General features: G+C 39.5%; 3 protein-coding genes and 1 long non-coding RNA gene across 14 annotated transcripts in view; 3 read left to right on the top strand and 1 right to left on the bottom strand.

Moving 5' to 3' along the window:
• The window catches only part of bcas1 (brain enriched myelin associated protein 1), a 10,963-nt gene extending 4,298 nt beyond the window's left edge, over positions 1–6,665 (top strand). The window contains exons 6-13 of one of the 5 annotated variants that reach the window (XM_056733973.1): positions 1,007–1,066; positions 1,484–1,519; positions 1,649–1,822; positions 2,472–2,510; positions 3,115–3,237; positions 3,331–3,414; positions 4,546–4,755; positions 5,319–6,665. In XM_056733973.1, coding sequence (XP_056589951.1) covers positions 1,007–1,066; positions 1,484–1,519; positions 1,649–1,822; positions 2,472–2,510; positions 3,115–3,237; positions 3,331–3,414; positions 4,546–4,755; positions 5,319–5,384 — 792 coding nt within the window. In that variant the 3' untranslated portion in view covers positions 5,385–6,665. Of the gene's footprint in view, positions 1–1,006; positions 1,067–1,483; positions 1,520–1,642; positions 1,823–2,471; positions 2,511–3,114; positions 3,238–3,330; positions 3,415–4,545; positions 4,756–5,318 lie in introns of all 5 variants that reach the window. The other 4 variants (XM_056733972.1, XM_056733975.1, XM_056733974.1 and 1 more) reach the window with 4 other exon arrangements.
• Positions 6,666–12,674: 6,009 nt separating this feature from the next.
• znf217 (zinc finger protein 217) lies at positions 12,675–24,350 on the top strand. Of its 6 annotated transcripts, none has more exons than XM_056733553.1 (6): positions 13,334–13,411; positions 13,490–13,595; positions 16,496–18,170; positions 19,240–19,362; positions 19,530–20,855; positions 23,347–24,350. In XM_056733553.1, the coding sequence occupies exons 3-6, from the start codon at positions 16,856–16,858 to the stop codon at positions 23,454–23,456; spliced, it is 2,874 nt and encodes a 957-aa protein (XP_056589531.1). In that variant the 5' UTR covers positions 13,334–13,411; positions 13,490–13,595; positions 16,496–16,855; the 3' UTR covers positions 23,457–24,350. The 6 variants fall into 6 exon arrangements, with proteins under 6 accessions (XP_056589533.1, XP_056589534.1, XP_056589531.1 ...); XM_056733552.1 differs by lacking the exon at positions 13,334–13,411 and having other exon boundaries at positions 13,421–13,595; positions 23,347–23,467; positions 23,555–24,350; XM_056733555.1 differs by lacking the exons at positions 13,334–13,411; positions 13,490–13,595 and adding an exon at positions 12,675–13,205.
• Positions 24,351–48,023: 23,673 nt separating this feature from the next.
• LOC130409547 (uncharacterized) lies at positions 48,024–53,590 on the top strand. Of its 2 annotated transcripts, XR_008904863.1 has the most exons (5): positions 48,024–48,397; positions 48,470–48,543; positions 50,081–50,274; positions 51,406–52,381; positions 53,496–53,570. It is a non-coding gene; the product is annotated as an uncharacterized LOC130409547 (long non-coding RNA). The 2 variants fall into 2 exon arrangements; XR_008904862.1 differs by having other exon boundaries at positions 51,406–53,590.
• An 18,070-nt stretch (positions 53,591–71,660) lies between these two features.
• LOC130409674 (teashirt homolog 2) lies at positions 71,661–117,431 on the bottom strand. Its single transcript, XM_056733797.1, has 2 exons — positions 117,009–117,431; positions 71,661–75,448 (listed from the first exon to the last, which is right to left on the bottom strand). Exons 1-2 carry the CDS (start codon positions 117,046–117,048, stop codon positions 72,420–72,422), a joined length of 3,069 nt encoding a protein of 1,022 aa, XP_056589775.1. The 5' UTR covers positions 117,049–117,431; the 3' UTR covers positions 71,661–72,419.
• Between the last annotated feature and the right edge of the window lie 26,748 nt (positions 117,432–144,179).

Here is a 144,179-nt window from a genome sequence, read left to right as displayed (position 1 = left end):
ATTTGAAGGGACTTGGATGCGACCGATATATTTGATTGATTTTATTTAATTCTACATGCACATTTTTGTCCGACACTTTATTCCGATTAATTCCGATTTAGTCTTTCTCTTGAAATTTAACCCACACACTTATTTTTATTAGGTGATTTTCAACCCAGCGTTGAGTCAAAAGGGACAAACCCAACCGTTGGGTTAAATTAACCCAGAAAATGTTTACATATGGCCCAACAATGGGTTAAAAAACCCAGCATAGGTTAAATTACAACCTATTTGTTCCTTTTTGACCCAATGCTGGGTTGAAAGTAACCCAACAAGCTTGAGTGCATGACCTTGGCATTGTTAGTGCAATCTTTGGTTGAGTCATTAAAAGTAGAATACCAAGTTTTATTAAAATTACACAACATAATTATTTGTGAATAATTTAGTATTAAAGCATAAAGAAATTTGAGTTTAGTATCACATGCATTTGTGTGTATGTGACCACTTCGAAATTCATAACCAGTCTCCTTCAATGAGGTTATTATCTTAAACAAGAAAAACTACTCTGCCTTTATAGGATTGGTTAAACTGGACCTTTAAGTGTGTAAAACTATCCTTGTCAGTCTGCTAAATCAATCCTCTGGACATGTGGCAGTCTTTTGTTTGCTGCATAATGTGAGCTCACAAGGGAGGCCTGTGCGTCTGGAGTAGTGATGTGCTGTGATAAAGCACGGGCTGGCCTACGCCATCTCCAGAGGACAATAGCTGACTCAATACCAGAAACATGTTCACAACGATCCCTGCCAGGGAGCTCTTTGTGCCCGTAAAACCGTGTCTCGGTTTGACAGACAGACATCCTGACAAAAGATACATTTTGATATCTCTATCTGCAGATAAAGACGAATAGGGCCGGATCTCCGGCATGGAATATCTGAAAGAGCGATATACGCTTAAACATGACACTTTAATGTTTTTTCACAGTCATTCTAATGTTTCCCTGTCTCCATTCTCTTTTCTGCTTGTGAAGGTCAGTCCGACCAAAACAAGCAAAGATGCCAAAGCCACTCCTGATGCTTCAAAAGACCAGGTAATAAAGCTTATTGTCACATTGGTGTCTACAATATTTATACAGTATGTATTCGATTTATTTATTTGTTTTATTTTGTCTATCTGGCTTCCCTGCACAAGACTGTCTACGTATATGCATTGATTGTATGCTTTTAGCGGCTTGAAAGACTTGAAATTCTTCATGCATGCAAATGCTTATGTAGCTAAGGATGAAGTCCACATTGATATAGATGCAAACAACTTTTCAATATTCTTTCATGGCAAGAATCTACAATATGCAGACATCTGTCAATTTCTTTGTCTTTTGTCCCCAGGATGTGTTCCCAGAGCCTCTCATTAAACTCTTTAAAAAAAGTTCTTTGGGCACAAAATGTAAACAGACGATGCTCTATAGATTTTTTTTAATGTTTGATGTTTTCTCTTTTTCATCATGCAGTCACAGAAGGAGACGCCTCCAGCACCTTCAGGCAATGTGAGTCCTTATATTTCAATATTTAATTACCAGACAGACTAACAGATATACAGACAAGATAACAGTCTTGTACCTAAAAACCACCCCAACATACCCAAACCTCCGCTTCACCTCGTCTTTAAGGTACAGGAAGCACCCAAAGCACCTCCTCCACCCCCTCCAGCACCTCCTAAGATGGAAGGCAAAGCAGATGCCGCAGTGAAGAAAGAGGAAACGTCTGCAACAGCTGCAACCAAAGCAGCAGAAGCTTCTGCCAAGACCAAAACTAAAGACAGTACCTTCAGCAAACTCTTCCGTCCGAAGGTAAGTGCACACCTGCCACTCTCCCGTCAGGAGTGGGTTACTGTACCCTCTGTAAATATTGTTAGAAGGTTTCAGTGGCTTGATTATTCGTTTGTCATGTAGTGTGTGTGGCAGACCATAATTGAGTTTGAATTTGAGATGTTGCTAGGCAAGGTGGTGTCAAAGGTTCAGGTGACGACTGGCATAGCTAAGAGAAGAGAGGTGAAAAATGAGCACAAGAAGAGAATAGTACCAGAACTGGTTATTGTATCTCATACAAATGAATTCCTTATAAATAGCTGCTGCGATTTTGCTTTGTGCACTTTTTGTAATATATATATTTCATGAAGCTCAACATTAAAATTGTGTTTATAAGCTTTTCACATCATTTTTGACGCCAATCCAACCAGCGGGACATTCATTTAAAGTAATGAATGAAGTGCTGGGCGCTCAACGTGTGTGACATCATGTTGACAGTAGCCATTACCTCATGTCACAACAGTCGGCCAACTAAACCATGTGCTTCGGGCTCCATTCCACCACTTCTTAACTTACATCAGGTTTATTTAGCAGATTGAGACGCTTTGTGTAAAGAGTGTTTATCTGTAAAGGGAGAATTGTAGAGAATTGCTCTTTTTCAAAATTAATGTTAATATTTGCTTGCCTACAGCCTGATGTGGTGGAAGAGAAAAAGCCGGTTGAGGTTCAGGTAAATACCTTCAGCAGATTGACTGTCTCCTTGTGGGCTGCAGGGACTTTATTCCTAAATAAAACGATGATCTCTTTCCATCTTAATGGTACCTTCCATCAATAGAGTACAAATTGGTGTCCAAAAACAAAAAAAAAACTTTGTCATATGGTATGAAAAAACTAAAGCAAAAAGTTTTAAAATTAAGTCATTGTTGGGTTTACACAAATAACTTTAATTATTTAAAAAAAATTAATGTAAAAATAATGTACTTCATCTTTCATTTTTTTATTCGATACAGGTTATTCCAAAACCTTCCATCATTGACCCAATGTTAAATACAACCAAAAATTTGGTCAGATCCCATTTTGTATTCTATTTCATGGACTGTCCCTCTTTGAACTGCAAAGGCTTTCTTTGGGCAATTGTACACGATAAAATGCAAAATATGCATAAATGCTCTAGCGACTTATAAGGGCACATGTGCTTGAATGTGGTCACTTTTATTCTCACCTCAAATGATGCTGTCCCAAGCTTCTCGTCCGCCGTTTCACAACCTTCTTTACGTCTCACTTTTTTTATTTTCCATTATAACAACATCCCGATTCTTTTTCGGACACTCCAGGTAGACGCGTCTAAGACCAGCACCCTCGAGGCTGCTGCCAAACCCGTAGAGCCTCTGGCACCCAAACCCGAAGAAAAGAAACCAGAGAAGAAATCGACTTTTGGAAGCATGTTCAAACCCAAGGTAAACAGACCACGATAAACCACCATCCAGGTGTGAAAATGTATTTCGTGCATTAGAGAACCGCATGCAATAATAGGTTTGTGTAAATTTGAGGTACTGCTACGTCAAGTGTCCACTAGGATCCAGGCGGCGGCCTCCAGCGCTGCCGCGACCATCCCCCTCATGTCTCCTAGATCGGTAAATGGCGCTGTAGTGGCCATTGTGCATTAACAATACTGATATCTGCTCAGAATGATATCTGACATGATTCTTTGTGTTGTGAGTTATCTGTTTGCTGGCACAGCAAGCTGAATGGGTGTTTTTAATCAAGTTAATGTTTTACCTGTGTGATGACTGAATTATCAGATCTGGTGAAAGCTTTTTTCAGTGTGACTGTGCATTTAATGCATTCAGAATACATTTTACAGTATCTGTATTCTTTGGATTAAATATATTTGGGTATATGTATGTGGCACATTTATGTTTGTTTGTCTAGCTTTTATCTTTTAATGTTTATTCTTTATTATTTGAATATACTGTATGTACATGCTTTATATTTTAGTATTTAATATTTTAATGGATACATGAATAATTTACTTTGTTCTTTATATAATTATTATTATTTGTATGAAGTTTGTTCTTTATATTAAATTTTGTTATATTTTTATATAAATTTTTATTCTTTTTTAATTCGTTATTTTCATGAATATATATTTTTTTCTTCTTATATATATGTATATTTCAATATTTTTATTTAATAACATTGAAGCTAAAGTCCCTAACTTTTTTTGTTAAAATTTGACAAAAATCTAGCAATACCTAAAAAAGCAAAAAAAGTGATAAGCTAATAAAAGCTTTTTATAACAATTGGAGTTATCATGTATGTTTTCTTGAGAAATGTCAGTTTAACGTCATTTTAACCTAATGTAAAAACAAGTGCATAAAGTAACCTACAATTGTATGTTTCAAACGAAGATGCGCTGTAATAAACTAGTGAAAAACTTTAGTTCAAAAGCTGTGTTATACGAAATACAAAAGCTATTAGTCATATTTCGTTTAACTTTAAAGTTATACAAAAACAACCATTTTGTAAAGTCAGTTTACTATCATTTAAATATAATTAACTTATTCTTTTGATTTAACTTTAGAATTTGATGCAGCTTTTGAACTGAAGTTTTTAATTTAATATCATTTTTTACAGTGTGCTGATACAAAAGACAAAAATTATGGATTGCAGCTTCAAAATAATCATAATTTATTTAGTTTCTAATATAATAATACCCATTAAGAAGAATGTGGCTTATAGTTCTTTCTTTTTATCAACTTAAGGCCACTGAGACCAAGAAGGAGACGCCGGCTAAACCTGCAGCGGCAGAATCTGCCCCTGTCGCGAAGGCCAAAGAGGAGCCAAAACCTGCCCCACCTGCAGCACCAGCGACCCCAGACAACAAATCAGCAGAAAGCACAGAAAACGCTTCTCCCAGCATCCCTCGCAAGCTGGAGAAGAGGAACTCCATGCAACTCTTCTTCAAAAACCTGGTTAAGTAAAAATACAGAGTTAAGCTTGAGCCAGTTGACCAAGGAAAATTACATTTTGCAATCTTCATTATTTAACTGTCCAGCTGTATGTTGTTTCGCCGTTTCAAACATTTTGTGATGTCGCCTAACAACTAAATATCCTGAGTGTTCTGGTTTTGTTGGTTGGCTATTAATCTTATAATATGTCTTGTCTGAATGATCTTAAATGAGCTTCGATGTGTTTTCTAAATAATATGTGATGGTATAACAAAATTCTGATTACTAAATATATCACAGATAGATTGTTTGAACCCTTGTGTTTATGTAAAGTGCAGCAACACCATTTAAACATCATTAAATAAAATTGGACTCATATGTGATGGCATGTTACCGTCACTGTTGCATTTGCAAACCAAGCTTACGTACGGACGTGTTGTAGCAAGATCCATTGTTAATATTTAAGTAAATAAGATAGCACTAGTCAGACAGGTTACATTAACGCTTCAGGCGCTAGCAAAAAACTAACCATTTCCTTTTTAAGTTGGGATCACTAATATTGCGTTGTGCATTGGTGTGTCTCACAGGGCCAAAAACGTCATTCTGATGCCGGAGTGCAAACGGACCCCGTGGCACCCGAGAAGGCAAAATAAACCCCCAGCCTTTCGTGTTGGTGATCTTTATCTAGCATAGGAATACACATCTTATAAATCACGACCAAGAAACTTTTGTTGATACTGCAGACCCGAATAATTCATATCAACTCCCAGCTTCATTTCCATTGGTTATAAGGTTGACCCCCTTGAAATTATGGTGGGATCGCCATGTATTTAGCAAGCGTAGACGTAAGTGTACAAGTATTCCTTGTTAAGCAAGCTACATGTGTTTTTGACAGGAGGCCGAGACTCTTGTTTTTTTTAAACAATAGAAACTCGTTGGAGTTGCGTCACAAGATGGAAAAATGAAAGTGAAAATGTGATTCTGCATTCAGAGAAAAACTCAAATTCCTTTATTTTCTATGCAAGAAAAATATGAAAGTATGTGAAATATCAACTAATGCTATTCATCACGAAACACTACACCAGGTGCATTATGGGATGTATGCCCATTATCACCTAAGTAATGGTTTTTCCACTGGTACAAAGCAAACAATGTCATTAACACATGAAAAGAAGTTGTTTCTGTAATCATAGACTATCTGATTGTAAAAACAATCTGATTCCATGGACAGAAACCTACTCAATGACCCATTCTCTGCTTAATTCAATCATCTCTCTCTCTCTCTCTCTCTATCTCTCTTGCTCTCTCTCAAACCTACAATGCCATTTAAATTCCATTAAAAGCAGCCGGAATTTCTAAATCACAGTTTTGAAAATCAAAATGATTTATTTAACCCCATATCCATCTTGTAATTTTCCAATATATATTATGACCCACTTACTGGTTATTTATGTTTGACCCAACGGTCGCAAAACCTATTTTTTCTATTATTTCTGCTTTATATAACTAAATCTCCATGTATTATCACTTTCTAAACCACACGGCAATTATTTTACTTATATTTACTTGCTCGGCCGTCCATTTGTCTCTACAGGAGTCAAAAAATGTACGATGTTTATTGATGTGTTCTCTATGTATTTTTTATGTATTCTGATCATCACGTGATATTAGAACATAATGTAATACAACGTGCAATTATTCAATTTACAATAATGCAATATACATCTCTTTGACAGTGAAATCTTTATGGTTTCCCTCTGATTCTTGTCTACATTTGTAAGGAGCAGACGGGCCTACCTGAAATTCAATGAATCTTAGATTTTTCTATTCCTCCTTTGTTGCATTTTTGTCTATTTAACCAATTTATACAAATAAATAACCCATATCTCTCCTCTTTAAAAAGACTCCTTCTTCATTTAAATAAATAGACATTTAAAAAGGAACTAGATGTTTGTTTGTTTTTTTAACTAAAAGTGAATATTCATTTTTTTAGCTTTGTAGTGTCATGATGAGGTGTTGTTTGGATTTTACTGTTTGTTCTTTGTGTGTTTAGGGGATTTTCATACCCGTTTTTTCTGCCAACCAAAATCCACATGGTTTGAAGTATCTTTCATGTCTATGGCACATGCCCCATACTTGGTCTTGGAAATAATAGTTTAAATAATAATCGTTCACTTTCTTAATACTCACTTATTTCTCAATAGTTTACTTTGTGAAATGTAATGTTAGTAAAGAAGAGAAAGAGTTTAGGCAGCCTGCATTGTGAGAGTGCACCCGCCCACAGGGAACAAAAATTTGGAAAACAATTAGCGTTTGACTAACGTTGCACGGGATTCTGAGTGCTTATTGTTGGTCCAGTGTACTGCTGCATGCTTCTGTTTTCCCACACAAGCGCACTGTCCCAGCTGTGTGTGGGATTGTGGCCTAGGGGAGGGGGTTCAGGGCTGGAGAGTGGTATGCTGGGAGGGCCCTTGTCATATCTAATGTGTGTCACAGCCGATAGTCAAGAGAGAGAGAGAGAAAGAGACTGCCTAGATCAGTTTCCTAGATCCTCGGTATGTTCCAATTACTTTGCTGCAATTCTATTCTTCAAAGAAAACAAACTATGGAGTAGGGATTGTGTGGATTATTGTACATTCTCAAAAACACAGAAGATGTTATTTTGAAGAATGTTGCTAACTGAATAACATTGGAACCTATTGATTTCCATTGTATGAACACAAAACCTCTGAGACATTTCTCAAAGTACCTTCTTTTGTGTTTCACAGAAGAAAAAATCATTGGCAGCTTTAAAACCCCTTGAGGATGAATAAATTATGACAGAATAAAATTTTTGGCTGAACTATACTTTTAAAGTGTTTGCACTGCTGGAGGTGGAGTTGTTAAGGTGCGGTACCTTCAAGTATTTGTATATTAAAAAGAAAGGCAGTGTGTTGCGCTGACTGAGCGTTTGCTCTGGGATGGTGAACAGTGCTGGCATTGTCCTTCCCATGACCGTTCTCATAACTGCCATGAACTCTTCTCTTATGTTTATCAGCTTGTGTTTCCTGGGACACAAAGTTTTTTTTTGGTGCAAACGAGTACATATTAGGACCTTTTTAAAGGGTAGTGTCCCAGTGACAGCTATTATATTATATTCTAATATATTATATAATTATTTGATTTTCTGTTGCTTTATATGATTATAGTATATTATATGTTTAATTGTATGAATAGACTCCCACATGTGAAACATTCTTTGGTAAATACTTTGTTCTACCACTAGGTGTCTCTAAATATCACGTCGCTTGAATTGCTTCCTTGTTTAGTAAAGCAGAGGCCTTGTGCACTAGAAACTTGTTGACATATTTGTCATTTCTCAAAGTTCATTGCTAAGGAATTGTAACGTACCATTGAAACAGACATGAAGTTAAATATCCCGAGGTGTTTTCCCAGTGCTTGTGCTATCTTGTGTAAGTAGTAGGAAATTTGGTTTCAGTATTATCTTTATTAAAAGTCATTATATTCAGCAGGTTTTGGGTAAAAAGTCAGGAAGCAGCCACATTGTGGATCAGAGTATTAACCCTCACTTGTCATGTCACATCAGGCTACAAAGTTACCATTTCAAAAGGCCCAAGTTTCCCTCAATAGTGGATTTACAGGACAAAAGCCCCCAGACCTGCCCCTGACAGCCTGAAGTTTCTGCTCATTCGGTCGTGTATATCAGCACGTTTGAAAGCTAATTTAATTGAGGTAAAGTACAATTTTGTTAAATTGATCAAATGAATTAAAAGAAGGTCATTTATGAGTCAGTAAATAAAGTGAATTGAAAAGTGAATTGAAATAAACAATGATTAAAATGTTAAGGCAGTTTTCATCCGATGTACGGGTGGGCCTTGTTGTTTTCTTTAGTTCATATTTTTTTTAATGTAACTTCTCATTTCCTTTGTCGCACAATTAGCACGCAATGAACAATACAGCGATGTTTATAAATCAATATTATTTAGCTCTTTTTTGACAGCGAGCGGTCCTCCCGGAACATGAGGTCAGCTGTTCCTGACACATCTACACAAAAACAGTCTCCAGCAAACTTCACGAGCCACTCAGACTCCAGCCATCACACATGTGTGCCGTTTGCTCAATACACACTCCTTCAGACACATAATACTCGTCTGTAATGAACTGATGTATTCTGTTAGTTTAACAGCTCTTGCCTTTTCTTTGCTTGCCTTTTCATTACTTATAAGGAAAACTATTATTTAATTGTGTGCCATTTCATGCGTTTACTTTAAAGCAAACCGGTTTCTACATTTCGCATAGTCAGATTTGTGAGAACCGTTTCCTCTTCCAAACGTTGTGATGATGGCTTCTGCCCTACTTTTCTCCCTCATTATTGGCTGACCAGCCATTTGGCTTGATATTATCCCCAGGGGAACACAACCCCCCTCCACAGCAAATGCCGGGGACACAACACTGTGCCGGGCATCTTTTAACTCCCAGCTGCCGAACAAACACTTTAAAACTATCAGAGAATGATAATCTGGTTGGACTGGATGGCCAAGATTATTTTGCTTAAAAAACCAAGAAGATAGGCAAGGCACGGATGTAGAATATGCCAGTGAGAATTGAGATTTCTTTGGTAAACAAATTTGCATAAAGGCACCTCCCTGTTGACTATCGTATACTTCAATAGTTTCAAAACTGCATCATAGTGAATAACAGCAGAAAACGATTGAAACCATTCTTGAAATTCACATCCATTTTAATGGTTTAAATGGGAATCATATTGGTTTTGATGGAAACCGTTTGTGGGTCTTTTTCTCAAATCTAACCAAAAGCACCAAACTTTTGACTATCACATAATATAACGGATTCAAAGTGCATGACAATTGAAAACAATAGAAAACAACTTCAAATCAATTTTAATGGGAATTATATTTGTTAGGGCTCAACGGGTCTTTTTTCCCGAATCTAAATAAAAGCACCAAACTATTTCAAATCCACATCACACTGAAAACCATAATCTAAATGGATCATATTACAACATCAATTATTCAGAGTAAACAGGAAGCACTTCAAAACAGAGCTGAAGAAGAAACCCCAATTTTATTCACAAAGCCTATCTACATACCTTGATGAAAATGCTACTTAAGCAAATCTGTCTGTATCTACATAGGGTCTTTTCCAAGGTTTCATCAAGCCAGACACAATAATGCCATTCTCGATTACTGGCTGCCCCCAAAGCCTTTGTGATGTCAGAACAATAGGAAATGAGCGGGAGGCCTCTGTGTCACATGTGGTGCCTTTGATTAACATTCTGCAATGGTTTGTGTCACACACTCAGGACCGAGCGAGGCAAAAAAACAGGTGAAAGTCAATACAGCGAAGTTTGTTTAAGATGTTCTCTCTACAAATGTAAACAAATAAAGAAATTAACATGAAAGGTGCTTCCGACATTCGTGTCCTAATTTGTCTCTTGAGGTAACACACTGTCTTATACCGTCTTATAAAGTTTAGAGAGTTAATTTCTCAATATGAACTGTATCTCCTTCATTGGTCAATATCACACCTCTATTAACACATCCCCTCCATTACAGGTCTGAGTTCACATTGTGAAATCCATGTACACAACTGTGATAATGTGAATACGTAATGGATAATGTGCGGTCAGCACAGTCTTAAAGGTACAATGTGTAATTTTTCTTGGGGAATCTATTGACAGAAATGCAATATTATATACATGTCTTCAGAGGTGTATAAAGATCTTACACAAGCGTTATGTTTTTTGTTACTTTTTATTGAGCTATTTCTATTTATAAACTCTTCCGTTTCAAAGTTTTGAGACATTCACGTTTAAAGTTCCACTTTACTCATGTGTTTATATTTTTCCAGCATTTTAGAATAATAATTAACTCACCAAAATTATTGAATAAAACAAAGGGTGCTATGAGAATAATTAAAAATAAATTAAAATATGTTATATTTTACATCTTCAGTGCAGTCGCCCTTTGACTAGAATTTGGCGAAATGTTTCCTCGTCATTTTATCAAGTAGCTTCTTGAGGTCTCACCCTGAGATGGTTTTTAAACTAAATTAAAGTAGTTCACATCTATTTCTGTGCTTATATTGTCCGTTCTTTCTTCGATATTCAGTCAAAGTAATCCATTACAAAACAAAACCCCGGGTCCCGTTACATAGAATTCACCATGTTATTTCTATAGTACCTCTAAATGGAAAAACTGCTCTATAGAATGCATTTTGCAAAAATTTCTTTCCGCAAAGAAACGAAAATGTGACATCATCTTAGTTCTGTGTCAGCCACTGCAGAGCTTGAAAAGCGACGAGAGGGCGGTGGAGTGAGCCATTGATTGATTTTCACATCCTCACCAGTAGACGATGCTAAATTTCATACTCAAAATTCTTTAGTCATAATTATTACCTAACGCATGTGTCATTCCAAACTTGTATGACTTTCTTCTGCAGAATGTAAATGAAGATATTTTAAAGGCCACTGGTAACCAAATAACACGGACCCCATTGACTTCCACTCTATGTTCCACAGAAGAAAGATTCACATAAACGTTTTAAATGACACGAGGTAGAATAACCAATGACATAATTGAAATTTTTGGGTGTACTACGCCATAAAGGGTTAGCTGTAAGATTTAGAATGACATCACTTATTGCTAGCTAAACATTTAATCCAAAGAAGCGTCTTCGTTTGGACAATTACTGGCCCAAACAAGTACTGATGTGGATTTGTTAACTGTGTCGGCCTGCAAGCAGCTGTGGGCTGCGACTGAGAGCCCCTCTCTCAGAGAAATGATTGCAATAGAGCATTAGTCTGTGAGCCAGCATTCACATTGCAGATGAATAGAAACCATACAACACAGCACGGCCTGGACGCTCTTCAATGGATTTACTGTAGCTATAAAAGAATGAGAGGTTTGACTTTGGAAACAGAAATGATTAGTTCCTGCCAACAAACTTCTATGACAAAATAAAGGGTTCAATCAATACTAAATGAATTGTTATAAAGAAGCAAATGCATACATTTATTTACTGTATATCCACAATACAATATAGATTGATGTATACTTGATTCAAGACACTTTTTACTGTACCTAATAAATAACAAATCATCCTTGAAACACAACATTCTAGTCATATTTGTCTAAACCATCGATTAGCAGAAAGTCAAATGAAATAACATAAATTGAAGTCCTTCCACAGGAACAATGCAAAAGCAAAAGGCCTTAGGGAGATTCCCAGAGCTGCATCTTCCTTTCCATGAGGGCTGTGTGTGGAAATGGGGGATGGGAAAGTTGCAGCTTCATTCACATGCAGAATATCGAACTTAAAGAGAGTTTGGCTGCATCAGGCCTTTCATTTGAAAAGCTATTACCACCTATTATTAAATGTCCAAATTATATCAAACTTGTATTTATAAAAGGGCTTTTCGATTCAAACTTCTGATACATACTGTCCATGTACAAGCGAGTGAAGAATGTATCAAATATAGTTAACCTGCCTAATAAAAGTCATTTGAGTCATGCAATCTTGTTTATTTCTTTTTTTTAACTCAAAGATTACGCAACTTAACAGTTTTCTGCCAGAGGGGTTTACAGAAGTTACTTGTGATGAAGTACAATAATGCTTCTGTTCCATCTAAAAGCAACATTGTTGCTTTAAGAAATGCCTAACGTTGAACATTTAGGCTATAAATAATTATCATTCTGTATAGCCTATATGTTAAACTTTAAACATTAGGTAACCCATTATATAACACAGACATTAAATCCAAAAAATATAATTGCCATGAGGTCTTATTGATTGATTATTCAGCAAAACTGTAAACAAAAACAAAGTTTATGTTCGTCTCGGATTTATTTGAATGAACCGGTTGTCTGCCAAAAAGTAACGTCAGCATTCTTAGCATTTCCACATTCTTAACATAATAGATCTTCACTTCCGAATGTAAAATGTTGATTTCTAAGCGATAGGTTAACTAACTAGCCCGATCTATAGCTTTTAAATGAGTGTGTTTTCTTGTTGTGTCCCACACCCCTCCCCCTACCCCACATGGTGTGTGTGTTCAGGAAAGCACGCGGACGCGATAGGTATCTTCTCTCTCAAATAACAGCCCCATTTTACGCACTTCCACGCAGTTGCAGAATGAGTGAAAATAGCTTATAAATCAGTAATGCAGGTAAACGTTGGCAAAGGCAAGTTTAGCCTGATTTTTGTCGGGACACTGATAGTGAAACGGTGTAAAGAAAAGTCATTCGTCATTAAATGCTCGGTGCCATGATGGGGCAATATGGTCTGACTATGGCACAATACTTAAAAATGTTCCGCTTATGGATGCCTATAAGGATGAGAGTTGCACCTCGTGGCATGCGGCAGGAAATGCTGTTTACAAGATTCATTATTTTAAATGCACTTTCGACGGCGATAACGGAAGACATCCACGTGATTCGGAAAAAGTGAACAACGTAAAGAATTCATTTTAACCAATAAACGTTAACCACTGTTGATTTTGAAACCATCAGAACTGGATGAAGAATAGTTGAGTGGGTCACGTGATCGAAGGTGCGCGCATCGCCAAGTTCCATAGAACGGATTGCGTTAACGCGAATTGCTTGCGTCGCGGGAGCGCGCCTCTCTCTCTCTCCTTCTCTCTAAACGCAACAGCTGCACAGTGAGTAATTTGCAAACATTGAAAGCAAGGCATTTCGTCCGGCTAACAATTGGCTAACTCAGCTAATCTGATTTCCAGAAAGAAAGAAAACCAGCTACCATCCAACATCCCATATAAACGTTATTAGTTACCATAGCGATTGTTAGCGCAGAATAAAAGTACCTGACGGAGTCTAAACATAATGGTAGGTACGGAGGGTGAGTTCCTTATTTTCTATATCACTCATCGCTAGCGTGTCGTTAGCCAAATATCTATTATCACCACGAGCACAGGTTGATCTAAACTCACCAAAGTGAACAAACCTAGTCAAGCGGCGTACATCGGTTACACATCGATACCCTATTACATGAAACAAAATAGAAGAGGATGATAAAGTTGGTGGCTGTTTTTGTAATGCAGGAACTGCATTAAGATCTTTTGATGTTCCTCCTTAACTCGAGAAGGGAAAGAATAGTAATCAGCCCGACAAAAGTTGTCGCCATCCCCCAGAAAACAAACTTAGAAAGATCCACTCTATTGCGTTGAAGTAATAATAGTTGTTTATGGTCGTTAGTGTTTTTGTGCAGCCATGTCCATACATATAGTTAAAAATAATTAACTTTTCTCGTGAACAGGGCGAAGAAGCTTGTAATGTTTTTATATGGCTTTAAGATGATAACTTACTATTCTTCGTTTGATTGCATATTTTATTGCATATTTTATCATAGTAGCTCAATCAAAAACTTTAATGGTTTTAAGTTGTTGTACTTGTCCATATAGTGCATGAGGTATTCTTCTTGTGTCGTAAAACCTGCCCATGTAAATGAACATTAGCAGTTAGAAAGGGAGGGGTGTTGTATCGCATTCCAGAAAAAGAAAGAAACACAGGCAGGTATATTGTTGAGGTTTGTTACGTTAGTGAAATAACGAGCAGTCGGTAGAGTTGCTCATCGAGTTAGATCTGATCACGTGTCAGGAAATTACTGCTGCATTAAAGACACGCTTTCCCACAGATCGCGTTATTAACTATAGAGCCATTATCTCATTTACAACGGTTAACGGTTATATTGTGCTTTTCCAAAAACCCATATTTTGTCAGACTTTTGAAAAAGTTACGTTGTGACGTCAATAACCGTCATATTAATCGCAAACCGACATACTGGTTAATCATGTAATCATCAGAGAAATATATATATTTAGCTAATATTTATATACTTCATATTTAACTTTATAACATCCTTGTATTATTATATTTCTGTAACGGTTAATCTGCAAAGGCTGTTTTCAGGATGGTTTCAGCTAATTATTATTCGCAGCTCGTTTTTTAATCACATTTAAAGAGGCATGTCGCAAACTTGTGATCGGTGCAACTGACACCCCTTGTTTATAATAACTTTTTTTGATGGATTCAGATGGTTTTTAGGGCCATTCTTGTGAACAGGTTGCATGGCAGAGACCTAACAAAAGCCCAAGTCAAACACCAGCTGGCCTCTAGCAGTTTCTTTAGCATGTCAACTAACCCTATTTGTGCTCCATTATAATGACATAAGTTGAGGTGGAGTTATTGTTTTTTATTATTTTGGGTAAATACAGATACTTTTTTGCTACTTTGTCCCAGGGCTGTCTAGGTTTGTACACAAGTACTTAATTTATTACTGTTGGCTAAAAGTGAATAACTGTTAGAAATGACATGTATGTTTGTGAAAGAAACAGTGTTGTTTCTTTGTTTCTTTATTGGCTTGTTATAAGAGTATGTTAGCAGAGTAAGATAGTCTCTTTTTACCCACAATTCATCACTGATTGTTTCCTTTTCACTGTCTTTTTTGAACCGTGGTTATTCTATTGATAGCTGAAGTGCTGATGTGTGTTTTTCGAGCTCTGTCCTGTTTCTTTTAAACGCTTGGTGTTAGAAAAGCGTCTTTCTGTTTTTTAAAGGGTTTCCTTAAAAGTACTTTATGTTCTCAGAATTCTGAGATATTTTTACTGTAAAGGCTGACGTTTGTTATTACTCCATTGTGAAAGTGATTGATACAGAGAATATTGTTTTTGGGGGACAGTTTGCTGGTGTTCTGAACGTTTTAGTTGAGAACATTATTGTTGAATATTGTATGTGTGTGGATATCTTAAGGAAGATATAAACACTGTTTCTCTTATCTGTTGGCACTTTTTCAGCATTGAAAGTAGTTTAAGTGGTGCCAGAACAATGCTGGGAGTTCACATTGTTTGAGCTTTCACAGATATTGTGAAGGACGGCACCGTAGATGTTAAAAACTTCAACTTCCTGTTGCCTTAGTGTAATGCATCGGAAGAAAAGTAACTTATCTATAGCATTTCTTTCTTTTGTTTCTATCAGCATCAGTTTTGCTAACACGGTCTCCTTAACAAGCCTGTCGCTGCTGGTTCACTCCCAATTCAGAATTCACATGCTTTGGGTGAAACCCATAACCTTTGGCTGGTAGCCCAGATATTTAATCGCTAGGTTATTACTACCTTAAGTTGTCTTAAGTTGTGTTTGGACAAACGCAGTTCAATCTTATTTACTTCTATTCATTAATGTTTCTTTTGTCAGTTGTTTGTCTTTTTCAAGGGTTAGCATTTACATTGCATTTTTATTATAGAATAGATCCAACTATCTGATAGATCGTACTATATTGTTCGTGATACCAAAAATGATAGATCCAATTATGCATATGAATCGTAAATAGAATAGAACCAACTATCAAATCTTTTAGATCATTCATCTTGTTCCTGTTACCAAAAGCGATAGATCCAAATATGGATATGACTTCTGAATATGTGAATAGAATATCTCTATTGTCAGTTCACAGCTGTATCTTTGCTATTTGAAAACTCGTTGTGTAGTGTACTTCATTTGATTTTGGTTTGGGGTGCGTGGGAAGAGTCAGATAAACATCACACTTAAGGTCCAGGTCGTCGCTAATCATTTTGTTTGTTTGTTTAAACAATCCATGTGTCACACAGCTCATGTAACAGCATACAAGAGAAGAGCGCTTGTTGTTAATTTAATCATTTGTATTTCATAGTCTCGATCTGATTGCATTCCTCTTTGACCACACCTGACTTCGTCTCTTCCTTCCATTTCAGGTTTTGCCTGTCAGGACAATTCCTCCGTGTGAATCACAAGACAACAACTGATCGAGTTTATTCCCCAGCACCTGGTAGCCTAGCACCAAACTGCTTCTTTGTGCAGAATGGATCATAGGGGTTTACTGAAGCTCAATGCAGACATACTTCTTTAAAGAGCCATTTGGTTTCCATGGAAGACCTGCGAGTATTGAGTATTTTCCTTTGACGTGTCCTCCATCAGTATTTCAGATGAGTGACTTTGTCATACGTCGTATATTGTTTCTGTAAAGCTTTCTGCAACTGAAGCGAAATTAAAAGAATATATATATATATATATATATATATATATATATCAATTAAATTCCAAGCACTGCTGACATGCCTACCCACACATTGATCCCATATGTGGAAAGTCCAGATGGACTAGCCCATGATATCTTCAGCCACAGCAGCGCCAGTATGCCTGGCACTGGATCAAGCATGACGCCCCATGCCAGCTTAGCTGACAAACCGGACACGCAAGCTGCAGGTAGTCTACCTCTAGACTGCATGTTTTGTGAGGAAACTTTTACGCACCAGGAAGACCTCGGCCCACACCTTCTCTCCCAGCATCCCACCACTTTTCATGCTCCCGCTGTTCTGCGCGTGGAAGCGGAGTTCTTAACTCCCAGCGACAGGGCTCGTTCCAAGACCTGCCCAGTCGTGGAGAAGAAGGATGAGATTGGTTGCGTTGTGTGCTGTCAGGTTATCACAGATGCGTCCGAGCTGGAAACGCACATGAGAAAACACAAGGACTCCTTCACGTATTGCTGTGGGCTCTGCGGACGGCGTTTCAAAGAACCCTGGTTCCTAAAGAACCACATGAGAACCCACGGAGGAAAGGCGGGGTCTAAAAACAAAAACCAGGATTTGGAAAGTCCAGTTACCGTTAATGAAGTCATCCAAGATCAGCCACCGTCACCTGTGGTCACACCATACAAAATGTGCATGGTCTGCGGCTTTTTTTTTCTCAACAAAGAGGTTCTGGCAGAGCACAGCAAAGTTCACAATCGTGAACAGGAGGCGGAGGAGAACATCTCTGCTGAGAGCCAGCCTCCTGAGGAGGCGTCTGTATCTCAAGAGGCTTTTTTGCAGACCTTACAGTTGCATCCGTCTAGAGAGAAATCCGAACGGAACCACCCGCCCGGACGCTGGATCTCACATCTCGATCCGTTCAACACCTACCAGGCTTGGCAGTTGGCCACTAGAGGAAAGCTAGCGGCCGGTCCGAATTTAGCAAAGGAGCTCAACGCAGACTCCAACTCTGACAATGAGGACTCTGGTTCTGACAAAGAAGAACTGGGGGCGATCTGGGCATCAGGCGGTGGAGATAAACCCATGAGACGAGGCCAGAGAAGTGAACTCAAGCCTACAGCCGAGACCCCGTCCCCAACACCAGAACAAAAGGGACTGATGGGTAAAGGCAAGCCTACTAACTGCGAGGAGTGCGGTAAGATCTTCAGGACGTACCATCAGTTGGTTCTTCACTCTAGAATCCATAAGAAAGAGAGGGGGGGAGCCGAAAGTCCCACCACACCTGTAGACGGAAGGGCTCAGAGCGTGGGCTCCTGTAGCAGTTCGTCTCTTGATAGAGCTGAGGAATATTCAGAGGACGGTTCAGAAGAAGGATTGCAGGTTGACGCCTTTAATCCAGGTATTATTAGCAGAATTCTTTTTTTTATGGTTAATTGCACTGTGAAAACAACATGTCGTCTTTCAACTGTTTGATGTTTAGAAAAGAATCTAAATCCGCTAATGATGGAAGAACAGTTCCAAATTGTTTGGTTTACACAGGATCTTCATGGGTTTAAAAAGGTTTTGTTATAAGAGATAACTTTGATAAAATATTATTTGATTTTCAAGTAAAAAATTATGCATGATTGATTTACGTGATTTGTTACATACCCCTTAAATTAGAATTGGTTGTTTTTATTGTGGCTGTCAAAACAAAGGAAAAGGCTATTTTTGACTCATGAGTGATGTTCAGTTGCACTTTCATTAAGACATTTAAAAGCTTGTGTTGATAGTAGAGCATTGTTTCTCAACCAGGGGTCTCAAAAACATCCTCAAGATCAGGGGTTTTCAAACAGGGGCCAGGGACCCCCAGGGGGCCTCCAGAAGGTTGCAAGGGTTCACCCAGAAAAGAAAAAAGTGTTTATCTGCTTTTTTTGATATGGATAGTTTCCAGAATCTTTCAATGTTTTTCTCACTATCGTTTCTCTTTTCGGACTCAAAGTGAGATTGTTGTCAACTGTTTAGGTTTAGAAAGAAATTGTTGTCATTATAATATCCTGTTAACTTTTTACATAACCAATTTTAAAAGTTTCTTCACACAGACAAAAATATAGACTGATGTATATATTTTAGAAGAGGGGGTCCCTCACAACAGGTTAATCATATTTGTTGTTAAGGATTTAAAATGAGATTTAAAAAAGCACATGCATAAAAACCATAAAAAATTTGTAGTCTGGTTATTTGTTATAACAAATATACATCTTTCTAGTTATGCCAAGCTCTACAATATTTTATTGGCTTTCGAGGGAGGTGGGGGGGTCAAAGTCAAAAAGTTAGATCTACTTTAGCAGGTGTGTTAGAGCCCCCTCTGCTGGTTAGTGAAAATATGACACTTGCACACCAGACTTTTATTGGGTTTTAGGAAACAAAGAACATTTCAAAGCTCATGCTTTGTTTAAATGCTGACCGTGTGTCGTATTTACCTGTAGATAAAAATGAAGATGTGTCGGGGAAGATGAAGCTGAAAATTCTTGCTCCGAGGAAATGCAACTACTGTGGCAAGACTTTCCGCTCAAACTATTACCTCAATATTCATCTCAGGACACACACTGGTATGTAAAACACATTTTTTTTTTGTACAATTTATTATTAACACATTTCTATTTTGCATGTTTACATACTTGTTTACTTTGCATCTTTCCAGGGTCATAGTACTTTTTAACTATCAATTTTTGTATCAATTATTATGATGTTGATATCTCTCTCTCTCTGTTAACAGGTGAAAAACCATATAAATGTGAATACTGTGATTATGCTGCAGCACAGAAGACCTCTTTGAGGTATCATCTGGACAGACGTCACAAGGACAAGCCCTTCACCGAGATCCCAAACATTCCTGCATCATCTGCAAAAAATATCAAGGCCGATGAATCGTCCACAAACGTAGATGACAAACCAGCCTTAAAACCAGTCAAACAGTGGCTGGCCCCTAAACCTCTCATTCCTAGTGTTAAACTGAAACCGGCCTTAAGCCAGTCGGCTGTTACCAGCCCAGGTCCAGCTTTTCAAGTCAAACAAGAGTTTACAACATCTCCTGCCACAGCTCTGTATACCCCCTCCAACGAGGCCATCCAAAAATGCCCCTTACCTGGAAACCTAAAGACAGAGACTTCAGAGACCTCAGAGACCCCACTGAATCTGTCCCTCAAAGCATCGCTCTCTGTATCTGCTACCTCAATACCCAGAAATCTGTTACTAACAAACAAATGTACCTCCTGCTCGTATGAGACACTCTACCCTGAGGTTCTCCTCATGCATAAAAAACTCATCCACAAGTTGGAAATAAGGAAGAATGGATACAGAGCTCAAAAACTAAAACGGTACACTGGCTGTCCTCCGGTTCTCGAGGGCAAAGACGTCACTCCTTTGCCCCACATCAACAAGAAGAATCCACGTCGGACCAAGTCTCCACCTCGCCCACCTGAAAAATTCACAGAGAAGGCTTCCGGACATCCTCAAATGCCGAAGATCTCTCCCGCAAAAGAGCGATGGAGAGATCAGCAAAGAATCAGGGAATCATGCCCACCTACAGTCTCGTCATCCAGGATCTCCGAACACGCGGTGGAACCCAACAGGAAATTAAACACAGCTAGGGTCATAGACGGAGACGTCTCCAAGCAGAGACCTTGTGTAGATTACGAGATGGCGGGTCAGAGGGCGAGCGTGGGCAAGAACGGAAGGGTGTGGCCAACAGATCCGGCTAAACTTTGCCTATCGGACCGTTTCCGAAACTTGACGCCAATGGATGCTGGCGAGCCCTCCAGCAAGAGACACAAAGCGTTTGAGCCATCTCGCGCCCCGTCGGGGCGGCTCGTTGAGGAATTTAACAGACTTGTGCCTTCTGGCAGAAATGTGAAAACGTCGCTTCAGTCTAACTCGCCCATAGCTCCTGCTAAAGTCATTTCCACGCAAGCTAGCAACAGCGTGCAGCCCGACTGGAACGTCATCAACCTGCTCCGCACCTACACACCCAACAGTCTGGCCTCACTGTACCACCCGGCCGCTGGAGGATCATGTCATACTGTCATGCCTTCACCTGTCACCGGTAAGAGTAAATCAGAGCAGAATAATTCACCAAAAACATCTAGTCATTATTTCTTATCTGAAAACTAGTAGTTTTTTGGAAAAATTTGCCGTTTTGAATAAAAAATAGGTCATGTATGTGAATCGAGTAATAACATTTCTGTCGGGGGTCTTAGGCATCTACTCTCGAGTGTCCGAAATGTCTTTGGTCCACCACCTAGATTAGTGTGGCAAACCCGAATCAAGATAACAGCTATCCCGTCGTCTTTTTTGGTCCTTGGTGCGACCAGAATCGCATTCTAAACGTCATGTTTGCATCTGTGCTGAAAGGGAAGACTGCAAAGTGTCTGTCAAGGAGAAAACGGATTTAATATTCATTATTCAGATCACCCATGTGATGGAAACGACTATGTTATGAGAGATAGTTGCTTGTCTCCCTTTATTATTTTGGTATTAACTGTGTCTAAGCTCGATTTAAAGGGACAGTTCACCCAAAAATAAAAATTATGTCTAGAAGGAGGTTTGTAACCGAACATTTCTGGGGCACCATTGAATATAAGATATTCTAAACATCTTATTTTGTGTTCAACAGAACAAAGAAGTTTAGACAGATTTGAAATAACATGAGGATCAGTAAGTGACCGAATTTTCATTGTTGGGGAACTGTTCCTTTAAGGAGTCTGTGCAACCTTTAGGGTGATTTCATATATGCCATGTTTGGTTTGATTAAAACAAACTCTGGTGCGATTGCTCGGTTAGTGCGCTTTATTTGTGTAAGTGTGATTGCTGCCACCCAAACCCTGGTGCGCACTAAACAAGCGGACAGAGACCGCTGAAAAGATGGGTTCATTTTCAAACGAACTCTGGTGCGGTTCGATTGAAATATGAACGCAACTTGGACCAAAGGCATCAAACCGAACCAAAAACAGAAAGTGATAACAATAAATGACACGAAAATGCCTGCGCATGCAACGGAGGAATTTGCTTGTTTAAACACTTCACGAGGTCTTTGACAGTTAACGGCTTGCTAAAAATACCCTTATATGCGCAGTCATACACTGAGCATGTGTAACACATGCAGCACTGTGTACACGGCATTGTTTTGGATGCCCGGTAAGTTCCGTTTTAAAATTCAAATCATAAAAGATGTCCGACATTGCGACTTTACACGTATGCTGTTAGGTTTGATATGTTTAGGTTCACTATTGAAATGCCAGTCTGAACGCTGAGCGAACCAGAACTAAGTTGTTTAAAAAAAAATTGATCCGGACCAAAAGACCTGAACTAGAAATCTGAATGCACCCTTAAATCAGTCATCCTTAATTGGCGGACCAACATATCCATCAGATTTGTGATATTTTATAAACCGTTATGTTTTTATCTACATTTAACATTAGGGATATTGATCAGCATGTCAATATTTGTGACCCTGAGAAAACCCAAGCGAAAGTCTCATAACCAAATTTATTATCAAGCATCTGGCATTGTTCAGTCAATATTGAAGATTTGTTAGAATCCTATGTTAGACTATTCTGTAGGTTCATTTTATGTATGGGTCACATTTTGTAATGAACAAAGTTCTAATTGGGAAATTATTTAAATATAAAAGTAGTTCTGGTATGAATTGCATGGAAAGGCTTATTTAGTAAGTCAATTTTCTGTTTGTGATGAGCATTTTAATTGTTACATTACATTTGCGGTTTGTATGTTGTCAGTAGTTTGAATCATTGTTAATGAATTATTAGACTTCTATTAAGGCGTTTTTTCCCCGTAAGCCACAGAGCCAACAATACATACAATGGATTTTACAATATAAAATAAATGGCCTGATGAATGGTCATATCTATAAAAAACTGCGATAGATTAAATAAATATTTATTTATTTAAAAGACATACTGTCCGGACCTCCGTTTGGAAGAAAATATAAAGACGGGATCTCTTTAATTGAATAACCCTGCTTTAAATGAATGATTTATTTGAAGGCGTGACTTCTTATATGCCACTTTTTATAATTTATTTAAGTTTTCCACTATTTGGGGTACGGCATTGATGCATGAACTTAATAATTACTGCAATTAATAATTATATCTGGTTAACAATAAAAAAAATCTGTTTATGGAAATCAGTTGACTTAACTTATAACTCATTATTACGTTTAAGTTTGAGTTGTCAGGTCTGATTTCAATGAAAATGACAGTTGACCTCAACACACGTTATGAAAAGTACCTAAAGTAATCAGCAATGTTATATTTCAATCCAAGATTGTGATTGAGGGTTGAAGTCAAATAAGGTGACACTAACAGCAAAATCATACCTGTCAAACTGATTGATTTGAGATATGGTAGTAATTTTTATGTACTTTCTCTTTTTTTTGTATCCCAAAAATCATGTATAATGTATAATGTTCAAAGACCGCTTATTGCTTTGAAGAAGTGTATGCTTTTAGACTTCACCATTAGGCTGGACACACGCGGCTGTATGCTTTCATAACTCAACACTCTTCCTCTCTTTAGGGAGCAGATCAGTGATCTTCCCTCATTACTCCCCAAGCATGAATCAGAGGAGAATCCAGACCAGTCCAATGAGTAATGACCGCTGTGGACCTTCAGAGAAGAGCTCGTAGGACCATCCACGGTAAACATCTACAGACGCTGCTCTCATTCCCAAGGCCACGTGTTGCCATCATCACCTCAAATAATGTGACTGGTCTCTTCTCCGCAGCTTTGAAAACACTGGAGAGGGATTTAATGTTGATGATTCATACACCAACGGGTGGATGTATTGCGGGCGGTAGGCAGGCTCTTCTTCGGCCTTGATGGAAAAGCCAGAACTTGGACTGCAGCCTTGAACAGTGTTGTTTCCATTTCATTTGCATTCCATTACGGCAGTGGTGCACTTAAAACGCACTCGCTCCTGTTTACTGTGCGCGCCGGCCGACCTGAGAATCTCTTCGGGGTCAGCGGTTCATAATTGCCTAAATACTAACAACACCTAACTAAACCGTGCAAGTGCCTCCATGTTCTTTGATTCAAAGTCGACACGCCTGTATTAAGCGGACGCCACTGACCAAATAAACAAGAGGGCAGTGTTGTGTTTTGCTCCTCTAATTATGTGCTATTGTTTATACTGTTAATGTTTAACATCTTTTTTACACCCTACAGGTCAACTTTATGCTATGCAGATAACGGGAACCTTTGTATTTCCGATGTTGGAAATCTTTTCATTTGTGCAAATTTAGCTGCTGTGTTGCAGCGGTGACGTGTTGTGAAGTGTTGTGCAGGTACATTAATTATAAAGAAATGCAGGGACTGCGTGGTACCATTTTCACTGTGACAAAGACATTCAATGGAATCCTCAGGATGGATGTACGACTGTGATATCGCTCTGCCACAGCCGAGCAGTTCGGCCCAAAAGTGTTTTGAGCATTTTCCGCTGTTTGTGTTGCTTTTTCATATTTTTTGGTTCTTGTACCCATTGTGTTTTTACCCAATTATCAAGGATTTGTATTTATTTTCAATGTGTCGCTTTATTAAATGCTCATTGCGTGCGTGTTTGTGAGGTTCTGTCCCAGAGCCTGTGAGATGGTGGCTGGGCACGTCATGGTTTTTCTGTTACTTGATACTAACCTCCTCGAGAGACGTGCGGCCACAGTCTAGTTAACTTATTTTGTAATATTTAAAACAATAATATGTTTCGTTTTGCGAGTGTTAACGCAGTTGGTCGGAGCAACTTGATGTCAAAACTAAAAGCTGATGTACGCTGCTGTATCAAATTCCTTCTCTCGTTCTGGTTATCTCTGTTATTTGACCTCGTAAAACTTTTTAAACACTGAACTGGGTTCGCGCAAGTAGTTTAGTTGAAAATTGAGTTACAGCCCGTGTGTACATATTTCTTTGTAGTAAGCTCATCTTTTCCCTAGGGTGTCTTTTTGTATTTTAATTATTTTTTTCTTTTGCACTTTCACTAACAGTTTTTCTCCGTCGTTCGTTTCACGTGATTAGGTTCTGTCTTTCACAAGCATGCAAAATGAAGCTTGAGATGCCCTTCCCTCTTCTCTTGTTCATGTTTCATATACAGTGCTGTTATTTTGGTCTCTTAACAGAATGTTTCGTTTGGAAATCCAAATTTGTGACAATGTATTTCAGGGCCGTGGGCCTTTCTAGTGGCAAAATAAAGCAGTTGTGTAAATTGGAATAAATGCGAAATTGTGTCTGATTTTATTTTCAATAGATGTCATTTGATGGTGTGTATTAAACGGGTCAGGGGCAAGTGAATATTTCATTTTCATGCTGGTGGAGGTTGTTGAGCATTTTAGTTAAGTTTTAAAGTCATGGTTTGATGTAAGCAAACTTTGTAGTCTGTTGCAGTAAATCTCAACTTCTTTGACTTGAAGGTTGTCCGTCACAATATTTGAAGGCCCCAGCACACCCAATAAAACATTACAAAGCTTTGCATAACTACCAAGAAATAAAAAAGTTATTAGAAAAAGCAAACCGTAAGCAAAAAGATATTGTTTGTCATTTTGTCTTGTTTTAATAATCAAAAGGAGCAATGTGGCAATTTTATTGACATCTAGTGGTGAGGTTGCGAATTGCAACCAATGGCTTTCTCCCCCTTACGTTTCAGAGAACTATATTGTGGCTTAAACAAAAATAAGATCTCGTCACGTTTTTGCCTGTTTGCCGAAGGAGATAACATAACGAAATAGGACATAACCTTAACGAAACGCACTTTGTAGAGCAGTTTGTCTGTTTAGGCCTACTGTAGGGCCTAAACAACATGTCGAATTCAATGCAAGGGTACTTGTAGTGTATGTAGAAAAAAGCTTATTCTATGATTCAGTTGCCTCACAGCTCTGTTTAGAAACGTATATTTTCCCCCAATAATTTTGAAATAATGCATTAGATAATTAACAATAAACAATACAGTTTTTTAGCGTTTATTAATCTTTATGTAATGCCAATTCAATATAATTCATGTTAATTCATGCATTAAATAATGTTAACGGATACAACTTTTAATTTGTGAAATGCTTTAGTATATGATGACATTAATGCCATAGAAGTCTTACCAATTTATTAATATTGACATTTTGAATATATCTCATTACAGTTACATTACCGGTCAAACTTTTTTTCAGCACTTGAATAAAAGGTTTTTTATCTGAAAGTGTATGCTTAAATGTCTGAAATTAGTTTCATAGACAAAAATAGAAATACAAACTTTGTCTTTTATATAAATGTTTTTTAAATGGATGACTTTGATTAAATAATGAAATAAGAGCAGCCAAAAAGAGCTCGGAATAGATAAGTGTTTGAAAACTTTTGACCAGTAGTGTGATTTATAGATGATTTGCATTGACATCTATAGATCCCTAAACTGATTGTCAAATGTTTTTTAGAGTTTAAGGTCTTTGATGGATCAAGAAGTGAATGCAATTTCAGTGTCTGCACACTAGAGGGCAGAATCTACACACATGAACCACTTCTGTACGATAGCCTTAACCCATGCGCTTCACTCAATGATCACACGTCACACAGTGAGTCATTGCGTTTTGTAGAGATACAATAATCACTTCATATTTTGCTGTAAGGAACGATGCGCCACAAAGGGTTTTAAGAGAAATTTTCACGGCTGTGCCCTGGTAATCTTCAACTTGCTCTGTTTGCAAAGTGAATCGGTGTGGACGGTGTATTAAACCTTCCATCACAAGTCTATCAGCAAATTATAAAGGACAATATCGAGCACATTAAGCGGTCCTTCACTCTCTCTCTCTCTCCCCTCCTTTCTTTTTTTGCTATAGCGCATCTGCTTACTGTCTGCTCCCCAGGGCCGGCGCTGTGTAATCTATTGCATTAGCTCACATTAGCGCATATCGCCCATGGGCCTCAATAATCACAAACGCAAAATGAGCATTTCACTTAGTATCACACTCAAATGTCCCTCAAAGAGAAGCAGCTGGATGGGACAGGGAAGGAAACGCAAGCTCAGCCCACGACACACTTCCTGTTTAGTCTAATCCCTCAAATCCAACGTGATTCTCTGGTGCACTGTTATGCCTCTTGAGTCCCGCTGAAGGGTTTAATGTCAGGATTGTAGCTCTAGTGAATAGAGAACTGCTTGATGCTGTTTATTTGATGCACACTTTGTAGACGTTAAAATGATGCATGAAAGGAGCAGTGTGGAGATTTTGGCGGCATCTAGTGGTGAGGTTCCGAATTGCAACCGCTGGCTCACCCCTTCCTTTTAAAGAACGGAATATGTTGTCAAGTTTTCTCTTCTTTGCCGTGTGAGATCACATATTTAGTTCATCCATTTAGTGCTACTATAGAAATATGGCGAATTCCATGATATGGGACTCGTAGATCGAAATAGCTCATTTTTAGGTCATAAAAACATTTTATGTAAGGTCTTTATACACCTCTGAAGACATTTATGTATATTATATTGCATTTCTGTACCTAGATCTTCCTAAATAAAACACACAGAACCTTTGAGTGTTTGAAGTCTGGCATTGTGTGTTGAGATTCGAAGGGAGTTCACCAGAAAATGAAAATTCTTTCATCATTTCATCAAGTAACTTACAGTTCAGTGAAGGTTTGCTTTATTTCTGTATGTGTGTGTTTATTGGGAATCCAAACCATGACTGCTAACAATATATTTATGCAGCCACATATGTTGATACAACAATTCTGAAAACTAACAGTGTTTATTTCTCATTTACACATTCAAATGTTCTCATAGCAGCATTTTGTAAATGCATGCAATGCGGAGCAATAGTTACAGCGGCTGCCGTCACCCCCTGCTGTTACAGCACAATAGTTAATTCCTGTTTTCGTCCTGCCTTGTTTTCTGTGAAGGTGTGGGCCCTCCTGTGCCTGGGGTCACACCCTGCAGAAGAGAGCTTTATTTCCACTGGGTTCTGCTTTATTCACCGCAGGAGGTGTTGCTTTTGCTGACATCGGGATCTGGCACGCACGGGGCCCCACGCAATGCTGTGTGCAGCAGGTAATGCGCTGAAGAACAATGCTAAGATGTTAATTAGAGTTATGTGCAACATGGGGCCGCCGTGGCGCAGGGCGCAGTTACCCTGAGTGTTTGTGAGACCAGTTTGTGGCCGAAGCTACGCAGGCAATATTCCCTGTAGACACATCTACGAAGGCGACGGTATACATATTTTATTAGAGCCGTTTCCCCTCTGTCAGGCAAATTATTTGTTTGTCGTAAAAATGTTTGACTGTCTGATTTAGCATTGCCGTGTAAGATCGATATGTTGGATTCATTAATCATAAAAAAGTTGTGCAGGCAGTTTAGTGTGTATTTTTAAATGCTTTATATTATTTATCAGGAAAGGAAAAAGTGTACGCTCACACAAACACATTGTGTCATTTATTGTGTCTTCATTGTGTGTTTGTATTATTGTAACATGATTATTACAGTCTAATCTCACAGATTCTATTTACTATTTTAGGAGTCGGCTAATTTTAATTTGTACGATGCGAGACGTACAAAAACGTACGATTCCACCTCTACACCTGATGACGTAAGTGTCAAAGCAAATCGTACTGAAACGTATGAATGGGATCGTGTGAAATCATACAAAGTTACTACCTCGTTTTACAATCTCATTTATTGTGTCTTTATTGTTTGTTTGTAATGTTTTTGTAATGTTGTAATATTTGATGTTCAGTTGTTCCAGACTGATGAAAGCAGATCGTACTAAAACGTACGAATGAGATCGTACGAAATCATACGAAGTAGCCACCTCGTAAAATTGGACAAATACAGTGGCATTGTATTGTGTCTTCATTGTTTGCTTTTAATTCTTTCGTAATGTTGTAATATTTGATGTTTCAGACTGATCTCACGGAAATTCGTAACTATTTTATGAGGTGGCTCTGATGACGTTCAAAAACATAAGATTATTCGAATTAAAGCAATCATTTAGTCCCACCTCCAAAAATGTCAAGAGTGTAAGTAGATCGTACTAAAACGTACGAATGAGATTGTCCGAAATCATCCATAGTAGCCACCTCGTACAATTGCATAAATACAGTGTCATGTATTGTGTATTCATTGTTTGATTGAAATGTTTCTGTTATGTTGTAGTATTTAATGTTCGTTGCTTCAGACTGATCTTGTAACTATTTTATGAGGCGGCTTTGATGTTGCCAGTCGAAAAAAACATTCGAAATAAACCAATAATTTAGTCCCACCTCCAATAACGTCAAGAGTGTGAAAGTAGATCGTACTAAAATGTACGAATGAGATCGTACAAAACCATTCAAAGTAGGCACTTTGTCATTATACAGTGTCATGGTTTTGTGTATCATTGTTTATTTGTAATGTTTTTGTAATGTTGTAATATTTGATGTTAGATGATGTTTCAACCTTTATTTCAATGGAAATTCGTAACTATTTTACTAAGCAACTAATTGTATGAATTCGTGTGATGCGAGTCAATTTTACAATTACTAGCAAAAATAAATGAATTTCCACCTTTAAACCTGATGTCACAGGTGCGGAAACAGATCTTTCTAAAATGTACGAAATCATACAAAGTAGCCACCTCGTAAAATGGTGGCGAATTGTTGTTAGGTGGTGTTGGTTGTTCCTGATGTTTAGGATTGTTTTAGAGTGCTTTTCTTTTTTGTTTTCCTTGTTGTTGCTTTATTGTTGTAACATCTGTTTTTCCTCCCTGCAGACAAAGAGATAGATCACAATTTTGACGAACTTCATGGGAGACACTGTCGTCCTTGATAATCCAGATTTTCTGCTGTATTACAGAGAAAAATTCTGTTTTTTTGGGCTACGCAAGACATTTGCTGTGATTCCTCGTCATCGTGGTCGGATTGCTCTGTAAAAGAAGTGAGATATAATGGCAATGCGGAGAAAACAGCCGCTGGCCTCAGGAAAGGGATTTGGGTGTCTGGAGACAAGCAGGGCCATATGGAGCAGGCTAAGATAGCAAGGCACACGTTCAGAATAATGGATGATGTGTCATGTTTCATGTTGCTAAGAAGCCATCAAGAGACCTGCTTGGGGAAAATCAAAAGACGTGCGTACAGTAAAAGCGACTGTTGCTGCGTTTAAAGATTTCGCCAGCCCCATCAAGCCGCGTTGCTCCATGTACGGCGGAGCCCATTAATGGGATGAGGATTTTTGAGAATAACAGTATTGTCGTCATTGAACGGCAAGAAAAAAAAATCAAGAAAAGACAAAAACAAAAAGTAGGCCCAGCTGCTCTTTAAATAACATCCATTAAAACACAACCAATCTAGATTATGTTTTGTTTCATCATATCAACACAAATTCACAATCGCTCGTCCCCAGATGTTGCGTTTGTAGGTCCGCAGCCGTCCCACAGAGGAAGATGTAGGGCTGAGGTCACGACCCCGCGACAACACGCACCTCACATCCTCCTGCCTGAGCCCGTCTGCCCTTCTATCATCAAGTCATAAATATTACAGCGGTCTAAACATCACAATCTCGCATGCTCTCAAAACACAGAGCTGAAATGATAGATGGGGGGATGAGTGATAGATGTTTTCTACCTCTCCCCGCTCTGGATCTGAAACGCGGGGCGCCCGGCTGTTTTCTTTTTGCCGGGGGAGTTCTTTCACTTTTTCTTTCTCTTTTCTTTTGCACGTCTGCTAAGTGCAACATCCCCCTCCACCTCCACCCTACTCTCTCTTTTTCTTCTTCCTGCTCTCTACCTGCATGCCAAATGCGTCTGCGTGCCCCTAACCTCGCTTTTTCCTGCGGTGTCAGAGCCACCCCTAAGTGCTGTTGCCGATACCCATGAGTAAGCCCCATAAAAGCCGCGGCGTCGCAGCGGCCGTTATTGTTTCTTGCGGATGATTGATTGATGGATGAGGGCTGACACTTCAATGAAGCCATTTCCACCGGCATCTCTATCCGATGATGTGCAGCGTACATTTTCTATCTACGCCTCATTGCTCGCCTGTGTCATTCCTGGAAGTTCATTTACACTATGTTCCCTGAAGGACCTTTTTTGCCCATCTCCTTTTTTCTTTTCTCTTTTTTTCTTCTGGATTCACTCTCTCTTTCTCTCCTCTGGTGTCATAAAATAATTCTGTTTCTGTGGGGGTCGGGATCATTTGTGCAGTGTGACAAAACAAAAGGCACAGGGAGGTTACTTACAGCAGCGGCATGAGGTTCAGTATGCTAAACACATGATTCTTAGATTGGAACATGTGGTTTAATTTGTGTAAAGTCATTCTTTCTTTGCAATACGTGCATTACGTCATAATGTATCAAACATGTATTCATTTATTTGCTTGTTGTGAGTTTTGAAATATTGAAGATATAATATTGGAAATATATTTGTAGATACACAATAACATTTTATCATAATATTTCCATGATTTGAAAATTTGATAATATCAAAAAAATCATACAGTGATGTCAAGACGTAAATTTTGTATGATGCATTTTTACACTTTTCCATGCAGCTTCCATGAAAGTACCGGAGGGTTTGATTAGATAAACTGAATGAAAATATCAAGTAAAATGTCTGAATGATTTTTGTGCACCGTGGATGAGGAAAGTCGTGAGCACTTGAAACGATACATGAGGGTGAGTGAATCACTTTCAGTCTCGATTTTCATCTTTAGGTGAAATATTCCTTTAATAAAGTTCCAGAATACATTTCTGAAAGAGTGTCTTATCCTATTAAAAGCAATACTTTATTAAAAAAATTGCATATCCGACACAATCATATTGATGTTCCACAGGTTTGAAACGAACTGCGTAACAGTACTGACGGGTTCACTGTAATGACGTATTGTGATGGTCAGCGAGCTGCTGATACGGCTCTCTGTTTTCTCTTCTAGAATACTGTTAGCGATTTTTCAGATGGTGAGCTGAAGAAGATGATGGCTTTTTGAGGACAATTCGTCACTTTTATCTCATATGGAGAGCAGATGGCAGACCCGTATCCGTGCAGAACTCTTTCTGGGATGACAGCCATGAGATTCCCCCTCAGGTGCCATTGGAGCCCTCGTGTGATGGTTGGGACATGGCATCTTCTCGGTGAAAGAATGGCTCTCTGTTCTCACTTCCTAATGGCGCCTGCTAACGACATAATGTTTCAAATGTATGTGTGCACTCAAACAGAACAGACCCTATACTAAACTATTTTATCAGCTTTTTTTTGTGTGAGAAAATCAAAAATCCTTTTGGTTTGAAGGATTACATTAAGTAGAGAAAAAGTTTCATTTTGTTCATTTTTGCTCTCCATTACCAGAGAATCATTTTGAATCGTATGTATGCAGTGCTGAAAATGGCCGATATTCATCGGAGGGACTGTTGTGGGACATTTTTAAACCAAAAATGCAGAAATGCTCCCGGGGTCTCACAATTGACTGGTATTGTCTAATATCATGATTTTTAAACCAATCAATAGTGTCTCAAATTCAAGGGTGATTTGTTTGCCCAAAAAGCCAAAAACACAAATTAGACGTAAAACAGATGAATTTGATTGATAGCATTATTTGTTCATAGAAAAAATTTGTGGATACCGTCATAATTCCACCACAATGGCGTAAAACCTATCGTGACAGCCATATTTAGCATTTGTAGAGTATTTTCTGCATAAAAATATAAATCCTCTACATTTTGGGGTAGAACTTTGTCCCTTTTTGAAACGTACTCCCTGCACTCCACCCCCTGTGTCTCACCCATTTCAAGCTCTGTGGGTATGAACGAATGTGTTTACACGGAATGGAAGCTAAGTGGATACGAAGTGTACGAAGGTAAAGTAACAAGGTCTTCTCTAGGTGGTCATACTATGAGTCAAATATTTGATAAAATGGGATATGAAGGTATAAAAACAAACAAGTTGCAAGCAATTCTGTTACACCAATCTCATTTGCTTTATACATGTATGGACTTGCCTAACGCTGTTCTTCTCATTTGTTTTGTGACATCTGCACTTTGCAAATATGCAGCATACTTACGAACCAGAAATGAATGTGTTAAACTTGTGTGTGTCCCACCAGGACCATCTCCACGATGTGCCTTTTTGTGCCTGTGTCACAGGCCATTCCCCGTGACAGCGAGGATCTTTCAGATAAAACACTGCATGTTCAAAAATCCTCATCAAAACAGAAGGTGTAGACACTCCTTAAAAGCCTCTTGCATTTTTGATGACCAGACCTTCTATCTCTTTCCTCAAGATGAAGTGTCTCATAAGGTGAGGTGAGTATTCGTCCACCCTGCATTTATTAAACACGCGGCTCCTAAATGAGAGAGAGGCAGGCGATTGGACTCTGGTGGATATTTCCCCCGCGTCTTCGTTCAGTGTGTCATTCTTTATCGGTAATCACCTCAGAGGGCAGCGTTACACTCGTTTGCTGGAGGCTGCCCTCTCTTGCTCAGAGCGGCGGTGGACAGTAGGGACATCCATAACCCGCGATGCATTACCGCCCGTAACGCGTGCCGTATTCACTCCTTTTAGAAACTAGCGTTAAAGTGCAAGGCCCTGGGTACAACACCTCTTGGGACCCATCAAAAATCTGTCACGCTGTAAGGTATGAAAGATGCTAGGCTTCGCTAATGTGGATTGTAAGCTTACCCTGCTAAACAAAAAAGGTTGGACCAACATGCTAGTCCAAGCTAGTCATCATTTATCATGCTGGTCTAAATTACATATGCTTGTCAAAATTTATCAGGCAAGTCCAAATTCTAGTATCATGCTGGTCTAAAATGTAACATGCTAGTCGAAGCGTTTTTAAATGTATCATGCTAGTTCAATTGTGAGTATCATGCTAGTCCCAAATTTACAGCCTTATGAATTTGTACCAGTTTCATGTGGTAGTTCATTTGTGTGAAATTATACGATTCTTAGAAAAAAGAAATGTTAAGTAGGCCTACCCCTTTGGAAGTGAAAATGACACACTGAAGCCCCCTCGCTAACCCCACCCCTAAACCTAACCATCACTGTTGCGAAAGCGAATCGTTCTTAACCATACGAATGAGTTCAATTCATAAGAATTAGCAACGTCTTAAAATAGTTATGGATTGCTGTGATATTGTGTTGAAATATAGGTCCAAAATTTAACATACTAGTCCAAGCTAGTAAAAAAGTATCATGCTAAAATAATAGCTAGCATATTAATTTAACATGTTTAAAAGATCAGTGTAGTAAAAAGTTGATATTGTGACACCCCTACCACCAATTGACATGATAGCACAAATACATATGGGAGACGTCTGTTTGATGTCTGCCTATACATTTGCAAGCTGTGTTTTTTGATTGTTTGCTCGTCTGCAAATCTTTTTTTAGATGTCTCCTGTCAGATGAAATATATACATCATTACAGAAGATATCTGTAAGATGTTTGTAAAACTGTACATGGTTGGATGTTTCTACACAACAGATGATTTCCAGAGTTGTAGATCTTTACCTGTGCTATCTGGGTAGCGTCAATATGGTGTATGCTAGTTTACCAAGGGACTGGTCTTTTTTTATCCGCGTCGAGTAGTTTTTGGGGTTGTAGTTTAGCTTGACTTTGCCCCTGAACGTATCTCTTCCGCCCAGGTGTCCGTGCGTCAATCTTAAAAGAGAATCAGCCACACCTATCCGACAATGCAATGCGTCGATGGGCTAATGCATGCTGACACTGAAAACTGCACCCACCGAAATGAGAAGCCGTAAATTGGGTTATTCATCTTCACCTGGCGGTAATCTAGTTGATAAGCACTATGTACAAAGATCTTGCGGGGGAGAGGGAATGTGATTACCGAGAGCCGAGCGTGTGATGCCCGAGCCTCATTGAAAGGGCCTCTGGTGATCAGAGGGATGAGCCCCAAACAAACACATTTAAATCAGACAAAGAAAATAAGTCGTTTTCATTTCTCCCATATGTGGTGCCATGCAGAGGATGGAAACAGAAATAAATACGTTTGTTTTACCCACTAACTAGAGGAAGGTGATGCGGCGGGTAGAGGCGCTCAAATGAGATATCATCCGTTTCTGCTTCAGAGAAACTTGCTCGTTTTCTTTCCTCTTTCCGCACTGCAATTGTTTTTGCCCGAGAATAGTGTGCATTCACCTGAGAAATCAGGCCGGCATGGAGAGCAGACTGACTGTTGTAAATAAAGAACAAAAGCTAAAGAGATTCAGCTGTCCGTCAGCCACGGCAGGATACAACATTATCTCACGGCAGACGTTAGAGGTGATGTCCGGGTGTGGCGCTTCTCCTTTAGATTTACTCAGGCAAGTATTTCTAGAGAGTAGCTTGCAATGACTTTAAATATCTTCACATTTTAAAATATGCCTTAAAATGGCTGTAAAATCTGATTGGATGAGCCACATCACTTGAATTATTAAATGTTATAATCATTTATTTTAATAACGTAATGCATTTATAAATATATATATTTTTGAAGTAACGCATGCCTTTCATTTAATTATTTTAATGCAAATAAAAAATGTAAGCGTAACAAAATTTGTCAGAAAGTGAAAGGTTTACATTACGTTAAATCATTACTTGGTGCCGTGTATGCGGTTTCAAAAAGAACAGGGGCCTTTGTTGCTCCCTGAATTATTTCCGTTCCTTCCAGAGTCAGTCTGACCGTCTCATGACTTATGCATGTCGTAGATCCCTTCCCCACACGATAGCCGGAGCAGCCGCGAGATGTTGTCGTATTTGCCGGCGTGATACATAGATCCCCGGTGGCCACGTAAAACCCGGCCAGGCCAGGTGCAACACTAATATCCCAGCCGTATCCAAACATTTCCTTTCAAAGTAAGCAGCACAGAGGGGCTCATAAATTAGAGCCAAGATGTCGGGCTTCCAATAAGACCCTACCCTGAGCAATAAACTTTGACATTGGTGTGTGAAAAACGCCGTCTCTTTTTCATTGTCAAGTGTTACAAATTGATGAAATGAGTTCATCGATGTTCCCTGGTCATTATCCCTCTAGTGGCACTTTGTTTTACAGACAGGAGGGAAAGGGCCGGAGCAGATTAGGGGCCCCCGACACAGTTTATCAAACCAAATCTAATATCATCCATAAGAGGAGAATCTGGAAATCAATACTTCATTACTAAATTGTTACTGGGGATGAAGACTGATCGCGAGGGTTCAGAGATGTGTCTCGGCGGCCGGGGCACGGGAAGTTCAATGTCACCGACGAAGTGATAAGTAAAGACTTTGATGGGAAGAAACATTTCTGTAATGGGGCGCTGGTGAAGGAGGGCTGGGGGGGGTGTTGGTAGGACGAGATAATAGAAACCGAGTTTGCCTTTGATTGGGCTTTTGCTTTATAGCTGGAATGAGGGAAAGGTTGGGAGGAGGAGGGGTCTTTCTCTCTTGACTTCTACAATATCTCCAAGGCTTCTGGGTATGTGATGCTTTATGGTTGACTTACTGTGTCGTCTGCAAGCAAACTCTCATTATGAAGAGATCGATTTACACAATAATCGAGTCTTTATTGTCTGTAATATAGATCTTTGTTTATTTGTGTGTATTGTTCTCTTCGCAGGGCTACTTGTTTTGTGGAGGCAGGCGTTGGACTGCTGGTGCAGCTAAGAACTTCTGTAGAAATGGGGTGTAAAAAATATATTAGATTAGTAAATGTATATGTTTATGTTCATATATACAGTATGAATCTATACAGTTCTGGAAAAAGAGGAGATAACATAAGCATTTGAATTATGTTGCTTAAAGATGCTATATGTAAAAAAATGAATTGAAACACTATTGACACAAAATGCAATATAATATACATAACTACAGTATGTCTTCAGAGGTGTATAGAGACCTTACATGATGAACCGTTATGTTTTAATGAATTTAGAATGAGCTATTTCTATCTTCATACACTGCTGTCGCTTTAGAATCAGCAACTTCAAGAAAAAACATTTCAAAAATACCAATATACAGGAAAAGATGCAAGATTATTGATAATACATTTCAAACAGCCCTAAACGGACAAACTGATCTAAAGAGCATGTTTTTGTAAATACATTATATCCTTCAACAAAGAAGCAAAAACGTGATGACTTGGGTCTGTGTCAGCCTCCATTGTGCTTCAGAAGAGAGGGGTGGAGTGAGCCATTTCTTGCGATTCGCAACCTCACTGCTAGATGCCATTAAATTTCATACAATGGACCTTTAAACATGAATATGAAATTATTTTTTTAAGTATTCAAGGTCTTAAAATACTTTTCTTTATAATTGAAAAGGGTAAATACATTTTTTTAATTGTATTTGCAATTTGGAAGAGATGTTATCAGTAGCTAACATGAGGAAAACATCTTTTTTACCTACATTTACATATGGACAATTCCGTGAAAATGTCAGCCTTACCACGAAAAATGTAAGTCTTTACTAGCAGTTTTTACTATGGTAACAACACAGATATTAACATTTGGTGGTTCAAATACCCATGTGAGATCTCTCTTCTAATTTGTAAAGTATTTATTTTATTTTTAGTGCATGATTTTTAATAGTCAAGTGAGTGCTATTTTCACATCCATAACGCTACATATTCCTCATAAATGGACACATGAAAATGAATATAAAGTAACTATTTTACGTTCTATTAAGAGGCATCCCTTCTCCATTCATTTGGTATTATTGCTTCAGGATTGTGCATTTTATTTCACTAAATCCTACAAAGTTTGTCCTCTTCCAAAAAACGTGTCCTTTTTTGTCACAAAACGCATGTTTATTTTCCTTTTTTACAGTATTACAGATTACAACAGTAACTGTAGTATTACCATGGTATTTGTAGTAAAACAGTATATACAAAAGCCCCTCCCTCCCAAAAAAAATGGATCTCTTACTATAATAAACTATGGTTAATTTACCTGAGGAAAAAAGTAACTGGTCACATCCCAAAATGAGAAAAAATATTCATCTTTGATTTTTTTTAGAAAGTACTTCTTGATAGGGACGTCTGTTGAGTTTGTGGACATCACAGAGGACACTTACCTCCAGAAGTGTTTTAGAGGTTGACGCTGAGGGCTGACGTGCCGTCCGGGATGTTCCTATCTAGCACACTATACAAGTATTGCACAGAGGTGTTGCTTTGTACCTTACCCTCCAATATTAGACTGCAGACACTAAGATGTGCTTTTGTATGTAATAATAGTACGAATAAATAGTCTCAGAGCAAATTATTTCCAGTGTTGTGCCGCATCGCCATTCCCCAGTACTGTAGGTCTTTAATTGGAACACTCTTGTCTAAAGCATCGCAGGCGAACGCTCGCTCATTTTCTTACATTCAACATTCCTTGCGTACATTGCCAGGCCTGCAGAGCCCTGTTTCGCTCAGGTGACAGAGATAAACATTTTTTACGGCCGAGTCTGACATCGGCAGAGGGAGAAGACTTAGTCCAGTATCAGAGGCCCACGGCTAATGATTTTTGAGCAGCCCCCGACTGAGTCTTAAATGTCTGCAATATCCATAAACAACTCTATACTGTCCAATTAGGCAGACAGAGATGTACTGAGCTGTCAGACAGATTTGCATGGCTAAGCACCTGAGATCCCTCAGATGATGGGGGGGAGGGTTCGTCAGGCCGAGGAGAGAGAAAGACGAACACAACGGATGACTTTCATTACTGCGTTTTGCCTTTTTCCACACACCCAATTACTGCCAGGATTAATTGATTATCTTACCTTTCCGCTCAAAGCCCGACGCAGGGGTTGCCTGCTCTCCTCCGCACCACGTGCACGCTTTCTTTTTTCAGAGCGTGTCTATTGTTCATGTGCATAACTGGCCTGGCTTTCCTGCAGGGATTTAATACATTTGTGCGATTTAAAGTTGCCGCATCGAAAAGGCGGCCATTTGCAGCCGGCGATACGGGGTGTAATTGGGATTTATACCCTCCTGTGCCACCTCCCCTGCCCCGCTTGGCTTTTTCTCTCCTGTCATCAGGCAGGGATCTCGGGAGAATGTGACACTTCGCCGGGTACGTCTGATGGGAGTGAATCATGCTTTTTAGATTCATTATGGCACTTTATTTTTCCGCAGGGTCTTTTCTCCGCTGTCCGTCCGGCCCTGGTGGTGAGACGTGAGGGGGGTGTAGTAAAGCACAGACAGCGTACATATTTCACGACGTGCATGCGGTTCTGCTCGGCGGATCGGCTGAGATGCTCTGCTTTCTGTCGCTGTAAGTTTCGTTGTACACGCCGGCCGGACAAAGAATTCAAAATGGCACGTGTGTCTCGGAACGAGAGAACATCATCAAAGTCACATCAGGCTGTCTGTAATTCCTGGGTTAACGCTGATTAGGTAGAAAGCAACCGAGGGAGAGAGAGAGAGACAGAGAGAGAGAGAGAATTAAATCATTATTTACTTTTATGTGTTTGGAAGACTCTTTTCCTTTATAGCTCAGGAGATTTGATGAAGTTATTTTGCTTTGTTTAACTTAGTCTCAAATGTTTCTTCTAAAATTTCATGGATGAAAAATAGAAACAAATGAGAATTGTTGAAGTCCCTGAAGAGTGTGGAAGTGTAAATGAATGTCGATTGTAGAGGTAAAATAATCAGGATGTGAGTAAACTTGATGAGAAATATTATCCTCAATAATATTGACTTTTGATTGCAGACTTGACTAATCTGAGCTCAGTTTGACAAAATTGTCTCGTATCACGTTGGAGGACGGGAGCATATAAGAGAGCAACCGGAGCGACCAGACCGTCGAAGAGAGAGGACCGGGCCCGAACATGTTTGTATTTATGTTTTGTTCGCCGCCAGTCGGCCGTGAGGGGTCGCCGGCTGGTATTACTTTATTAAATGTTTAAATGTCTTCCGGTTCCCATCTCCTTCCTTTTCCCAACAATTCTACCGGCTCCCAACAATTCTTGTGCTCCTTCCGGCCCAACAATTACTACAATAACAATTACTCACCGGTCTCGAACGACGGTCTCGCCCCGCCTACTCCACTACAATCTCATTGTGTCTAAACTTTTTAAAAGTCGTGATGAATCCTTCAACACATCCAATAACCCATAAGTGAGTTATCCATGTATGTAGATTGGATATCATATCTAATTATATATTCCAAACCTCAAAACATGTCACGAAAACACATTGTTGCTTTTCTCACCCAAAATGTCGTTTCTGGCATGAACGTTTTCTTTCCGAGCATGCAATGGCGTTTCTTTGAAGCACGTTATTTTGATCTCAGACATTGGCACCGTTGACACCTCGTATTTGACTGTCCCTCAAGCCTCTCCATCTCCCCGGCATCGCACTTCCATTGGAACTAATTAATAAAAGTGTTTAAATCGCATTTTCCCCCCTCCTGTTGTAATTAACAGCAACATCTGTTAAAGTTTCACTCAGCCTAGAAATAACAGCCCCATTGCACACTCGCAGGAAGAAACGTTTGGATAACGCACACGTGACTTCAGCGGACGGGCTTGTTAGAATATGAAGGTTGTATCGATACGTTGAGCTCATTGATCCCATCATGTTTTATTTTCTTGTCCGTGCGCTCATTGCCAAGCAATTTGGGCTGGATTACAACATGTGATGCAAAGAAATCGATTTTGAAAGCTTTTGATTATGTCTGTATTTTGAAATAGACAGATGGACGGATCAATGCGGAGGTTAAGTTAGGTCGGAGCGGAGAGGGTCTAAGTAGAGCTGGACGTGTGTTGATTTAGTGGGAGTGTTTTATGTATTTTCATATGAAATCTTCTGCTGAATGCTACAGACCGCGCTTGTCTGTGACACCATAGATATGAAATTTACTCGTCCCAACACATTTACAGTAAATACAGTATACTGAGACGTTTATAATAATATAATGGAAGCTTTAATGTTTAATCTATATCAGTTTCTCGACTTTGTAAACCAACACCGGCCGAGTTCCTGTTTTCGAAACGGAAAAAATTATCATTGTTTAAACTTTGAAGAAACAGTAGACTTGAAATGTGCCATTTATTTTGGTACTATGTATCAAAGTGAACAACTTTCTTATACTTATAAAAAATCCGTCAACCAAATATGGATCGAAATACGTCTGCTCTCTTTTGTCTTAAAGAGACAGTTCACCCAAAGAATTAATATTATGTCATCATTTATTAACCCTCATGTTGTTCAAAAGCTCTAAAATACTTTTTTTTATTGGAACACAAAAGAGGTTATTTTGGGAAATGTCTCAGTGTGTTTGTGTCTATTCAATGGAAGTCAATGGGCGTCAATGTTGTTCGGTCATCAACATTCTTCAAAATATCTTCTGTCATGTTCTTCAGAAGAAGGAAAGTCATACAGATTTGAAAGGACGAGGGTAGAGTAAATGATGACAGAATTTTCATTTTGGGGTGAACTATCCCTTTAATGCATTCATTACTAAGCCTCTCAGCGCTCACGAGCCTCGGTTTGAGTACTGAGGTCGAACGCTAAATCAGAAGCTGAGATTAGACAGGAGGTGTCCCATGAATCAGGTTTGCACTCGCTGCTTATAATCACTTTTGTGTGACAAAAAACTAATTGAACTCAAGCTGTTTTGTGTACACGAGTATGACAAGAGCTAATGGGATAATTTGAAGTACAAACGGGCCCTCACTTTTTCATCATTAATTACTACTAATTATATGAGCTCACGCACGCTCACGTTCAGACACCTATTACGGTATTTTGTTCTTGAAAGGGGCGCATCACAATCACAATGTCTGGGATGTGTCTTAATTGTCGTATTGTTTTCTCTGACATAACCGAACCCTGATTACGTCTACAGTAGATGACACCTGCCGGTCTGAGCGGTCTGATCATAAGAAAGAAAAATCACAGATCTCTTAAATTTCTCAATTATTTCTCCTAGACATCACAGAGAGATGTCTCCGGGTGCTCAGATATTTCAACCAGAGGCAGAAATCTCACAAATGTCTCCATAAGAGATCTCAACAATGTCACGAACTGAGCTCAGATTTGTCAAGTCTACAATCAAACGTCGATAGGAGTGAAAATCTCAATATGAATGTAAACATTTCTCATCAAATTAACCCAAATCCAGATGATTTTACCTTTAAAGTCAACACATCTGACATTAAATTGATACTTAAATGAAACACAACTAAGAACTCAAATCTCCAACCTCTGAGCAATAAAATTTTCCTTTGGGTGTTCATAATTCCCTCGAGATCATCATAACCTAGATCAAAGTGTTGCGTATCACACGTGTCAAACATCTTTAAAAGGATCAATTGAGATCAAAAGCATATTGTAATTGTATCCCTGCCCCTTTAAGAACATTCTGTCACCTGTCTGATGTACGTCATAGCGAGTAGACTGCATTTCTTCACCTCATCTCTGCGTTTTTAATTGTTGTTTTTATACCCGGAGCTCATCCTCGGGGAAGCAGCCCAGTCACTTCGAGAGGTTAGCGGTCCCTGATGCAAGTGCGTCGCTGGATTTCACATAATGTCATGTCTTTATTAGCATTTTCACTGTTAATAATGTAGTCACCTGACATCAGCCCGCCGCACGGGGGGCAACATGAGGATGATGCAGCAGGGAAATGTGATCTCTCCCAAAAACAATTACCGCCCGATACTTACGCCAAACAGTTGTTTTAAAGCCTCAGTCGTGTGATTCATCAGTAATCAAGGGTTAATTTCACACTTCACTGAATGGCCTGTTTTAATCCCCATTCAGAGTAATTAAATCTGTCTAATAAAGTAAGCGCTTTTTTCGTTCGCACTTTCTTTTTTTATTGTTTTACACCCTTCACGTCTCATCTCCTGTCCATGCGTCATCTCGCCTCGGAGACGGGCGGGATCTATCCCTAAAATTAAAACATTCCTGACCTATCCGATATGACAAGCGATGGAGAGAGTGAGAGAGAGGAAAGAGGGGAAGAAGGACGGGCTGAGGATGAGAGAAGTTGAAAGAGACTCCTCACAAAGCTCGTCAGGAGCGCGAAGAATAGCTGACAGTCGTTTCTGTTTTTCTCTCTCTCTTCCATTTCAGATGAGTGGAATGTGAAGATTTGACCCTGTCAATCAGGACCGGTGACAAGTTTAATCACCGAGCGCCCTCCACAAAATCACGGCTAAATAGGAATGCAAATAATAGAGCACCAGGGCCTCTTATAAATGCTAATCATGAGGGCTAATCAGCTGACAGGACCACGGATCCGGCTCGCTCAAGGAGTCACTCAAACTTACTTATTCTCTCTCTTCCACTGTCATTTTCTTTCTTTTTCACTCCTTTTGCAGGCCGTGAATCCGTACGACTGCGTGAAAGAAAATCAAGGAAGGTCTCAGCGTTGTTAGTGTTGGTGGGTAACTATACAAAACCAGCTAACGTCAACAAACACAATGAGCGGCAAACAGGTTTCCTGAACGTTCTGCTGCCCGACGGTTTCATGCGGCAGCTGATCTCAACAATACGTTGATAGAAAGTATTTAACATTGAAAAATGACCTACTTTTTATATTGAACCACATCTTGCATTTGCTAGCAGTAGTTTGGCTGTTTCCAAAACTTTGTCGATTTCCTGAAGAGCATCTAATGGAGTAGTTGGACAAAAATGCTACTGACAAAATGATGCAGAGTAAATAAATTACTAATTAGATACAGCAAAAAGATGCTCTCTATATACTGGACACATTTTAAATCTGTATTTTTTGATTCTGTGGTTTAATATTTACATTACGTAATATCAAATGTCTTGTTTACATTTAAGATGATCTCTCTTACAAAAATTTGTTTTAAACGAAAAAATAGGTATAATTTCAGTCTACTTTTAATGTACTTCACAGAAAAATGAAGTTGTAAACTACCTCTCAAAGTGTGCCAATTTTATTCCAAAGTAGTATTGAAATAGTACACATACAAGTATTGCTATTCATTACATAAAGCAGGCTATCCTTAAAATGATGCTTGATCTTTGCTCAAAGAGATAGTTACACACATTTCTTGAGAGAAAGTTGAGAACCTGTAAGGCACCAAAGAAGATATTTTGAAAAAATGTCTCTGTTTTTTTCAAAAGAGTTCAATGTTGTTTGGTTATCAATGTTTTTCAAAATGTCATTTTGTGTTCTGCAGAAGGAAAGTCATATAGGTTTGGAATGACATGAGGGTGAATAAATCATGAAAGAATTTGGGGTGTACAATCCATTTGAGTATACCTAACAAAATTACTTGAATAATATTTCAAGACGGCTTTATACATTTTCCTGGTTTGTTTGTTTTGTATTTTGTGTGTAGAATATGTTAAAGCATAAATTAAGCATTTGTTAAATTAGCAGAAAAGTAGCTATATGTATAGCTATTGTACCGTTACTGTAACATAAAATAACTGCGATATAAGATCTCTACAACTCACAGTTGTTCTGTTGGTTATCTCTCTGTGGACGGCCCACTTTTGCTCTATTTGCACAGATGTAACGTGTCAATTATGCCCACCTTTGATCTACTCCTGTATTTATCTTTCACCGTTTCTGCCTTGCGTGTCAGAAATCTGTTTTTGAGCTTGATAAAAGAAAGCCCGGAATAGAGTTTCCTCTCTGTCTCTCAGCGAGATGAAGTGGCCGTCTCTTTCAGAACCATGTAAATGAGGACTTGCCAATCCACAGCTCTGTGATTCCGCTCAGAAGTGTGAAGCTCAGCCGAGACTTTGAAATGTTGATTTAAGCCCCGATCGAGGATGGCGAGTCTCCCTCCGCACCTTTAAAATACAGTTGATCTAAGTTTTATGTGCGCTTCAAAGTTGGCTTTCTTTCCCCAATTGTCTAGGATGTCAAAGCTAAATGTGAAGATGGCATCAAGAGTACTGCGGGACTGTTTGAAGTCCATGGTATCGCTGCCGATAAGACTGAAGTGGAGGCAGTTTCTCTTTCAGAGACTGTACTTGCTTTTGTACTGTACTTCTGGTACCTGAAGCATGTGCTTTGCAGTCTCGGTTTTATTAAACGTAATGAATCACACCCTTGTACGGTTGGGACAGTTCACTCAAAAACAAAGTTTGTCATTATTGAATTTCACATCGTGAGGGGGTTCTTTTAAACCTGGTTTACTGTAGAACACAAAAGGAGACTTTGGGGAGAATCTTCCTTTTGTTTTATCCGTACAGTGATGTATAATGTTTAGCTAAATTATTGAATATTATGAATTATACTAAGGTAATCACTTGAGTGTTATATTCCAAGTTTTTTAAAGACAAACAAAGTCAGCTGTTGTTTCTCATACTTTCCTCTTTGGCTATCCACAGCGTAAAAGAAAATCTAAGCATATGGGTTTGAAATGACATGAGGATGGTGAGAACAAAATGACAAAAACTCTCTTTTTGGGTGAAACTGTACAAATACATTTATAGCGCATGTTTAATTTCATTTTCTGGCTGTCACACAACTGTGAAGTATGGCGGTCGTATCAGATTTCTAAACCCGAAAGTGTTGACGTTTTCACAATCGCAATTCCTTTTCAAAACATCCAAACACGGTATTCACTTCACACTGTTGTACGTCTAAGTTTACGTTCGTCAGTTTCCAAGAGAAAGTTGCGCCTTCTGCTGTATCCTGTTTTCAAAATCAATAATTTGTTGTAAACGGGAGCTTTTATTCAAAGGCAAACGTTATCGTAACATAATCATAAGTGATTCGGTCTGGTTACGTTTGTCAGTAAGAGTTACGCTAGAAACGGCAACGTAAACAAGCTCTCGCATCTCAAAATCTAACACTGGCAAAGTCTATTTCTGCCCTCGAACTGATGGTTTACCATCTAATTCTCACAGGCGTATCTGAGTGCCTGCTCCGTACCCCATCTCCAGACGCGCACGTAAGTTCATCTGGCAGTGCTAAAGGGAAAAACAAAGACTTGCTCAGAGAGCTTGTGAAAAACACAGTCATGCGCCTCAAGACGACCTCATAAAACTCCTAAGCGTAATTATGTTTCATTGCTCTACTCAAATTGTTTGATATTTTGAGAAAGTCTCTGTGGTTTTGTGCTCATACATTGGAAGTCAATGGGGGTCAGTGTTGTTTTGGTTAGCAACGTTCTTCAAAATATCTTCTTTTGTGCTCTGAAGACGAATGAAGGTCATACAGTTTTGTGGAGTAAATGATGAAAAAGCATGTCTATGGGAAAACGAAACATTACAGTGATTCTTTTTGTCATTTTAATTGGTTGTTGTCTTTTGGTAAAACCATTTTAAAGCACATATCAACTCCATTACAAGACTCTGTAAAGAAGAATCATGTAAGAATTGTTCGGCGACTGGTGGATTTAGCTGTAGGTGCCGTTTTCCACTCATCCCCCTTCACATCATATCAGATAGTTAACAGCAGACCTTTCTCTACACACCCTGAGGTGAAGATTCAACTCGCCAACCACCCACATCGGCAGACGTCTCCCCAGGCATCAACACCACACGGCCATCGTCCAGTCGACGTCTCCCGAGCGCCAGCCCTCCGCTGCTAATGATGCCCGTTTTTGGCAGTTCAGAGGTCTTTTTGATCCAGTATCAGCCCTGCGCGGCAGTGATCTCCACAAATATCGCCGGAGAGAGCGGAACGGAGGCTGAGGTTCAGAAACATGTGTCTGCAGATCAATCAGAGCTCCTCAGTCTGTCAGGCAGTCTGTGACTGGGACCGAGGGCCATCAAGGCCCGATGCCTTCTCTTGGATTCACTTTCTCCTGAAGCGATGGTGGTGTTTACGTCTAATAAGGAACAGGTTTGCTGTGTGGAACGGAATTGCGGAGGTGCTGTTGGTGTGCACAAGTGGGTCAAGATCAAGTTGCCTGTCTGGTCGAACAGAAGGAGGTGGTGAGAGATGCATTCAAGATATCTGTAAATATAAACATGCCTTTTATCAACCGATCAAAGTATTCCCATAAAGAAAATCAATTCAATTGTTTTAGAAATGAACCAAATGAAGAAAAAAAGGATTGATCTGAAGAAGCTTGTTGATACATGGTCAAGAACACATTTTGGCTAATTGCTATTAGAACAGCATAATACTAAACATCACCTTCTGAATCCATTCTACAGATTTCTATCACCTGTCACAGAGTTCGGCGATCTTGTGCGACTTCATTGAGATTGACACCTGACCTTCGCGTGTTTCTCAAGCACCACCACCCGTCTGGATTTACCCCAGACTGGCACACGAGTTCCAGCGGACGAACAGAAAGGGTGCCGGATGACAGGCCTGTCGGCTATTTTTACACCCGCTCAGATAACGTTGGGGAAATTGATAGACTACCAAATGATGTGTTGCAGAGTGGCGTGGTTACAGACAAGGAGACCTCTTCACGCGGGAGGGCACTGGCTGCTGACACCGGTTATAATAGCCGTGCATGGAGCTCATTGTGTGCGTCCCCCACACGTGGCATTTGGAACCGAGCGGCTTCTATCCCCACGGACAAACGATTCGTGCTTGGCCGAGGAACGTCAGGCTTCTCGCCTTTCAATCAGCTCTCTGGAAGGATCTTGGCAGGGGCTGCTCTCTTAACCCTTGAATTCATTAATAATTAGCGTAATTGTGTGAGGCAGGGGTTGGACGTGCCCGAGACGTCGGCTGAATTCTTGATTGCTTTACGCCTTTTTAAGACCGTTTCATCTGTAATTTCGAAATGAAGTGTTTACGCATTGATCATTTGTTTCTAAACCACTCCAATGTTTTATTCCTCTGGTTAACATCCATCGTCCTTGCATTGCGAGAGAACCTTCAGGATCCCCATGCATCGCATAAGATTGCAAAAGCTGGCACGCTTTATCAACGCCACTTGTTTTCATTTTGCCCGGGGGCTGCTGCCAGCGTCATGGGCCGCTCTTTGCAACGTGACAGCTCCATCTCAAGGGGTCTGGCTCCCGTGCAAAAGCAGCGCATCAAAACAAATAAGGCCTCCAACACTTAAGCAAAATCCGCGATCAGTACCGCCCTTCAACTGCGCATGAAGCAAGAGCACACAAGGAAATCCAGTGTTTCCCTGCTCTCTGCCAGTCCGTCCTGCAATTCAGCATCATCTCCACAGGAGGCCCCCACTACTGTCATCCTGTGGAACCACTGAAGGGGTAATTACAGATTTTGCAGTGTACAGAATTTCCGGAGATGGACACCTGCCTTAAAAGATTACGCTCCTCCGCGGTCCACATCCCCACCCTGGCTCCTCCTCCCGCTCTTTTTTCCCTTCGGAAACAGAAAAATGTTCCCCGCCGATCCTCTACCCAAACGCCAACGGCAACTGGAGCCTGTTGTACATAAAATAAAAACTGTCACCCTGGGCAACGTGTGGCACCCGAGCATTTATTCCGTCTCGCACATCCTGGCACTTAGAATTATTTCCTTCATGCCTGATAACCAAATTACAATATGGCAGGTCTCCCCGGAGCCACGGGGATCGTTAGTGCTCGCTCACAACATACTTTCAACTGATGTGGCGTTTTCATGTACAGCTGCCAATCAAAAGTCTACGGAAAGGAAAGATGCAAATGAGGGCGGGCCCGGCAGTGTTGCAATTACGGTTATGTGTGTGCGCGCGTGCTGACGAGCGGACGCGTAATCCCTCGCCTGTGCTGAAGACAGACAGCTGCAGTCTGAACGGCATCTAACTCTACTCTAAATGTGGGGTAAGCAAAATGGCAGGTGAAGGGAATTACTGGAGCTCTGTTGGATTATGAGCTGTCGTCTGCTTTTCTCAGGTCTCTGAGTGGGCTGAAAGCTGGAAGTCGGCATTTAGGAGCGTGAGAAGCAAAAAGAGCGCAATTTTGTCGAGGTAAACTCAAAGGGGTGGTTTCCCAGACAGGGATGAGCTTAAACCAGGACTAGGCCTTAGTTAAATTAGGACATTTTAGTAGTTTTAACAAACATATCTTGCTAAAAACATTACATAAAGACAACATAAAGGCACTGACGTATTTTAAGATGGGTCCGTGTGTGTTGTTTTCAGTTTAGACAACTCTTACATTTATTTTAGTCTAGGACTAGTCTAATCCCTCTCTGGGAAACCACCCATAGGTTTTTCACAATAAAAGGGTGACACTGGACGACTCCATTGGTTTAGAGATGGAAAGGCTGGTGAAGTGTTTATATGTTTTTTTAAACTCTTGATCAATAATGATTAATAAAATGGACTTCATGTACAATCATAAACTAGTAAAAAATTGCATTGTTTGCTGTCAGCTCTTACTGAAAATTCTGGTCCTGTATGCAGATGATGTGCATACATCATGTGACCATTCTTTCATCTATTACTTAACGTCCTATCATTTCTAAAATGTATGACTTTCTTTATTCTGCAGAACACAAAAAATATATTTTGAAGTATGTCGGTAACCAAAAAAACTTTGAACCGCATTGACTTTCATTACATGGACACACACCCACTGAGACATTTCTCAAAATATCTTCTTTTTTGTCCCAAAGAAAAAAGTCAAATACAGATTTTAATTGACATGATCAGGTTGGGTAAGTTACTCTGAAAAAGTAATTCATTACTAGTTACCAATTACATAATTAATAGTGTAATTACATTACTGGACAAAATACTCTCTCCAAAAAGTATTTAATTACTTATTACTAATTACTTTCTAAATCAACCTTTATTAGTCAACTGATTCAAGGAAAGACATGAAACGGCTCTTTTATTTCAATCAAGTGCATAATATAAAACCACACAAAGTAGAATTAATACCAGACCAAATTATACATTAAAGCACAGATTTTAGAATAAGATATTCCACTATTAGACACAAATATATTACACACAGAATTTAGGTTAATTACTTCAGAAGTAACAAATAAAGTTAAGAGTAATCCCTTACTTTACTGTTTCAAGGGAAAAGTAATTACATAGCAACTAGTTATGTCCAACACTGGACATGATGGAAAATACATGATGACCATTTAAAAATGTCTCGCAATCTTTCTAATTAAACTGACCGCATTGGTAACTCGTCACAATAAGGTGATTTTATGTTAACAGCAGAAAATGCATTAAGCTGATTATAAAAATGTTTAGTAAATGCTGAAATTAACGTGAATTAAAATAATAAATGATATATGAGAATTGATAATTGTTAGATCATGTTAGCTAATGCATTAACTAATTGTTAAAAATCTAACACCTTATTGTAAAGCGTTTCCAAAGTGTTAAATACAAATAATGTGTTTTTGTGAATCCATAGTGTTGGTATGCAAGAAGGCATCTCTTATTTAACCAAATTTCCAGGTTACACAGCAACAGGGCAGAAAAAAAACGTTTCAAGGTTTCACAGATAAGTTAACTGATGTAAACTTCATGTCATTTACAGATGGGTTCCTTTAAGACCATTGCCATTTCAACCATCTCTGCATAATAAAGGTAAAGCAAATTCACTGGTTTCCCGTCGCTCACCGAGAGAGATTAAATGACCGGGAAAATATACCATTACGGCGGCGGATGGCGCTGAATAAATCTGTGCACCGGGGGTTAATAGCACAGTAAATCACCACAAGCATTTTTCAGGTTGCTTGACTTTATTTCTTTCTAATTTTGTTTCCCCCCTTTTGTTTTCCAATTTTTTTCCCCGTCGCCCCCCCTCCTCTCATCTAAAAGCGATGCTTTTGTTGCATTCCGAGAGGTTGATAAATCAATCCATCAAAAAATTCTTTGCGGTGAAACTCAATCAAGAAAGGTCATGTCGCCGGGAAAAGAACAGATTAAATTAGCATTGAATTAGACATGGAAAGTGAGCTCTGTCAAAACCATCACCCAGCTCAGCACAATTAGAATATGTTAATTATGCATTTCATTAAGGGCCCAGGCGCTCTTTGAATGTGCGATGAAATGTCACTAGTGTAGGCAGCCGAAAAATGGAAGATTGCCAGGCACAACTTTCTTTGTGCGGTGTGTGACACCTTCATTAACATCAGGGATTTCTGCTCTGATTAGACTTTTTGTATTAGTGGAAGTCTTAGGCCTTCAAGTGCTTCGCCTTTTTTCCAACCCAACCAGAAGGGACATTGTGTCTGTGGACGCTCGAAAGCCGGGTTGAATTTACCCACCACGACACCCGGGCAACAATGCAACCCGTGATCCTCGGGCGTTAATGGCTGCACTCATTCCTTCGCATCGGTTTCTTTTGATTAGCTTAGCTGCCTTTGTCACGACGCTGTCGTTCAGAGACCTCATTTCCAGCTTCGCACGTCAAATTTAAGGTGCATTCATATCGACAGCTGGAGGTTGCCAGGTCGCTGTTGGTGGCGTTTCTACTCTCGTCTGCTGTGAGCTTCGCTTCTCAAACATTAGCAGCCTATCAGTCTATTTTAAGAATATCCTCAATATTACGATCACACAAATGAGTCTTTCGGAAGGTGAACATTCTCACTTATCTATATCTAGAGGAGTTTTTTGAGTCAACACAGATGACTAAAATAACTCGCCTAGACATTTTTACAACACATCATTTTATTCAGCTTGTTTTATTAAAGATGATGTTTATTAAGGTGACTACTTGCCTCTTCGAAAAGCAATGAAAGTGTTCAGTTTTCTGCAGGCAGGGCATGGCGGAGACGCACTTTATGAATTATTATGAATAAATTCAATTCTTTTCCTGAAATATGAGTTCTTACAAACGTCTGTTTGGCCTTCTCTTAGGTGAACATAAAAATCTGCTTTGAGTGAAGACAACATGATGGCCGTGAACACCTCTCGCCTTCCTTCACGACGAAATGAGAGGCACGGAAAGACATAAGAGAGTGAGATAATGAAAAAAAAGTGAGAAGCCGAGCAAATGGTCCAGCAATCTTGATGACTTACATTCAAGATCAGTCAAACTTTTAAAAACTTCATTAAAGCAAAATGAAAGTGCTCCATTGCACTCTGAAATGTAATAGAAGATGCTCTGGAATGAGAACAGCCTGCCAATTACGGCTTTCACAGACTTTTTTCAGGGTTTCAATGACTGTCTGAGTTTCCACCGAAGGAAACTCGAGCGTGTTTGTTGGTTCCTCACCCAGACATGATGTTCATAACGCTGCTCGATCACCACCGGTTAATCTTATTCACGCTATCGTCTAGTTGGAGCAAGAGCTGGAAATATTAACCCTGAGAAGCGACTCTTTATTTATAATATATAATTCTGTGTTTTGTGTTGGTTAAAGTGTGTTGGATGTTTCTCATCTGTTTTATTGATATCACATTGTGGTGGTTTGTGCCAAGCAGCGGTGTTGTCTTTTACAGGCGGTAATGGATGACAAATTATTCTAGAGAACTGCACTTGTAAAAGAAACTGTTATTTTATGAACATCTGTTTCAAACACTACTGAGTTGAACACTAGCTCATTCCTACGTGTAATGTATAGATCACTTGGCAAGATGTAAACACCGATCCAGCAGCACTTTGTAATTTATTTTGATATTCTTACATTATTTAATTATTTAACAATTTGATTCAGCTAAAAATGTTCTATTGTTTGTGTTCAAGTGTTTGTGCAGTGTTAAAAAACTTAAACAGGAAGTTGGGTCAGCGTTGTACCAGCATTGTTTACGTCTTCCGAACGATGCTGTCTTCTAAAGCACCACATTTTGCTCAAATTCAGACTAAGATTGCAGTATTCGTCCAAAAGTTCAGGTAATCACAGAATGTACTTCTTACCCGATTTTTTATAAAAAAATGAAAGATGGATATGAGAGAAACTCTAAATATAATTGAGAAAAGCTCCATCTTATTAAAATAGATTTCACAGGAAATCATATTATTTTGCAAAGTAGCAAGTTTGTACGATTATTAAAAAAAATCAATTTTGAATCCTCACACTCAAATCCAAATATCACTGGGACAAAAGCAGATCGTACGAATTCATACGAATCAGCCACTTTGTAAAATATATACAAATTGCCATGCGTTGAGATAGACTATGTCACGTGATGTGTTATTTTGTTTTAGTATGTTGTTTTATTTATTTATTATTATATATTTTTAAATAGAATGCATTAAATTATAACACACTTTACTTTACTTTACTTTTAAAGTATATTGCTATTTTACTGCATAGTGTTACAGTGTCCTAAAGTATGCATACACACACACACACACACACACACTTAAACACAATTTTTTGTGTGAGTCTTGACATATACATGAACATGAAAAAGAATCGAAAATAACTTGTAAATGTTCTACCATAAGCTGCCTGCTATGCCTGCTTGTTAAGAATGCACCACACCGTCCTGCTCTTATTCCTCTAGTATTCATCTACAATCTGACTCTCTAATGATTTCTTACCGTCCATTCATCAGAAAGATTCACGCTTTGTTTTCCCTTTAAAAAACGGAGCCATCACCCGAGACCTCCATACAACACCACAAAGAATCACTGTATAAGATATGGTACATCTGACCACAATAAATATCAGGCAAATGCACGGCTGTAAAATAATTTACATACATCTACAGGAAACAGCCAATCAGAGGAGAAATATGGGGGTCTCCGTCTGCTGTAAATGTATTCGGTGGCCTGAGGATGAACTCGGAGGCCATGTGATGTATGATTTACACACAACAGACCACTGACTCTTTACAATGATATATCTCCGTCTCTGACGTCTAATCTTTCTCTTTAAACGCTGATATAGAGATAGATAACAGTGTTCTATTGATTCTGCTGTTTTTTAACTGTCAGCTCTCTTCCTCAGGCCCTGGCTGCTTTTTTAAACACTAACGTCTTGTATCTTTTATATTCGCAGGATTGAACGGACCGTTTCAGCTGTGACCTATTTCCCATTCCGTGTACAGTTATGGTAATACCATGGTACTTTGAGGACACTATCATGAATTTAAACTCAACACTTAGCATGTATGACTGTTTTCACATTCGCTCTGTGACCTTTAAATAAAGTGATAGTTCATCCAGAAATAAAACAAATCGGTGTTTAGTGCACCAACATGATATTCAAACCAGAATGTGATTCTTTGTTGTGTTGAAGATAAAAGAAGATATTTCGAGAAATATCTCCATGGTTTGTGTTCATTCAATGGAATTCAATGGGGGTCAATGTTGTTTGGTTATCGTCATTCTTCAAAATATCTTTCTTGTGTTCTGTCGAAGAAGAAATACAGGTTTTGGAATAACATGAGGATGCGTAAATGATTTTTAGGAGAACTTTCCGTTTAAGGCACATTTCAATTTGTAAAAAAGCTAAAAATGTGTTTTCTGTACAGCTGTGAAAAGCACTTTTATAAGAAAATTCAATTGAATTTGAATATATGCATAAAATTAAATCTTTTCTTTATATACCATAATGTTTACTTCATTGGGCTATTAAGAATACCAAATTCTGTCCCCAAAAACGTGGTACTACTACGGTACTGTTATTGGTCGGGGTTTCTTATGCGATCATCATGATTATTAACGCTGTTACAAAAATAATTTTCATCATCATCATCATTGTCCACACAGGCCAACATGAGTCTTACTCGGCTGTCATTGCGGGTCTGAAGATTTGGCAAGCAATTTATCTCGAGCTTCATGTTTATTCAATTCAAGTGTTTCCATATTAATACAGTTAATCTAATATCTAACATGTCCACCTTAATTACAGCCTTTCTTCTTGCGAACCGTGATCTGCTACAATCTGTGCAAAGAGCATGATTAAAGGAATCCTGCACCTCATTTGCACATTCACTCTGTAGGGTGCATGCGAGGCGGGCGCTACCTCCACAGCCTGCTGAATCAAAATGATGTGAGAGAAAGTTTAAACTCTCTGTCTGAAGCGTAACTTCAAGCACCGTATCATCCGTGGATACGTCAACACCGTTACCACGACCGGCATAGTAACAGGGTTGACAGAGCTTTCATGGGGCTATTTGGACATTCGGGCCATGAACTAGCGTTGGGTTTTGCCTGACGAGTTTGCGAACGATCAAAGCCAGCAGCTTGCCCGCACCCTCGCGTACTTTCTGACTCCCTATGAAATTGTTTTGAAGCATTTACACCACTTTAAGCCTCCTAAATGTCATCATTCCTATTATTCGTAGTCGGATGGCTTGAAAACATCAGGCCGTCTTAGATTCACCCCACCGACGGGGCATGGACGTTTCTTTTTATAAAAACGTACTAATAAATCCACTGCGAAATCAAATTATACACGTAAGTATGCTTGCATCACGCAGGCGGCAGTTAAAACCGAACTTGGCAAAACCGACGTCGACTCGCATTCGCAAATCCTCTGTCAATCTGTCATTAGACATGTTATGAAATTATGATAAGTGTACGCTCCTCGCGCGGCGCTCTCTGATGTTGATGCGGCGTAATGGGGGAAATGTGCATTGAGATTTGTCAGCTTGAATACACACAAAACATTCTTTATCTGTCTCGCTTTGAATTTTCCTGATGAGTTTGTATTCTCTGGATCATAGACTCCACAAGAGGCGTCAGTCGCGTTGAACGAGAACGTTTGAGATGGTTTGTGTAGTCAGGACTGAAACTCCTTATAAAAAATACCTACCTGTGATCTGGATGCTGTCTCATTTTCAGACTTTTATATGAGTTGACATGAGATTTTCCTTTCGTTTTGGGGGGTCTGGGTGTGGATCGGCCAGGTTTGAATGAATCTGTGTTAGGTGGGGACCACACATGCAGGAGACACAGTTGTTATGATGTTATCGTCTCTGCAGATGTAGACTCGGGTGATGGATGTTTGACAGCTCAGCCTTTTTCCTGTAAACTTTCAGATCTTTATAATCGCAAACTGCCGGTTGATCATCCCGCTGTCTACTTTCCTCCTACGAGAGTCGAAAAATGTGAGGCCAAAGTTGAAATAAGCCCTGTGTTTATCATCTGAATAACTAGAATGAAACATAATAAAGAAATGTTTCAGGTTTAATAGAAGTTAAGCTGTGTCAACAGCATTTGTGTCAGCTACCACAAAAAATGATGTAGACTTTTAAGCAGAAACTGAGGTTAGGATATAGATTTGTAATGGAAGCAAATAGGGTCAAGAGTTTGGAAGGCTTTTAAACCAGGAATGTGACGCTGATAGTTTCCATAAAATTAAGTAAAACGTTAATGTGACCCAGAACTACAAAACCAGTTTCAAGGGTCAATGTATCCAAATTGAGGTTTTTAAATCATTGGAAAGCTGAATAAATAATATTTTCATTGATGTATGGTTTGTTAGGATAAAACGAAATTTGGCATAGATACAACTATTTGAAAATCTGGAATCTGAGGGTGCAAAAACGAAATATTGAGAAAATCACCTTTAAAGTTCTACAAATGAAATCCTTAGCATAGCATATTACTCACAAAATAAAGTTATTAAATATTTCATGTAGGAAATTCACAAAATATCTTCATTGAGCCTGATATTTATATAATACCTAATGATTTTTGGAATAAAAGAGAAATAGATCATTTTGACCCAAACAATGTGTTTTTGGTTATTCTGGTTATTTTATTAAGTAAACTCAACTTGAGTTATATGTAGCAAGATTAATATCAGTGTACTAGTTGTATGCTTGTTGCATTGACCACCATAGCAGAAAACAGTACTTTATTATTTTTTTTGTTCTGTTAAACACAAAAGAAAACATTTTCAAGAATGTAGGATAGCAAACAGTTCTACTATGGTAGTCAAATCATTCTTCCAAATATCTTTCTCTGTGTTCATTACAACAAGGAAATTTATACAGATTTGGAACAACTTGATTGTGAGTAAATGATGACAGAATTTTTATTTTTGGGGGAACTGTTCCTTTAATTGGTCTACTTTAATGTTTATAAAAAATACTTTTAAATGTACCTTAGGTGATAGTTTACTAGTTCGACACACTTTGTTTAAATTAACTCAGTAAATTAGACGATTTTATACTGCAATCATACCTACTTTTAAGTTATCTTAACCTCATCATTAAATGTTTTTAAAGACCGTATGTAAAACTATGCAAAACAAGTTTTAATAAACTACTCAAACCCAACTAGAAGTCAAGTATATTTAGAACACATTGTTATATTTTAACATTTAAATCTCCATAGATTGAGCAAAAGTCTAGGCCACATATATTTATATTTCAGCACATTAAAGCCCATAAAAAGTAGTCTGAAAGCACACTTAATTTTAAGTTAAATTAAGTATGTAACACTTGATAAATCTTCTGTAGGTTTCCTTGCATTATGTGGTCATTGTTTTGAAGATTGAACTTCTGAGTCTACACAGACAAGGTTTATAACGTTACTTTGATTTCAAAATAGCGTGTATTTTACTTTTTTAGTTTTCCCAATGTATTTTATTTGAAATGCTTTAAAGCACAAAAATGTTACCTTTTAAAATAGGAACAGGTCCAAACAATGTTCTGTGCTAATTGGAACAATTGCCATAAATGCTTTTGATAGACCTCAATCCTGAAACATTTCTTTAATCCTTTTTACCCTCAAATTGCCAGAGCATACAAACCCTCAAAATGTGCCAAATAACAACATGAACAGCAAGATCTTGAGATTCACAATCAATTTGAACAATTTCACTGTAAATTTACTGAAGAAAGTAAGATTATTACATATTTATTTGCCACAAAGTCAACAAAAGCCCCAAAACTCCACTTTTATTTTACAGGTCCTTTGACAAGCTGTTTTCTTAAAGATGCATTTCCAAAGCCTCACATTTTATCTATAGATGGCTGGTTTGAAATGCACAACTGACAGAGCTGACAATCTGAAATCTCACTTTATAAAAGTTTCAGAAAAGGAACTCACACACTTTAAATAGCTCATTGCCGTGTACTGCCGTATCTAGAACAGCCCTCCATCAAACCACGCACCTCAGACCAACAGACACCGCCGTTTTCAGGGCAGTCGCTATTTTCCGCTCTTCCTTTCCATTTCTCTATCTTCCACGTGGCAAGCTCGACTTGTAATGGTTGTCTTTAAATATTCATTCTGTTTCATTTCTGTGTTTGATGCTGGGTCGGCCCCGGAAAGACATGCACGGTGATTGAGCAGCATCTACATTTCCTTTCTACCTGCAGGAGAACGTTTTGAAAGGTTTTAGCAAAGTGTCACTCACTTTCAGTCACCTTTTCAAAAGGCCGGCTGAAATAGATTGTTGCACAGTCAGCGATACAGAGAAATGCACGAGAGAGACAGCTGAGCTTTCACGGATAGATGATGTGTCACTCTTCTCAAAAAACGGTAGACTCTTATCAACTCGGCATCACCCATCAATGGATCTTACAGTTCAATGCACCATTTCAAAATGCGTTTCATAAACAATTTCACAGTAATTGTATTGAGGCTGAAGCAAACCTAGGTCAAAAGCATATGTTTTACAACAAATGCATCTTTTTCAATTAAGAATTCAAATCTGAATTGAAAATAGGCTGTAAATTGCTATTGAATTTGGAGACGTTTTTGTCAACAAAAATGCATGCTGGGAAATCTAATTTAGCTGATCTCAATTCAAACACATGCTGTTGTCACATTCAGTACTAATAACTGAGATGCATCGCCCAAATGTAGCATCACAACCTTTGCTAAGATCCTCTAACATACTCATCTTCGGATTCTTTACACTTTTATATCTCTCCAACATCTAGCATCTCTCATCACAAAGCATTTCCTAACCAAGTGAATGCCAAAAGTACGTCAGAATGAGTGTGCACAGCAAAGAACTATCTTCCGTTTGCCAGCATTTCTTTAGGATCTCTGGGTCGTGGCACAGCGTCTAGCCCCGGAGCCGTGGAGCTGCTTTCAAACTGGAGCTGACATCACCAAAATATAAAAGCAACAAATCACACATTTTCATTGGGTACTGATCTCCTGGCCAGGCCCTCTGCCACCGTCAGCACAATCGCGGCCGCCACGCTGATACCCGATGACTGTCCGACTGCTCGCTCCAGCTGTTCCTAGCCAGCAAAGCAGAAACGTGCTGAACGTGGCCGGATGCCATAGACGGCAGTCCTGCCCCTGCGTGCGCTCATAACACCACTATTCCCGAGCAGATTGGCCATTGTAAAATGGCGTTTTATGATGAGAATTATGTTAGGAGTTGATACCACCCCTAAGCGAGAAGGTTCATTTGGCGGACATGATGGTAATGTTTCCTGGCAGATATTTGTAGTCGAGCAGATATCTTGAGTTTTTAAAGGATGGAGGAACTCCAAATTGGCACAATTCATTAACATACGTCAAATAAGATCTCATGAAGAAAATGTGAATGCTGATTGCAAAAATCCGTGCCATGATGTTGGGATGTGAGGTTGTCACGTTGTTTTCTTGTAATTTTTTCTTTTCTTATTTTATGATGGCTTATTAAGTTTGATTATATCACTGTTTTGAAAGTTTGATTGAACGTTTCTCCTCTGGATATAATTGTCTATTGCTGATAAAAGTAACTCATCGATCATTAATTGAATGGATGATTGGATACACCTGTGTAATGGGTTTAGATATAAATATGAAGAGTTTCTGGTGAATGTGAAACACCGACAAGAACAAATTTGACGGAAAACTTTGTTGATTTAAACCATGCATGGAGCCCTTTATTTTGAACCTTGTTGATAAAGAAGATTGCAGATATCTTGGCTTGAAATCATTTTTTGGAGACTTAGCAAACGAATTTCAAGAAGTGAGCTTCTTGCTCTTGGATAGAATTGATTGATAACTTGAAACTGCGTTAAATGTGGTAGGAATTCAGCGCAAGATCCTCCTTTTGTCTTTTTTGAAAATCTGTTGCCTTTGAACTTTTTTGATTAAGTTGTATTTGAAAGCTTAACTGGATACAGTAGCCTGTCACTTAATTTACTGTATCAATCTATTTGATTTGACAAAGTTATAGAAGTTATCTTAACGTTTGGGAATCAGTAAAACTCAAACAAACAATAAAAACATGGAAAAGAAGACATAAAAAATCAGGCTTCCGTTAGTTTTAACACAAAACCTTCGAATACATGAATTATTTCTTTTTTATATGTAGTTGGTAGTAATTTTTTGGTACAAAAAGATTCTAATCACTTGAACCATTGAACCAATTGTCTTACAAACATACAAACCAGACTTCATTTTCAGTTTGTGATCATCATTCTCAATGTTATGAAGAGAAATACCAAACCTACTGAACAGAGTCCATGTCTACCAAATAAAGTGCTGATCACCAGGGGCCGGATTCACAAAACATTCTTAAGAAGAAAATTCTTCTTAACTGACATGTTTTTTTTTTATATTCAAATTTAAGAAAAAAGTAAGGAATGTTACGGAAAACGCTTTTTAAGACAGTTCTGAAAAATCTTCTCAAGATTGATCTTAGGAAAAAATTAAGAAGAATCAACATTTTCGAAACAAAAAATACCTCACAGTTGTCTTAAATCTGAAAAGGTAAGATGTTTATTATATATATTCGGTTGTTTCACATGTGATGTGTATTGTATTGAGCCAGAATCATAATTTTGACATATACTTGCCATTAATGAATGTTTATTTTAACATGATAATGATAAGGTCCATTTCCCTTTCTGGGACAAAGTGACTCGAACTGGAGAGGGTCACAAGTATTATGGCTTAGTAACACCATTTTTTAACATGTATTTATTTAACATGTATAGTAACATGTATTTTAATACTTTATTTTTAACGCTTGCTAATATATAAGCTAACATCCGGTCGTAAATGCTTTTTAATGCTAATAGAGTATATATATATATATATATATATGTTATATAAGTATGCAATGTGCTTGTTAAGTTAATTAGATAGACATCTACGGTTACCACATGAGCAAGCGAGTGTAATCATATTATTTTATTCTTACGACAAAAATGAAGATAAAAATATTTTTATTTTTAAGAAAGGTTTAAGAATCACTCTCACAAACATTCTGACGAACTTCCTATTATTTATCCATTTTAGATTTTGTCTTAAGAAGAGTTTTATGAATCAGGTAAATTTTGGGGGGGGGTTTTGTTGTAAAAAACAGTATTTATGCATTTGACATTATTTCAAATCAGGCTTGGACGTTTTTTATTTACATTACTGTGAGTTTGGCTCTTTTAAATTCCCATCATCAATAATTTTCCTTTTCCTCTCTATACCATCATCCTCAAACACATTCAGCAGCGTTGCAAAGTGAAGGTAGTGATGAAAATCATATACATGAATCACGCATGTCAGTATTGCATAAATGCAAGCATGCATTTATTGGTTATGAATGGCCTTTATCAGTGGTGTCCTACTGCTGACACAGGAAGAGAATGAAACATCAGTTATGTGTTTCTATTTAATGGCACTTTGCTGCTGGTAGGCTACATCTCAATCTATTTTGACAGTTTTGTCTTTTGGCATTTTGTGGCCATGAGCTGATACGTCCAAGTATTAGTGTGTGTGCCAACTATAACGTCCATGTGTGAACATCTGTGAGCACGCAGGCCGGGAGGATCTGTTTTCGGCAACGCTGAAATGGGTCCTGCTGTCAGACCGTTAGCCCTCAGGTTATCTGTCAATCACACCGATATGAATTAACCGCCAGTCCATCAGGATTCAGAGTTCCACCTTATCCGGTAAACATAGCCAGGTACAAAGAACCAAAGCTCAAAACACGGCCCATATGTTCATCACAAAACCTGTTCAGTCTTTAAAGTCTATGAAAAGAACACACGGCAGAGTTTTAATGCTCAGAGGTCGCTCTTTTATAGCTCAGGAGATTCTCAGTTCTAGTTACTTTGTCTCAGATGTTTCCTTTAGATCGAAAATGGATAATTGGATAATCTAGTTTTAAAGAATTTGATGAGAAATGTTCATGTTAAAAGTTTTGTGATCCCTTACAAATAAGTGTTCTATTTGTATACAGTACTTCATAGGCCTACTTTGTTTACTTTTTATGTACTTTGGTCAATGACGTGACATGTATTTTTTGTGTCCAAATTCATTATTTCACGAGTTCACCTTAGCAAATAATTAAAGGGGGGGCAGCGTGGATACGCTGAGAATTTAGTATGCGTATTTGGCGTGCTGTCTGGGGAGAGGGCTCCGGGGTCGGCATTCTCTCCCGACCCCGGAGCGCTCCCCCTTTGTTCGGGGCGAGGGCTCTGGTCTCTGTTTGCCCGTGCCCCGAGCGCTTTCCCCCCCTTTTGGGTAGAAAATAGTTTTTTATGGTGAGGAGTCGGGGTGGAGGTGGGATGCTGCAAAAATCTATGAATGAAGGAGGTAAGGAGGTTTCACGATTTATAGGGCTCGTTCTGGTTTGGAAGGATAAGTGATGTGATTGCTAATGCCGGGCAGCTGCGTGATTTCTGATGCCGTGCAGCTGCTTAATTATTTGCACGTGCTCCTCCCGAACTTTGTTAATAAAACATCATTTCACGAGTTCACCTTAGCAAATAATTAAAGGGGGGCAGCGTGGATACGCTGAGAATTTAGTATGCGTATTTGGCGTGCTGTCTGGGGAGAGGGCTCCGGGGTCGGCATTCTCTCCCGACCCCGGAGCGCTCCCCCTTTGTTCGGGGCGAGGGCTCTGGTCTATGTTTGCCCGTGCCCCGAGCGGTTTCCCCCAAAAATGCGACTGGTGCAGGACAGCAGCCAAAGCTGGGCGTTATTGCCCCCCCAAAAATTAGCAAGGTTTACAGCTGTGAGTTGCTGGCCTTCGTTTTGAATAGGGTCCCGGCCGGAGCCTCTGCGGGGTTTTATTTCTGTGGGCTTCTGTGCGGTATGGATACTGGTGTGGTCATTGGAAACGTGGATGAGGCCCCTGTGCGGAAGGTGCTGCTGCTGCGGTTTAAACGACGTGTATGGGAACCCCTACTGGGACGACGCTACGTCTGAGGCGGTAGAAAGCTACTGCCGGGGCGGCGTTGCTGCGGCGGATTTAGATATAGATAAAAGGGGCCCCGGCTGGGGTAGCACTGCTGCGGTAGTGTAAACAACGGATAAAGGCCCCTGCTGGGGTGGCGTTGCTGCTGCGGTGTGAAAACGTAGATGAGAGACCCCTGCTGGGGTTGCGCTGCTGCTGCAGTGTGGAATATAGGTAGAACCCCTGCTGGGGCGTCAATGCTGGTGCAGTGGGAAATACAGATGAAGGCCCCTGCTGGGGAAGCACTGCTGCTGCAGTGTGAAATATAGATAGAGACCCCTGCTGGGGTGGTACTGCTGCGGCAGTGTGAGATAGAGGCCCCTGCTGAGGCGATACTGCTGCTGCAGTGTGAAATAAAAGCCCCTGCTGGGGCGTCACTGCTGGTGCAGTGGGAAATACAGGTGAAGGCCCCTGCTCGGGAAGCACTGCTGCTGCAGTGTGAAATAGATAAAGACCCCTGCTGGGGTTGTACTGCTGCGGCAGTGTGAGATAGATAAAGACCCCTGCTGGGGTTGTACTGCTGCGGCAGTGTGAGATAGATAAAGACCCCTGCTGGGGTTGTACTGCTGCGGCAGTGTGAGATAGATAAAGACCCCTGCTGGGGTTGTACTGCTGCGGCAGTGTGAGATAGATAGAGGCCCCTGCTGAGGCGGTACTGCTGCTGCAGTTGAAATAAAAGCCCCTGCTGGGGCGTCACTGCTGGTGCAGTGGGAAATACAGGTGAAGGCCCCTGCTGGGGAAGCACTGCTGCTGCAGTGTGAAATAGATAAAGACCCCTGCTGGGGTTGTACTGCTGCGGCAGTGTGAGATAGATAAAGACCCCTGCTGGGGTTGTACTGCTGCGGCAGTGTGAGATAGATAAAGACCCCTGCTGGGGTTGTACTGCTGCGGCAGTGTGAGATAGATAAAGACCCCTGCTGGGGTTGTACTGCTGCGGCAGTGTGAGATAGATAAAGACCCCTGCTGGGGTTGTACTGCTGCGGCAGTGTGAGATAGAGGCCCCTGCTGAGGCGGTACTGCTGCTGCAGTTGAAATAAAAGCCCCTGCTGGGGCGTCACTGCTGGTGCAGTGGGAAATACAGGTGAAGGCCCCTGCTGGGGAAGCACTGCTGCTGCAGTGTGAAATATAGATAAAGACCCCTGCTGGGGTTGTACTGCTGCGGCAGTGTGAGATAGAGGCCCCTGCTGAGGCGGTACTGCTGCTGCAGTTGAAATAAAAGCCCCTGCTGGGGCGTCACTGCTGGTGCGGTGGGAAATACAGGTGAAGGCCCCTGCTGGGGAAGCACTGCTGCTGCAGTGTGAAATGTAGATAAAGACCCCTGCTGGGGTGGCACTGCTGCTGCAGTTGGAAATATAGATGGAAACCCCTGCTGGGGAGCACTGCTGCTGCAGTGTGAAATATAGAAAAAGACCCCTGCTGGGGTGGCGCTGCTGCTGCAGTGGGAAATACAGGTAAAGACCCCTCCTGGGGTGGCACTGCTGCTGCAGTGTGAAATATAGGTAAAAGCCCCTGCTGGGGCGTCACTGCTGCTGCAGTGGGAAATACAGGTGAAGGCCCCTGCTGGGGAAGCACTGCTGCTGCAGTGTGAAATATAGATAAAGACCCCTGCTGGGGTGGCACTGCTGCTGCGGTGCGAAATACAGGTAAAGGCCCCTGCTGGGGTGGCACTGCTGCTGCAGTGTGAAATAGAGATAAAAGCCCCTGCTGGGGCGTCACTGCTGTTGCGGTGTGAAATGCAGGTGAAAGCCCCCCTGCTGGGGAAGCACTGCTGCTGCAGTGTGAAATATAGGAAAGGACCCCTGCTGGGGTAGCACTGCTGCTGCAGTGTGAGATATGGATAGGGACCCCTGCTGGGGTAGCACTGCTGCGGCAGTGTGGAAAAATAGGAAAAGGCTGTGGTTGTGAGCTGCTGGTGTGTGTGGGGGATTGCCGGCGGGCTGGGGTTAACGGTTTTGGTTGATGAGGGTTCGGTGTGCTTCTTTAATGTGGGAACGATCGGAACGAATGTAGCTTTGAAAGCTTCTGAAGACCAACGGCCGAGTGTTTGGATTTGGTGCTGGGAGAGTCCTTTTTGGGCCGCTGTTGTGGCTGCTCCGATTCTGAAGGAGTGGCTGGAAAAGTTATCGGCTGGGTTGCCTGATTGGATCAAGACTAGCTTGAGGTGTTTCTGGAACCAGAAACGCGTGGTGGGGCGGTTGAAATCGTCTACGAAGAGAGGGTCGGAGGGGATTAGGGTTTGTGTGCTTCTGAGCTGGAGGTAGGCTTGGAGGGTTTGGTATGGTTGGAGAGCTGATGGTAGATTAAATATGTATATTAGATGGCCTCTCTTTGTTTGGTCTGTCTTACTCTGTTTAATAAAATAAGATATTGTGTCGTCATCCATTACGGAGAGATCTGAAATGGTGGGGTGGATGTCTGGATTGAATTTGGATGTGATAGTGAGTTCTGAACATCTGAGGAAACCGAAAAAAGCTAATAGGAACATGGCGTCCAGTGTGCGGGCAGTGTGCGTGGAGTGGTAGCCTTGGCGGAGAGTGATTATGCACTTAGTTAGTATTTCTAGTGTTATGGGTTTTCTGGGGTCAGGGCGGGAGGGGTGGGCTCTTTGAATGCCTTTGATCAGCATGGAGGTCTGTGAGCTGGCTATTTGGGGTGAAGGTGATCCGAAAATGAGTTTGTGGAAAAATTGTAATCCGCTTAGGTATCCTTTAATGGAACTGGCTTGGAGGTTTTTTGAGGTGTTTAGGTGGGAGATGAATGAGGTGATGGCTAGCATTGAGAAGTCTGGGAATGTTAGGATGAATTTAGCGTGGAACGATTTGAAACATTTCCAAGCTGTGAGATAAGATTGTAGGGTCCTGGGGGAGACTGAGAGGATGATGTGGCTGAGAGAGACGTCAAGGAGGGGCTTCAGTGGGTGGCCTAGGGGAATATTGGTTACGAATAGGGAGGTACTAGGGTGGGGTGTTGGACTGCTTCTGAAACTAGCTGCCTGAACTTCGGCTAATATCTGGTCCGTAATGTTGCTGGCTACGGGAGGAGGTTCCCAGGCTGGTGCGTTCGGGGGGATGGCTATTGGTGTTGCGGAGTGAATGGTGAAGGCGGCACGGGATGTGGTGTGTGGGAACAAAGGGGCGGCTGCTGGAGCCGCGTACGGATGCAGCATCACGCTTTGGGCGGCTCCAGAGCCTGAGGCAATAGGAAATGGAGAGGAAGCTTGAACCTGCCCCTGTGCCTGTAACGGAGGCAGCCTCGCGTTATCAATTGGCAGTGTGGCTGCAGGCCAGTGGCTAGGGTAGGATAGAGTGTTGTGGAATAAGGGGGCGGCTGCTGGAGCCGCGTACGGATGCAGCATCACGCTTTGTGCGGCTCCAGAGCCTGTGGCAATAGGAAAATTGAAAAAGGTTTGGGCCTGCGCCTGTGCCGGAGGCAACCTCGCGGTATCTGAAGGCATTGGGGCTGCAGGCCAGAGACCGGAGGGAAAGTGGGACGGAGGATAGTGGGATAGGGTAGGGAGGGTTGCCGCTGGCGGGCGCGTGCTCGCGCCGCCGTGGTGGTGATGGACCGGCGTGGAGTCGTCGGAGGTGCTGGACTCGGGTGATCCTGCAGCCGGCTGGTTGCTGGTGTCCGCGTGGTCCGGGGCGTGGCTTAGGCTGGCCGAGTGCCGTCCTTGCTTGCTTGGTGAACGGCGCCTCTTCCTAGCCGCGGTTGGAGTAGACGATTCCTGGTGTTGGAGGATTGTGGTGCTGCAGGTCTTGTCAGCGGCTTTTAGTTTTGATGTCGGAGCGGTTGTTAGGACTCCGGGCAGGCTGGAGGTGTATAGGTGGTTTAACTCCGCCTTTCTTGCCTTCTTGGAGAAAGGGATGTCTGCATTTTCTAGAGCCTGTCTCAGGGTTACGACTGTCCATTTCCTCATCTCAGGAATCGAGCGTTGAGCCGAGGTGTAGGAAGAGGCGGAAGAAGCTGCTGATGCCCTGGATGGCGGACTAGATGACGCCGTGTTGCTTCGTCGTTTTGGGGTGTGACGGACGGTGCGGGAGGGCTGGCGGCCTCTTGGTGTCTCTGTCCTCTTACCCGTAACAGCTTCTTGTCCTGTGCTGGTTCTTTGGTGAGCGGTCGAGTTTTCTGAGGGACCCTGGTCGGCAAAGAAGTCGTTGTTTTCCATTTCAGAATTGTCGATCTCAGACATGCTGCTGTATGCTGCAAAAATCTATGAATGAAGGAGGTAAGGAGGTTTCACGATTTATAGGGCTCGTTCTGGTTTGGAAGGATAAGTGATGTGATTGCTAATGCCGGGCAGCTGCGTGATTTCTGATGCCGTGCAGCTGCTTAATTATTTGCACGTGCTCCTCCCGAACTTTGTTAATAAAACATCATTTTCCTAAAAAGAATTTGAATAAATACATGTCATATATCAAATGGATCTACAATATGTCCTTTATAAGAAACCCTTTTCATTTTATTGAAATTCAATAGATTTTTTGAGTTTTGGTGTTTGAAAGACCAAAAATGTCAGGTGGTCCGACTGTCCGAATATACAAACAGAGAACAAAACTGAGAAATAAATGTTAATTTTCTCAATAAAATTCTTAATAAAATATTTTGGCATGATTTTATGTTAAATTTCTTATATATGAGGGGAAAAATACTCAGTGCTAAATACATTAAATGTATATTATTTTAAATTAATATATGGTCGCACCACCTGACGTTTTCTTATTTGTCATTGACCCACTTATCAAATATATACTTTATGTACTGTAGCACCTAAAGTGTACTTGAAAGTACTTTTTAATAAATTAAAACTTTATTAATGACCTTTTTTCAATATTATTGTAAATATTATGTTGCCCCAGTGCATGGTATAATAAATACATTCAAATCTTTGGCATTAAAGGGACAGTTCACCCAAAAATGTAAATTCTGTCATTGTTTACTCACCCTTCAGTTGTTCCATGTGTAAAGGTCTTTGTTCTGATGAACACAAAGGAAGATATTTGGAAGAATGTGAGCAACTTTCAGTTCTGGGAATATTAAAATGGTAGTCAAACGTGCCCCAATATCGCTTGCCTCCCTAAATTCTTCAAAACAGGGACGTGCACAGGGGGGTTGCTCAGGTTGCCCGGGCAACTGCCCATTTGCCCTTCTCGACTCACGTTGCCCTTCCGAGGTGGAAAAAAATAAATCGTTCAATGGATGCAGAATTTCACGTAGGCCTAGATAAAAAAACAACGCAAAGCCTCATTCACTTCAATATTCGGTCACCGAAAATGACAGTCAGTAGGGGAAGTGCAAACTCTGTTTACATGGCTGCAGCGCTGCACGCGACCGGCACCTGAGCTGAGACTGCATGAGCGGTCCTAGAAGGAGAGTGTCGCGGTTGTAGGGTGAGACGACTCAACGTTGTCAGAAAAGGTGAGTTTGTGATGTATAACAAAAGAACGATCATCATCATCAAGTTTTGTGAAATGAAATAAAATCTTCTAAATCCACGCTGAGTTTGCCATGTTTAGCCTAAACAATAAGACATATATAGGCTACTATTTTAGTAGTTAGATAGTTAGTTTCTCACATTTCGTTTTAGCAAGAAGAATGAATGATTGAAGTAATGCATCACATTAATTATTTTATCCAAAAAGGTTAAATGCCTAAATGCTATCACTATTTTGGGTATAGTTTAAGCCAAGATACCCACTGAAAAGAGGCGGATTTAGGAGAGAGAAAATTCAGGGAGGCAGCAAAGAACAGCAAATCTATACGACAGCGTTTTAGTACCACGTAAAAAAAAAAGATTTCGAGAATAAAGTCGAAATGTTACGAGATTAAAGTCGAAATGTTACGAGATTAAAGTCGAAATGTTACGAGATTAAAGTCGAAATGTTACGAGATTTAAATCGAAATGTTACGAGATTAAAGTCGAAATGTTACGAGATTTAAATCGAAATGTTACGAGATTAAAGTCGAAATGTTACGAGCATAAAGTCGAAATGTTACGAAAATAAATTCAAATGTTACGAGATTAAAGTCGAAATGTTACGAGATTTAAATCGAAATGTTACGAGATTAAAGTCGAAATGTTACGAAAATAAATTCAAATGTTACGAGATTAAAGTCGAAATGTTACGAGATTTAAATCGAAATGTTACGAGATTTAAATCGAAATGTTACGAGCATAAAGTCGAAATGTTACGAAAATAAATTCAAATGTTACGAGAATAAAGTCGAAATGTTACGAGATCTGGTTGCATCAAGTTTATAAAAGCCAAAATCCTTAAGGATTTATAAAAAAATTACAAATGTGAACTAAAGAGGTTTTAAAAATGACTGCTGGTGTTTGCAAGGCCTTCCGAACTAACTCACTGGTTCAGAAGACGTGCTTAAACACAACTTAATCTCTAAAAATACAACATTCACGTAAACAAAACACGTTTTACGACGAGTTTATTCTCGTAACATTTCAACTTTAATCTCATAACATTTCGACTTTATTCTCGAAATCTTTTTTTTTTTTTACGTGGCACTAAAACGCCGTCGTAGCACATCACTGCAGGGTTGGCTGCGAAAAAGCCAACCAGCAGGTGAGAGAGACTTTGCACTGTGATAAAGATGACATGACACTGTGTAGGCGAATAGATTAATTAATCAGAGTTTTTCTCAGTCCTTCATATAGGAGCCCGGGAGTTTTTTTTCAATTTTTTGGGGGGGTGGTGCCCTTTTTTCAGGTCAGAGCAACTGCCCCTCAAAATTCCTGTGCACGTCACTGCTTCAAAATATCTCATTTTGTGTTTAACAGAACAACAGTTTTGCTACGTTGGTAGCGAATAATATCCCAGACCTGAAAACTGCAAATCATCCAAATATTTTCCTTCAACAGGACAAAGACATTCATACAAGTTTTGAACAACTCGAGGGTGAACAAATTGTGACAGAATTATCATTTTTGGGTGAAATGTCCCTTTAATGACATGTTTGTTTACTTTGTATGATACACAGTTTTAGTTCAGCATTGGAGATAAACTCCAAGGTCGGAAAAAACAGTTAAAACAAGTTGGGAAAGATTAGCGACGTATTTTAGAAACAATTGACATTGCAAGTTAAACAATCTCTTAACCCGTCTTTCACGTTCCCAAACAATGAAACTGTTCCAACACAAGTCATTTTCCAAACATTTCACTCCAGGGTTTCCCATTATTTTGCTGTTCGTTTGACATGTGACACTTAACCGCTCGCTGACATTTTTTGCTCACAAATTTGAGTTTATTTTCAGTCCAGTTAGTGCACTTAAAATGCTTTATTTCGGTGCGGTTTAAAATCAGTGTCTGGATGCACACGACTCTTTTTCACCGCTGTGACTTAATTAGGTGGACGAGTGACACATCTCAAGTGTCCGCCTGACAAGCCGAAGCGCGCGCGCCCGGGGAAGATGTAGCACATTTGGCGGATTAAGCATTCAGGCTTTATGAAGATATTTTTCCAGAAAACTGAATGAGTGAGACTTTAAATCCATAATATTATAACATCGGGTGTGTCTCAATCCATTGTTTGCAGTAAAACGCTCCATTGTCAAATATGCTCCTGTGCTTTTAAACGTTTGTTAGGCCCTCGCAAGAGGCCTACATTTGCGTTTTCTGTGTTAATTGACATCTTATGTGGAATGAGACATACCCCGAGGTCTTCAAAAGATGTTATTCGCAAATTACCCGGCAACATTTATCATAAAACTAATGTAATAATCTACATAATCGTTTGTTCATTTGCTCGCGCTTATTGTTCTTTTAGCGCACGGTTTTAATTTTTTTATTTTTACCCCGCCAACCCGTATAAACATTGCAGACACGGTTAATTAATCTCGGGGTTGTTGAAGGCCCTGATTGTGTATCCGATTTCAGCCTTCCTTTAATGTGGCAATAAATCTCAAATGACTTTGAATTATTGTTCTGGATTAATATTAGAAACAGCTAATTTCCTCCCCCTGATTACATTGAAGAAAAGCACCCAGGCCCCTAATGCGAATCTCTGACATTGAGCCGCTACCTCACAACCCATTTCAGACGTTAACCCGTCACACGTGCCCATCCGGCGGCGGGGTCATTTCAAAATCTCGCCATTAACCGCGAAGGCTAAATGACTCGATGGCGAGTTACCTCGGCCGCGGCACGCTTCCGTTTGCCTCGATTTGGCTTTACAGGCACACTCTCAATTTTAATTAAGAAACACAAATGACCGGAATATTGCCTTGGTTTTTGTCGTATTGTTCAGCGTATCTTAAATCATCATCGGGCTTCCATTTAAAGGAAGTTGGTATTCCGAGGCATAATGGCTCGGCGGAGGGAATCAAGAATCCATCGGTGAGGCAAGACGCTAAATAATTTATGGCTTTAATCTGTGCACCGAGGTGTGAGCTGGATGGCTGTAATTATAAATGCAAGGAGGAATTATTGCGGAATACTTTAACTGCATTAGGTGTCATCCGATGAGCAATCGTGATTGCCTGCTCGTTTCAAACAAAGGAGGGCACGTCCAAATCGCCAGACGCGTTCTCCCGTTTACAATCAAATGTCAGTTTTCTGTTGTAAAACAGACACGATGGCGAGTGGAAATTGGCAGCTTCATTGCGTAAACGACAATAAATTGTGCAGGGTTCAAAGGTTAATTTTTTTTGGTTGTGTGGAAATGAATGTGCAGGTGCATCTGTGTGTTAGTAATGGTGGTGCTTTTGGTTGAATTTCTATTTGATTTGATCAGAAGTGGAGCTGGAGAAATGGAGGGTGCACATCTGAGGGCAGCACTTCACAGTCACCCTGTGATGACCGGGTCTGCCACGGAATAAAAGACATGATTACACACAATGCATTTTAATGACAAATGACCGGATAAAATCAGATTTTAAGGATGTTGACGGAATAGCTGACAAAAAAGTTTTTAATGAGCCTAAGATGACAGATAAATGGCAGCAAAATTTTATGAAGTACTTAATGTCAAGGTGACATCAGGGTCATATAAAAAATGATCACTTCACTTTATTATATTTCACCAAATTGGAAAACAATGAACTTGAAGACGAGCAGACGGATAGAAAATGTTAATGCTTTATTTGTATTGGTATAAAAGGTGCAGTGTTTCTTTGTCTCACAAAGCTTTCCCAATGAGACGCTCATTTTCTGCAATGCTAAGTATACATTGATGTGAGACATCCTGTTGTCAAACCTGTCCAAATCTGTAAGCCCACACACTGAATCTGCGCCTAAACACGTGATTAAACTTTTATTAAAGTGCTTTTCTGTTCTATCGTTGCCACACAAACATTTTACAGAGCAAATATACTGTACATTTCAGTAAATGTGTGTCTGGCTACCTGTCCGAGCACCGGTGCATGTTTACACGGGCGCACTTTCGGCTTGCAAATTACAGTCGATCGATTTGTCGTTAAACGTAATACAGTTAAAACTTGCCATATCATACAAATAAATAGTAGTCATAGCCAGAGCTATTGCATGCAAACATCAGCATTTATGTCTCAAGCAGTAATACATTTCATTACCGGTGGTGCATTTGAACAGGGTGCAAAGACTTACGTCAATGTATTTATCTTTTCATGATTATTTATTTTCTAACAGCACGCTTCATTCTATCCCAGCCAGTGCATCCGTTTCGTCCTCAGTATGATGAAATGTTGATTTTTTTAGCATTCTACATAATGCTTCTTGAAACAATGTGGGGAAAAAGGTAAACCAAAACAAATTAGACAGTTTGACCCGTGTTTTATAAAAGCAGAGCAATTACAGTCGTTTATCAACAACATATGAACTACAAGTGTTTAAAAAATGGTCAAATCTACTCTTTGTCCATTTCAACAAACTGAGAATGATTCTCGGGGGATTTACTGTGAGTTTTACTCAAGTGAAGTTTGACTGCGTGATTGCTTGCAAATGTCCGACTGCAAAGCTTGCATTTGAACTTGGTGTCAGTTTCCTCCTCCGTGGTCTGCAAATCAGTCGGCCGGACATTGAGAGCCTTTGAAAGTTCAGTTTCTGTAACTTTACTCGGGTGCTCTATGGGCAGTTTGTTCATGTCCTTGATCAGAAACCCGAGGTGGTTCTCAAGGTGGGATATAAACGCGGAGGGCGTTCTGAATTGTGAAGCACAGTCATTGCAGTAGAAGACCGGATAACCGGTGTCCATGTTCTTTAAAAATTTGGTCCCCCCTGTTTTTCTAAGTTGGTACTTTACGTTGGCTAGCCAGTGGCTAATGGTGGTCATGGAAAGCCCTGTGAACTTTGAGATGTGCATCCTCTCCTGAGGACCCAGGTCTGAGAGGAGATACTTTCCCTCAGATGTCAGAAAAAGGCTGGATGCAAACTGAGCTTGAAGGATGAGCAGATGCTGAGGATTCCAGTTGGACTGTCGACCTTTGCGCTTGTGGATGGAGTACATCTCGCTGGACACGTCTTCGAAACGTCGCACGTCAGTCTCTAACTTCATGATGGGCATCCTCGACGGTGTCGAGGGCTTTGGTGTGGTGGCCTTTGGGAGAACCTTCACCATATCTGCAATGTCAGAGAGCGCGTGTTTCTGGGACACGGGAGTGGAGGACTGCAATGAGAGCGATGGGTTGGTTTTACTATGTTTGTATTTTGTCAGGTCTATCGGCTGGTCCTCATTCCTGAACATGAAACTATTGCTGGCCCTGATGGTAGCTGCTGTTGAGAGTGCAGATCTCGGTTTGTCTAAACCTCTACTCAGTTTAGAAAATATAGATTGTGTGCGATGGGAAATAATGCTTTCCGGCCTGGGCTTGTTTGCTTTACCCAAATGATTGTTTAAGACAGACTGTAGTGCGCTGAGAGGGTTTATGCTAAGGACTTCCTGGGAGTCGCTGACAAGCTCAGAGGAACTGCTGTGCCCATTGCTGGCAGGGGGGCTAGGCGACTGGTTGCCTCTGTCAGAGAAAGCTGGGCTCAATTTTCCTTTGATTGTGTCATTCTCTTCACTTACACAGTCTGCATCCAGCTTTGAAGAGGAAGAGGAGTCGTCCTGACAATCACTGTCGTCATTCTCCGCCAGATCAAACCCAGTGCTCTCGCTCTCTTTGCCTTCGGATGCACCGCTCCTCTCTTTTTTGATGTCCGAATTGTGATGTCTCTGGAAACTTTCAAGTGCATGAAGTCCCTGATAGAACTTCCCCTTCGGAGCGATCGCTCTGTGTTTGTGGTTGAGACTTTGCTTCAGTTGGATGGGAGTAGAAGTGGTGAAGGAGGTGGACTTGATCACCCCGGAGAGCTGGTATGCTGCATGAATACTGGGGTAAGCGCTCCAGCTGGGGGTCCCTGTTTGAGCTTTATTAATCGCAGAAGCTACCGTATTTGCTAAAGACTTGAGGATGTCCCCCCCTCCACTGGAACCCTGCTCGAGGTCCTCTTCTCTCAAATACGGATACTTAAAACCGCCTTCAGTTGACTTCCGATCCTCCTCATCTTGCTTATCATCCTTGTCTCCATGTTTTTCAGTTTTCACCGGTGACGTTTCTCTTGGAGTGCCTCTCTCGGAGTCTCCAGATGCGGTGCTCTTTGGGGACACCTTTTCTCCTTCGAGATCATTCAGTGTTGGTTCAGCTAACGTCTGCATTTTCTCTACTGCCAGAGGATCTAGGGCTAGCTGTTTGCCCTTCTTGGAAGCCGAATTTGTGACTTTAATGAAATGGCCGGTGACCATCATGTGAGTGGTGAGCTGTTGTAGCGTATCGTGCGAGCTTCCGCATTCCATGCACTTCAGGATCTGAGACTTGCAAGTTTCAAACTGCCACGTGTAACTAGCACCGTTCTGATAGCCGTAGCGGTTGTTGGGAGCATTGGCGGGACCAGAGGATCGTAGGGCCTCGCTGTAACCTGGGACCCCTGTGGTGGAGTCGGGGGAACAAGGCCTAGTGGCTTCGAATCCACGTCTCTTGGCTGGTGGGACTAATTTGGGCGTGATAACTGGAATGGGTTCTTTCAAAGGCACTTTCTGGTAATGCTTCGTTTTGATCATGTGTACGCTCAGATCTTGCAGGGAATCAAAAGAGTGACCACAGAACATACATTTAAGCACTTTCTGTGCGTCCTCCTTACCCTCCATGTCTTGAAGGTTCCTCTTCCTGTTCTTGGACGACGAAGTGGAGGCAATGCTAGGCTTTTTGTGGTTGTCATCTTGGTAGTGGCCACTCTTGTTCATGTGCACCGTCAACTCCACCAGAGTATCGTAGGCCGCGCTGCAGTCTTTGCAGCGGAAACGACTGGCCCCGGTAAAGACCGTGCCGCACGGTTTGCTGTTTTGTCGGTACAGATGGACGGAGCTGAATAGATTAGGCTTTGACATGGGTTTCGGGGACAACGTTTGGTGCAGGGTTTTGGAAAGTGCGTCCTGGTGCCAGTCAAACTCATTCTTGGTGCTCCCGTTGGTGCTGTCACAGTTTGTTTTGCTACCGGTGTTCCCAACCTTCAAATCCAGTCCAATTTTGGACCAATAGGAGTCTGACAGGAAGTTGGCATAGGCAGCCCTCATTTTCTCCAGGCTACTGTGCATGTCATCCTTCAGTTTCAAGCTGTTGCTCTCTGTGTCCTTCTGATTTCCTGGTGGTGAGGTTTTAAAATCAGACAGTCTTTCACTGCCATCACTCAGACGGGATTCCAGCTCGACCTCCTGGTTGGACAGGACACTGACTGGAGAGTTCTGGAAGCTGTAGCTGCTTTTATTGTCGGTCTCTTTGTCGTCTTTGTCCTTGGATGTGGGCTTCTCAGAATTCTCCTCCTCTGACTGCATGTCATTGTCGCCCTCCTCTCCGGTGATCGAATCCTGGGCACTGACATCATCATCCGGCTCATATGCTGTAAAATAGAAGGAAGAGAGAAAAAGAGTTAGAATTGTTTTCAATCTTGCCTACACACTGTATATTCATGTAACATTGTATATGCGATATAATACATCAAAGAAAAGATAACAAAAAAATCCTCCTCCTCAGTGTAACATGGTAGTGTTCTCTCTTGGAAGTCTTTGTGCCTTGTAATTGAATCCTAACAATACCTTGCATCTGTTAACAAAAACTATATGTTCAGAGTAACTAAAGGTGAATGATTTGATCTAGGCTGTGATAAGCGTTATCGCTACAGACCCCTTGTAAAGCTATTACGAGTTTAGGTGACACCTGCACATGCCAAAACACCCCCTGAATTATACAAAACTAAAGAGTGTAAAGTTGATCTGAAGACATATTTTGCTTTTTAAGATACAAAGTAAGTTCACAATGTCAAAACAGTTCTCATTTACTGTCAATCATCTTCATTCAAAAGGAGGCAAAAAATCCTCGCAAGATACCGTGGCATAAATTCCGCTAAAATAGATACGAGCACCCTGACATCTTTTGATCCGTCAAATTTGTTGGTTACAAATTAACCAGTGTTGACTAGATTAAGATTCATTTTCCTAAATCTTTCATCACTTCTTTAAGCGTACTATATTATTCACTTAATAAAACATGACCGAGTCAGTCAATTACATCAATCGTTGCGGTTAGGAAAAATCAAGATGATCTATATTTCATTAGCACATATTTGGATGGCACTTTGAATTTCAAGAGCTGTTATGGGGCAGATGTGCTCGGTTAAATATACATAGGACCTAACAGCCCGGACCAGGCACTTGCTTTTCATGTGGTTAATATTTCTTTTTGAGCTAGTGATGCTCAATGAGGGGAATGAGGCTAAAAGTGCTGCACTATGTAGCTCTCACTTTGTCCTGCGCCTTCGGATTCTGAAAATAAGACTTTTTATCAATATTTCAGTGGTGCCTCAAGAGCAAACCTGGAGGTGAACTGCTGCTAGCAAATGGATAAAGATGGAGCTGGGATTTAACCTCTCCAAACAAACACGAAGAACAAGGTCTCTCTACCAAAAGCTTCTCAATGTTTCTTGACCTTGATCATCCTCAATAAAGATCTTTCAAATGACTTCAATGTCGTACTGCAACTTACATTCTGCACTTGTAATGTCAGACGGGGACATCTTGTTCAGATTATTGAAATAAGTATACTGTATATAGTTTGCCTACGAAAAAAGAAGAGATGTCTATCACAAATGCTTTATCAACCAATGTTTTCTTAGCTTAAAGCGTATGTAACATGACATCATGAAAATGAATGTTCTGTTGCTGTGTTTGAAAGTAAGCTGTCTGCCAAGTTGTAAGTCCGAAGGTGAATAAATAACGAAGTTATTTGCTTGTAAAAATGGGAGTCGACTCTGAATCACACAAACGATTAGTGGACGCATATCTACGTCACTATACATAAACGTGTTGCTGAGACTGCCGTGAAAATGTATTCCTCCTCCCCCAAACACTGTCACGTTTGTGATGCGTATGTATCATGTCTAGAGTCTGTGTTCTACAGTGTGAAACTAAGTCCGTCTTATTTCAGCTACCTAAGCAAGAACGTCTGGGGGAAAAATGGTTATAATTCATTTTTCAAAGAACACCAAAGGAGTATAACCCCAGAGTTTTACTGTGTGCGCATCATTTCACCAATTGCTTTGATAATCTTGGCGCGTTCAGTGCAGGACCATGAGAGAGTGGGAAAAACCAACTCTATTTGGACCTTTTAGCTCCACCGAGTCCCAACCTGTAAATGTGACTTTTGATATTTGTCTGAACTTCAAGAAATATTTTCGTACCTTATGTCTGTGGTTAGCTAATGCATATAACGCTAACATTAGCATGTAGCGTTATTTCTGGTGTGTTACAGTTTGTTTATCTTGCTATTTACTCGGCTGATTTAATTGTTCAATCCATGAATTCTCAAAGTATTTGTTTCAAGAACTAAGTCGAGTTTCTGTATTGTAATAACATCTGAAGATACGAACACGGTACACTGTATACCGTGTCAACTAGTCCATGTATAATACTGTTACAAGAGAATTGTAAATGTCCTTTTTCTTACTAGGATCTGCAGAAGGATGAATTAATTCTCTAAGTACTTTAAACGTTTATGAACTTAATAGAATGCTTTATGAAATAATTTTGTTGTTATGGCAAAAAACGATAGAAAATATTTTTCATAACATAAATTGATTCATAATAATTTGTAAACAACCTGTTGCACTTCCTGGCAGCAAATATTTTCATCCTCGCTTTGCAGTTTGACGCATTTGCCGCACGTGCACCTATATAGATATATTTGGGTGAAACTACAATAATTTTTCATAACGTCGACTTTTTGAAATGCTCTATGTACCATGACAACGCACAATTAGACGAAATAATAGCATTACTAACGTATTTTAAGAAAAATAATAATTTACTTCATTGATAAGCAAAACACAACATGCATGTTGTCACACTGGAGTTTATATGACAAGAGTTGTCACTTGCCACTGACTAACATCCTTCTCCAGTCGTGGTGGAGTTTGTTGTGGATTAGCGTCTTCTTCCTCGTCAGACTTGGGCTCAATTGGTAAGGTAAAATCGCCGCCATCTCTATCTACACATATAATATACATGACATCCAACCACATGTAAACCGTAATCCTGTAATGATGGTAGTGGGGTTCTATTTGACGCGTTTGACCAATAACAACAGACTACACCATCTGACCAATCACATGACACAAGGTTAGCGAGTAGGCGCCCCTAGGCGATCATCCTAGATGGATGAATCGCGGAACGAATCATTTGAGAGTCAGTCAAGAAGTAGGGTACGAATAACTGCCTATAATTACGAGATTAAAGTGTTTTTACACATTGTATGTAGATAAACTTGTTGTTGGACACTCCATAAACCAAAGTAGGGCCAAAAAAAACATATGTTACCTACTCTACCTAAGATTATTCACATGGTAAATGCTTTGTGTAAAACAGACTACACTTGTTGGAAACTGTACAGTCATGATGCAGTGCATTTTTTCGGTAACTGGCATGATTCTCTTTGTTTACGAGATTTTTACGATACTTGCTAATGGCGCTCTGTGAAAGTATTTACAATCTAAACAAGCAAAGTTACCATGACACCCTACACCTGGAGGGATCAATCGAGTGCTATTTGTACAGCGGAGGAAAGACAGACGGCTAAATGAGAAACGCATTAGTCAACCGCACTACGTTTTAGTGAACATGTAATACTCTTCAACCTAATAAAACATTACACTGGGTCTGAGGAGCGTCTCCTTCAGAGCAATTAAAATGTTTTAATGCATGTTTTATTGCTCAGACATTCTGTTGAAACCGTGCTCTCGCACTTCAAGCAAACTCTAAACAAATACTTTCTTGTTTTTTGGTAATATGACTTTTTAATGTTTGTTTTGGCACTGAACTGTCATGGATAAATTCCGACGACTTGCAAAGCATCCTTGGCCTAATCAAGTTTGTATCTCATATTATTTTATCCTACGGATGGTGGTGGCATGACAGTACACACACGTTTACTGCTGTCCAGGATCCTCCAAACACCCAGAACAGACATTAACAAAACCAAAAGCACATGTTAACCTTGTAGGCCCAAATCTCTCCAAAATCCCCACATGAATGGTTACATTTCCCTTCCTCACCCATTTGTAACAGGGAGCTTGTTGTTGGCCAGCTTGCCAAGGGGCCGGATTCTGAAGCCCGAGATCAAACGCAAGGACGCCGCTCCCACAAACATGAGAAACAGCAGTCGTTCCCATAATCCGCCACAGCAGACATTAGGACACAGCCACACGAGCGGGACCCGTGCGGTCCATCCCCTGCTTTCGTTATTGATGTTTCAGCCAATAGAACAACCAAAGCATAACTTGATCTTCGACGTTGGCCATTTGTATTCATTTCAGTAATATTCAATATACATTATTTTGATTGGGTCTAAGCGGCGCGCATGAACGATTTTTTGTAATCGTACCTCTATGGCACCTCATTTATTTAAGAACAGAGAAATGGTTAGAAGAAGAAGACGTGTGGTTGTTGGGCACTCTGCGCTACATCAGAGCAATGAAAACAGCCATCGGTCCAACTCGACTTAGAAAATAAGGCGCTGGCACGTCTGTGCTGAGATTTAGCATGTCATAAACTTCTGTAAACCCTCCAATCTGTGTCACAACAAATTTATATCTTTAGACAGGGATATTCAAAGGTCAGAAAAGCGAGGCTGTCCATCATAAATCAGGCACTAAGTGTTTAGAACATTAATCCGTTGGAAAGACTCCTGGCATAGCACAGCAGCATCTGGATTTCAAAGAACTGCCTGATTCCCAGGCAATCGGCTCCAGAAGAGCCGAGAGAGAATGCGTGCATTAAATGCGCTTTTCACATCTGATTCATATATACAGTAGCTGCGCTATTACCGATTTTCTCTTACGAGTCAGTTCTTATTACTGCAAATGTGATCAAAAGGTTGGCATAAAGCGGTTTTTTAATTGTAAATGAGACAGTGATATATTTCCACTTTTTCACAATGATGTCAGACGTTTTGATGAAATGTATTCTAAACCTACACAAACTGCAATGAGTTAATGATTTTGCACTTTGACGAATCAAAGTGAGCGTAATCTGTGTCATTTCCTCTGGCACCATCGTTTTAATGTACTCGTGTAGGAATGTGCCGGCTGGAAATTTCACGCACCTAAAATGAAGTTACGCACTACTTTTTATGGAGTTTAGGAGAGACAGTTGAAAGAGTATGATATTAAAAAACGATGGCAAAAAGTAGAGGCGTACAAAAAGCATTGAAAATGTAATATGCATGTGTAATTTAATACAGCACTTCAAACATAAGGGTACATCAGACGTCTTTGATTCAACCGGCTTTAAAAACCAACCCTAGAAAAGAGAATTGACATGAGAAACACATCACAGCTTTTGTCTTTTCATTTGGAATAGGCCTCAAAAGTATGTATTATATATATTATATAGGCCTACAGTCTGTATATATTGAGATCTGCCTAATGAGGCAAGAAATTACCCATTAATTTGGGAAAAGGAATTAATTGGAGGCACAGATCAGATGTATGTTTTTATGTTATATCTTAATTGATTTATAATAATTTACAGCATACATTCTGTTATTTTTATTACAGCATTGCTGTTTTTGCAATAGACAACCACAATCATGAACAGTCCATATATATGAAAATGAGATAATTCTGTTTAAAAAACAACACAAAAACATGTATTTATTGTTTATTCCCATTAATATCAATCAAACTGCACTTGGTTTATTTTGATTTAAGCCATAATAACTAAAAAAATACAGCTAATTAACACAATAAAACATGGGGTAATCTCATTTTGGAACCAAACTATTCACATATATAAAAAACTGAGATTTTGTGCAATAAATTATTTGTAACAAATTATTATAAATTAAAATATATATAAAATCTGTGAATGTAAATAAAAACATTCAAAAAATGTTTTATTCTGCACAACAAGTCAAATTCTTGGAAGAAATCTAAGGCCACTTCTAGCCATACATGTCAATCTGAACAGGTTGCGTGACATATCCCAATTTTTTTTAAATCTGGGCCGTAGTTGAGAACCACGGTTCTAGATCATGTGCTCGAACCGAATTATTTGCTTTAAACTAAGCAGAAATTACTTGAAAAGTCAGTCACACTTATTCTCCAGTAATAATACGGCTTAAAAATGCGGCGAATGAGACATTTCAGTTCTCTCGGTGGACGTGTCCTTTCAGCGTGCCACTGCGGTGGGCTAATCATCCCCTTCGAGACGTGTGAGGTTCTGTTGGGGGTAAATCTGTCAGTCAGCATCCAGTCAGGGGTGTGATTTGCATTAGTTCAGAGCCACTACGAACAAACGTAACATTCAGGCAGTCCTCGCGCGAGAACTTTTTCCCGTCACTCTCTAATTTTCCGTGCCACTGAATTGTTTTCGGGCCAGCGCCGCCTTTCTCGCCTGCCCTTCGCTGGCTTATACTAATATTTCTATCAGCACGTCATCAAACATTTACCCTGGTAGTGGTAACATTTCTATCATTGATCGGTTGGCGGGCCGACCGCCGCCTGGCAGGAGCTAGTCGAGAAGACAGCTGTAACGCGCCCGGCCCTCTGCGAATTCGCTAAAGGTAACGTTAGCGTCGCGGGAGAGCCTGTAATTCTGAGGCGTTGTTGACAGGTCTGGCGGTCTGTGCCACTTTCTCTGCGCGTCTCCACGCCTTCTCAGGCTACAGTTTTTGCAGCACGCGGATCGATAGCTCTTTTTACTTCTCATCGATTGTCTCGCAGCAGGAGAGACCTAAGCAGAGGCTGTTATGACATTTCTAGATTTCCCCCTGTCCTTGGAACAATCAATTACACGCGCAAGGCAATCAAAACCTCTTTGCAAAATAAACCTGCTCCGTGACATTTTCATCTGCCGGATTTATGCCACGCTTTAAAAAAGAGAGAGGCAGTGAGGAGAGGGAGAAGGAAAGGCAAGATTTTCACATCCTAAATAAAACCGCTGCGCGCACGCGTGCTAATGAAGCAGGTCATGCGAGCTCTGTAATCTCCACTGCAGTCAGCATTACACGGCCACATCTTTGTCGGACAAACTCCTTTGGCTATTGATTTTTGTTATAAGTTATGACAGCCAAGATCACTGGCTTTACCTAGCTGTGCCCTAAAAGGAGTTCAAGAGTTTTGCGGCATGTGGAGACTTCATTAAATCACACACAACAGAAAGACATTCTCATTTAAGTGCAACATAAAAAGCAAACATGCTTAATAAATAAAAATAAGTCATTTTATTACGCTTTCACATTTGAATGAGAATATTTAATATAATTTTGGATGCATCCATCCATCTATCTCAATCTATCTCTTTATCTAGATCTGTCTATCTATCTCGATCTGTCTGTCTGTCTGTCTGTTGATCTTTCTCGTTCCATCTGTCTGTCTGTCGACCTATCTCGATCTATCTATCTGTCTGTCTGTCGATCTATCTGTCTGTCTGTATGTCTGTCGATCTCTCTCGATCTATCTGTCTGTCTGTCTGTCGATCTATCTGTCTGTCTGTCTGTCTGTCTGTATGTCTGTCGATCTCTCTCGATCTGTCTGTCTGTCTGTCTGTCGATCTCTCTCGATCTACTTGTCTGTCGATCTATCTACCCATCCATCCATCCATCCCACCCATAGCATTATTATTGTATGAAAATAAAGTGCTTTGTGTTGTTTGCATGTTTAAGTCACTCAGATGTATTAACAGCAAACCTCTGCAGGCCTCCAGCTGTAAAAAATGCAGCAAAGAGATTAGCGTTGATTTCTGTATGCATGAGAGAGATGTTACTTAAAGCACATTATTTCTTTGACAAAACAGGAGCTATTCATGCAGATAAATGCATTGCTTTCATATAGTAGGGCATTACATATTTAATGCTATAATATAATGAAACTGAGCTTCACAATTCAGCGTTTTGTGACAAGTTGTAGCGACGAGCAATTCTTACTGTGTTGGATATCAAATCAAACTATACGTTTAAAAGGACCTGTGATGAAAACCAAGCAGACTGTGTTAGAAGAATGTTTATGTTTGTCACATTTTTGAAATCTAAAAATAGTAAACTGAAACTTAAATCTTATTAGTTATAAACCGGACCTGTGGCATGTACGTCACAAACATTCATAGTCTTCAGACTGACACACACTTGGGATCTTCTCATCTGTAAATATTGTGCTCCTTAAAGACATCATGAACTCAATGACTGTTTTTAGCCTCTGCAGCTTCAGATACAAATTTACTTTCTGCATCTCAAACACAACAAAGATCTACTGTTAATTCACTTCCATTTATTTAAATAAAAAACTCTGCTCCTGGTCTGTACGATTATCTTGTTTTAATAAAAAGATATATAAAGCAGTATTTTTGACTGGGAAACTAAACTGTATAAAATACATGTTGTTTTAGAAAATGTATCTATTTGTGTTGAAATAATTGTTTTGATTTGACCTCTGTTTATCCTGTTTAATGATGTTTAGAAAGTTCTAAGGAACAACAAGAGAAAGATATGAGATTTGTGGCTGTGCATTTCTTTACAATAGTTGGTCAAAAAGATCCATCAAACTCACGCTATTGGTTAAACTCAGATTTTCCAACAAACAGATAACTCTGTTAAATCATGTTTTTATTATTTTAACATGTTTTTAATTGTACTTATGGTTTTATTTAAGTAGGCCCAGCTGTATTGTTTTAAGTAGTTACTACTTAATCAAAACAACCCAACTTCAGTTTGATTTATATTACTTGAAATGCAAAGCCATGATTTTAAAAATAAAAGTTATTAATTTTTGCAAATGAACTCTTCAAATGTGTTAAAAGAGCCACAACATTGGCCACACCCAAAATATGCCATTTTATTTGTACGATACTGGAAAAAATGACAGCAGCATATCTGCTTTCAATATTTTATTAGATAAAAACAAATTATGGGTGTGAAGTATGAATATGAGACAATAGACTTCATGAAAAACTTCTTAAATAATCAAGACCGCACTGTCTTCATTAACACAGCTTGATTTGGGGTTACATTAACTCTTAGGGGTTTTCAAAAATGTGCTTGATTTTTTGTCATTCCCAACAAACAGAGCACTTGGGACATTAGGGGATGACATGGGTCACCCTCAGCATCTCTCTCTCCAGGATCTCTCACTCCCCCCTCCAGAGGGTCATGTGACACAATAAGAATGTGAAGAAGTCTAATAGAGAGGCACTGGCCCCTGTCGGCCCCTTAAGCACCCGTACCTCACGCTGAACGAAACCTGAGCGGTCAAGCAAGCTGAGCGGTGCTAATGAAAGATCATCAGGTACTGTGAGAGAGAGAGAGACACCCAACCTATTTTGTTTCATCTTCTCTGACCTTTTTGCCACTTTTGGATTTTGAAAATTGAGGATTCAATCTCACATCATCCACAAGTCCACCATCACTCAAAACGTAGCCAATACTCCTTTTACTCAGCAAACACATTACATCTTTACGAGCTTAAAGTAACAATAAATCCTAATCCGTGCGTAATGCTAAAAAGACATTCAAAATATCCCCACCCCTGAAACAAAGTTGTGACATTAACAAATGTCACAGGACACTATGAAACGTTACAATGAACTGGCAGGACTGAGTTGTTCTTCGTATCATGGTACCCAAGCGATTTCCACCGTGCAAAAGAAATGCGAGTGGACAAACTGGAGAAAACAGATCCACTGGGACCTTCAGCTCCGCCCTCTGTGCTTCATACTAAGAAAGCCCGTGTGTGACCTTTATTTTATTCACCTTCCCTGACATACATAAATAGAAGCGGATGTACAGACAAAGAAGTGGTTCAGAGAACACATACATCATTTTTATCTATCTGAGGATTTCACATTTTAATGGGATTCAGAGGTTCTAATTGATTTTGGAGTTTTATAGAGAACATGCAAATATGTTAAGAGGTGATGATCACAACCTCTTTTTGGGACGCCCTCCCCTTTTGACACTGTGCGAGAGGTTTAACATCTGTACACTGCCGACTAAAAACTTATGCACAACGTCAAGAGATCTTATTAGAACATTAGTTATTGATATTAATTCGAAATCGTCTATCGCATCCACAGTTTGAGATCAGCTAACAAAAAAGTTCATCCAAACTCCAAACTAAAGCCATATGACTTTGTTTCGTCTGTTAATGGTATTATTAATTTATATAAATTAATAATTAAAACATTTCAACTCGTTTTATAACAAGTTTTGTTGTAACTACACAAAATAGTAAGTTAAAATGACTTATATGATCAAACTTTTTTTAATAGTATACAGTTATCCAATTTTTGCTTTTAAACACATCACAGAACATAAAAAGTAGATTTAAATGTATGCATTTGCCAGATTATTTTATCCAAAATAATTTATCATACATGGAAAAAGGTTCGAACCCATGACTTTTGTGTTGCTAATGTAATGCGGAATCTACAGAAATACTAACATCTATTTTATAAACACTTAACGCAAAGCTGTTGGTTAGTAAATCATGGAATAATTGTAATCTTTGACTGAAATATTCTTTAAACGTCTCACATTTTCACAAACGTCCAGCCGCAGTCTATATTCCATGGATGTTCCATTAGATTCTGGCCTCGCTCCAGTTGCCACTTTGCCTTATACAAGCAGTTTTGTGCAGTTTTCAGCAAAGGAGGCATTTTTATATTCCAAGTTCATTAATAGTAGATAGCCAGTTTTTCCCTTCATTAAATACAATGAGACTTCCCCACTGTATGTGCAAACAGACGCACGGCGCTGTCAGCTTCTTGTGGGACCAAAGGCACAAATAAAGCGGAGGAAGAAGCTCCCGCGCCAAAACCTGCAACACTATTGAGAGAAAACACCAAAGGGAGAGAGCGAGAGAGAGAGTCGCTTCCAAAACAGACCCTCTGTTCACGGTTACGATTCATTTTAATGGTGAATTTGTCGGGAGCTGTTGTCAAACGTCTTCAACGCAATGATTAGGGACCACCGTTTGCTACAAAAAACGCTAACTTCACGATGCGCCGGGGAGAGCGCTGTCGCTCGGCGACAGCCCGCGTCGCAGACAATGGCTGCCCAAACTGTGAGACATGTTGGCAGAAGCATCGCCTGAAAAGTTTCCCCCCTTAACAGTGCTTTTCTGCTGTTGGTGGATATTCTGTTGGTTGATATCGAGTTGTTGATTAGAATGAAAAAGGGAAGCTGCTCAATTGAAAGGCCAAAAGCTCCCTGCAGAGAAGTGTCAGGCACGGAGAAAGATTGACACTTCTCTTTTGAGTCAACTTTCTTTCCACTTCATAAAAGAATGTTGCTGTATGTGCTGTCAAAGAAGTAAAGTTGGCGTTTAAGGGCAGTGGGATTTCAAACCGCACAGACAATTTAGCTGAAAGGCGGCAGGGAAGCCAAAACAAGAGCGTGGATGGTGGAAACGACAGACTCGAACACTTTTCTTACAGTGTGAACTTTGAATGGCCATCGAGACGGCATGAGTCACTTCCTTAAAACTTTCATGCAGACGTGCAAGATAAATCAGTTCCCGCATTTGAATGACTAATCCACTTCTATCATGTAAAAGAAAACAAACTACCAGATTCATTCTGCAAGGCTATAAAAGGAAAAGGCTGAAGCCGAGTAATTTATTGCACACAAATATGATTTAACATTTTTTGCAACATCAGAAACAGAAGAACAGATTAAAAAAACATACGTTAGAGCGATTTACAAGTAACATGGATGACTTTTAAGGATATTATATAAAACATAACTATGATGTGTAAATGTACAGTAAAATACTCTAAATACAGTAAAAATGACATAGATGTAATATCAAATCACCTGGCATCTGCATAGAATTCTTGTTTTTTATCGTATAACTTTTTTCTTTAAGATATCTGTAAACCAAGAAAATGTTTTTGTGTGTGTGTGTGAAATATTAAGCTTAAAAAGTATGTCCTTTAAAATATATGATTTACTAAAAAATGATTCATAAACATTCACAAGTCGTTCATATTTTCTGGCTTAAATATGTCCAATACTTTTGCAACCTGAAGAAGTGTCTATAAATGGATTTCGTTATATAAAAAAATATCAATTTAATATATCTATAATGTGTATGAGGTCAACCACATCCTTCAAGATACAACTGAAAACTCATCTTTTTAGGTAACACCTTACAGAAACATACACACTTTTGCTTAAAAAAAAACGAACGCCTTTTTCTCTCCCAATAGTGTTTTTTTTTGTGTAACCTGGTAACCTGTTATAGACCGTTTCATCGGACGGCGCACGCCTTACCCCCAGTTAACTTTGGCTAGTGTCTAATAATATAAATATTTTTTGTATTTAATTTATGTTAATATTAATTTGTATTATTATTTTACTGTATAATAATTGTAATAAATAAACTATGTGTATATTTTTTGTATGTTAATTTGATTAAACAAACAATTTGTTGAATGGGTTCTGTAGTTCAGTCGCATTTAAAGAAACGGTACGGTACATTGACCTCTAGCGGTTGAGCTTGGTATAGCAGTCTAAATTCAAAATATTGCAGAGACAAGTTTAGAAAAGTAAGGGTTCTTCTCGGTCTCGTTTGATTGTTATCAGAAATAATCTACAGGCGCTCTATTGTTCCTGAATGTTTACTGGCAGTTCAGTTGGGGTCACAAAAGTGCGCATGCACAATAACGTTTGTTTATGTTGTTAAGATGAAAGCGTCTGCAGCACTTCTCTATTGCTACCTCTACGATTTAACACATTGTTGTTTCCTCACCTCTTGTTAGTCACTTTGGATAAAAGCATCTGCTAAATGCCTACATGTAAATGTCAATCATGTTATGTCAACTGCTACTGAAACAAATAAAAATATGACTTTATTTTACCAACAGTAGTATAAAGACATATAAATATATATAAAAACAAGTTATGATTTAAGTGACAGATGTACGTAAATTAACAAATACCTAAACAGACATTTAGCTTCCGATGTGATTCGAGAGTCATCCTTTTTTCAATACTTGCACACCTGTATCTCCACACACTATTCAGAGTGACCCGTTTCAACGGTATTCGGTTTCAAAGTAAATTACCTATCTGTCTACATAATGATCACATCCAGCCTTCGGCCCTTTAGAGACTCTGGGCCGCTGAGGGTCTTAACCAGTAATGAAGTGGGTGGGGGGGCTCTGCTCACTAGATCGGAATGGCATGGCCCTTTTCTCCACAGCACGCCTGAAAGTGGTTAATTTATGAAAAAAGGAAGAGGAAGGAAGGCGTTGAGACGGAACACGTACCCCTGTGTAACTAAGGGTTGTGCACCAGCAGGGGGAGGAAGATGAGAGAGAGACGGTCAGAGAGACACACAGAGAGAGACAGACAGAGAAACAGAGAGAGGTGAGGGAGGCGGGGACCAAAGCGACAGAAGAACGGTTAATGGAAATGAGTGACAGGCTTTCAGAATGATTTACAACGGGCGGCCGGCGGCAGAGCCCGGCGCTTTGATGGATGATCCTGAAAGACGGCGAGCGACCATAAATCATGTCTTTGAATCATTGACAGAGATAAAAGAGGGGGCGAAAAAGCAATGGCATTGACGTTCATTCTTCCAATAATGTACATTGACGAGTTACACTACCGAGCCTTAATTAAAAAGTGAACACGGACTGCGCTCTCTCCGTGTCTCTCTCGCTCGTCTCCACACTGATATCAGCGGTAATTAAAGATGCAGCGAGGCCTCGTCCCCGGTCCTGCTCTCACTTCCGCCCGTGGCTCGCTGTGGCCAGATTAGATAGACGCCCGGCGCGGAGATAACGTCACTCCCCCTCCTCTCCTCACAGCGAGGGGCCTCATCGCTCAATGGCTTTCCACTTCACGAAACACACACAAACACACACCTGCTTTCCCCCCGCTGCGGCGCGAGCCAGCGTTTGCTACATCCGCGAGACCGTACAGGTGTCCGACCGACGCTGCGTCTGTAAATTCAAATATGTGGGCACAGCGTGTGTAAAACCAACCCAGACTAGATTTATTATCTTAGTTCGTCTACTTGAATGCAGGCACTTTTTTCCAAAGTAACCCTTTCCTGCCACAAAGCGATGGATGTCACGAGCAGACAGCCAATGTGAGATGCATGATACGAGACGCACGGCGATAACAGCGAACTGAAGAAGCAGCATTCAACATCAGCTGGGATCCCCCAAAGTGTCTACAATGAAGCGGCGAGGTGTTAGTAATCCCGAACATCTGTCCTGGGCGGCACGCGAACATCGCCTGTTTGTTCCGTTCGAGGAAAAAGCTTTAGAGAGGGAGGATGAGATCAATTCATGCACTACTTCTCCGGGGGATCCAAGCGAGAACGGCGCTGTTATACATAGCTGGAACAAAACGGAGACAAAGGCACCATAAACACGGGCGACGAGGTGAAATACGTGTGACCCTGGTGAACTCGGGGCGTTGAACGCCTTAAGATGAAGCGAATGGATGACGTACCTCTAAACAAGTCAAGCAAAAAAACAAATTCTCATTGTTTGGTGACCCCTGTGTCATGTCCTATTTTTTTATACGATGGAAGACTCAATGTTGTTCTTCATAATATCTTCTTTTGTGTTCTGCAGAAGAGGTAAATTCATACAGGTTTGAAAATAAACCCACAGGCAAATGCGATAAATGATGAAAGAATTTTCATTTTGGGGTGAACTGTCCCTTTAAACGCTAGCGAAAGCTACGGCCTTGAGTTTAAACAGATGGAGATGTGTAAATACATTTGCAGGTATCGAGGGATCAAGGTGGAAATGAAATGAGCTAAAGGAATTGACAAAAGCATAAAATGTCTCTAACATATCCTGAACGCGAGTGTGTGGGTGTCCTACATCTTATAATGGTTACTTATGATGGGTTTATGGATGACTGCTGGAGGTATCGCTTTGACTTTCAGCCAGGAAACTAATCACGACAATGACGCTTTGAGATCTCGAGATGCTTCTTTCACGACGGCAGCGCTGTTTCTTATGTCACCGTCCTCAGCTGTCAGCGTTTTAAAAGAAATAGACGTGGGCCTTGCGTCAGAGGCCGGACCTCCTCCTGATCTGGCCACTTAGTGCAAGTCGTGTAACCTTAAACCACGGCTCTGTGGGAATTTGTGTGTGTGTCCGCACTAAAGACACAAAATCTCCCTCCAGCTGGACGATGACATTTTGGCGGTTCAGAAAGAAATTGAGGCAACAATACAGCTCCTGTGGCGCATTACTGTGACACACACACACGGTCGAGGCCTCGAGAGAAACCCCACACCAACCACACACAGACTCCTCTTCACTTTTCATCCGGAAACGCATCGGTATTCAATCCGGTAATTATTTTCCTCCAGATTTTGAAGTTGTAAATCTATCATGTCTGATCCCATGCTGACATTTTCAAACACAGTTTGATGGACAACTGAAGTAATTACATGTCACTCTTCTGTTTGAGGGCTTCCACGTTTTAGTGGCACATCTTTTATACCCGCCTGCAGTCTGCACCCCTCGCTGACATTTGATTCCATCAAAATATATGGGACGTTGACAAATGAACATGGACATTTTCTTTTTTAGATTAAAATGTATATTTCGGTGTATGTAAAAGTGTATACAGTATGACGTACTTCTATATGACTTTCTCAGTGTTTTCTTGTGACTGTCAATCAACTTTTTGATTTAAATACAGATTTTGACATTTTTGACTATACTTGAAATCGAAAGACTAATAGAAACAAATGTTAGAATCAACCAAAATCTGTAAAAACTCCACATTTTACACTATAAACATTTAAAGTGTAAAAAACACAACATTTATTTATTGAAATGGCCTGTAATTCTTGTACTAGGTAACTTGTCAAGTTCAGCAGGTGTACGAAAAATTGCGGGTCTAAAAATAATTAATAAGTTTAATAGACATTTGTTTTTACTTTATGGACTATTCTAAATGCCTTAATAAAATAATAAAAAATAATATAAAAAATAAAAGAGAAAATACTCATAAACATATATATATATAAATTAAATATAATATAATATAAAGTCTAAATGTATTTATATTTTAAATAATAAAATTAGTTTTGGGGACTATTTTAAATGCATTAATAAAAAACAAATATAATATTATATACAAAAAATATAAAACACAAATAAAAATGTAGAATATTATATCACATTAAAATATACAAAATAAAATTTATAAAAAGTCAAAATTTCTACTTAAAATAATCAATTTTTTTAAATAACGTCAGCCTCCAATATACTCAAAACTCAAATAGAAAAATCAAGTCAGTGAACAAATACTACAGAAAGCCATATGAGGAATTACATTCTGTGATCCAGATGAACCAAGAAGCTCAATAAACTTCAGCGAGTCTCTTTGTCTTGGACTATTTACTCGACTCTGGGCCCTGTGATCTTAAGCGGTCTTAAAAGATGATCCATACAGTAATGAAGTCCGCTCTCCTGTTGGCCGGCCTCCCGAACGCACAACATAATCAAAGTCAACTCACCGGGGGATTGAGCAAAGCTGCTATGTGTTTGACTAGCAAACATTACTTTTATTTGTTTGTCATAGACCTCTCTGCAACTGAGTCAACCCACGGCAGCAGAATATTAATGGATGTATATAGAATGTAAACACAATTCTGAAAGCTAAATGCGCCATGATGTCAGTACCACACTAACACCGTATGAATGATGTGAATCGAACCTGGATCAGAACGGGCCCCGGTGGCTTCCCACAAGCTGGCTACCCATTGCGGCTAGGATCCCAATGCGCCGGGTCAGACCACCCTGCTCGCTGCGGTGGCGTGGGGGGCGCGGGAGGGGGGGCGGACGCTCGGCCCGGGGACTCGCGGCCTTGTTGTTCTTGGAATGCAGTGAAAGCAAATAGCTGCTTAAATGGCCCCCTCCGTTCCAAGACAAAACCAAAAGGCTGTAGAGACATTCATCAAAACAGCCCGACAACCTGCTCTTCTGCCTCCCCCCGCCAGGCACGACCATATCCCCTCTCTGTGTTTTAACTAGGACTCCATATCATTCCAGAAATGACAAATGATACTTATATCTGTGGCCTGTGCCGAATCAATAGGCATGCAGAATGGCTATCCATCTTAAGAGCTATCGACAGCTGCTGCCTGACATCAGGGGAAGAAGCGCCTGGTGGCTTTATTCAACGCTGAGACAAAGCTAATGGCGGTATATATTTTCTATGAAGTTTGTAAACCGACTGTCTTGGCCCGCACGCATTGGATTTTACAGCTTTTAATTCCTTTCCTCCCCTCTTCTTTATGTAAAATGCGCTACAGTTTAGCATTTAGACTTATTTATATAACTTTCAATGTCAAAGTGTGTGTACGTACGGTGTTCACGTGTTTAGATAAAAACGTGTGATACGTATAATTGCGTGTGGACAAAATGGGGATTTATAGAAAAACTTTCACATAAAAATGGGAAGACTGTGCGTAATGTACACGTTTATATCAGCGCCCTGGTGTTAACCCACAATTGTGTTTTCCTATCAGCTTATTTGTCACAACAATCAAATTTTCCACCATCCTGATGGATTTCTTTCCGCACACATCCACATCGAGCCCCAGGATTGAGTGTAGCATCTTCCCGAAGCCATTTATCAGCCCATAACCCGAGCCACACGTTTAGCATATCGCATCCCGTTCTCGACGCTACATCACAGAGCGCTACTATTACGACCTTCTGTAAGGGTACGCGGGCGGCGCGTAAGGCTAGCACCTGCCGTGTTTACATGGCAGTGTGTGTTGCCGTGAGCTGATGGTGGGGCGATACGAGCCGGTCTGCACAGCGTCGTCTGTATCGCGCCAGCTGACAGATAGCACTTCAGTCCAGTTTTAGCTGCACCTCCTCTTGGGAGAACATGATTGATGACTTGCACCGCCACCTATATCCATTTTCCCCTCCAATCGCTGAGATTCTCTCAGGCCGAGAGAAGCTGGCCGTAAAAACACATCTCTCAACGTTTCTCAAAACGCCTTTGAGGGCTTTTTACGCGAGAAAAGTTAGTTTAGGAATACGTGACTCAAAAGACGTGCATTACTGAATCGCCTTTTCAAACCAGTCATCTTTTATTTTTTTGTGGAGGAAATGTAAAACACAAATGACTGCTTGAAAAATGTGGCATCACGGCGGGACTTTGAAGGATGGAATGCAAACGGCGAGACAATTAAAGAAAAGAACAAAACAACAGTGCAGCTAAGACAAAAGACGAGTGTTTGTTAGCATCTTAGCTGTTTGGACGACAGCGCGGTGTACTGCATCTTTTGAAAACCGAGCATGCGAGCCATCAATTTTAACAATGCCACCATAAACGTGTTAACGAACACTTAGCCTAGCCATCTGGAAGACAATTACACAGGAACAAACATACCAGCTCAGCAACTAAAGGTTGGGTCATCAATCACACACATTGGTCACAATCTAGATGACTGTTTGTGCTGAGACCCAGCCTAATAACCCAATGAACTGCTGCGTCCAGGAGAAATACGTTTCGGCCATTCGGTATGCTAAAGCACATAACAATGAAAAGTCCCCTATGTTTTTTCATTGTATTCAAATAAAACCTCATTAAGGGATACGTTTTACACAGCAACAGCACCACATGAAAATATATATTTTGCATTATTTTCCTTATACTGTTAATTATGTTTATATACTCATACATTTGTACATATTTGTACAGTACTGTGCAAATAATACAGTTCTTAAAATAAAAATTCTTTCAATATTTGCCCAACCTCTTCAAACCTGTATGAGTTTCTTCTGCAGAACACAAAAAATATTATATTTTGAAGGATGTGGTAACCAAACAACAGCAGGACCCATTTCCTTCTATTGCACAGATACAAAACCGATGCAAGTCAATGGGTACCGGCATTGTTCGGTTACCAATTTTTTTAATTTTTGGGTTACCTTTCCCTTTAAGAGCCGTCTTTAAATCTATGTCATTAGTGTTTCTGTAGGAAATGTCAATAATTCAATAGAACAGTTTTACAAATACTTTAAAATGTTATGATCAACTAAGGTTTTTATTCGATTTTATATATTTATGTTATAGTTTCATACGATTGATAGGAACCACACAGAGATCTGATTTTACCTTTATCAAATCAGTCTGGGATTACACACAGACACAGGGAAAAAACTGAGATTACAAATCCAAAAGAATGCTTGGAGCAACCTACCTAGAAACTTCAGTACTTAAAGCTTCTCCAAATTTTTTTTCTTTTTAAATAATAAATCGATGTCTTCAAATGAATCTCTGTTAAAGGAGCAATGTGGAGATTTTAGCAGCATCTAGTGGTAAGGTTGCGAATTGCAACCAATGGCTCAATCCACTGCTCCTTTCTGTTTATTGAATTCAAATAAAATATTGACAAAAAAATGATAGGGAAATAATGAACTGGAGAAAAATTGTTAAAGTTCCCTTTAAAATAAACTGAAATTAGTTTAAAGCATTAAAATTATAATAACAAACAAAAAATAAAAATGTTATAATCTTATAAAGCAATTTAAAAAAATTACTTATAAAGTGACAAAAGCAGACACCAAAATGGCTAAAATTTGAACTAAAATGAACATAAAAACAAAACATCTAAAAACAAAAGCTAATTTTAAATATGAATAATACTAATATTAAAACTACAATAAAAAAAAGTTCTGTGATCCCAGACTAATTCTCTGTTAGTGAGATCAGATCTCTGTTTGAGTCATACCACCTCCTTGTTCATACAAAACAGTAGATGGCATAAAATAAAAATATATATAAAAATATGATATTTACCACTGACACACTAAAGCACCAGATATAAACAGACATATTAAAAACGTTTTTCCTCATTGAAGCATCAAATATTCCACAGACATTTGCACAGTATTTTATATAAATATACGGTACAGTTCATGATACTGTAGCTCAACTGGTAGCGCACTGCATTAGCATCACAAAGGTCAAGGGTTTAATTCCCAAGAAACACACATCCTGATAAAATGCATCTTGAATGCCGCTTTGAATAAACAGCATCTGCCGAATGCATATGCAATGCAAATGTAAAGTACAGTCCCTACATGGCTAATTCTGCAGGCGCGGTAGATGTCTATATCCAAATATTAATTCTCTAAGGTGTTCTTGGGTCAGACGTCCACGGTTAAATCAGTCCGGCACTTCTTAATTAATTAACATTTTCTCTGTTTAATTGCAATCACGCGGCCCTCGGGGAGTCATCAGGGGACTATAATTGCAATTACACATTTGGATGAGTTGGTAAAACAATGCAGACGTACACACCCAAATCTTAAGAGATACAGAGAGAGCTCCAAGTGGGTTAATAACTCTTTTGACGTGGCTTTCTGAAGGGGAGATACTTCCAGGTGCTACATAGGTAAACAACAGGAATCATAATAAATCAAATTTATTTACAGTTATGCATTTGGCAGATGCTTTAATCTAAAGCATTCAAGATAAACATTGTATTAAAATGTTTGTTCTGTGGAAATCAAACCCTTGACCTTTGCACATTGTGTGTAAACAATGAACAATGTATTAATTATGGTTTATTTAAGGCATGCATGTAAAAATATCCCTAAAACACTTAATTTCGAAACAGTTTGGCACCAAATCCTATCCGTAAATGTACAACTTTATTAAATGTACTTCCTCAGATATTGAGTGAAATGAATGAGTATTGTACTCACTGAATCTGTGCAGATCTTAAATGTTTGATAAGCTATTTAGCGGGTCGACAATCTTCCCAGTCGTCTTTTTGAACATGCTTCACCTGCCACTCCTTGATGATCTTTTATTGTCTCTCTTATTCCAACTGTGAACACATGAGACGTGCAGAACTCTGGAAACAATCTAAGGATCACGTGAATGTGCATACAGACGCACTTTCTCAATTACGCAACATGAACGAGATGGTTAAAAGGGGAAACCTGATCCCTGATGGGTGAGATTTGTTTGCGTGATCACGAAGCTCTTGGGTTTACACTTGAACGCCACAATGGGAGATGAAGGAGGCGTTCTCTATCATGTGGGAGAAAACCAAAATCGACAACACTGGGTCTTTGAAGATCGTTTTGTGTGATCAACGTCAATGAAACCGTCAACGCTGAGAGACTTCATTTGACATGTTCAACTGACAACAAAACTGTATGTTAGAGATGCACCGGGCCCGATTCTAAGCTCATGTACTCGTACTCGTAAAAATGCACCGATACCAAAGACCGATACCTCATGTGACATAACTGGGAAATTTGTTGTGAAATTTGCTTTGAATGTTTGTGAAAAGCACATAAAAAATGTATTTTCATAATCTGTTTAATGTGGAGTTGTTTGTTATTAAGTCTCACTGTGTTGTGAAAAGGTACAGGCATCGGTACTGGCATCGGTATCGGCGAGTACCAGAAAATAATACGTGTGGGAAACCGTAGGTATGACAAATACCAATAGCTCTGTGTGTCTTAGTAAACACAACCGACAAAACTAACAAAGTGCTGATCTGCATTCATGACAGACAGATTAAGAAGAGTTGTTTCCAAACTCTGAGAAAGCGCTCACATGAAAAGCATCTCAACCCATCACAACCCAAATTTCTGCACCTCGCCGAACCACCCGAGTGCTTTAAATCCTCGATCTAAGACAGTGAGGGATCGACGCAGCCGGTTCTTAAGCACACGGGAAAAAAGCTCCCGGAGTCACTCAAACCCCCGCTGCAAAAAAGCCTCCATTTAATGATCCCACACTAAGGAGAATCTACACACCTCCGAAAGAATTCAAATCCCTTTTCCCACAGCCTCTTTCAGTCCGTATGATAAATGACACCCGTCATTCTGCCGTTGCCAAACAGCACAGAGGGGAATTGTACTGATATATGATTCACAAGAACAGGAAATAAACTCTCCCTCTCTATCGCTCCTTTCTTTGCCAACTAGGGCGGACCTGGACAGTGTCAAGGCACGGTCACGGGGAGGAATAGACAGCAGTGGACTCAAAAAGAAAGAAGGCAGCCGGATTCGAGTGCGACGTCGACGGGTGAACAGATGTTGGACCTTAGAGGGGCGAAATAGTAAAAAGATAACACGCGTTGTAAAAGCGAACGTTAAAGGAGGAAATGCATATGAGAGCTTGAGTGATGTGTAAGTATGCAATTACGGGGGGGAAATCTCGATGAATGAAAGACCCCCCTTGCCCCCAATTATAACAAAGCAACTGGGGCTAATTACTGGTATTATTATCAGCGACGTCTGTGTATGAGAAAAGATAGACGTGGTGTATATGTTGAAAAAAGAGAGCGGGAGGATATGAGAAAAAACAGCATGTTAAAGACATGTTGACACCATCTGACCCCATGCTCTAGCTCTATAAATACATTTGCTTTCCGATAACATTTTCTTGTTTGGTCTACTTTACGTCAAACAACTTACAGTACGTGAATGGTTCTGGTTTTCTCTGCTGAATAATAATGTGAATAAACGTATAAACATGCACTGTTTGGATGACACATCAAACAAGCAAATGAAACTTTAGTGTTTTTATCTGTCATTTGGTAAAACGTACAGGAGCCAAATAAGTCATATTTAAAATAAATAAATCATCAGATAATAAGAAAACGAAAAAATTAAAAAGACAAAAATAGCGAAAACAAACATGACACCACATTTGTTTACATGGCGAGACAAAGATAAACAAATAAATAAAAATAAAATTCTGAAAAACTTCAACTAAAAATTGAATTAAAAATAATAATAAATATTAACTGGATAAACAAAAAATTGACCTAGAATTTTTTATTACGTTAAATAAAATTGAAAATAAAATGAAAGTACACTCTTAAACATAATGCTGCTTCAAAAGGTTCTTTGATGCCATAAAACAACTCTTGATGCCAAAAAAGACCATTTAACATCTGAGGAACTTTTTGTTTCCCAAAAGCTTCTTTCTTTGTGGTGTAAAAGGTTCTTTAGATTATAAAATTGGTTCTTTAAAGAATCTTTGACTGAATGGTTCTTTTTGGCATTGCTGTGTAGAACCTTTCAAGCACCTTTATTTTAAGAGTGTAAAGTTAAAATAAAAGTAGGTATATAAATTAAATAAATAAAAAATGAAAAATGTTTGTTAATCTTTCAGATTTGATTGGATAGTTCATTCTTATACCAGTACATTTTAATGTTTATTTTTTGTATGGATGCCTTGTTTACTTTTCTACAGTATGAAATTCTGGTTCACCACGTGATGTTTATTGTAAAATGTCAGTCCTGAAGCAAACACAGTTGGGAACCACAGCCCTGTATAAAATCAGCCCATTAAACTTCATCTTTATCTTCAAACTGCAAAGGTTTTTGGAAGCGTAGTTAAAAAGATGAAACGTGACAGAGGTTTCGAGTAACTAACGGAGCATGTGTGTTTTTAGATTATTGTGCATCTGTTGTGTTATTATCAGACCCCCAGGCCAGCTCTCAGCGGTGGGCCTAATGCGCCTCGGCCAGCGAGCGTCTGGGCTGCGGGACGAGAAGCCTTCAATCACTCCGACAGCGACATCCTCTCGCCTTCGCCATCACACAGGCCCCTATGGGGGGTGGGGACGGAGATATTTATGAGCGGCGCATTTGCACACACGCCCATGCGGCTGCCATCATTGTGATATACTGCACGCCGGACGCAGGAATGGAGTTCATCTCCCTCTCATTTTCAGCCTCAGCCCAAACCTCTGGAAGTGCTCCTGTGAGCTTAATACAGTACGATGAGCCTAATGCGGAGAACAGATGATTACCCATCATGCACCTCTGCTGCTCCTGGAGCCACCTGGCTAGACATTTTAAAGCCAGCATTTAATAGCGATACGGGACTTTGTTATTAAAATGCACCGCTCAACGTTGGGGTGGTTTCTAGAAAGATTCAACACAGATTCGAGCAGTGTGGGTGCTCTATATACTTACAGTGATTCACTGACCCTTCAACGAAATTGGCCTCAAACTGCTAAAAGACGGATGGTAGCGAACTACTGCGGAGAAAGAGTTCCTGTTTCTTTCTTTGCTCTACTCGGGGACCGTACGATCCACAGCATCTGCGTTTAAAGTCTTGTAAATTAAGGAAAAATGCGCGAGGGCCATATTTACGTCAATTCTAGAATCCGAAAGATTACAATAAATTTACCTGAAAGAAGTTCCACTTTACAGCCTTTTTCATAAAAAATCATAATTGCAATGGAAGCCCGGCAAAGCCTCATGGCAGATTAGGAAATGAATTGGAAATGGCTTCAAATTGTCGCTCTAAAGCAAAGAGGCTGCTTTGCACCACAAGGGGTTCCTTTCCTCAGGCGAGTGGAAGGATTAAAAGAAGCCATAAAAGAGCTCGGTAATGGCATCAGTAATGTTTCACTGCCATTAAAAAAATGGCTTCAAAAACATCTGCTTTGCATTTTTCACTCCCTCGCTGCCCATTCGTCTTGTAAACTCTCAGTGTGTCCCCGCCACGGAGGAATCTCACCTTTCTTCTACAAGAGGAGCTCAATGTTAAATGTCCAGCACCTGAATTATGGATCTGAATCAACTGACCGGCCCGATGATTTAATGAGTAAACAGTTTTTAACTAAACCTGAATTATTGTTCGTGTGTTTAAAGGGTCATTTCAAGACTACTTTCAGGTTTTAAAATGTCACCGCCCTTGACTAGGCGATATCATATTTTTAAGATATATTTAACATTTGTTGCCAGGTAGATTTGCAAAGTCAACGAGTTCAGAAATCAATCAAGACGTGTTTCAAATGTTTCAAATAATTATCATAAAAATTATATCAATCAATAATATTTAAGCAAAACAACAGAATTATAAATAACACACACATTAATGTTTAGCTTAGTATATTTACAGGTAACAAAATATTGAATTGGTTTAAACTTGATAATAAACAAACAAATCATTGAATATGTAAATCTGGTATATTCTGTAGACTGGAAAAAAATCAAGATAAACTACATGACATATTTTATTTGTTGCAGTATATACAAATATCATTAAAATTGATCAAATATATACTGTATCTACTGTAATAAATAAAACAATTATAAATATCTTGAATCTTGAATCACTGAGTTGGTACTGGCCAAATAAAAATAATTGCATTACATTATTTTTGGTGGTAATTTTGTCATATGGATCTTGCGAATTCCCAGTTAATTGGAAAGATTCTGGAATTGAAAATGCCTTTTTCAAAAATATAAAAGCATGTATGAAACAACACAAAGTGATTATAATTTCTTATATAGTATTTGGGTAACCTATTCCTTCAATGCTTTTCTGCCTGTGTGTCGATGTCACCTCGGACGCTATTTTTCAACAAACTTATAAACTTCATAAATGCGTCACATTCACAAGTGGGTTTCATAATGGTCAGCAGTGTAGGGTAAACACTCTTTTGCTTTACAGTCAAGAGTCTGTGTTCCTGTTTGCGTGTATCCACAGCTCAACCCCGGGCCTGCAGCAATATCTTTCCCAACAGCCCTTTAATAAACTATGGTCTTCTTCATTAGCCCGTTTGTGCTTTATGATTGATCGCTGCCAGTCAACAGAGCTCATTCCCAGCCCGCAACCTTTCAGCCGTGCAGAATAAGGAGCGTTTTCAGTCGACGCTGATCACGGCACTAAAGGGAAGTATTCATTGGGAGCCAAGAAGGGAGTGGTCCAAGGTTTTGTGGGATCAGAGCTGGATGGCATTGCAACAGTGATTCTTTTGTCCACGTTTATTTAAAGGGACGCGTTTTAGAGATGCCGTATATCTGTACACTGGATGAGCTGTGATTTTTTTGTGAAGGGGTTAAAAACCTGATATGGGATGTCACACAAGACCAAGAAAAAGATGTTGCACAAAACATTTGCATGTAGATTTATGCATTTGGCGGATGCTTTTATCCAAAGTGAATTACAATGCATTACAAGGTATACAGTTGATGTAAAAAAAAGACAGACTGTCATAATATGATAAAAAGGAGTGTTTCACTGCCTATGGGCTGTTAAACCAAAGACCATAACAATTTATGAAGAATATGCGGTGAATCAGGTTTTTCATTCAATATACTTACATTTTAAGTTGTACAGCACTTTGGATATCTATGCTATCTGAAAACGTGCTATATAAATAAAATGTACTTACTTACTATACTAAAGCCTGGCGCAAAACGACATTAAAATAAATAAAACAGCAGCAATTAATTCACCACACCTAACACGATGACTAACGTTTAATGTAAAACGTCAAGCTGGAATACCAGAACACAGGTTCTCTAATACAAAGATTACAAAGCACTAGCTATGACAGCACTGAGAGAAAGAGAGAGAGGAACGGGCGTACAAAAAGGGCAAGGCGCCGAATGATGTTCGGCTGGAGTAATAAAGTCAGTAATATCACTATCTCGCCCTCCTCTCTCAAGGATTGCTATAAACCTATTTTGAAAATTGCGCCCATATATTTGCGCGAGACAGTTAGCTCGTCCCATTGACAGTGCAAACTTTTAAGGTGAATTATGCCTGTGTCATTCAGAGACGTTTATCAAAACGGGTCAATTACTCACAGGGCGAAATTTCGCAAGCTTAGTGCTGGCGCTCAGGGTGGTGCTCGGGACAGCAAAGCCTTCCAGGGGGACGATATTACGGAGTAATCATTATAGCGTGTAAACATACAGCCTCGTAAAAATAAATATGCATTAAGCACATCACATTTATATCCAAGCTAGAATTTCAGGACAAGCAAAGAAAACAAACAAACAAATACAGAACCCCCACTCGTTGGGTGACATTTAGGGTCACGGATCAAAATACCTTTACGCTCCCCATCTCTACCATCACATTACCATCAAATTTCATATGACCGTCTTTAAATAATGATCAAAGTGGGCTGTTTGCAAATCGCAGTTGTTCTCTCTTTAATACGCCTGTGGGCGGAAAAACATTCCTTACACTCATGATGTGAGCCTTAGGTGACTCTACCCTCGTGCGTGCGTGACCGTAGAACACAGACAAACGTATATCTGAGAGTTGGAGCTCTCCGAACAGCTTTTATGGTGGGAGTAATCTTAACTGGTAAGCGGCACTCTTTTGGGACTCAGGATACGGGATCACGAAAACAAGCCGGTAATTACAGAGTTAAGTCATCTGACTTCTTTTTTATTACAGTCAATTTCCTCCCCCCTGGAAGAACAAAAAGCTACACCCACCCGTGTAATCACGGGGTTTGATTCTCGTGTGTGCGCCTAATGCGACGATATCATCTCATCCAACAATGGCTCCACGCATCACCTCTTTGTTCCAGATGACAGACACGCAGAAAAGCGCACATCAAAGCCAAACCCGTGACACAAAACTGTTCCAGTGTACATTGCAACCCAACATTAACGTGGCTTCTTTTTAAACCCTCCAGTCAAAGGCTGTTGCCAGCGAAATCTGCTTGCGTTTATATTCTTTGATATTTTGTAAATACCATTGCGACGATGCGTTTATTTGGCAAAATCAACATTTAAAGAGAGAATTAAAAAACCTGCCATCATTTATTTACCTTCAAAACCTGTAAAGGAGTCCTTCTTCTGTGAAACACAAAAGAAGATATTTTGATAAATGTGCCAATTCAATGGAAGTCAATGGGGGTCAATGTTGTTTAACAACGTTCTTCAAAATATCTTCTTTTGTGTTCAGCAGAAGAAGGAAAGTCAAACAGGTTTCAAATGATATGAGGGGGGTCTAACTTTTTCAAAATAATACTTGTGTTCTCTCTTTAATAAACATATCAACCTCTATTTTTGTTTTGAAATCATTTCCTAGCGTAGCTAAAATGCTATTACGGCAGAGTGCGCAGACACATAATCACGTGAACGCCAACGCGGTGATCTCACAAATAGGTATTTGACCCGGGTCGTGTATACTATCATACTAATCCAATGCAATTACGGCGTATTGTCACACAGGGCGGCGGAGGGAGGACGGGCGGGGGGAAAGAGAGAAGCCAGCTCGCTTTCTTCATTGGGCCTAAATCAGTACAGGAAATGAATATGGATGGCCTGAGGCAAGAGGGGAAGGAAATTCAGAGGCTGATGAGGTCCCTGATGGAAGGATTTGGACACCGTGTGCTACCTCATGCCTGGACTCCTGCCACATACTGCCAGAGATGAGAGTGCACGCATACACTACACATACAACACAAGCTCGATGATAACGCAAACAAAAGCATGAAACGCATAACACAGGGGTATGATATTGCAAGAGGTCAATGAAACCGATTTTTTGGGTGAGATGCAGGTCAATGTTTACACTTTTTAGGTGTTCTTAAAGGGACAGTTCACCCATCAATACAAATTCTGTATCATTTATTTGCTCTCATGTCACTGGAACACAAAAGAAGATATTTTGAGAAATGCCTCTGTGGTTTTGTGTTCACTCTTCATACAATGGGAGTCAATGGGAGTTAATGTTGTTTGGTCACGTTCAAAAACCTTCCACAGAGCAAAGAAAATCCTAAAGGTTTGAAATAACAAGAGAGTGAGTAAATTATAACATAATATTCATTTTTGGGTGAACTATCCCTTTATGGGCAACATGCATAACAATTACAAGAATTATCAAAATTTCCTAAAATATTGCACATCAACTATCCATATACGATAAAAGCAGAAAAATTACACCAACGCAAACCCGTAAACACATCCTCACAAAGACACGTTTAATGACCCTTAGCCCAAACAAACGCTAGCCAAGCCGTGCGCACACAGGCGCTTTTTGAAGTAGCGAACATCTGTCAGGAGCCGCCAAGATGGCAGTGTTTCAGCGAGCGGGTATCGAGCAGGTGCGGCGACGGCCACGTGTGCGGTGACAGGCACATTCGTCTCCGTGATTGATCAGCTCAAGCAAAGCAGACAGGAAGCAATGAGACTTGAATCAGGGTTTCGGGAAGCTCCCATGGGCCCCTGCAAAACAGGGCCATGGGGGCCAGCGGCGGGTCAAACGTAACGCGAGCGCTCCGCAGTGAATCAGATCCGCCAGTTTTATTATTCGATAAAATCGCGGCCTAATTCGCCACAGCTAATTGCGACATAAAATCGGATATTTATAAATCCTTCACATGTGTTACGCGCGTCTGAACATCTGCAACGCTATAAATCCGCTGGAAGCTGAATTAATCAGATCTCTGGTCTGGTTACATCAGCTTTCGGAGTCAGACGTGAAATGGATGTACTGTAAGTAGACCGCGAGGACGACGTCACTCTCGTGCCATCTGCTAGCAGGTTGGCACACGGTTTTGTGTATCTGCACGATCACCAGGAAGTCCCTCTCGAAAATAGAACACATTTCTGCCATCCACTCCTGCGTGCCAGCTTACGGGCGTGCTGCGCTGATAGAAACACAAAGCATTTTCAGTGATATCTGGATGTAAAACTCATCACAGGAGGACTTTGAGATGCAGAAAAGGGGATGGTAATCTATTCAGATAAAGATCAGGGTTGTAAACCGATGAAATGATATTCAGACATTAAATTCAAGGTGTCAAGTTTTTAAAAGCATCACTCTTACTGATGCCTATAGTTATACATAGTTAAGAAATAAGCATGCTAAACCTTCTTACAACAAAAAAATACCGCAAATGTGATTTAACAATATTCAATATTGCGCATCTCTCATATTAACAAAATAATGAAAGAAAAGGTCATAGATTAACATGGGCGAAAGGACACGCGTCATGTCTAGGTACCAAAACACGATGGAGACTTGGAGTCGGGCTTGTAGGACATCCAGAAAACACAAGCACCTTAACTGCAACATTCACAAATGCTCTGACGGTGAACTGTGCATGAGCAAGCACCACTGACAAATCCGAATCTACAAATCTAGTCTTTTCAATATAACTGACATGGCGCTCGAAAACGGGGGGAAATTAAAAAGAACTTAAAGTTTCAGTATCATGACAAATGGGAGCAATTTTAGCAGAAGACTATTAAGCTTCCCATTCAGACGCGCCAATAAATTTCCAAAACACACGACAAAAAAATTCCCAAATCATAAATCACGACTAACAAATTACATGGCTACAATAACAGAGAACCAGGATCGGAAAAGAAGACTGCGTTTTAGAATACGGTGGGGGGCGGGAAGCGCGCACACGCTGCTCTTGAGGGTCATTGGGCCTCATTGGCGGTCTGATGGGACTCGTCCGGAGCACGATGAGGGCCAGCGTTCATTTGACTGTGGATCCGCTGGTTTCTAATGACTCCCTCCGGCAGCGTAATGGCAGGTATTAAAGCGCTTATCCCAGCGAGGACCTCAGCCACACATGTCTGCACTCATGCGGACCCGGCCACTGATGGACTAACTATAGGCCTCCACGCTGGCCGTCCTGGCCCTCGGTGATGCAGCTGCACATCTTTAACAGCGCGACTCGGATGGGAAAGTCAAACGGAGAGGCCGAGGGGCGAGGAGACGGATGTACACCCTCTCTGAGAGACCGAGGTGTAATGAGGGGATATGAAAAAATGAAGGGGAAATCTGTGAAAGGAACGGAGAGACAGATCTGTATCTGGTGCATTTTATACAGTAGTGGCCAAGTGAGATGAACTTTGGGAAATTGACGTCTTTGATATTTATGCAAATATGCAGTAAATGATTTATTAAAAACAATTCTTCGCATGTTGTTAAATTGTGCTTGGAGTACAAACTAAGCTTAGTTTTGAACAGAATTTAGAGTAGCTTGGCAAGAATAAACACAACAAAGCTCACCTAGTCAAAACCAAAGAAAATCACCACAAAATATTACAACTAGAGACAGTCAACAAAATATTAATAACAGATCAAATTTCAGGCAATGTTTGCTTTATTTATTTATTATTTCTATATTTCACACTCTGGTTTACCAAAAGAGAAAAAAAGTGAAATCTTAAACAACTTCAGCTGACATCGCAAATCCTTTTAACATTTCATTCTCTCATGATTTAATGTACATCAGACAAAATACATTTCGTCCATTCAAGTGAGTATCAAACATGTTGCAAATATCATTTCACACTTTGGTGGGATAAAACAAGATGACAGAGTCCAAAACGGTAAATATTCAACCCAAATTCTTCAAACTTGCTACTTTCTGCTAAAAATCCCAAAACATTTCACACCCCTTAATCTGATAACTGGAAACACAAACATTCCATACGAGGCACGCAGAAGAAAAAACAACAAAAAACACTTATGAGTCAAATCTAAACGAAACGAAAGAAATGACGTTCAAAGTCCCAAAAGCAGCATTAACACTATTTTACATCCAGCAAGCTTCTCAACTTTACACCCACCAGGAGTTTACTGGAACCTTGTCTTCGTGACTCAGGATGCCGGGTTCAGGAAGGCCTGGCATCATGTTTTGTTTTATACAGATACAGTTGGCCCACAGTAAGGCATGCGTCTGTCTTTCTATACAAAGGCTCCACTGTACGCTATCAATCATGTGAAGCCGGCATGAAGCTATAAATCCCTTCTTTGAGGAAATCCCCCCTCCGTGCAGATTTACAAAATGGTGAGGGGTGAGGTGCCTGCCCATATAGTGTACTGTATATATATGAGTATATTACCAGCAGATAAACTGGGTTTTGATTTAGTTTCCAGATGATGACAGGTGGAATGCCATTTTTTAAAATGGGATAAACATGAATTTTAATATTTGCTGTTTAGTATACTGTATAATTCAGTCATGACGGGGGTTTTAGTCAAGGGGAAATGTCAATAATATGGTGTACTTGGTAAGACGGGTTCAAATTCAGCGGACACAAGTGGACATTTTTAATTCTGACATGCAGACAAGGATCAGTCAAAAAATTACAATTTTGACAATATTTACTCCTTAAAGAAACAGTTCACCCAAAGAATGAAAATGCCATAGTAGGAAATTACTATTATAAATAGTTAAATACTTTATTTGTTCTGATGAACACAAAAGAGGATATTTTGAAGAATGTAGTAAAGCGAACGGTTCTGGGGTACTATTGAATATACCGTTGTCATTTTTCCTCCTGGGACATTCTACCAGAAACGTGCATTTTCTGTCCTTGAACTGTTACAGTGAATATTTCATCCCAAAAATGTCTGAAGATGACTGATGTTTGATTTCAGTGAGACGTCCTGAAAAGTGAAAATGTGTTTCTTTGGGTTTTCACTTTATTAAAACACTTTTAAAAATCACAAATCATGTTCTAGTCCTTGACCTCAGCCAATATAGACCTCAAGCTTTCAAAGTTTTGTTATGCTATAAATTTTATTTAGAAAAAATAAACTCCATCAATAGCAAGTTTAAGCTGTTTTCATATCATTATTCCAAAAATGAAATTATACATACATTCTACAAATAAATATTGTCCCCATGTTTTTGGTCAGTCCTGTCATGTTTACATAAAACTCAACATAAAATGTGTGCAATAGGCCTTTGGTTTGACTCAGAGGAGATGACATCATTTGACTGAGGGAAAGCTGACACTGATCGAGGGCGAGTTCTGTCATTGAATCGTATGATTTTTTAGCTTGTTTTGTTTGTTTTTTGAGGAGGATGAGCTTAAGTGTCAGGCCCCGTCACGGTAAATGTATTTTCTGGTAGAATGTCCCTACTATGGTAGTCAAAGGTGCAAGTCAAGAACTGTTTGGTTACAACTATTCTTTCAAATATCTTACTCTGAGTTCATCAGAACAAAGACATTTATACAGATTTGAAAAGACTTGAGGGTAAGTAAATGACGACAGAATTTCCATTTCGGGTGAACTGTCCATTTAAGAGTTCCGGTAGGAGTTTACAAAAACAACTGATCCATTTTAGTCTCCTTACATGTGATAATCATATGACTTCTAAAGATGTAAGGCCTGGTATTATATTGCTTTTACAGTGTTTGACATTTCTGGTGCATGACAGAAAATTTGAATGCGAGTAAAGAAACGTTGACAGATTTTACATTACTAGTGGACTGTTCCTTTAAACGCAAGACAAATGTGTGCAAATCCTTCCAGTAAGATGACATCGCCGTGGACCGGAGAGTGATAGAACTGCAGCTCTCGGCAACTTTCTATCACACAAAGTTTGACTTTCGATTCGACTCGCAGTCTTGTAAGAGAAGAGCAGATAACAGTAACTCCAACACGCTCATTCGAGGCCTCGCTAGAATGATTGAGGCTTTTTCAAAGTTAGAACACGCTTCAAGAGGGCACGGCAATTAATAGGAGAAATTACATTTTAGAGGATCTTTAGTGGAGCGATGTTCGTCTTCGCTGCAGATTGTAATGCTGCATAATTTCAATGGTTTGCTCACATTTATTTTATTTTGCTAAATTGCAATATTAGTCATACACTCATTATAGGGCCCATCAGTTCTCGGCAAATTCCTACTGCCGTTCATTTCCAGCGGAGATGATGCAGGACGTGTATTTTCACTCTCTGATGTGGAGTACTCATATCTGAGGTCAGAGCACACCGTTAAACAGGATATAATTAAAGGGATAGTTCACCCAAAATGTATGAATTGTTCCAAACCTGAATACATTTCCCCAGTGACTACCATAGTAGGAACAATTCTAAATGGTAGTCGAAAGTGCCACAAAACTGTTTGCTGTGCTACATTCTTCAAAATATCTTTTGTCTTCAACAGAACAAAAAAATGATATACATTTTTAACTATAGTAATTTTTCCTAACGGGGTCCGAGAACTGTTTGAGCCGCATTCTTCCACATATCGTTTTCTATGTGCATCGGAACAAAGACATCTATCTATACACTTGAAACAACTCGAATGTGAGTAAACAATGACAAACGTTTGATTTTTGGGTGAACCGTCCCATTAAAGGGACCCCCATGTTGTTCATAACCTGTATGTGACACTTTCTTCTGAGCAACACAAATGAAGATGTTTTGAGAAAAACACGTTTTGCGTTTATGTAACTGAAGACTATGAGATTCAATGTTTTTGGGCTACCAACGTTCTTCAAAATATCTTCTATTGTGTTCTGCAGAAGAAAGAAAGTCATACAGGTTAGAAATGACACGAGTGAGAATAACCCAACTCCAAATATTGTTATTTATGTACCGCACAGCATTAAAACTGTGATATTCCACAGCAGGGTCGGGACCATCATCAGCCCAATAAACCCGATCTTTGCTGCACCGTTAAATCCCGCATCCCTCTCAATGCCTTTAACCATTAATATGTTCATCCAGTTCCTTTAATCAAGTTGTAAGCACAACTGAATTATTCTATATACTGCAAGGACACCTAAGCTGTCACTGCTGTTTAATGAGTTTCAATTAAGCTGTTAGTTTCAGAAGAACGGCGCGCCTCGTGCCGGGCGTCTACTCGCAACTCTGCAAGGACACAAACAAGACGTTTTATTATGGCAGACTTACTCCATCAAAAGTGCTCTGCGATTTCAATCAGAGCGTTAAGATACGTCGGCGTGCTTTGTTGTGAAATGTTCATTTGCGTTTGTTGGACGGCTCTGTGGCAGAATAGTTGTTCGGTTATTGAACTGTGCATGTTGGGATCGACTGTACTGTATACGATTTAAGGTCTATAAAGCTGTGGCCTGGCAACGTTTGTACATGTAACAGGCTCTTGCAAGTCAAATTATGTGAAGTGAAGGCTGGAAGGAAACATTTCAGTGACTGTCTACAATTAAACAACCTTTGAATTGGCGGCACACAAAATTCAGCCCTCCTGCAGCTCTCTCTCGAGAAGAAAGAGAAAGCACAGCAAACGTTTACCGCTTTGAGAAATGCACTGTTTTTATTTCCTATGTTCATGAAAGAGCACAAATATGTAAATGATTCACTCGTAAAGTACTCTAACACATGCTAAAATATGCAAACGATCTACACTAAAATGGTCCTCGAACATAGTGTAAAAGAAGTATGCATAACAATCATGTTTGCTTTCCGAATCTCACGCTCTCCTGATCTTTCTCTACTTCCTTCGTCACACAAATTGTTACCGTGCACCAACGAATCCAGAGGAACGATGCGGGCCGGGGTCCTGCTGACCTCTAGGTAGAACATAATTCACCTGGGATTGAAAGGCCGGCCAGGTCTCGAGAATATCCAGTTGATTCATCAAATTAGTTTCCGTGTAATTGCGCGACACGGCGTGCCATGAAACCTGTCAGCTATAAAGCTGTCGGAAAGCCATCAGCGACCATGTTTAATGAAGACACCGAAAAAAGAAAAGCCTGAGGTTATGATTGTGCTTTTGGGCACCTGCCAGGGATGTGCTGACGACATCATCTTGCTTCAGAATTTAAACATTCGCTCTTTAAGCATAAAATCAATTTTTCCGGAAGATTTAATTAATGTTGCTTTAAGACGCCTCTTAGTCAAGGCTAGTGTCTGATAATGATGCAAAATTGTAATCTGAAATAGCGGCTGTAAAAAAAGTTTGCTATTTAAATTCTATGCCTGTTGTTTTACAAAACGGATAATTATGCTCTTGAATACACAGTACATACACAATAAAAAAATGTTGTTAATGCGTTTCATGGTGTTTAAAATAAATTGGTCGATTTAAACATTATAAGCACATTTAACTCCTCTTCCCAACCCTAAACCTGATATCATGAAAGTTTGCCTTTCATAATTGTTACAGATTGCACCATTAGCAAAATATTGTCCTAGCTCCTGCCCCATAGACGGTAGCAGGACGGGGTTAATTTGCATAATACATCTTAATTGAGACTCATTAAGCACTTGATTGGAAGCAAATCAGGTACACTCCGGACAATTTTCAGATTAATGAAGTTTCTGTCTTGTTTTCAGCCATCTTCTCAAAGTATATGTAGGCCAGGAAGATTATCATTCTTATGGTTCCTACATGAACAAAAGCAACAGGATGTTTAGTTACAGATATATAAAAAAATTGTGAAATAGTGGGATTTTAATGCCTAGTCCTATTAAGCAAATCTATATATGAAGATAAATCTCTTATGTTATTTTATATAATAAATATACATATTATAATCAAATATAAATATTAATATCAAATAATACACCATTAACACTTCAAATAAATTTCTTAAAATTGTCTTTCTGAATTTGCTATGTTTCATTTTCATTCATTCTGAAATTTCAACTAAAAATATTGTTTCTGTTTGCATTTACTTGCAGAAAATGAAAACTAGAAATGACTCAAAATAACAGAAAAGATCATCTGTGTTTTTTTCTCCGACCTCAAATGCTGCGGAGAAAACTAGTTCAGCAGTAATATGTCCACGTGTAATTGTGAAAAGTTAAAAATATATATTTTTATGTGATAACCTGGATTTTTATCACAGTTTTCATGTGTCTTGTCATGCTGTCAGTCTTTCACATCGCTGTTGGATGACTTTATCTCACTCCTGAGATTTGAGTTTGTTCAACAGACACTGGACTGAAATGGCCACAATAAATCTAGAAATGCTGATTAAATGAAAATTTGGAATGGTCTCCTACAAAATAAAAGTCCTACAGCAATCTCATACCAATCGTAGAGCTTATTCATAGTTGTCTCTGCATTTAAATGCCACACTTCCCCATTAAACAAGGCCAAACACACACCTATCTTGTATACTACGTACTGGTAACAGTGTGTCCCCATTGCTTTCTTTGTCATCTCGACATCTTTAAAAACAGAATGAAGCTTTGTGTTCATATCATTAGGATCCTATCGCAGGGACGAGGGGTAAATATGACAGTGAGATCTGAAACTCGAGCCAAAGCCACAGCTCTCGCCCGGACGTAGCACCCTGTCTGAAATCCATCTGGACATGGTAACCTGAACCCACACTGATTGTTCGCAACAACTTTGGAACCATATGGCCTACCGCGCTACGGCGACAATTACTAGAATGAGTCTCTGTGTCCATTCACAATCTTTGTGTTTGCAGTGATAAGAAATGGTTTGGGGACATCGTGTTGCATCCTATGCCTTTTTAACCATTCACCTGTTAGACCTGTGGACTGTTTTCCAAACCATAAGGTCACACGAAAGCTTTGTGTGAGAAATTTAAGCCATTACTCACTGACAATCTACTGACAAGCTGCTGTGATCGACTCGAAGGGATTGAATCATGCAGAACTGAACTGAATCAACTGATTCATTACAAAAGACCCACAATTTTATTTAAAATTGACTTTATTTTTAAGCTTTTCTCCACATAATGTTGCTGTAAGGTTTCAGAAGACTATGAATCACTTTTAGAAAATATTTTGGAGCTTTAATGTGTGACTTCTGCCTGCTATTTTTCATTTTTTTTTTAAATGTACATTGTCAACATGAGGGTGAGTAAATAACGTCAAAATGATCACATTTTCTTTAGAAGATTAGGCTTCTACATTTGGCATCATTTGAACTGCACGCTTACACAGCGACACCATCCAAATTCCTGCCGGTAATCAAATACCGCGCACACAAAAGGTGTTTTGTGTTGTCTTTAGGCCCTTTCCCCGTCTGACTTTCACTCCAGAAATTGACACAGATCATCTCGCGCTCTCTCTCTCTTCCTCCCGACCTCAATCTCCCAGACCTGCTATCTGCGGAGACCGAGTACAAAATGCCATTTTGTAATTTCTTTTATACTCGGATGTCTGGCAGGAGTAATGAGTTTTAGCCCGAGAGCAATAAAGTCTCTCCATAACCTCATCATTGTTGTGTTTAATGAACAACAACAAAAAAAGCCATCGCCGAGAAATAGAAATAGCTTTTTTTTGCGGTGATGATCGCGTAAAAACATTATCCTGCCCGACCGTCCTGCTAGCGTATCAAATTGTGTCATTTGCCTGGAAACTGGCGCAGGTCTCGGAGGAAAGGCAAGGTGAACGCGTCGCCGTGGTGCTCGTGTCCAATCAGGAGGGTTTTTTTCTCTTAGAAAGAACGCAGGGGAGCGGAGTGGAGCGCAGCGCTCCGGGGCACAGGAGGGTTCTCCTCTCTCACCTAGACACAGCACCACCCTGTCTGACTCCTGGAGCAAAGCCTCACAAAACCATCCTGCCAGCTCCACCTGCCAACGCCGGGGCATGCTGGAGGAAATATCATGACATCATCGCCACTGAGACAGGATAAACGTTGCTGTGGTTTTGCTGTTTTAGTCATATAAACAAACACTTGGGTATTAGCACAACACACGACCTGAGCGCTCTTTTCTGTTATGCACAGCATTAACAACGCAAACAAACATACTGTATTCTCCGGCTATTTTACAGGCTGAACAAAAGCAAAACCTGATTCATAAAAAAGGATTAAGGTAATAAAAACACCACATCTGTGTGTTCCGCATGAAATTTAGGTGCACAAAGAAGCGGAAGCGGTGACTATTTCTGTTGTTTCATCTTAAATTCCTCTTATTCCTGCATATGTCTGTCCTGGACTGTCGCTACGTAGAATAGACAAACAACATCTGCCTTGATCCTCCGATGTTTCCAGAACAGGCCACTTAAGAGGACTTTGAGCTAGCCAATTCCCAGAAGCCCCCGTCACTCACGTATTGGCACTGCAACACTTAATGCCTTTGTCTGTCCACCAATTTATCTTGTTAACAACAAATTGGGCTAACCGTTTGAAGCAGAAACTGATTAGAAACATAAGCTAGAGAGAAATATCACAGGTCTCAAATGTACATCGTGCTAGTAACTCATACACATACTAATCTCTTTATGAAGCAAAGCTGGGCAATAGTGGATTTTGTATTTTAGATATTTTATACGTTATATATCCTTGCTCTGAAACCTCCTAAATAAAAAGAACAAAAAAGGTAAAAGTTCTATTCAATTCAATTTTATTTATATAGCGCTTTTCACAATATGCATTGTTCCAAAGCCGCTTTACAGGAGAAAAACACAAAAAGGTCAAACACAGCATAGTGTTTATAGAACAAGCAATATCATTCTAGTGAATAATATCTAATAAATGCAGTCTCGCGGTGGTTTATTTAGCATATTATGCATTAAGTAAATGCTTAGCTGAAAAGATGTGTTTTTAATCTAGATTTAAATTTGGAGAGTGTGTCTGACCCTCAAATAGTATAGGGAAACCTATTCCAGAGTTTTAGGTGCTGCGCAAAAGTACACTTGAAAATAAACGTCACTAAATACACATAAAAAAGATGACATAATTCTCATGTTTGTATATGCAACAATCCTTCTAGATTAAGTTTATCTTCTACCAAATCATTGCATGGACATATACTTTTTATATTGTGTGTACAGTCTCCGAGAATCACACTCATTCTCACAATATCTTTTTTAAATGTAAATATCCATGTTTTAGTTTTTGCCTAGCATCACTAGGATGCCAACGCCATTTTCCGTCATAAAGCTCAAATGCATTATCCACCTGACCTTCCCGTGACTGCTAACCGCCTCAAAGTCACGCGAGCGATATTAATTGCGTAATTCAGCGAGGATGCGTCTTTACTCGAAATGGCTGCGTTTCCACGGCGAAGAAAGATAACCTGCGCATATCGCTGCCACATAACGAAATGAAAGCCATTTCATACCCGCAACCCCGTACATCTGTAGGAAATATGGAAAAGAGGGGTGGAGAAAAAAAGGAGAACAAAATATTCTCATTCCTCGCATCTTCTCGGGTCTTATTTTAATACCTCTCCCTCTCCTTGTTCGCCCCTCCACACATCATTAAACATATTATTATAACATGACTGTCAGCTTGCGTCTCTCTCGCCGCTCCATTCTTGCTCTGCCAGGTAATCAATTTGTCGTCACTCTCTGTAACCCCAGTAAAGTCATCAAGGGGAAATGAGTTACAGCTGCAAAAAGCCTTCAAGAATATAGGTGGTGGGGGGGCCGGGGGGAGGGAGACAAATGACAACACGGGCCTGGAATATTCGGCACGCTGATAGCACATCCCAGGTCTGGAAGATGAAATATTAATGCACAATTTGTTTATCTGCGGGCCCACATCTCTCCTGCGCCGAGCTGTTAATTTTCTATCTGCGCAGACAACGGATCAGTCAGTCATGAACTCTTCACAGCCATTACCGGGAGACATTTTGATTAAGTATTCCTAATGTAGTGGATAGAAAGAATGAAAACACTCTGCCTGCCAACTTTTGATTGACCATTAAGCCACTGATGAATGTGCCTGTCAAAGAGGAGACAATTACCTCAACAATGAAGAAACTCTTCTGGAAAGCTTATTTCTCCATAGGGCTGACACATTTACCAGATTACAGCCGAGCGGGCCCAGAGCGTGTAAAGGGATCGCTCAGGAATCTTCGCAAAAGTTCACCCAATAATTGCGCCGCCTTTGTCACGGGGAAGGGGCTTTTAGGGGGAGCGCGTGTGTGTGGGAGAACGGGAAAGTGGCAGACGAAACAGAAACGAGGAAGAGGGGACTTAGCATCTTGAAGGGGCTTTTAAGAGACGACGTTGCTGGCAGCCTACGAGGACCATCTGTGGGGTTTGTCTACTGTTATTATAAAGAGTGATCATCCGTAAGCATCAACGTATACAAAACGCCGACCGACTGTACGTGCTCGCAACTGCTGCGTTTCATTTTTTGCTTCGCTGCTATGAGGAAAATACTGCAATGTTTTGCTATAAAAAACAATCAAGATTTACACCTTTACCTGCGGCATACATTCCACACACACACAATAACAATAATACAAATATTTTCTCCCCGTTTTTCTCAAATTGTAAAACGTGGCCTGTCCTGAGGAAAATGAACATACACTGGCTTTAATATACAAAACAATTTCAGCAGGCCTATTTAGGTTGTGAAGTCATTTAATAATCACAACAGCCGCCACCTGAGGTCATGGGAAGGCTAACAAAGAACACATGATAAATGAATCTATTAGAAATTAATCTATCAATATATCCAAGCTGACGTGTGATCAATCATAAGCCAAATCAAAGCCTGGGGGGATAAAGGGGAAATGTTACGGTGGATGTAGCAAAGCTTTCTGGTTTACAGCCAATTGCATTGCAGTGCATGACAAGATCACGGCTGTGCCTCACAACCTGATAAGATGACTTCCTAGTCAGCATTTTAAACACTGAAAACGTCGCCCAAAAATACAGTCTATGAAATTAGCTCGGTAAATTTTACGCTTCGAAAACAGCACTTCAACACTGGTATACTATTGTGCTAAAAGAAACAAAGATGGCAACGCTTATTCATTTCAGCGAATCTAAAAATGTAAACCCTATCATTTTTGTTTACATAGAATTTCTAGTTAGGCAGCACTAGATTTTGTACTACAGCCATCGTGAACTGACAAGTCCGGCGTTGAATAAGTAAGTTTAGAGCAAGTCAGATGAAGGAGCTCGTGCGCACGGCTAAACTAAAAACGCAAACGGGATTCTTACTCTGTAATTCGCGCTCCCGGACGCGCGTGCTTATACAACGGCGAGTGTGTGTGCGCGTGTCCGTCCGTCTATGAGATATTACGGGTTCATATGAAGTTCACCAATGTAGCGAATTCAAAGCAGCTCCTCTTTTCGTACTCACGCCGTATTTCCTTCAGATTTATTTAGCGAATAAGACGCTTTCCAACAAAACCCGGCCGAAGTTTTAAAGTTGTTCAACTTTTGGTTCCCCAAAAAGAAAGAAAAAATCAACACAAAAGTCTTAAGAATTCTAGCAGACTTTTAAAACGAAGAGATTCAATCCAATTCTGCGAGCACCATCACGTCAATATTATGGTAAAAGAAACCTTTCGCAAGCCCATCATTTATCTTCTGACAGCTATTAAAACATCCTCTTTGTTAAACAACATCGCTTTCACTTTCATCATAAATCTCACCAAGATGATAAAAGCTTTCCATCTTTCGTATGCTTAACACGGATGAATTCTTACCTTCACGTTAAGATGACCGTAAAATGAGAGATGTCAGGTTAAATTCTTACCCGAAGCCCGTTTGGGAGCCTGCTGTTTCCTCCTCGGCATGTTCAACTCTCTTTAGTTCGCGTACAGTATATTTGAGCCCACTTGAAATACAGTATAAGCGCTCTGATAATAGTCCATATACGCGCAATAGAGACTCTCTAATGCGCTTCGCCTCCGTACGATCCAGTATATCAGAAACGCTGTCCGGGAAAAATCAGGTGTCTGTTTTTATTTCATACAGCTCTCCTTCCTAGACAGACAGATCTATGGCGGATTGTTTTGCCGTTTTCTGTCCCGTCTCTTCTTCTTTTGCTTCCAAACCCACGCTGTCAACCGCTACGAAACCTGGTCGGAAAAGAAGAAATTAAAGGCGTGCGTGTGAATCGGCGTGTATCACACAGCCGCAAACATCGATCCATAGAAGAAACTGAACATTAAAAACTCCTCCTCCTCCCTCCTCCTCCTCGCCTGGACTTGATGATGGCAGCGAGACATTTGTTACACTAGATAAGCACGAGTTTATTAAAGAGACAGAGGCCGTGGAAGAAAAAATAACACGAGACAGCCCACGAGTACGACCTTACACTGTCTCTTCTGCTCTCTCTGGCTGTAGTTACGCTAGAAATATATTAAAAGATATAAAGGATTCTTTTCAGGCATGCCATAGAAGAAGTATTTTACTTGAAAAAAGACGGTTCTTTAAAAAAAATAAAAACATTTTTACCATTTTATATGCTTCGTGCAAATTCGCCTACTTATAGCATGCATTAAAAGTATGTGCCTTTTAGTTATTTAAGTATGCAACAAACAAAAAGTATGCTAGTACTGGTTGGACATCCTGCTTACGTTAACAATTACATAAAAAACAGTTCTTATTTCTAGAAAACTAACTCAACTTGTGTTCATTGAACACAAAATGTGTTAAAATGACACATACCGTGTTAAAAAGCATAACACAAACAGTGTGTTAATAATTAACTCATCCTTTCTGAGAGTGTACTCCTTGCGATTCAGAGGTTTTCTTTGATTATTTCCTCATTTCTTTACTATATAATTTAATTTATGAAACCAGTGATGCGATCATTTCCTAATTCAGTGTAGCACCACTGAACTCCTCCCTCTCACACTACACCAGAAACAATACACACATAGCTGAAGTACTGTATGGATACTCATTTCCACATACTGCGCTTTGGGACATACTAATAGCTAGTATGTGAATTGAGATGCAGGGATTGTGTGAAGATACAGACCTTCATGCCTTTATTTTTACAAATTTGTCAGATATGCTGAATGCAGGTCTTTGAAAGAAAATACATTACTGTGTATGTAAGCACTGGGTAATAAACGGAAAGCATGTGTGCGATATGTAATTATTGTTTGTTGCTGCTAGAGACTGAACATAATTATTGTCATGCCGTAGTAATTAATTACATGATATGCTTCATGTGTAGGGTACAGTAAATAACTAGAGTTGTGTACAATGTATACAGTAGATGGCTGTAGATTCTAGTTATGCTTCTTATAAGCAGAGAAGCAAACAGTTACATGGGTTTTATGAAAAAAATAAACACTTCTAATAACAATAAATCAAACTATTGAAAGGTACATTATAATATATCATTGTCTATCTTTGGCTATAGACGGTTTCAGCAGCAACAACATAAACAAACTTAACCTTCGGAAGAACTCCGAAAAGAATCAATGACAAGTTTTAATATATGTATATTTGATACAATTAATATACAATAAAATATTGATATGTATCAACAGTTAACATAAAAATCGAAAAAAATTGTTTTATTATAACCAAACACAGACCAGAAGTTAACTTCGGGCCAGGCGTGTGCGTCCGATGAAACTAGAATAGTTTACCTATGAAAATAGTTTCCACATACTTCAAGTTTTCAAATGTTAGTGCAAAGACAGAGAAAATAATTGGGTAATATTGTACAGTGAATTTACTATATGTGCTCATTACGAAGTAATGCTAATAAACAACATACTGTAAAAATACAATGTAACTATAATAGATTTTAATCAATGTAATGTGTTACTGCTATATTATATATTTTTAATGCATGTTGTTCATTTACTTTTGCATTTCTCTGTTTTGCCTAAAAACACAGCAGTCTTAACACCAAATTTGACTGTTTTTAAAGACACACTGTTACTTGAAAATAGCCTTTGTGTTTAAATTGAGAAAGCACAGCAGAGTGAATTTAGGTAAATTGGGCCATATTTTACCTGTCACAAAGTTCTCAAATGTACCCATTATAATCATTTGTAAACTCAAACAAACTGCTTTGATTTCAACTGTAGCCATTGAAGCATTAAAACCTTTTCGGAAAAATCTTTATGATGTCATAGTAACAGTAACAATGAGGGGCACATAATCAGTCACCGCACATTGTTCCGTACAGCTTCATAACAGTGTAACTGTATTCTCACACGAGAAAAAAAGAAAGCCGCGGTTTGCTTTCTGAAGCGCTCTCCAGTGTCTCACCATTTGTGTCCCAACCTCTCACCATCTCTGATTATTGAGGTCACCGATAAACAAATGAGTGGCCATTACTCACAGAGTACAGATGACCTCAGCGCACACGCCCCCTCCCACCATTGCTGTGTGATAAATGATCCCGCTGTCATACAGAGAGATGATTCTGCCTTTGTTAATCTGTTATGTGGTGACGTTACCCGATCCTCCTGTTCTCCAGCCTGCTTTCCTCCAGATTCTCGCTTTCGCTCTCTCTCTCCGAGCTGATGTGCAGATGCCAGTCAACGTGCGATGATGGCAGAGACCTCCCATGAACTTGACATGAACTCCGCCGATCAATCAGTGTTCGGCTTCTGCTCTGTCCATACCTGTCTGACAGCTTTTAACACCCCGTGTGTATAAAAAGCTAACGCACGGACACAAACACATAGAGACAGAGCCGTCACTCATTCTCAACGTGCCCGGGACAAAATTATAAGGGCGGATGGACCCCCTTTTATTCTCAGAGAAACTTAGTGTGGCCGTCTTGTCAAAAGGCCTCTGATGATGTCTGTCACTTTATCACATGTCCCAGATAAGTCACCTTATTTGGTTAAACTTTATATTTGTGGAGAGCAGTCCGCATATTTTTAAATGACATAATTTTAAGGGCTTTGTTTTGGTAACGCTTGCGAAGGGATGTGTCACTAAATATGGCATATTTACAGGGATAGTTCTTTCAAAAATAAATACTCTGTCATTCTTTCATCATTTATTGATTCTTATGTCATTCTAAACCAGCATATGACTCTTTCTTCTGTGCAAGAGAAATTAAGATATTTTGAGATATGTCTCACTTTGTTCCATACAATGAAAGTCAATGGGTACCAACTTCTTCAAATTGCTTATTTTGTTTTTGGCAGGAGAAAGAATGTCACACAGGTTTGCAATGAGATGATGGTGAGTAAATGAATAAACTGTCCCTTTAAGGTTATGCATAAGAGGGTAGCAACACATTGTAGACCATTCGAAACACCTTGACAGTTCACCCCAAATTAAAATTCTGTCATCATTAACTCACCCTCAAGTTGTTACAAATCTGTGTAAAGTCTTTGTTCTGATGAACACAGAGAAAGATATTTGGAAGAATAATTGTAACCAAATAGCTCATGGCCACCGTTGACTACCATAGAAGGAAAAATGGTCATCAATAGTGCCCCAGAACTGTTTGCTGTCCTTCATTCTTCAAAATATAATCTTTTATGTTCAATAGAACAAAGAAATGTACACTTTTTTAAATCAATGGAGTCCAATACCTGTTTGGTTACAAGCATTCTTGCAAATATCTTTCTCTGTGTTCATCAGAACAAAGAAATGTATACAGATTTGTAACAACTTGAGGGTGAGTAAATTAAGACAGAATTGTATCATTTTTGGTCAAACTGTTCTCACACAGTGACAGTAGGTTTCACATAGGCAAGCGCTCTTAGAGCTCGATTTTCGGTAATGAAAACCAATTAATTATGTTGTAGGAAACAAAGTGGAAAGGTAAAGAGAAACAGACGTGATGTCTTGACACTCAAATCTAGAATTGCTTACATCGTAGATCTCAGTATATGAGCTTTTTTTTTTAATTCAGCATGCACCCACAGTGTAAAAAAGCTCTATTCAGTTTTGTTTTAGAGCTGACTGACAGAGCAAAATATTTGTAACTGTTGCCAATGAATGCGACACAGTGTTAATTTGCATGGTAGGGGTTTTGGATGTTTTGTTCCGCAGCCCCGGTGCAAATCGTCAGTTCTGCGGCGTGCTAATTAAAATGCACTCCCCGTGATGAAAGAGTCAAGGCCTGGGGAATCCAAACCTGCTTCTGATTCAAAGCCGAAATTTCATGTGATACGGACAGGCGGTGATTGAAGTCTTGAGAGCTGTAATTTTCAAAGTAGAACAACAACATATGCATACTGTTAACAGCAGATGCTTAATTTGAAAATCTAATGCATATAACCCAATTAAAAGACGAGGAAAGAACCGCCAGCGAAATTAAACAGGCTGCCGAGTTGGTGTAAACCTTTGCAGATGAAAATATTTTGCCTGATATTTTAATCAAGGATCGCGGCGAGGCGATCGATCGATATTTTCGCTGTAATAAACACCTGGCCATGCCGGGCCTGACGGAAATTTCTCGCACCTCGTTTTGTATTCCGATTTCCTTGGAACATTTTTATCTCGAACGCTGTTGCAGATCAACTATCCCAGCCGGCATTTCAACGTTGATTCACCGTTGAAACAACGTCAGGTACCATGGTTGAATCAACGGTGAATTACCTTTCGATTTTGCAAAACGGATCAACGTTGATATTGTGACGTCGTTTCACCGCGGAAGAAACAACGTTGATTCACCGTTGAAATCGCGACGTCGTTTCACTCTTGCCTTTCGGGTTATGGTCTTCTGTCGACGTTGAATCACCTTTCGATTTTGCTAATTGAATCAACGTTGATATTGTAACCCTGTTTCACCGGCGTACCTGTAATTTTGCTTAAACGTCAACACTGAGTTTTAAACTATGATTTTCGGTACACAGTGTTTTCAGCAACTAATAAAACTTGCTGTACATGATTTGCAATTGGACGGCATAACAAAAAAAATTCTCTTTCTAACAATTAGATGTTCATTAATCTGCAGTGCAGGGATGAGATGCTTCATTTTCTAAAGAAAAAGTTTTGAACAATTACACCAAATGGAAAAATAATTATCTTAGAATTTATATATACATCTATATTCTACATTTACACTTTCACATAATTTATTGAAAATAATTCTCATTCAACAACAAAGCACTTTCTTAAGGGTTTAATGATATCAGAATACAGAAGGAAAAAGCTTTTAATTCTAATTTCATACACACTGCAAATATACACAATAGCCTATATATAAATAATAACAAACATATGTACTCATTTCGTGACCAACATATGTACTCATTTCGTAACATTCTAAAATCTCAACAATTAAGTGAAAAAGAATCCAAGTAAAAGTAAGGAAAGTTTGTAGAACAAGAAGTCTTTCGTAGAACTTAACATTTTACTAGCAACAGTCATTAAAACAGAAGAAGGAAAAAAAGTGTCTTCAAGGAAGAGTCTTCTTACGGCCACCACCACCCATCCTCTCTGGTGCATATTTTAAATATTTGGACATGGTCTTCATTACTTTTGTACTGGTTGGGTTGTGTGCATTGACGACTGCATCTAAAGGGAAAATCAAAACAGCCAAGATCAACAAAATTGCTATAAATTTATGGAAAAGCTTTTAAGGATGTCAAAGTTACTTTACAACGTTACTATTATTTGCTTAGACAACTTGCAAAACAGTAAAACTAACATGAAAAAGAATCGTGATAATATTGTGAATCATATTTAACACATAAAATAAAATAAACTCGATTGGATTGTTTTCCATATCGCCCATCTCTTTCATGCTCTTTCCTTTGGCCAGTCTCGCTTCCAATCTCGCGATATTACCGTGAATGGACAGTAATGACGACGACAAACGGAAAATTTAGCTTATGTAACGTTACACTTTTTTTCCTGAAATTTTGTATCTGTGTGCACACGTATAATGTCTTATCCCTTAAAATCGACGTAGCAACCGCAAAAGCACATAACGACACTGAAGCGGCACGAGTAACGTTAGGCCTCAATCGACATCTGTAAAAGTAACGTTAGCCCTCCGCGACACAAATGTGGAAAAGCATTCCCTGTGAATATCGAGTTAGTAAATTCATTCAACAAACTGTGCATTTACAATTTTGCAAGAACTGACATAATGCGTTTAACTCATGACCTTGCGTATATTTGTGAAATCAGACTTACCTTTTGAACCCGCGCCCTCGCAGACCACTTTCTATCGTGCTCTTCCCTTGGCCAGACCAGTCTCGCTTCAAATGACGTCCTCGATCAGAAAGACGGTCAGGATAACGGTCATATTTTCAAACATAAAATGGCGCGCACAGTTTCATTGGCCAGTTTCATGAATGACAGACAGATTAACCAATCATAATCAAAGCAAATAAGGTTAAATAACCAATAGGAATTGTTTCAGTGTGGTAAAGCAGCGCAATCTTTTATTGCTGTTGATAATATTTATACCAGAAGGTTCATGATAAAAATGTAAATGGATAATAAATAATAATAATAATGATCTTAATAATTTAAAAGGCAGAAATTATTTATTCTGTGCATACATTAATTGATACAACATATGAATCTTGTAAAAAAAAAAGTTGATTAATAAGTGTTTTTATTACCCTTTTTCAACCATTTAGCATTTCAATCAAAATTGAAACAACAGCTGTCATTATTTCAACCATATTTCAACGTTGAAGGTTGGTAATGTACCGGTTGGTTTTCAACCATTTAGCATTAAACGTTATATCAACGTTGTTTCAACGTTGAAACAACAACTGTCATTATTTCAACCATATTTCAACGTTGAAGGTCAGTCATGTACTGGTTGGTTTTCAACCATTTAGCATTAAACGTTATATCAACGTTGTTTCAACGTTGAAACGACAACTGTCATTATTTCAACCATATTTCAACGTTGAAGGTCGGTCATGTGCCGGCTGGGATAGACCTTCACTTGTCAAAGCTGTATAACCGTGACCTTTTCCTGTGCATATGCAAACATAATTGTGTATGTAAAAATGTGTGTTTTCACTACCTGAATGCTGAGGGTGAGCGAATGTGGAACGCAAGTTCTTCCTGGCCTTAAATGTGATGAAAACAGTTAGAGAGAGATGTGAGGATGAACGCTGTAATCTTCATGTCTTCATTCTCTTGACCAATGACGTGTACCGCAAAATACATTGTACAGAACACAAAGAATACGAACACAAGAGAAGCCACATGACAAGTCATGTAAAGGGTTTTTTTCCTTTCAGAGAAAGTCATAATCAGGGTAAAAAACACTGTGTCCATGTCTCCCAAGCACAAAAAACATGTTGAAGTGGTAAATTGAGAATAGAGTGCAAAAGTACCACTTATGTGCTCTCTGCATAAAAATTCTTGAAAAATATATAATTTGTTTATTTCATTATTAAATCAAATAATTCACCTTTAGAAAGACACCATGTTAAACAAAATGAAGCAATTTGGGGAAACTGTTCCTAGACTAATTTTGCATGTGAACGCTCAATTATTCAACGACAATATTGATATTGTTAAAGTAATATTTCCCACCATTGTCCTGTGTGTGAATAGACTTTAAAGGGATAGTTAACCCAAAAAGAAAAAGAAGATTTTTTGAAAAATGTGTGTAACCGAACAACGGTGGTACCCATTTACTTGCATTGGTTTTGTGTCCATACAATATCAGTGAATGGGTACCGCCATTGTTTGGTTACAAACATTCTTAAAAATATCTTCTTTTGTGTTCTCCAGAAGAAAGAAAGTCACACACGTTTGAAATGACAAGAGGGTGAGTAAATGATAACAGAATGTTATCTATTCATTTAAGACAGTTCACAAATATTTTGAACGGAAACCTTCATGGCAAGGCGCCATTTTATCACCATTTATCTTATGAAAAATAATGCAAATAACAACATGCCTGATAATAATTTGAGGTAATTATATCACCTTCCTCTTAGCAGCTGCTGCTAGCTGGGGGTAGAATGAAAGTTGCTTTCGTGACACCACGTAAAACATCTTTTTCCCCTAAATAAGTATTCATGCTGGCAGTGTTTCCAACACCACCACTTGACCTATTTCCTCTCATGTAATGTATCGTTAAAGGAGCGTTGTGAAATGACTTAATTATTCATGCCTGATTTCAAAGTACGATGCTTAAGCAACGCTCACCGCAGGAGAACTGACACGCGCAACGGTGTTGGTACAAGAACACATACTGTGCGGCGCGCCAACGGGGGCCTGTTCACCAACACAACCTCCACTGAGTTCAGTCTGTAGTCTGCATTAAGGTATTAACCCTGCGTGGAAGATAAATGCCCCTGTCATGCACACCCGCACGCACACATATATATATATACACATTATTCTCAGTCTATGCAGGAGAATTTCTTTGGTCGAAAATTTGATATAGTGTGACACATCTGAAGCGCATTTGAAGAGGATTGAGTGATGGTGTTTTAAAAGGACTCAAAATTGAAAGTGTATGAAAGTGTATTCACTCATGAAACTTAAAACTTTCTTCAGAACTTTCTTATGTAGAACAAAAAGGTAAAGCCTGTTCACAGCAAAAACGGGAACAAAAAAGTAAAAAAAACTTGTTGTCAATTTAAGAAAATAAACTACTGCGCACCGGAAGGGACACGGTGGTGGAAAAAAAGCGTTTTCGCAAAACGTTTCCATTTCCACATTGAATAGTTTTTCGTTAAAGATAGGCCTACTAATATTAACAAGATGCACCAATGCCGTAACAATGAATGGCGAGGAATGCAACATTCAACATAGCCGCTCCAGCGAACAAAAGTCCCGCCTTCCAGTAAAACGAGCCAATAGTCAATCAATAAAGGCTGACGATTCTCTTGGGCGGGGCTCTCGTGAGGTTCTTGGCAGCCTGTGCGCAGATGCAGTAGATGAAGCGACCTAGAAAAGTTTTTTTAACGCAATTTAAGCATAGCAAACCAACGTTACGATACAGTTCATGTCATGGTTTATTATTGATCCGAAATATGCTGTTTTGTTGCGATTTTAGATGTATCTGCCTTCCCTCATTCAAGTAGATAGGACCGTGGACTGCCATGACGTAAATAATTGCCTGGAGGTGTTGCAAACATGGCCGCTGTGTGGAACGACATACGTAAACGGACTTTGTTTGCGTTCTCTCGCAAACATTATTTTAAGAAGAATATTTTAAGTTTTTTCACAAACATAATAGAACTAAATATTCTCGGAGAAATGCAAACGTTTTGCATGGAAATGCAAATGTTAGCAGGGCAACGCAAAATATTTTTGGTATTGCAAGGGAACACAGAAGATGTAAAAATGTAAGAAAAAAGTAAGAAATATTTTAGATTAGATTTTTTATATTTCTATTTTTTTAAACTAGGCTATCATGCCCCTACCCAACCTGATCACACAGGAATTTGTTCGTATTTTTCAAGGTGGCGACATTTCAGCTCTTCTGAAGCAAACACAACTTCTTTTAGCAACCGATCAGAATTGTCCCTTCACAGAGATATTGTGATGTCTTGCAATGTTTTGACAAATCAAATATGATCTGTACCAAGCCAACCAAGTGTCAAGCATCAGTCAAGCGGTTGATTTCTAACAGACATTCAGATCAAACCTTTCACTCACGTCACAATGGGTCACCAACACTCCCTCGTCCCATAAGGCCGCTCATCATCTAACAATGATAGATGCTTGTTTGCCCATGTATTCAAATGAGGCCACACACACATCTGAGTTTCGGCCGTCGCTGTAAGATAAAGTCCAAGCCCGTCGTGTCATTTCCTCCCCTGCGCGACCGTAGTCCAGGGCGACAGCGTGTCCAAGCCAGGTTTGTCAGCATCTGTCCAGACCAGACCTGTCAGCTTCCGTGTGTGGATGTGAATGCTGATGGATGTTTCCAGAACCGCTCCTCCACGTCCATCAAAAGCTGTAATATGTCACTGCCACTTCGGAGTCCGAGCTTCAAGCTTTTGAAATCCGTTGACAGCTGCGGAGGGTGGTCTGCAGTTCTGCCAAACCGGATCAAGAGGGTTCTGATCTGACTGAAAGCCTTCAGAACGCTCGCTGCGCAGAGAGGCTCGGTTTGTGCTCAGTCCATCACATGCCGATTACAGTTTTTACGATTTGGCTGGAAGCAAAACGACTCGCAGATCATCTTTTGCTTGTTTTCGGAGGGAAACAGTTGAATGACTGTGAGCCACGTGAGGTATTATGAAACAGAAAACATTACATGACGAATTCTATTATTAAGGGTTAGATTTGATAACCTGAAATCTGCCAATTTTGAAAATTCTCGCTCTCTTGTATATTAAATACCGTATATCATTTCAGCGCTGTCAATGTTAGGAAAAAGGTGCACGGCACATGTGAACATGCCGCTTTTGAGTGATCAACGTCAACTATGCTCACAGCTTCATGTTTCCCATATGTAAGCCGTCCTGTTAACATGTTAAATGATTGACAGGCAGAAAGAACCTTAAAGTGTCTGATAGACTGGTTAATTTTTAGTTTAGAAAGCTCAGAGGTGTCAGAGACAGGTGTGATATTTCAAAAGGCCTAATGAAGTGATACCTGTCAAGTTCCCATGAATTTTTCCGAATGCCTTTAGCGCTTACAGAATATACAAGGTGTATTCACATTTAGAATTAAAACTTTACATTTGTATTACAGGACACTGTGGTTACAACAAACATTAAAGCACTTTGTGATTTTATAAGATCACAGGCTGCTTCTCCTCGCTTTGATTTTTATCAACGTTTTACAGACATTTAATCAACTAATAGGATAAATCACAATTTCTTCCGGTGTTTTACTCCCCAAACTGTTGTTTACCTTCTGATGACACGCGACAGCAGTTGGGAAAAGTCTGAAAGCCACTTCCTCTCGATGGCGATGGTGTAGATTGCCACCCATATTCAGAGGCTCCCTTCCTGGCTTTTTTAGGAGGACAACTCGGGCTTTTAATAAACATGTAATAAGAAGGAAAACAGCTGGTAGCTGCATCACAGATGGTCCTGTTCTCGGCATCTCAGAGGAGGCGACCACACATGCAGATGGCTCATTATTCCAGCATTTGGTTATGCATATTGCACAAAATCTTACTCCAATGCTTAACAACTATTATAAGCAATACAGGTGTTACTTTTTTAAATCACACAGTCATTCCTTCACAACATGCTTTGGTGGATAATTCTCCACTTCTTCCCACAACACACATTCTTTTATCTCTTATGATTAGATAAACCTGTAAAGAAGTGCTTTTTTGTACTTTCGTACTAGTTCTCCTTTCCCTATTTCTATTGACAATACATTGTCATATTATTTTTAAAATGTACATAATGAATAACATTATCAATAAAGTACAAATTAATAAAGTACAATAAAGTATGCCAATCTTTAAAATAACTTCAACTACTAACAATATACAGTATATATGGGGCAATGTGGGGCTTTTAAAATAAATATAAATATCTATTGCAGTTATTCAAACATTAAGAATGGTGGGCACATAAATGCAGATTCAAACCTTAAATTAAGTGATTTTTGTGTTTTTCGTAAATGAATTTGCCATAGTCTTAAATAAATGTAATGTGGAGCGACGAAGATTTGTCTTAAAAAAATACATTTCCTTACCCTGCTTTTACAAATATTAAGTATTTAAAGTATTAAGAAACCCATTTCTTTGAGTTAAACTTATTTTCCTGAAAATCGCATAGAGCTGATATAAATGTGCAGTATCAAAGATTCATATTTTAGACACACATTTGACATTTAACTTATTACAATTATCGGCTGCACCACATGATAAGTGGTTGTTATACGTCACTGTCATGTATATTAGTCATTAAATACATAAAATATATACAGTATACATAGCATGTACTGTATATATTAAAACACCATATCATTGCTGTCTGACAACATAACTGTACTGTAACAATAACATGTAGCAACTACACCTTAACTTTTCTCACTGATCTTTTTGTTCATTTCATATCCGAGTTGGCATTTACTTTGTGTCTCGAAACAATATGCACACGTGTTCTCTTGATACACTGCTCAATGACAGCTATTAATCATAGATGAGGTGTCAAAGTGTAATCTGCAATAACATCACAATGTACCAGGACAATTACATGCCATTACTGAAACAACATAACTGAGATACTGAACGCCAGACTGTCTGAAACCCTTGAGTTCATAGACTGACAGATATTTCAGGTACCTCTGCATGTCTTAATCACACTTCTGTGTGTTTTTTTAATCACTGAATCTGTAGATCCACTTTAAAGAGGTCAAATATGGTGGAATATTTAATTGTGTCATTTAATTGAGTGTCATCGGAACGTAAACAACTGATTTGGCAACTAAAACATAGGGAAAAATGTGATTTATCTACTGAAAAGAGTACATGTAAATGCCAGGAAAACACAGATGGAAATCACAAAAATCACCTCAACCCCTTTGAGACAATTGCTTTTTTTCACTTCTTTTATTATCAGTCTTGGAAATGGTAGATACTATAAAAAAGTAGCACTTTAAAATGGAATTGGGAGTGGTCAAATATCGAGAAACCACATTAATGAGACGATGAATTCAGTAGCTTACAAACTCTTTTTTCTATCTAATTTAAACCAGGACTGCTAATGTGAGTCTGTTCTGGGTTCTCAGACGGTGTGTGGGCCTGTTTAACTATTTTAACATTAAAGCATACATAAAACCAACATGAAAGCGTCTTGCCATCAGGATGCAAGTTTAATGCGGCTTTCACATAGGACTCGGAATGCGCTGCGCAAGTGCGGTTTGTTGCTGCATCGACCAAAGCTCACACACAGCGGAGCGCACCGTTGTCGAGCTTGCGCACACTCCGCATTCAAAATAGTTCAAAATAGTTTCGCTTTTGCTGCAGGGCTATGTGACGATTACCCGCACAGCAAATAGAAACGGGGCATCCAAGCGCAAAAACAAAATGGATGTAAAGTAACTGTTTAAGTCGGATTTTTCAGACCTGTAAAATAAAAGTTTGCAACTGAATAGAGACATTGGTAGAAATGTTGTTTAATGGAAACATATCTCAATTCAAGTCGGCATGTCAGATGTGTTTTAAGTCAGGTAGCTCATTGTAGGTAGGAAGGCAATATGCGTGTGAAATGGACATGGGAAGCAGTATGCTTTTTTTCTTCCTCTAGCCTCCTCCGCTATTTTGAAAGAAAGTTATTTTGCTATAGAAAATGTATAGAAGTCCGGCTGTTTTGAAAACTCTGCCCACTTTTCTCTGATCAGTGCAGCGTAAATAGAAGGGCTATGCTGAACCCAGCGGCCAGCACAGAGCATTCTGCGTCCTATGTGAAAGCCTACTATGGAACTAAACTTCTAATAATAAACTGAATTAATTAATCTTATAAAGCAACATAAAAAAATTATACAAAAAAGATAACAAAATAGCTAGAAATGTCAATAAATTTAACAAAAAATAAAAATGTGAAAAACCCATTTTCAAATATTAATAAAACTACATAAAAAGGAAAACAAAAATGTTGACATAATTCACTTTAACAAATAGTCATTGTCTGCTGGGAAAGGGACTAAAAATATTGATGACTTATCCTGCACTATCCTGCCTTTTTGGCTAATCAGATGATCTCTAGAATAAGAATGTCCTGCTAAAATCGCCTAAAATATGTCCCTTCAAAATGTCCTGTTTCAACACACAATGTAACTGTCAAGCAAAAAATCTAAAACCTTACATTTTTGGTTAAAAAATGTGGGCAAGTATTAAAGGCCTACATGCATCAGCATATAATAATGAATTATTAGTTGAGCTAACTGGGTACGATTTTGCAAGAAATGTAATTTGACAAGTAAAGATGAGCACGAAAAAGTAACAGGCAATTGTATGTTTTAAACAAAGATGGGGATAGAGAGGAATAGGTTTTGGCTCCAAAATTGTTATAATTTCTATGAATTTTCCAAGTCTGGAAAAATAAAAATCTAAAACTAAATTTAGCAAAATATACATTTTTTTAAAACAAAGCTATTTAAGCATCAACAACCACAGTGTGAATCATTAACTCATTAAACATTTCTGTTCATCAGTTTCACATTTCACTAGGAGGCCGTCCGTCACTCTTATCACGATGAACAGAGACGCACCTCTGACGGTTAACTCTGTACGAATCAGCAGGAACACGAGAGTCCTGAAAGATCTGCTGGGATTTTTCCCTTGACTGCGACTCACACTCGACACATGACTGCCGGAGCTGTCCCCTCTCGTTTATAACACGCAACAATGTGACCTTTATTCCAGCAATAACCATAATGCGCTTTAGCACATGCCACTCGCGGGCCGGCAAAGCTCTTCGTGTCATATGTTGGATCTTCTGCTGAATTCAGACGCGGAGTGAAGGAGTTTTTCACGCGTCGACTGTCGCAGGAAGTCTACAGAGTGCCATTTTATGGCTCTTAACCTTAGATGACTCTAGAAGCTAGATTACAGGGACATATGGCAGAATCAAAGCTCCTGGCAGGAGATCTCTCTGGTTTTTGGCACAACGTCATTTTTGGAGCAAGACATAGCGATAATGATGTTCGGGTAAGAGATATAACTGGGAAGATGTTGAAGATGATGATTATAGTGATAATTTAAATTATTGTTATTATGAAACTAGTCAAATTATTGTGATGGTAGCCTTATGGTTAACTACATGTGCATTTCCTAAAGGCAAAAAATCAATGAAACTTTTAAAAGGCTAATTTAGATTGGGGGAAGAAATTAAGACCATCAAATTATGTTATTATGTTTTATTTCCATGAACAACCGCATAACCATATGCCTGCTAAATACTAATCGCAATGAGTATGCAAATGATAACACTTTACAATAAGGTAATATTTGCTTATATTATTACAACACATCAGCTGTCATGAACAGTATATTTTTACATCATTTATTGGAATTTGTTAATGTTTGCTAGTTCCAAAACAAATCTGTATTTAAGCTACACTATGCAGATTTGTTTTGAAGAATATGTAAACAGAAATTAAAATCTTACACAATGAAGCATTTTTATTACCTTAGAATGAGCTATTTCTATCTACAGACACTGCGGGTCCTCCTACATGAAATTCGCCATGTTGTTTCTACAGTAGCCCTAAATGGACAAAAAGAAGGGAAAATGTGACAGCATCTTTGTCCAGCGAGAGCCGGTGTAGGGTTTTGAAAGGTAGGGGGTGGAGTGAGCCATTGATTGCAATTTGCAACCTCACTGCTAGATACCACTAAAATCTCCACATTGCTCCTTAAAGTTCATTGTAAATTAATGTTAACAGATATAATTTTGGATTTCAAAAAGGAATTGAAAATTGAAATTAGCATGAACTAAGACAATTAATGCTGTATTGTTAATCTTGGTTAAAGCGGCCCTGCAATGATGTGTCATGCATTCTACTTCTTTACAATGTTAAACGTTGTCTTCTCATGCTTGTCAAAAAACGAGTTGGGCGTACTACGTAGTAGTAGCGATTGTACAGGTTTCGGAAAGTTTTATTCAAAAATATAAAACTGTTTCGTAACAAATTTTCTTAGTCCCTTATTGGACAATTCTCCTGGCACGTCGCACGGCCACAGGAGAGCAGGAGATGGAGCATGCGCAGGCATCACTTTCACTTGTAAGCAGGAGAGAGAGCATACGCTTGCGAAGTTCGGGTGTTTGTTTGTTCACTTCATTTGGGTGATGAATGTTATATAAACTGTGGAAATAACGCTGGATTTGGAGATCGTTTGAAACTGATATATGGAGCCGTCCCAGTGGTAAAAGATGCCGGACATGAACCGCATGTGGTGAGTGAAACTGATGTCTGTGTTTTGTTGACAATGAGTGCGCACATGCTTTGTTCAGCCTACCACTCCCGCCCACACGCGCCGTATGTTTTTTAGGAAACAATCGTATCTATCTTTTATAAATGTATCTATCTTTTATAAATGTGATCAAACTAAATACTCTTTGAAGATACGAAGAATGCAATACTGCTCTATAGGTCCTCAAGACTAATATGAGATTGGCAGAAACCCTGTGTGTTAGGCCCGGTTTAACAACATTATTTTACATGAACTTATATTAACGGATGAAAGCATTTTGTATAATGTTCAATGTTCAAATAGGCCTATTCCCCCCCGCCAAAAAATGCACTGATGACATTACTGACAATTACAATTAAAAACCCAACAATGATATCTTGTAGGCCTAAACAAACATTACTTTTAGAAGCGCTCAATAACGGCCAAGCATGACTTGCAAAAACTTTAAAAAGTCCGGTCACACAAATAAGTCTTGAATTTGAACATGACGCAGCCTGAGCTAATGATAAAAAAGATAAAAGACTGACATTGCTCTTACTGTACGATCAGCTCTCGTGGACCGTCATGTCCCGGAGAAGCGAACAAGACGTTTCGTCTGCTGGGCTGTCAGGTCGACTGCATCTTTTTGATGCCATCACAGGCAATTAGCAAGATGATGCTGTACAGGACCATCTGGATGGACACATTTCACGTTTCACTGGTAGACGGTTTTCAGCATGACAAAAATACATCCCAAGGTCAGATTTTAAGTAGCTGGAAGTATCAGATTCGGCGGCAGGGCTTTGAGATCACTGTCAAATATTCACTTTTGTTCCTAACTTCTCATTAGTTCTGAAAAGAGCTGTACATTTGTCAATCGACAATGGATCAAAATTAATAAAATAATGTCTTTATCCTTCACCCATTCATAAATCTGTCCTAAGATGTTTATTTTAAGCTATGGATCTTGTAACATCACTTTCAGAGCCTTTCCAGTTTTGTTGTACAACATAATTTATGGCACTCATACCTCAGATGTGAATTTTGAGTTCACAGTCCCACAGGCAAGGCTTCTCGCCAAACCACACAGACATCAGACACAGAGAGACCTGCATACAAAGTTCAAAACCAGCTGGACACAACGAGACAGAATGCAGGGGTACATCACATCAGCAGCCCTTAAATCTACCCCAGACCTTTTCAAAACGCTCTCAAGTGTGTAGTCACAAAGCCTGTTCTACAGCCCAAACGGCTCAATACAGACAGCACAAGATTAAGTGATATTAAAGACAGACATGATAATATTAAAATCTGTCATAATAATATTGACATTTTGGAGGGATTCCAGGGCTCATTTATAAATGGTGGTTGGCTAGAGGGGGTGGCGGTGGGGTCAGAAGCCTTGAAGAGATTACACTTTGGCAGGTTTACTGCTGCTCCAAATATGATAGACCTGACGTGTCATTTTCCTGCTAGAGCGCTCTCAGAAACGCCATAAATTATCATGGGAAAGCGGGAAATTGATTCGCTCTTTCTGTACCCTGCAAATGTTCCCCATAAATATGCAGTGATGGGACATAGCTCCTTTTATTAACTCGGCTGAAAAAAAAACTGTAGGGTATTTAAGCGAAAACAGGACAATTTGAAGGAGCAAACATAGTTTTACATAAAATAATATTTGATAAGACCGTCAGTTGGTTGCTGCAGAGAAATTCAACACAAGTTCGAAGAACAAAAATTATGTATTTGAACGTTCAACTCTGATAACAGCATTAAAAACTGATTTTATTATTGCCCAAAAAAATCCCCTAAAGATCTTTCCAAGTTAAGATTTTTGAAAAGTGAAACATTCACATATAAAAAACTTGAATAACTTTCCATTTTTAAATTCTAAAATTGAAACTACACACAAGTCAATAAGAACAAAACTGTGGTCTTAAGACAAACATGACTTAAAATCGATTTCTGCCCAATCACCTTAGAATGGAAAAACCCTGTCTGAGATCTGGGATGTGTTAGTCATATCACATCTACTGTGATAGGAACAGATGGTTTTATGGCAAGGACATAAGAAAGCGGAAGTGTAGCGAGTCATTGACTGGAACTGATGCAACAGGTCACTCAATCTGAACTGTGATATTACTAAGAACTAAAAGAATGCTGCAACAAATCTGAATCGCAAAGAAATCCCCCCGAGATGATTTCTATCACGGCTTTGTTTTTTCCACCTGGCTGTTTCCGCGAGCAGCTGACTTTCATAACTCATCTCTATGACAATAAAGAGCTGGTGTACATATTGTGCTCAAAGACGCATTGTGCTATTTCTAGATTGACATCATCTCGGCCTTGTTATGGCGACCGCAGTGCTAAATCAGCCGGTTTTAAATGTGTTTGACAGCTGTCTCATATGATTCTCAAAACATTCCAGGAAGTGTGATCTTTATCAAGGATGGAAATCACATCCAGAAGACAAATCTCAGCTTCCTGCATTCCATATATAGGCTGCCTTGTGAACAGTCGAAATGATTGGCAGACACAAAATGTCTCAGTTTCACCCAAAACATTTAAAATATATTGTTTTCTAGAGTCTAGGGCCGTCACGGAGACTTAAATTCAGCAAACAAACGTGGTTTCACTTGTTATGAGGATAAACATGGTTTGTGCAGACCACAATGTGTTTTGTGCAGTGAACATCAAACCAGCTAAATTCAATTTGGTACAATAAACTATTTTGGACCCTCATGTGCAATGTGTTCAATGTAAAATCTGTGTAAAACCAGCCAAGAACCACTGGATCAGACAAAACAGTTTGTTGTTTGACTATTTTAATCCCCAAATTTGAAGCTGTCATATCTGTCAGTCCAATACGAGGTAATGAAACCCTGTTTGCCGTCTCTGAGAGGAAATGCTGTTTGGGGCCTGTTGAAGAGTTTTGAGGCTGGCTGATTCTGACAGGATCTCTGTGAGGCACGAGTCTCTCCTTCCATCAGCAGATGCTTAAATAATGGCTGGACAGGCGAGCTGTTATTTACTACCTCCAGGTCCTCATGAAGGAGGCGCTCCTGGAGGTTTAACAGAAGGAGAAGATGCGGCTCCGAGTGCCAGATTACGCCCTCTTCGTCCCTGTCTCCATCATCCGTCACATCTGTCACACTCCAACACATGTCACGTGCAATTAAGCGGCGGCCGGTTAACTCTTTCCCTGCTCTGTGTTGTCAGTAAACAGAAAGCGAGGCTCTGGGCGCTGGCTGAAAGAGCCGTGTTATGTTCTGGCCTTTTCACAGCCTGACTCTGTCAGATTTCGCAATGAATCTGTTTCTAAAAAAAGTTTGAGTGATCGAAAACATGGCTTTTGCATTTGGGGAATCCAGTGATATACATATCGATTAGCTTATGAATTAACAATATGAAACTATGAGCATTTGTATGGAAAGCGCGGTACTAGCAAGTGAACTTGTAATGTTTGGATATACAACTATACACGACTAATCCTTTAAAAGTTCACAGATGTGTGTTAAAAGGAAAAATTTCTTTCTTTTTTTTCCTAATTATTTGTCACAAGCTGTCAGCTCCCAAAATGATAAAAAAATCTACTTTAAAATAGCATATAGAGCCATAGTAAATCAAATTCATACAAGTAATTCAAAAAACTTCTGTTGGTTAAAAAAGCAAAACAATATCTGAAAGAAAACCACAAATATTTGAAATTATTTAGCGATTATTCATCTCAGGCATCGTTCCACACAGAGACTGATTATAATCTTTAGACAATATACATGTATATTTATATATACAGCAATACATTAAAGAAATGACTGTAGTTATTGTCTAAACATTATTATAAGTTTCTATGTAGAAAATTTACAAATGAATTTACAACAAATACTTAAAATTTAAGCCTAAAATTAAATGGACGGCATCAGAAATACATGACATTTACTTATAAATACTTTATAAAAAAATTATATCATTTAAGACTATATAACATTCTGAATTAGCATAATAGAGCAATTAATCAAATTACATTACTGGCCTAATTTGACCAAAAAAAAAAATTAAGCATTTTCTTGTTTTATATAAAATTCTGTAATTATTGTCCGTAACAGAACAGAACAGAACTCATATATTCACAGTGGGGCATATGGCGTTATTAACCAGGGGCTTACCGCAAGGTTCATTGACAGTTTGTGGCCCACATTTCCACATGTCACAGCGCACAGCTGCCAAATACAGTGAGCCGCTCGCCCGCGGACCGCTTGATTGTACTAGATAGGGCAGGATGTTACGGTTTCATGTGAACAATGAGGCCATAAGGGCCAGGTATGGAAATGTTTTTATCATTAACTATCCATCAGTCACAGCCAGACAACATAATGGGCTTTGGAAAATTCTGCTCAAGCCAACTGGTACAAGGGGGCCACTTCCTCTTTTTAAATCTGCTGTAAAATCAGGACATGCCTGCTGCCTGTTATTGTACAATATCTATTGTGCCGAGATTGGACACGGGAGCATCAATAACAATGATTTACAACTTGCATTTTTAATCCAGATTTTCTTAAGGAAATGTCATTAATGCTTGCTTGCACAACTGCACATGGTGGCTGTAAAGGATGCGGTTGCTAGGGTGTTGCTATGGTATTCATGGTGGATGCCTTAAGGGGTATATAAAAGGGTTTTGGTAAATGTGTCCACGTTTTTTGGCCGATTTATTACCAACTGTCTAACCACACCTTTACTACAACAACCAAGGTGGCCTATGTAACCTATGGTTACTACTTAAGCAAAACCATGACTCATTTCGATTACCATGGTTTAACTGCAGTTTTTTGTACAGTAAATAGACAGTTAATTTTCTCCTTAACAAATGCAGTGTTTAAGGTATCATTCGTGTCCATAGCACAACAGTGTGGGACAATGGTAGCAGTGATGCTCCTCTACCATCAAGTTCTTTGTTCTCCATCTGCTTGAATGTCAACACAAAGCCTGACTGACTCAAGTGCTTTCTTCCACAGACTTGATCTTCAGCAGGACCCGGGCGCCGGACTGTCACCGCTGCGGTTATCCTTCAACACCGGCTGACAGAGGCATTTTTCCAATGGGGATTGTTTGACTAATAAGCATTTTCACTGCACAAGCACAGAGCCCAGTCAATGTTGTCCTGTGCTTGTAAAGGACGCCTTCTTCACGGAAAGCCGGTGGACACTATTAAATAAACCGAGTCATCTGTAAAACGCACCAGAGTTTAACAAGCAAAATCACTCATTTTTTATTAAAGGGTAAAAGTATATGCCCCGACGCACCTTTGAGATTAATGCGTTACCCCTGACATTAAATACAATTACAGATATTGCATTTTTAGTGGTGTTGCTCATATTTAATGATTAGGGGTTTGTTCAAATTGCAATCTGTACGAATTTAAGTTATCTGCATAATTTGCTCTGTAATGTTTGTTCTACAGATTTGAATACTTTACAATCTTGTTTATTTTTAAAGAGAAAATTTCCATTAACATACATTAAAGCGATAGTACATTATCATTTATTCAACCTCATATGTGACCCTGGACGACAAAACTAGTCTTAAGGGTCAATATTTGGAAATTGAGATTTTTATGTCATCTACACTATCTGGCGGAACAACAATAAAATGGTTTAGAGATATTAAAAATATTAAGAAGTTGTTAATCTGAGGCACTGTAAAATAAAGATTTTATACATTTACGGTAGGAAATGTATAAAGGATCTCCATGGAACATGATCTTTACTTAATATCCTATTGATTTTTGACCCATACAATGTATTTTTGCAGATTACTAAATTTTTTCCTTAAGACTGGTTTTGTTGTCCAAGGTCACATATGCTTTAAAACCTGTATATGAGTCTTTCTCCTGTGCCACGCAAAACAAGATATTTTGAGAAATGACTGTGGTTTTGTGTCCGTACAATGGAAGTCAATGGGGGACAATATTGTTTGGTTATCAACGTTCTTCAAAATATCTTCTTTTGTGTTGTGCAGAAGAAAGAAAGTCATAAAGATTTGCATTGACATGAGTAAACGATGAAAACATTTCCATTTTTAGATGAACAATCCCTTTAAAGCAGGAAACAAACCCATATCAAGGGACCAAAATATCCGTCTTTGACGTAGGGCAAAAGTCCACATCACTCACTTAGCAACACGCTAGAAACCAAACTGACATCGCAGCCACAAGTTTGGCAAGCACCAACCAGATTTTACTAAGAAATCCTATTTGAAAAAACCTACATCGCTTTCAAAGGTAAATGCAAATTCTGTATGATTGAATGTACACATTCATCACGAATGGCAAAACAAGCTATCTGTGTTTTCACCTCCAGCTCACAATAAACATTTCCAAGCAACATTTTTTGTTGTGAACTGGCACTATCGGTCATCCGCAGGCATGCGTCTTTAAGTCTTTGACAAATGCCTTTCAGGTTTTCTGAAGTCCATAATAGTGGTGTGCAGTAAGGGAGCGTTTCCATTCATGTCACATAAGACAGGGTTTGTAAGGTGCAAAGCGCACGAGGGACACAGGTCATTTGAGAAACATCTGTCACTCCGGCACACAATAAAAGCAAGGGGCTCCTGAGAGGACAAGCGGAGGGCCCCATACATCATCTTCTGTGTGACTGCTGAATTAGGAGGACACACATGATGTGTGCCGTTCAATCACATGACAACATGGAAACGCTGCTTTGGTGTCTACATAATAATGTGACAAAGAACAAAAGCAAGTCTGTGACTGAACCTCATCGAAACAAACAGGGAATTGATATCGATTTGTTTAGCGTAACATAAAATCTCGACGTTCATCTTCGGGGGCCGTCGCGCGTCCGATGCCGCAGGTACGAGCGGCGCTTCTCCCCTAACGCTGCATCTCTCCGGCTTTGTAATTCTCCTCCTCTCTGCTTAATTGAGAATTTGAACAAACAAATTAATCATTGCAGCCCATAAAAATGACAGGATTCATGCAGTAGCATTCTTCATTCGCTCTAATTTGTTGTGTGTTGGTATTGCCCGCCCCCCCCTCCTCGCCCATGCCTCTCTTCAACCCCCACAGCAGGTTTTATTTTCTCTTTTTTTTGTGCTGAATTTGCGAGTTTGGTCCTTATGAAAATTACAAATAGTTGTCAAGGTTAACGAGTTAATATTCTCATTCAATATTTATTTTATAGGCACAAGAGAGCGTTTCCCTTCGCTGCGGCCCGCTGCTGGAGGAGGATGGGTGTGTTAATCAAAATGACAAGGACAGCGTCCTTTTGATAATACCCTGAATCATCCAGAATAAAAAATGAACTTTATTAATCAGCCGCCTCTGATTAATTGTTATGAAGTGTAGCTCGTCCATTTCCCCCACATTTCCCGTAATTTCCACACAAGCTTAACAATCTCCCCCCTGATTTGAAGCCTTTTGGGCTGAAGTGGAGCAAAACAGTGTGGCAATAAATAGTTGCGGCAGATTTTATCTCTTTGGGTGGGACCGCCATTTCGTCAACAGATACGAAATACAATTATACCGTGTACTGTGCATGGAATTTCATCATTTACATATACAAATCTACTGAACTGAGAGCACACAAAGATTAAATTTACGTATGTAAATCCATAGACTTGAAGATATGTTTATTTAAGTACCAAACAAATAAGAGTTTTACACTTGAATTTCCCCTCCATTGACTTCCATACGCATGCGAATGTGACAGACCCGAAACGCAAGGCCAGACGCAAGGGGAAATATTTCACTGCGTAGCAAAGTTCAAGTTTGGCAAACTCTGACCTGCGAATTCCCATCACGTGAGTGCGTGAGACCAATAAAAGATCAAAACGTCATAGCGTGAACTCTCGTTTTGAGAGCGAATCCCGTTTTGTATAACACAACTTTAAAAGATAACAAAAACCAAATAAAAAGTGAAGCGGCTTGGTTTGCGGTGGAAATAGAAACAGGAGAGGATGGTAAAGTTTAAAAAGTGAAACGTGTAATTTTATGTCATTGTGCGTGTATGTACTTGCTCAACTGTAGTGACCGATTGTTCCCGCTAATTTTCGGTGGAACCGTCCGAACGAATTTCGCATGAGCAAATTCAAGTGTGACCGCCGCATAAGGGTGGACCTTTTCATTTCGGCCGCCTTGCAACTACCGAGGCAACTTCGCATCTGCATAACAGAACACATTCGAAACCATTCAGAACACTTTCTCAACCACATAACAACAGATGGTGACATACCAGTTAAATAAAAAGATGCACCTATATATCAGCCTATAATTGATATCAGTCAAAAAAAGCACATTTTCACATTATCGGCCAATTGTTAAAAAAAACAGCGTATAATCAGGGCTGATATATCATTTCAATCAAAATTTGATTGAATTTGTGCTCGGTAAACAGAAAATGTTGAGAAACATCAACAGTTTGATGTTCAATATATAAATTGATTTCAATTAATATCACTCAAAAAGTTAAGACATTCATTTAATCTTCAAAATCTGTATCTGCAGATATCAGTCTGAATAATTGGCTATCAATGGAGAAATGTAGTATCTGTGCATCTCTAGTTAAAAATGGACATTTAACCAATTAAAACCAACAGATATTTGTGCATATTCACCCAACTATGGGTTGAAACAACCGAGCATCATTCAAGTGTTGCCACTATCAATGTGGTCCAGGCAATGGATTTGGACCCAAAAAACACATTTGCTGATAAAATATCATTAACACCCATACAAAATCCGACAAGCTGAACTCTAGAAGTTTATTCTCCTTTGTTTTCAGACAGAAAAGCACAACAAAGTGGAATAAAGCCCGTCCGACTGCCAGTCTATATATATGCCAGTAATAACACAGATCCATGCGTTCTAATCTAGTTAAGGCCATCTTCAATGATAGTCCGATTATATGTAGGGCAATTAATACTGCATATATTGAATGTTTATGATTAATATATAAAAGCAAATGAAGTTTGCATTGCACTGGGGTAAGGTTGAACATCTAATCTAATTTACATGAGAGAGTCAGGCATGTGTAGCTCATTTGCGCTCTGAAGTTCTGCTCGTGAAACAGAATACACGAGCTGCAAACTTTTATGTCTTACGGGGCTCCTTACTCCTTAATACTTACTGCTGTGACAGGACAAAGCTGGGTGTCTTAAGAAAGCACAGACTTTTGATTTACTTTGTCTCATATTTCTTAGACCCGCTGTTGTGCAAATGTCTTTCAAAAATACCGAGTGTAGAAGATATTTTCTAATATTTTTACTAGGAAGCATTTATGATCAGATTAATAGGTTATATATTTTAGAATGAAAGTATTAAACCATTTCGGATCTGTGTTGTGGTAAAAGCCCTTCTAAATGCGTATTTAATAAAATAAGACAGCAAAGTTAAAGACAGCAAAATCAAATCTCAATCTATGAAAGGTAGAAAATATGACAAGATTATATTAAACACAGGTTCTTATACAACAAGGGCATAAAATTTTGTGTGAGCTATTTCGTGAACTGTTTTGATACTGGGTCATCGCTTAATGTGGAATGCAAAATCTGGACACTGAAACCATTTGAGAACCAGTGTATTTACAACTTCAGCCAGACCACCCTAGCAACACCCTGGCAACCATCCACAACACCCACATACCGTTTTGCACAGCCTACTTAAATTTCCTTTTGAAATAAGTAGTTTAAAACCGTTAACATATATTCTTATGACATGAGACGTAAAGCCTCCAAATCTTCACCTATGTATTTAAATGAGCGGGGGGAGACGTGTGAATATTTTACAGTGAGCCTTCATTCCGGTGGTCCTCAGTGGAGTGGGCGGTTCAGCGTGGCATGTCGTTAATTGCAGAGGTGTTTTATCCATCAGTGTGAATTATTCAAGGAGATGGTTAATAGCTATTCCAGATCCAGGAGACTGCAGGAAGGAAGACAAAGACTGCAGAGGAGAGCCATCATTACCTTCAGTCTGATCTGAGCCTGAGTCTCCTCCCTCGGTCTCCTGGGCCTCCCGCGTTGCTGTCGAAACCAGGAAACTAACAAACTGCCAACCAGGAAGTCGTAAATCCAGACCGAAGGCAAGAACGCTGGCAAGAAGGCTTTAAACAGGAAGACACGAGTTAGTTGGTCATCTTGTTTTCACGTTTTTGTTAAGATGCATGTCAAAATAACTTAAACATCACTTTTTATTGTTTAGAGTTAAGGGGTTTATTGTAGTACAGTGTATACAGATTTACAGTTTTTAACTGGTTTACAATATAGAAAAAGTCAAAAAATCCTGAAGACTCAGATGAGGGACCTAAGCCATAGTCACCTAAACCACCCAGAATACCATAGCAAGAGCCTTACGATGCCCTAGCAACAACCTAGAACACCCTTTAGCATCTTTGCATTATATATATATATATATTTCAAATGCTTATGCACCAAAACGGTGAAAGATAAAAAATATTCATTTTGGTTGTCCTGAAAATAAACTAGCAATGTCTATTTAAAATGTCCAAGCTTGTTTATGTAAGTTTGATTATTTACAGCATGCATGTTCTCGTGTAATATTGTGAATTTCTTTGCTGTCCTTCTGAAACCCTGTATCTCAGAGTTTTATTTTTTCGCCATAAATCATTATTATCAGTCACCCTTTATGTTTGTAAATGGGTTTTGCAAATATCTGACCAATAAAAAGTATTATAAAGTGTTTCTCAACTTTCACTACACAGTATTTAATCATTTAACCATTTTTTTATATTTTGTGTTCAATGAAGAGCCATCCCTTTCCCATTTGTTAGGCATTATTGCTTTTAGTTTGTGCATTTTAATACACAGAAATCCTACAATGTATGTTATCCATAAACATGTTTATTTCCTCCCCTTACACAGAAAACAACTGATATTGTTCTGATGCGTGGACTCAGGATACTAAAATATAAACCGATTCTTTAGAATATTCCTAAAAAAATACATTGTCTGTGAGTAATTCAAGTTTTGACTGCAAATGTGACATCCCTGGAATGACCTTATTTAAAAATTAATTTTTTTTTTTAAATATACAAATAATAGTTTATCCTAAGCAAAGGTTTAACTCAGATTTGACATGATACGTAGCTAAAGCTTAACAAGTGGCCGAAACATGTTCTGTAAGACATCTTGCAGCGAGTTTACACAGTGACA

Source organism: Triplophysa dalaica, chromosome 20, assembly GCF_015846415.1.
Source record: "Triplophysa dalaica isolate WHDGS20190420 chromosome 20, ASM1584641v1, whole genome shotgun sequence".
NCBI lineage: Eukaryota > Metazoa > Chordata > Actinopteri > Cypriniformes > Nemacheilidae > Triplophysa > Triplophysa dalaica.
Note: the sequence above shows the minus strand (reverse complement) of the source record. Positions and strands in the feature narration are given on the sequence as shown.

What these genes read in the sequence shown, in the direction of transcription:
- LOC130409674 (XM_056733797.1), bottom strand. Translation starts at nt 117,048, where the DNA reads ATGCCGAGGAGGAAACAGCAGGCTCCCAAACGGGCTTCGG. An exon ending in GGCTCCCAAACGGGCTTCGG is followed by an intron (nt 75,449 to 117,008) that starts GTAAGAATTTAA and finishes TCTATTTTACAG; the next exon opens with CATATGAGCCGGATGATGAT.
- znf217 (XM_056733555.1), top strand. Translation starts at nt 16,856, where the DNA reads ATGCCTACCCACACATTGATCCCATATGTGGAAAGTCCAGATGGACTA. An exon ending in GGTTGACGCCTTTAATCCAG is followed by an intron (nt 18,171 to 19,239) that starts GTATTATTAGCA and finishes ATTTACCTGTAG; the next exon opens with ATAAAAATGAAGATGTGTCG. An exon ending in TCATCTCAGGACACACACTG is followed by an intron (nt 19,363 to 19,529) that starts GTATGTAAAACA and finishes CTCTGTTAACAG; the next exon opens with GTGAAAAACCATATAAATGT.